The sequence below is a fragment of the Ammospiza nelsoni genome, chromosome 15 (genome assembly GCF_027579445.1).
Source record: "Ammospiza nelsoni isolate bAmmNel1 chromosome 15, bAmmNel1.pri, whole genome shotgun sequence".
Lineage (NCBI taxonomy): Eukaryota > Metazoa > Chordata > Aves > Passeriformes > Passerellidae > Ammospiza > Ammospiza nelsoni.
Genome location: NC_080647.1, coordinates 4,888,476 through 5,031,531, shown reverse-complemented (window position 1 = coordinate 5,031,531; position 143,056 = coordinate 4,888,476). Strand labels below are relative to the sequence as shown.

Sequence of the window (143,056 nt, the reverse complement as noted above, 5' to 3'; positions counted from 1 at the left end):
TGCCTCAGGAACTGGGCTGTCCCTCCAACCACCACATCCCTGCCTCCTCCTCCTCCTCACTCCCAGCCCAGGCTGCCTCATCACAGCTTGGGAAGAGACACCGAACCTCCCACCCATTTCCTTGTCCCTTCAGGGCAGTGAAACCACAGAATCACGGAGTAACTGAGGTTACAAGGGACCTCTGGAGATCACCCAGTCCAAGCCCCAGAAAACACCTGGAGCAGGTGACCCAGGAACGTGTCCAGGAGGCTTTGGGATTTCCCCAGACAGAGACTCCACACCCCCATGGCAGCTGTTCCAGTGCTCTGCCCCCTCCACGGAAATAAGTTCTTCCTCGTGTTGAGGTGGAACTCTTGGTTTTTAGTTTACGATCACTGCTTCTCATCCTGGTGCTGGGCACCACTGAGCAGAGCCTGGCACCATCATCTGACACCCCTTGGTACTGGTATGGAATATGAGATCGCTTCTCGCTTTTCTCCTCTTTAGAAGAGAATTCCGAGGTTGAGCGATCTCAGCCGCTGCCAGTGTCACACCCAGCCCTCCCGCTGCTGCCCCTCGGTCCCCGCCGCCATGAGGGGGATTCGCCCCCTCGCTCCCCGCGCCCCGGGGGCTCCTCCCGGCGGGGAGGCCTCGCTCGCCACCTCCCCCAGCCCGGCCCGGCCCGGCCCGGCCCAGCCCGGCAGCTCCCGTCCCCCCGCGGTCCCACCCGAGGATACTCTCCATGTTGGACATGCTGGCGGCCCCGGGGGGAGCGGCGCGGCTCCGGACCGGGCTGGGGCAGCGCTGGGCCCGGGGCGGCGGCGGCTCCGGCGGCTCCGGGTTCCGGCCCCGTGACGAGCCGAGGCGGGGCCGCGCCTGCGGCTTCGGGCTGGGAGGGACCGGGAAGCTCATCCCGGCCCTCCCCTGCTGAGGGCAGGAGCAGAGCCTTAGGTTAGGGTGCTCCAAATCTCAGCCAGCCTGGCTTTGGATGCTTCAGGGATGGGGGAGCCAGAGCTTATCTGCGAAATCTATTCCAGGGCCTCACCACCCTCACAGGGAAGAGTTTCCTCCTAATATAGAGTCTAAATCACAGAGTATCCTGAATTGGAAGGGATCCACAAGGATCATCCGTCCTGCTTCTGGCCCTGCACAGACACCTCAGCAATCCCACCCTGTGCATCCCTGACAGTGCTGTCCAAACCCTCCTGGAGCTCTGGCAGCCTTGGGGCTGTGCCCTGGGCAGTGCCCGACACCCTCTGGGGACAGAACCTTTCCCTGAGCTCCAGCCTGACCCTGGCACAGCTCCGGCCATTTCCTGGCTCCTGTCCCTGTCACCACAGAGAGCAGCACCTGCCCCTCTGCTTTCCCTCATGATGGAGTTGTAACTTCGCTGAGTGTCCCCTCAGTCTCCAGCTGAACAGACCAAGTGCCCTCAGCTGCTCTTCAAGGCACTTCAGCATCTTCATGTCTCCTCCTTTGGACAGCTCTCCTCTCCTTCAGTTTGAATCCATCCCCAAGTTGTCCCTTCTCTCCAGGCTCTTGTAAATAAATAGTGGGTACTGGGAGGCCACAATTAAGTCACCCCAAAGCTTCTCCACAGTGGACAACCCCAGATCTCCCAGCTTTTCTCCACATCAGAGCTGCCCCATCCCCTGTAATCATTTGTGGCCTCCTCTGGACTGGCTCCAGCAGCTCCACATCCTTCTGGACCCAGAGCTGGAGGCAGCTCTGCAGGGCAGGATCCCCCTGTGCTGCTGCCCACACTGGGATGAGCCCGGGACTTGGGGGCTCTGGGCTGGGCCATGTCCAGCCTCTCAGCCACCAGGATCTATATTTAACAATATTTTCTGCTGAGGTATCTCAGACAAAACCTGCCAGAGGAGTGATGCATCTGTGCTGGCACTTCTTCCCAGGTGAAATGCCTGTATGAGTTGTGGATACGGTAATAATGCAGGAGTGCTTGTAGCAAATGAACTGCAAAGAGTGTGGCAGAAGACACTTGAGCAAAGCCAGTAACTAATTATTCTTGCTGGTGTCTCAGGAGTCTGAATTTATAGTGATAAAGATCAGTCCTGGCTGTGAAAGCTTTGAAACTGAACTGGTGACACCACAGCAGTGACAGACTCCATGTGTGTAATAGGAGAGGTCTGCAGGAAGGACCGTTTTATCCAGGAGATGGGAAAAGATGAGATTTTCTGCATCTGATAATTCTCAGTATCACCAGTTCACAGAAGTGTTATTATCTATGGTTTTAAACCACATCTTGGGAGGGCTGTAGGAGATATTTAACATATTTAATAGTTCTCTGTTTAAAAGAGTCTGTTCCTGCTTGGACAACCATCCTGTGTTCAGCCTCCTGGAAGCTTGCACCGTAATTCTCATGAGTAATAGTTCTTTAAATGAATAAGGTTTTCCAGGGTCAGAAGCAGACTCTAGATCATTGAATATCCACCTCTTTTTTCTCTAATATTCCTGGAACTCTCTCATTAGGACATGATTTGGAGGTGGCAGTGATATTAGATAGGAAGTATTAGAGTGATCATCTACTCTGAAAAAAATGATTCATTTCAGTGCTGTCAAAGAGAACTGAACCTGGCCTAATTACTCACAACAGTGTTAGAGAACAAAGCAGCAAAACCTGCTCAGAAACAGGAGCATGCAATGTTCTACCTCAATTAAACCTGGAGAAGCATCAATCAGTGTCACACAGGTGTCACAGGAGGAAACACACTGAGCTGCAGCTTCCTCAGAGCTGCTCAGGACATTAGCTCACAAATTCCAACTGAAATCTCTCTTTTTGACTGCTAAAGAAATATCCTGATGGTATACCTTAAAAAGCTACCTGAGTTAAAAAATAAATTTTATTTGTTTGGGTTTTTTTCCTGACAATCATCACTGACTTTTCATTATTAAAAAAAACTCCAAATTTGGAAGAAACACATTACCAAGCAACCTGAATTAAATATGTTACCTACTGTGGGTCAGGTGTGGACACACACCAAGATGTTGGCACAGATTGCAATAAAACTTATGTAATTTAGTAATGTAGAAATATTTTCATTATAATAACAGCTGGAAGCATAGGAGGGTCCCCCCTGAGCTGTGCTTTGGGTGCAGAGTGAGGCTTTGCTCATGGGAGCTCAGTGCCCAGACCCTCCAGCCTCTCTCACCCAGGAGAAAAAGAACAACTTTGACATTGGAATCCTGTTTTTTGACACCTGAGTCACCAATGGGTAGGAGGGAATAAAGCTGTTGATTAATCCTTGATCTCTTGGTAGAGTCCTTCTGCCTCTAAAATGAGGAGTTTGCTATATCTCAGGTTTTCAAAGGTGAAGGTGTTGTTGGTGGCTTTTTCCTGCCAATAAAATTGTAAATAAATTGGTTTACCTTCAAACAATCATGGCTGTCCAGTACTGCTCACTAAAATCACCTAAATCACCTAAATCAAGACTAAAATCACCTTGCACAGACACGATTCCTGAACAGTTCCCTCCTACATTTTTCATTTCAGTTCTTGATAAATCCATTTTAGAGCCACAGCCATTTTGCACCAAGGTACCAACACTCAATTCTCAAATCTCTTCCAAAAGCAGCAATTTCAAGTCTGCCTCCTGCCTCCTCCCCTCCTACACATCTTCCACCTCATCATGGATGCAGCAAATATTTATTTTTCCTTAAATTTTATTGAGTTGTGAATTATATGTTGCTCCCTCTGTAGCACTTTGGAGAAATAAAACTGACAAAGTGAGCTGCATAAGAAGATGAGCTAGGGAAGAAGCAAACTGAAAATATGAAAAAAAATCAGAATTATTAAATAAAAGGGCTGAAAACTCAGCAGAATTGAGTTTCCAGGCATGATGGAGGTGTATGGATTTGCCAGTTTAATGAGTGCACTTACAGGTGGTGATGGTGTTTAGGGCAGGAAGGAGGTGATGAGGTGGAAAACATTCATTAAATAAAATTTTCCCTCTCTGCCTGTGGTGTTTCAGCTCAGCTTTTCTGTTTCTTTTACTCTGCCTCCATCATGTTCTTTTTAATCTCTTTTTTTCCCTTTCCTGTGTGTTTTCACAGGCAGGAATTGGCCAATCCAGGATTTGTAAAATGTAATGAGCTTTTCAGTGCAGTGTGGTACAAACATTTGGCATTTCCTTCATGCCTTTCAGCCAAGCCCACAGGAATACCCTTCATGTTTTGCAAGAGGGAATAAAGGTACATTTTCTCTTCATGGTACCTGAGATCCCATATTGCATAAACTTCCCAAGAGTGGCTCTTACTATAAAATGTCATTTTTGAAATGCATCCAAACCTAAATATGACTTTGCCATTAGGTATAAAGGCCACAAACACAGCTTGATTCTTATTCCTGTGATGATCAAATCCTTTAATTTTGACGTAGTGATGATTTTCCTCTGCTCAATGAGATTCTCACCATGTGCAATGGTTACAGGCCCAAGCCAAGTGAGCTCATGAGAGCTGGCTTGTGAACTGTGACACCAAGAACGATGAGGATCAATTTTAATCACAATAATTGATCTGGTCCCTTAGTCACTCCCGGTGTCAGTCACGCATGAGGTGCAAGAAGCAGCAAATGTTAAATAGGAATTCAAGGGGTAGAACACCAGAATGAGCAAATCCAGGTGTGATGCAGCACTGCTGAGAACTCTGACCCTGCAAGAACACTTGTCATTAAAATGCAGGGTTTTTAGGGGATGCAAATAAAAGTAATACAAGGATTAGAGTCATATTTAAAGTCTACATACAGCAAAAAGAAATTAAGGAGATAAAGACGTTGGGGGATGTGGGATCTTGGCTGCATCTCTGAGGCAGAAGCAGTTGGCCATGGGAGGAGGGATGATGTTATCCCTTGGGATGAGCCAGGCAGCTTGGATGGAGCAGCACTGGCACCAGGACCTGCACGCGTTGCCCACTGGCTGCTTTGCTTTTCTGCATGCAGCAGAAAGGAGGGCTCTGCAGCTCAGAGTTCCTGATGGCCCAAAGTGCTGGTGACTCACCAGATTTCCACTGCAGGTGGTTGGCAACTGCACGAGTCTGGTTCAAAGAGGGAAGGACAAATCAGTCCTGGCTCTGCTGGAGAGAGATGATGGCAAAATGCAGCTCTGCCACTGTCTGGATCAACAGGGATGTTCTGGTGGCTGTAAAAGCCTGCTGATCCTGACAGTGTTTGTACCACACAAACATGGCTACATCCCCAAATGAGCATTTCCATGGCTCAATAAAATCACTACAAGTGTAAGGTAACCATAAAACCATGGAGTGGTTTTATGGAAGGGACCCTAAACCCCTTCCCCACTCCATTCTTCCCCACCTTCCACTATCACAGGTTGCCCCAAGTCCTGCCCAAGTTGTCCTTGCCACTTCCAGGGATGGGGCAGCTACACCTGCTCTGGGCAGCTGAATGTTGTTTTGTTCAGCACTGAACTGCTGGTTGTTTTTTCACTGAAACACCCCTGTTATAGTTCCACCACTGAAAGTGGACAAAACTGAGTTTCCGTTCCACAGAAAATTCACCAAAAATTGTTCCCATTTAGAGTGCACAGTAGAAATTATACAAATTTCCAGGAAAGCAGAGTCAAATAATTAATGTTTTAGAAAAAACCTCATTTTCTGATTTTATTTTTGAATTTCAGTTGGTTTTGGTTTTGGATTTTTTTAATAAATCACCCTCCTCTTAGTCATATTTCATGTTCTTTAAAACATCATTGCCTTTAAGACCTTCTGGCTGTCCTTTGAAATGTTGCCATCTCCTTCAAAGTTTCATGGCAAGAAAACTTCTTCCACCATGGGCATTATTTATCTGAAGCAGCAGAGGGATTTCTCCTGTCTCTTTGTAGAACAATGAAGACAAACAGGACTGTAAAGCCCAGGATGAACTGTTTAGGAATTCAGAGCAAACCTGCCAGGATCTGAAAGGCAGCAACCAGAGGGCATGAAAGAATCAGTTCAATAAAACCATTTAATTCTCCAATAGCAGCATTAATGATCTGATCCTCCACCTCTGACATCCCCCAGACTGTGTCATTTTCAGAAAAATTGGTGTAAATCTAAGTTAGGTCTTTTTGAAAGCCAGCAGGACAGGGAAAACCAAAGGGCTCTACATCACTGGGCTCAATTATTTTTACTACTAAGTTTTTTCTCTATTCCATTACCATGAATTTCCTGAATAAGCTTTATTTCCAGCTTATCTCTGCCAGGAGCACTGGCACAACCTTCTACTGAGCTGTGCTGGTTGTGTTCTACAATGGTTTGTGGATGTTCAATTTAAAATAGGGACGTAGGGTTTCACTCAAAATAGATTGAGGGAAAGAAACTTCTAGTTCTGAAAAAGATTTGAATGTTTATTTTTTTTCCCCCAAAATGCTTTCTGTCTGTCCTTAAATAGATCAATATTTAGCCTTTGAAAATACTCTGTCAACCACTGAGCAAATGAGAAGCTTGGGACAGATTTAAGGAAAAAATTAAACTTAGTTAATGTGACAGGGAAGTGATTTTTCTTCTGGAAAAAGACTGGTGGAAAGAAGCAGTTAAAAGAACCAGCATGAAGATTAAAAAATCAAAATTATTTATTTTTAAAAATTAACCTTCTTTCAATAATAGATCAATACAGCAGCCAGGAATGGCTCTGCCACTGCTTCGGGTTGTGGTTACACTCAGCCCAACCTTGGAGGAAGACAAGGACCTCCAAAGGCTCAGAGACTTCAAAAGCTTTTATGTGGGGTAGCAAATTTTTTTTTTTCAAGTTAAAACGGTATTTTTATGTCCTTGCATTACCTTTTGTTGCATTTTATTTTGGGGGGTTTAAGAAATAATCCTCTAGAATACTTTTAGGGCTTTTCCCTCTTTTGTCCCCAGCTGCAATCATGTGACAGGGAACCTCCAGCAGCCTACGTGACTGCTCTGTGCTCCAGGGATTCAGATTTCTGCTGCCAGAGCTGTCTGTGCTGTGCCGAGCGTTTCAAACATGTTTTCTCAATGATGATCAAAACAAATCCTTCCTCTCAGTGCAGCATTTATCAGCGTTGTTGATTCTCTGAAGGAATCGCTCAGCACTTGTCATTCTTTGGGATTGCTGCAATATTGCACAACTCAGTAAATAACAACACCGAGCTCCACTGCAGCTCTTTTCACACAAAGCCCATGAAACTGTTCCTTGTATTGTAGCACATGAATCCCACTGCAGAGCCTGCCTGTTCCTCCCTTCACCATCCCATCCAGGCTGCCCAGAGCCTTCCCCGCTTTGCAAATGTGCAAAGCGCTGCTGTTGCTGCGCTGCCCGGTGACTCAGCGCTGCTGCCGTCACGCTGAGGTCAGTCCCAGCTGCAGCCCTGGCCTGGGGCTCGGCACGGAACAGGCACCGGGACACCGCTGCCACCAGGCTCTGCCCCCGCCGGGACACCGCTGCCACCAGGCTCTGTCCCTGCCGGGACACCGCTGCCACCAGGCTCTGTCCCTGCAGGGACACCGCTGCCACCAGGCTCTGTCCCCGCCGGGACACCGCTGCCACCAGGCTCTGTCCCTGCTGGGACACCGCTGCCACCCGGCTCTGTCCCCGCTGGGACACCGCTGCCACCAGGCTCTGTCCCTGCTGGGACACCGCTGCCACCAGGGCTCTGTCCCTGCAGGGACACCGCTGCCACCCGGCTCTGTCCCTGCAAGGACACCGCTGCCACCAGGCTCTGTCCCTGCAAGGACACCGCTGCCACCAGGGCTCTGCCCCCGCTGGGACACCGCTGCCACCAGGGCTCTGTCCCTGCAGGGACACCGCTGCCACCAGGGCTCTGTCCCTGCAGGGACACCGCTGCCACCAGGCTCTGCCCCCGCCGGGACACACACACAGGTCCCGCCTGTGCCCCGCTGGACGGGAAGGGCCATCCCGGCTCTTTTCCCTGCAAGGACTAGCGGATTTGTCTTTACAAATAAGCTGGTAGATAAAACTAGCACTGGGAGATAAAAGAAATAATGGGAAGGATTCCACTGATTGGTGAATGGGAAAAGATATTTGCTTTTACAAATAGACTGCAGGTTTGCTGATAAACGGAATTAGACATTGAAAGATGAAAGAAACAATGGGGAAGAAAAACCCCTAAAAACCCCTAAAAAAACCCTAAAAAGCTAGGGTTATACATTAGAGGGAAATCTTTAGTATCAGGCGTAGTGGAAAGTTTGTACCTCTCAAGTACCCTAGCCAATGGAGAAAGAGAGAAGGGAAATATGGCTGAGAAATTGGGATAAAAAGGAGGCTACATCCTCCAAAAATCTGAGAGATCCCAGAGGAATGCCCCATGCCCTCTCCCTTTATTCAAATAAAGCCAGAAAGGACTCCCCCTGTCTCCTTTTTGGACATAAAACTCTGGTGTTTGTGGATTAATTTTCCTGACAATGGGAAGGTGGATCTGAGTCAGCCGTGTCCTGACAGCCAGGAGGGACATGGGGGACACAAGGCAAGGGAGGGGATTGTCCTGCTCTGCTCTGCACTGGGGCAGCCTCCCCTCCAGTCCTGGGGGAAGTTTTGGGCGCCACAAATAAGAAAGAATTAAACTATTAGAGTGTCCAAAGGGGGCAAAAGATGGTGGAGGGTCTTGAAGAGTGGCTGAGATCACTTGGTCTGCACAGCTGGACAAGAGGAGCCTGAGGGGAGACTCATCACAGTTACAGCTTCCTCACGAGGGGGAGAATGGGGGATAATGGGGGTTCCCAGGCAGTTAATGCTGTTACAGCACCAGTGAGTGCAACAAACCTACAGGGAGGTGTGAGGCCAGGTGTGACCCCGCTGCGGACATTGCTGCTTCCAGTGGGGGCCAACGTGCCTGGTCTGGGCAGTGGCACAGTCCTGGCTGTGGGGACAGCCCCAAAGGAGGGACATGGTCCTGGCTGTGGGGACAGCCCCAAAGGAGGGACATGGTCCTGCTGTGCTCCCTGTGCTCCCCTCAATGGTGTGGGAGGGCTGGAAAAGCCCTGGAGCAGGAGACCAGAATCACAGGATCATTGAGGCAGGAAAAGACATCCAAGGCCATTTAGTCCAGCCTGTGACCAATCCCCACCTTGTCACCAGCCCAGAGCACTGAGTGCCACCCTCAGTGACACCTTGAGCACCTCCAGGGATGGGGACTCTGCCACCTCCCTGGGCAACCCCATTCCAATGCCTGACACAGCACCTATGGAATGTTTCATGGATTTGTGTGTCCTCACCTGGGTCTGAGGGTGAGCAGCAGCAATCTCAGACATACTCAGAGCACTGATGCAGGAAGACATTTCAGCAGTTTCTCTGCTCATCTACAGTATTTCATTCTCCTCCCTCAGGTGCTCCAGAGTGCCCTACACAACACAATCAAATTATTGGAGCTCTACTAGGAGAGAAGATTGGATTAGCAGCTAAACAAACCAGATCAGGTTATAGATTTCTGTGCAGTTTTATTTTCTTCCTACCACCACAGGGATTTGTGTCAACAGGCACAGATACAAAGCCACCAGCATTTGCCATCCAGGGACATCATGTTATAATGGCCACACATTTCTGAAGTGTAAATATTTTTTATTTGGGATCTGATACAGGAGTCAGAGGTGAAGGGCACACACAGAGCTTGTCTGTCCTTCTGACTGGACAGGCAGGAAACAGCATTTTCTGAGCTTCCCAGCTGTCCATTGATGACGAATTCCTGCTTGTTCCCATTTAGCCCAGCTTCAGCTGGCCTGAATATATTCTATTTAAAAGTGCCCTGGGATTAGTTCAGGTTGCTCCAGACTTCAGCGTGCTGACGTTGGAGGAGATAAACAGAAGTAATTTGCTGATTCACCATTACAATTTTCATAAAATATGAGTCAGGGTTTTCTTCTTTCATGTAAAAGGGAAATTAGGTTACCATGCTTTGCTGAACACCGTGCTGCACTGTGTGTGTTCCCAGTAGCATCTCATGTTCCTGCAGTATATTTTTGGAAGAATAACCAGATTTATGAGGCCACATCTTCTCCCGTTTCCCTTGACTTTCCAACACACTGGCACTCACCATTCTTTGCCTTGAGTTAGAGTCTTCCTCTTCACTCCATTATAGAGTCATGATCCTGACTGGATTTTCTGCAGCCTCTCGCCTGCTGGATTGTTATAACTCTGTTTAAATTCAACACTTCCATGAGCTTCTCCAAACCTCAACATCTGGAGCAAGACTGGCTGAGTGCTCTTGGCAGAGGGGTTGGAAGAAGAAAATCTTCAAAGTTCCTCCCAACCCAAACCATTCTGTGCTTCATGTCCCAGGATCCACCTCAGATTCCAGAGTAGGGAGACACCTCTTTCCTCAGATTTCTTTCTCATCTTGGAGCAGGGTCTTCCTGGCAGCTCTTGCATGTGCATTCCCCCTTGGATATTCCTACAGTTGCCTGGCCAAACCTTGCCTTCCTTGTGACTCTGATGGTGCCTTTCTGGTTTAAAACAGAGTTAAATTGAAGTGGTGACTGGAGAAAATGACATCAGCATTTAAATAGATTTCCTGAGGAAATTTTTAATGGTCATTTTTATAGCTTATTTTGTGCTTTTTAACTTTTTTCTCCCCGGTCAAAGGTCAAGGAATTATTTCATACAGACCAGTACAGGAAAAGAGCTAATTCTGACTAATCTCAAGGGGTTGATTGTTTTGATTCATTTTCATTCTGAGCATTGATGGCCTTCAGAGAGTTTCTTTGGATGAATCAAAATATTCTCCACTTCTGGCTTTAGGCAATACAAAAACTTAACAAGTCACTTCACATTTAAGAGTAAAACTCCATAAAAAGGAGCAGGAGCTATAAAACCCCTGACCTCAATGCACTTCTTGGACTTTCTTAAGAGAAGTTTACACAGCAAGGAGCTCTCAGTACTTCTACTCAGTGGCTACTAAATTGAATATAAGTTCCTTCCAAATCCTGGCCAAGTACTCAATCCAAGGTGCTTGGGGATGAGAGGAAAGAATTTACAGTGTTGTGAGAGTCCTGTGTGCAATCTGGCTTCACTCTGGCAGGCTGGAAAGAAAAATTTCTCATGGTTCTGTTCTCTTTGGGTGTGTGTGTGTGTGCAGAAGTGAATGTTCAGTTCACCTGGGAAATGCACTTTTACACACACCCCTGCTGGTTCAGCAGCATCTGCCTTAAGTTAAGGCCATGGGGAATGTTTCTTCTGGGGTGATTTCCTTTGAGACAGAATATGCATCATTCATGACATGAAATTCTGGAGTTTTAGAAGGAAAACATAGCCCTGTGATGGAATTTTCCAAAGGTAAAGATGATTTTCTTCCGCCTTGCTGAAATGCAGAGCACCGAGCGAAATGCACAGGGTATCTCAGATCTAAATACATGTGAGAATTGGGGGAGTGCAGATCAGGCTCTGACCTTTACAGTTCTAATCTTCAGCGTTTCACAACTGCCTTTATTGCTCTCACAGTTTGAACTTGTTCTGCACAGCCAAATCCTGTGAAATTTGATAAAATCTCCAGGTAGGGCTGGACCCCATGGTTGCTGTGGAGGATTTAGGTGCTGTTATTCCAGCAAAACATGACCTTGCATTAGGTTATCCATGGCATACTATGGACCTTGAGCTCTGCATTCATAAAACCCCACAAAGGGCACAGTTCCAAGCTCTGTGAAAAACTGGCTGTGCTTCTACAATTTTATTCAGCAAGAAATCAGTGCTGTGCGTCACTGGTCAAAAGATGACTAAGCTCTGGTTCTAAATGATAGAAACTGCGAGGATTTACAGCTTGATTATCCCTTTTTACTCCTTTGGAGTAATACCTTACTTCTTCACCAAGGAATTAAGAGATAAGCAAATCGTTAAATTAGGTGTTTGCTCAAGAGCTTTGCCAGTGAGAAATGTATTTATGGATATATTAAGTGTTTTCTGGAATTAGGACCAAAACAAGAGCAGGCAGCAAGAGTCCAGGTTTAGGGATTGTTTCTTGTACATCAGCACAGGAGACCTGGCCTCAGGGGTGGCCTTTAAAATCCTCATTTCCAGACCAAACAAAAGGAGTTGGGTGAATTCCCAGCTTTACTGAACTCAGGAGCAGGAGTCCCAGCACCTTCAGTGGCCCTGGGATGTCATCAGAGAAATGTCCTTGTCCTTCATTTAGTCTCCTGCCACTTTTCCCCTTGGAGCCCTGTGGTGGCACTCCTGACCTGCCTGTGGACAGTCCCAGCAGCCTGCTGACATCACCATGGCACATTTTTACATCTGCCTCCCTGAAAATGTGCAAAGAGGTAAAGGCACAATTCCAGGAGAATCCATCTCTCCCTGCCTGACATTAAATTGGGTTCATTGCCCATTGAGCACAAACTTTTCTCAGTGTACTGAACACCATTCCCTTGCCCAGCCTTGCTGTGGTGCTGCAACTTCCTAGTGATAAAAAATGGAGGAAAAAAAGGCTATGTATCTTTTCCTAAGTGCAGGAGGAAATTAACTAATTAATTTGCCAAATTAATCACTCAATAGCTACATACAATGGCTGGGCAAGCCATGGGCTTCATCCTGGCACAGGGTAAGAGTTAAGATGCTCTCCCATCCCATTCCTCTCTCCAGCAGTGCTGCCTGTCCAGAGCCTTTGGGCTCCCTCCAGCTTGGCTCTGGTGGCCCAGGACCAGGCAACTGGAAAAGAGACTTTTTGGGGCTGAGATTTGCTTTGTGTTTGGATTTTCAAATGTTTCCTCATCTCTTTTTCACTAATTTGTGAACTAGGAATATAAATTAATATTATAATAATAAACAAAGAAAATAAATAATAAACTAGTACAATAATATAAAGTAATTTAAATATAAATGTTTAACTTTATGACATCAAATGGAGTTGTCTCAGGAGTGGGATGCTTTAATTGTGAAGTGCTTTGTAATAGCTGCAATTGCTCTATCATAAAACTATTCCCAAGAGGAAAGATGTTTTTAAGGGCCCTAAAGAATAACAGCTGGTCTGGGGACTTTTATGTTCAACAAGAGTCATATTTCCTTGCTGTGGATTCTTTTAGGAGAAAAGGTTAAAATCCTGCTTTGGTGTAATACCCAAGAGCCAGCCTAGAAGTACCTGGGTGCTAGAAGGTCAAGTACAGACACAGCTATTTGAGATAATTTTATATTTCCCTATGATACAATGCAATTTAAAATACTTTCATGACCTTTTTTTGCTCATTGTTATGAGTCACTGTAGTACTAAACCTGCACTTTTTTCGAAACTAATCATGGCTTACCCATTTGGCATATTTTCTCAGAACAGTTAAGTAAATTATCTCTCATTTTAGGTCTGTGTCTGAGCAAACTTAAACATTGTACAGCAGCAAAGGTATTCGGTGTCACAGTGCAACGGAAATTACCAAAAATGGCACAAATGCCATAAACTCATCCCATGCCAGGTTTTATCCCATCCATCCAGTGAAGTAATTATCAAAGATGATAAATTTTAGAGGCTCACATTGGAAAGCTTGTATTTTAAATTGAGTGTTTAGAGCCAGAACTGAGTCTGTGACATCATACCTTGTACAGAGAGGAGCATATGGAATGTTTACAGTGGGATCATCTGCAAGCAGAGCCACGCTGGAGGAGATCCTGGTTCCAGAGCCGAGGATCCCACAGCAGCCAAGAATTTTTCTACTCCGGGAAGGGCTGAGCTGCAGGTGAGGCAGAATTTGGGGGACTGAGTGGCCAAATGCAGGTGCTGGTGCTCACATCACTGATTCCTCCTCAGTCATCTTAATCCTTCTATTTGTGCTTCTGAAATGTAGGTTTCCTTAGATTTCCTTGGCAGTTACATCCTGTGCATGCGTCTTGCCCAGAGAAGCTGTGGCTGCCCCATCCCTGGCAGTGTCCCAGGCCAGGATGGACAGGGCTTGGAACAACCTGGGATAGTGGAAGGTGTCCCTGCCCATGGTATGGTAGGATGGATGCTCTTTAAGGTCCCTTCAAACCCAAATCTTCCAGGATTTTATGAAATAGTGAGGCCAAACCGACAAACTGTGCAGGAAGGACCTCGAAACCAAACCAGTTTAGTTCTGACTTTTCTTGGGTTTGATGATCTGAGAACTGGATCACCAGGATAAAAATGTTTTCCACAAGTCAGTGGGACCTTCTTTCCATAGGCTGACAGGACCTCATGTTGCACCAGGGAGGGTCAGGTTGGATATTAGGAAAAAATTCTTCACAGAAAGGGTTCTTAAAGCATTGGATTGGAATGGACTGCCCAGGGCAGAGGTGGAATCACAGTACCATGGAATATGCTGAGTTGGAAGGAACCCATCAAGATCATCAAGTCCAGCTCCTGGCACTGCACAGGCATCCCAACAATCCAACCCTGTTCCTGAGAGTGATGTCCAAGTGCTCCTGGACCTCAGTGCCCATCCCTGGAGGGACTTAGCAGCCATGCAGATGTGGCACTTGGGGACACGGGTTAGCACATACAAACTGCCTGGGTTTGGCAGCACTAAGGTTCCTCGGTGGCCTTAGTGGGCTTTTCCAACCAAAACAATTCCCAGATTTTATGCTTGATTTCACGGTTCCACGTTTCTGTGCACTCCACCTGCAGTGTGTGGCAGGGAAGGTGGACAAGGTGATGGTGGCCGATGTCACGTTGGGGCAGAGCGAGCACGACTGCGGTGCCGGCATGCGGACCCTCCGAGCCTGTGGGTGTGCAGGGGGCACCGGGTGTGACAGTGCTGCGGGGGGTACCGGGTGTGACGGTGCTGCCGGGGGTACCGGGTGTGCCGGGGGTACCAGGGGTATCGGGTGTGCCGGGGATGCCGGGGGTACCGGGTGTGCCAGTGTTGTCGGGGTACCGGGAAGGCCAGTGCTGCCGGGGTGCCGGGTGTGCAGAGGGTACCGGGTGTGCTAGTGCTGCCGGGTGTGCCAGGGTACCGGGTGTGCCGGGGTACCGGGTGTGCCGGGGTACCGGGACTGCCGGGGGTGCCGCGCCCGCCGCGGCCCCCTCACGGCGTTGCCATGGCGGCCATGGCGCTGCGCTCCGCGGGGGCGGGCGGGGGCGGGCGCGGGGCGGGGCGGGGCGGCCCCTTCAGCACCAGCGCGGCCGCGGACAGCGGCGGCCCCGGCTGGAGCGGCGCGGGCACCGCGCGGGGAGCGTCCCGTACACCCGCACGGAGCGTCCCCTCCGCCCGCACGGTGAGTGTCCCCGCACGGCGGGTGAGTGTCCGCCCAGCCGCTCGCTGCGTGAGAGTCCCCACAGCCGCTCGGTGACTGAGAGTCTCCCGCAGCCGCTCGGGAGCTGAGCGTCCCCGCAGCCGCTCGGTGAGTGGATGTCCCCCAGGGCCGCTCGCTCGGTGCACGGGTGTCCCCCGCATGGCGAGCGGGTGTCCCCAGAGCGCCCAGCCCGCAGGGCCGGCGGGTCGCGGGTGCCCGCGGGGTTGGGCCGGGCGGGGCCGTTGCGGGAGCGGTTGGGCTCGGTTAAAAAACTTGGAGAAACCCGGAGCGCTCGGCTCGGCTCGGGCCTTTTCCTTCTCTCTCTGTAAGGCGTTTTCCTTTAGAAACTTTAGGGGTGAACTTGTGAAAAGGGCGGCGCGGCGGTGCCGGAGGGGCTGTGTGTGGCTGCACGTGAGCTCCGTCCCACTACGGGCGTTCCTTCGCATGAGCCCTAAAAGCTCCCTGGAGCTGGGCAAGCCCTGCCTCGGCACGCTCGTAGTAGCGGTAGTAGCAGCGTGGCATTCCTTACTCGCTGTTGGAAGCTCTGTCATCCCGCTTAGATGATGACAGCCCTGGTAGCTGAGGCCTTTTCTGTGTATTCTGCAAGGACCATCCGTGTTTTGGGGGAGGTCACAGCCTGGAGGTGACAGTGACAGTAAAGTGACAGTGACAGCAAGCTGCGATTCTGTGCCCTGAGCTATTCGTAAGTGCCTGCATGCAAAGCAAAACTGCTTTCCAGCAACTCGGGGCTGGAATTGTGTGTCTTCCCAGCCAGGAATCACTCTCGTGTGCTCCCTGCCTTCTCCGACAGGCATCTCTGATACATCTTTGAGCCGCTGCAAATCTGTAATAGCATTAATTGTTCCCTTGGAAAGAGGAGGCTGGGCTCTGCAGGCTCACACGTTGTGCTCCGTGTGCTGCCTTGAGAGTAACAGCCTGTTCGTGGCTCCCATGAAAAGCAGCCAGGTGGGAATGAATGGGGATGTGCCGAATTCTCCGCTAAAGGCCGAGGGATGAATAATAAATGACAGTGACTCCAGAGCAGGGACTCTCCCATGCTTCCTGCTCCTGACTTCTCCTAAAGCTCTGGAGGCAGATGTGATGTGTCTGTCCCATTCAGAAATGTTAAAAACAATCCTGTGCCCTTTCATCCTCCATGTGCTGTGCCTGCAGCATCCAGGAATTGGGAATACGGGCTTGCTGTGTGGAGGGAGAATAGCTGTCTGCATTATCCCTTCTATTCCTTGTGTCTTATCCCTCTGGCATTCCCACAGCTCAGTTCAAAGGGAGCACCAATAATTCCTTTAATTTGCAGTGCTGCGGACCTCTGACCTCAGGGCAGTGCTGCTTGCACACCATCCCTGCCCAGTTGTGCATCCCAGGCATAACTTTACAGTAAATTTAGTTTTGTTGCCTCATTAGGCACCAGACACACAGGGCTATGTGCTCTGGGATGATTCAGCTGTGACACAGACACACAGTGACCCTTGTGAGCAAAAGCCTGACCCTAAATTCCTGCCCTGCAAGATCAGGGCTTGAGCTCCTGCTCAAGCTCAGGAGTAACTGCTGATACAATGGAGTCCCATAATTTATGAATCAACCGTAAATCAGGGAGACAGATGTAGACCAAGTTTCTTGAAAGATCACATTGAGACTGAGTTATTTTGGAGAGTCAATTAAGCAGCATTTAGGCTGGCAGTGGAAATTAATTCATTAATTAACAGTGCTTGAAGGAATTAAATTCTTCCCATGTTTCAAAACACTCCTAATCCAGAGTGGTTTCGTGGTTCTGGGCTCTGATGAGCTGACTGCAGGAGGGGTTTGGGCTGGGCCACCCGTGCTTGGCCCCAGCAGGGGGGAATCTTGCTACCTTTTGCTCTGTTTTGCTTCTCTCGTTGGTGTTGTGAAGCCCTTGGTGGGTCCTCCTGAGGTTGTTGACAGTGTTTGTTGAGTTCTCAGTACCTTGATAGTCTATCCATGTGGGGATAGACATTTTTAATGGAGTTTATATGTAGTTATGTCTCCCATGTCATATACATGTCTTCCATGTCATATATCTCTTATGTGTCTATGTTTAACCCAGTGGTTTTAATAGATGGAAGGCAATGAACAGTTAGAGAATTGGAGGCAAATTCCAAGCCAAATTTCACCATCAAAGGATGGGTAACATGGAGTGAGGGGTGATCCATGGAGAGTGGAAGCCAACCCAGAGTTTACGTTGCAGAACTCAGATGCTCAGCCATGAACAGATGAGGCCAAGTCTTCTCCCATTTACACCAGAGCAATTCCTCCTGAACTGAGTTATTATTCAGTCAATTCTTCATCAGGAGCTGTAGTGGTGAGATGGGAAGTAATAATTTCAAACTGAAAGACGGCAGATTTCACTTCAGTATATGGAAGGAATTCTTCCCTGTGAGGGTGCTGAGGGCCTGGCGCAGGTTCCCAGAGAAGCTGTGGCTGCCCCTGGATCCCTGGAAGTGCCCAAGGCCACGTTGGACAGGGCTTGGAGCACCCTGGGATAGTGGAAGGTGTCCCTGCCCATGGCAGGAGATGGAACTGGATGAGATTAAAGGTCCCTCCCAAGCCAGACCATTCAATGATTCCATGAAATTATGCCATTTGGATTCAAACGTTAAAAAAATACAAATATTTTGGGAATTGCAGGCTGGCTTTTTGCCTTTGCCACCATGATCTTCACGCAAAAATAATTATTCAAAGCATCAGCAGAGAATCGAAGATGCCCCAGGGAATCAGCAGTGTGCCATTGCCTATGGCCATGCTGAGTTACTGTGGTACAGCAAAGGAGAATCCAGCTGCAAAACTTGAGCATAATACTGAGCGTGGTTCCTTCATGTTGCAGAATTGCTCCCATTTCAGTTCTTTTCTAGAAAAAATTATTTTAGAAGCTCTAAAAACTTTCTTTCAGCATGTACCACCAAAAGGGGAGTTTTCCTCCATAAAATGCCACAAACGGGTACAGCAGATGTTGATTTATGTCCACATCAGCTGATTTTCTTCTCCATTACCCTTTCTGCTGGATCTTTGCTTATCCAGCAGGTCCTGTTGCCCTGACATCCGATGTCAGGTTGGATGTTTTTGCACATTTGGTGAAAGCTTGCCTCAGTCTTTCTCCCCAACTTGGTGTCGTCAGGTGCATGATGGTCATTATGAATTATTGATAGTGATGGAAAAGTCACGAATGCACAGCTGTGCTGCAGGGCCTGGGCCTTTTTCTTGGGTTTAATCATCACTTTATCTCCTCTCTGCCTTTTAGTAATAATGTCAACAGAGATTTCGTGCTGCCTTCACCACAAAAGAGGAGCAGTTCCCTGCTCTGCTGCTGCAGCCAGAATCCTTTTTCCTGTCGTAGTTTGCCCAGAGTTCTGCAGATTTTTCAACTGCAAACTAGAAAACAGTTCACTTATCAAAAAACTATTTTCTGTGGAAATCTTGGCTGTTACTGATGCAAAATTAAACATAAACTCCTGTGCAGCAAATACTTTAAAGATAATGAAAAATTCATTTCTTTTTCCCCAGTTTTACAGTGTAACTCATAAAATTGGGAAAATGGCATTAAAATGAAATCCCACTGCTGTGTTTTGTATTCAGAGAGTAACTTTTTAATATAAGTATGGAAATTAATTCATAAAAATATGAATTCTATATGAACATTGTAAACACAAATAGCAACATAATTAAATAATGGAAGACACAGTAATCTCTGAGTAGCCTGTGAGACACAGTCCTGTGGAGGTGCCAGCCCAGCCTGCTCCAGGATACAGAAGTTTTCCCAATTGAATTTAAACTCCCCCCTTGCTGTAGCAATAGGGAAGAGCCTTTATTTGGAGGGATCCTAAACTGCTTCACAAATCAACCTGAACCTGGGCCTGGAGCTCACAGCTCCTGCCATGAAATGAAAATACTCCTGGAGTAGAACAGAATAATTGCTCAACAGAAACACTTTTGTAACCTGTGCAGAGCAGAGCAGGGGTGAGGCAGAGAGGCCTTCAGGGTGCATTTCTTTCATTTTTGGGGCTCCTCCCAAGGAAAACTCCAGATCCACTCTGGGTGAGCAATCAAAACCCTCTCTCCACACCCCAATGGCTCAGTGCTGGTTTGGAGGAGAACCCCCACTCTGCATGGACTGGAGGAACTAAATCCAGCTTCCAGCAAGGGGTTTTGGGGTGTGATCAGCCAACAAAGAGAAATCCATTTCGTGGATGTGGTTGGGTTGGAGCCCTCTGAAAACAGACAGGAGGGTGATCCAGGAGAATCCTCTCATGGTTCAGTGACCATGGGGGTATTTGATAGTTGTCCTTTGGTGTAGATGAGGGGAAGATGGTTCTGGAGAGTTCCTGAAGAGAGCCTTGACTTTGTAATGCCCTCTTTACCCTGAAAGCAGCCCAGCTTTAGGGCTGCAGAGGCACATGGCATCACTCATCCCTCTTCCTCTGGCATTTGAAGAGGAGAGATGATTATGAAGATGGTTAATAGATGGAAAGAGAAGGATTGTTTCAATTTTTACCTTGCCTGCTTTTCCTGCAGTTTAGTCATAATAATGAGAGTTTTTGATAAGTGAGCTTTGGATTGAGTCACTGGGATCTCGAGTGAGTAAATAGATTTTGGGATTAGTCTGAGGAGCTGAGCAGAGCAGTCAGGGGAAGCTGCAGCACACAGGGGGAGGAAGGAATCTCTGGGACCCTTGGCTCTTGTTCCTGCCAGCTCAGGGGGCATCACCTGGAAATGCCCTGGGAGAGCTCATGAGGTGCTGAGCAGCTCCACATCCATCCAAGATTTAAGATCCACCTGGAAGGTTTGAGGGTGGATATTCCTCAGGGTGAGACCTGGGAGTGGGGACACCCAAAGGAGTGACCAGCTGGGGAATTGTGGCACAGAGGGAAATCCAGGGCACAGAGCCCCACATCATCACCCAGACCCTGCTGCATCTCAGGATACTCCTGTGCTCCTTAGGCACCAGGGGAAAATTCTTGGGAATGGCTGTGTTGGTGCATGTTGCCATAATTCACATCCCCAGTTCAGGAACAGGGAAATGGTCTCTTTAAAACACAGGGTAATTGTTGACATCATCATTTTTATTTTTGTTTTTCCTTCTGCTGAAAAAAATCCTGGGAACCCTGAGCGTAGAGTAAGGAAATGATGCTTTTTCCTGTGGCGACTGAGCCAATAAAAGGCAGCTGTTGGGAATAATGTCCCAGTAGGCAAAGCAGCTCATCAATCTCAGCTGCTGCTTCTATGAACATATTATATAATAATGCCTCTTCTACCAAAAAAAAAAAGTGCTATAAAGGTCTCTCTTCTTCCCCTAAATATCACCAGGGGAAGCCATAAATTCTACTCCAGTGTTAATCTGTTCTATCAGGGTGATATATCCATTAGTGGATATCATATATCCATTAAACCTTCCATTGTATTTTTTTTTTTTTTTTTTGCAAAGTGACTGATTTGTCTGACTTTTCCAGACTCCACATGCTGAGATCCTTTTATCTAAGCAGCCCAGAACTCTTCCTTTGCCATCAAGGCCTGACTGGCTGCTCACTGCCAGGCTCAGAGCTGAGCTCAGCCCTTGCCAGACTTAACCCTTTATTGAGCTGCCAACGTGAGACGTCAGTGCACGGATTTGGGAGCAGGTCAGGAACATGCATTCAGCTAATTAGTGGTCCATCAGGAGTTGGAAAGCAAATGAAAGCTGCAGACAGGCCCTGGCACAACAGACAGGTCCTCACAGGGTGAGCAAAGCAAGTGCTGTGCTTCTGGCAGCACTAAAATGGCATTTTCAGGGATAAAAATCTGCCTGCTGTAGCAGGGAGGAAAAATCCATTTTATTCCTAATAAAGGAATAACACAGTCCATACCTCCTTGGGCTATAATTTCAGCTTTTCCAGCAGATTATGTAGATATTTACACTTAAATCATACTTTAAATATTGTCTTTACTAAGAACCATGTGTAATTTGAGCAAAAAAGCTGATTGTGGAACACAACTCAACAAGGAGTAAATTTCTGTGAATACCAAACCATAGAGTGGACAGGTCCTGCTTGGGATAGTCAGGGAACTTGAGTGGGTGTTGTGAGCTTGGCAGGATGGGGTGCTGGAATGGGAGGTCTTGCCTGAGAATACTGACTGTCAGCACATGTTTGAAATGAGAAACAAATATAAAGGAGTGCCTTTATGATAGCAGGTGAATATTTACAGAAATACTTCATTCCAGCACATGGCATGAGCATGGAAATTCCAGCAACAGGACCCTGGGCTTACTCTAAATGAACCAGCAACCAGAGCTTCCTGTCAGCTGCACACTCTGATAGAAAGAATCTAAAGCCACTACACAATTCATAATACTTCATTCTGCTCTGAATTATTATTCATTCTAAATTTTATATGACTCTACTACATCCCTGCTAATTTGCATGTCTATTAATAATATTAAATTCCCACTCAAACCCTGTAGGGAAAATGGCAGGTTTGTTAATATCCTTGCAGAGGATTAAGCATGACCTGAAACCCAGAGTCTTTATAAAGCCCTTGGTGCTTTTCCCACTACTTTTCCCTTACCATTCCCTACTTCAAAGTCTGTTGTTACCCCTGCAGGACTGCCAGGCTGCAATGCATCATTTATTATGTCCAGCAGGTGACCGGTGGTTAACATTGATCTCCAAATGAATGTGATTGTTTGTTGGGTTTTATTTCCTGCAGCTCTCCCGGGGAGCTTTGTGTTTCTGTCAGCGACAAGATGACAATTCATATTTCTACCAAATGATTCAGTGACTCATCCTATTAACTCTGCTGGAATACACGCTCCCAGTCGTCCTGCCACGGTGAGTCCGTGGGATTTTGCATTCTTGCTGGGAATGTTGTTCAGGATTCAGTCCATAAATATGTTTTTGGTAGTACAAATAAGCTTTTCCTAAAGCAGGAACTTTCCAGGGATGACCACAGCCCAAAACAGACTAAATATTGCAAATAGCAGCTATTTTTAAAAAGTTATTGAAGTGTTTTATAGCAATTGAGGTACTGACCTCATGGTTTTTAAAGGGTTTGATTGGTTTGGACTGGAGGCCCTGTGAGAAGGAGCCTCATGTGTTGTGGGAACTGATATCAAGTCATGATAAATAGGCCCTTGAAAATGTTGCCCTGTGAGGGGATCCTCATCTGGCTAAGAATGAGTGTACCATGAGTCATGATGGAAAAATGGGACATCCAAAAACCCCCCAAATATCCAGCATGACGGAATATGGATTATTATTTCATACTGGGTGCCCAAGTTAAACTCCTCAGTTTGGGCCTCCTGAGACCTCCCAGCTCATCGAGCCAATATCCTGTAATATTCCAGTAGAAATAGAATCCCAGCATGGTTTGGGTTGGGAGGGACCTTACATCCCATCTTGTTCCATGGGCAGGGAAACATCCTAGTCTGGGATGCTCCAAGCCCTGTCCAACTGGTCTTGGAGAGTTCCAGGGGTCCAGGGGGCACCCACAGCTTCTCTGTGCCAGGGCCTGCCCACCCTTAAAGGAAAGAATTTCTTGCCCATATCCCATCTAACCCTGCCCTCTTTCCCTTAAAGCCATTATCCAAGTTCCTTTTGTTGGGTGGGAAAAGCAGGACACATTTTTGTGGATCAAGTCTCATCCTGTGTTTACTTTTTGTGCCCTTGAAGGTGCCATTCTGTGGCACAGCCCAAGCCCACAGCTTTGCATTTTGCCCACCTTGCAGCCTTATCTGCCAGGGGAGAGCTGAGCTATCATTTGTTATCCCAGGGAAACTCGATGGGAACTGGACTGAAAACTGATGGCAATTCATGCGTTATCTCTTGATAACAGGATAAATAAACACTGCCTTCACCACTGCATTAACAGTAATGGAAGGGAAAACTCATGGAAAGCACTGTCAAACCAGTTTAAATATGTCCCCATTTAGGTTTCCCAGATGTTTTTCTGCTTCTCCTTGTCTCATCTGGGTTTAAATTACGACTGGAAGTCTCTCCACATTTGACATTCCTGCCTTTGGAACTTATGCCAGCTGCAGTTCTAAAGTAAGTGAGCAAAATACTTCCAAATGTCCAGCTTAATAGAGAAATTGATCTTTGAATTAAAATAAAGCTTTAGCAAGAGATCATGGGCATTTATAGTGATGTGTGTAATGTGTAAACAGGAAAACCAGTGCAGAGGTGAGAGGAATGGCAGAATTTCTGTGAGTGGTTCTGGAGTGATCCTCCAAAACAAGACCACCACAGCAGCTCCCAAGATATTTTGCTACATCTCTTTTCCAGCCTCTTCTCCCAGGGAACAAGGGACAGAATGAGGGGAAACAGCCTCAAGGCATGCCAGGGGAGGTGCAGGTTGGACAGCAGCAGGAATTCCTTCATGGAAGGGGTGGCCAGGCCTTGGCAGGGGCTTCCCAGGGAGGTTTGGAGTCCCCATCCCTTGAGGTGTCCAAGGACGTGGCACTCAGAGCTCTGGGCTGGGTACAAGGTGGGGATGGGCACTGGTTGGACTCAATGGTCTTGGAGGGCTTTTCCAACCTCCCTCACTCTGGAGTTCTGTGATCTCTGAGAGGTCCCTGCACAGCTGACTTCAAGTGCAAAGTAAAAAAAATTGGAGCATTTAAATACGCTTCAATTCCCAACCTTTATTGTAAACAGAAAAACATGGGAGCAGATAGAAGCAAAGGGAAGAGGATGGAGCTGCCACAGCTGCACAAAACCTATTTCAGCTGTATCCTGCCTCAAAATGCCAGCACATGGCAAACCCTTTGAAAACACACTGAATCAACATTATGGAATATATAAAAAGAGAATCTAAACAGTTTATCAGTAAAATATGAGCTAAATTTGATGAGACTGTTCTCTAGACTGCAAGAATCTGTTTCTGTGAAAGTTGTGGGGAACATGAAAGCTGTCATTAGCATGGCAGATTTGCTTCATTCAGATGGAAAGCCAGATCTGCTTGGATTTTTTTGATGAAGCTCATGCGCAGTGGAGAGCTAAGAGGTGGTTAATGAAACATTTTAGCATCATTGTCAGCCCAAACTCAGAGCTGCTTGCTCCAAAAAGAAAATTAGAGCCTCTAATTTCAATAGGAAAATAAATGATAAAATCTAACAATATTATGTTTCAGTATCCAAACATTTTTCCACATTGTGACTGCTTTAGCAGGTGAAGGTGACCACTCAAGGACAAGTTGGAAGTTGAGTCAGAGAAATATTTTTTTAACCTTATAATAAGAATGATATATCACAAGACTTGACTGGGTCTGATCCATCTTATTCTGTGCTTCTCTAGCCAGTGTATGTAAAAGAAAACACCTTGAAAACTGCTTTTCTTCATCCTTTTTCCTGGCAGAGATCTTAAATCAGATGGCATTCAGGGTCTATTGCAGTTTATGGTAACATTTTAAAATCCACAAGCAAAAAAACTTCAGAAAAATGACTAGGAGAGAATCTCAGTAAATTAAAATATTGATGAAGTGTGGAAAAAACACCCTCTTTTGCATTTCATTGCCATGGTGGTGATGTTTGTGCATCTCCCATTGGCCCACATGCAGACTTTAGGACAAGAAGACCCTGAATGTGGAACACCTGAGATGCTTTGGGGTATTTGTGTGGAAGGAGTTTCACAAAGGGAATTCTTTGGCAGAGGGCAGCAGGGGAGCTGGGATTGGGGGGGCCGGTGAGGGATCTGCATCCAGGGATCACAGAATCCCAGCATGGCTTGGTTGGAAGGGACCTTAAAGATCATCTGCTTCCAGTTCCACTTCCACTGTCCCAGGCTGCTCCAAGCCCTGTCCAGCCTGGCCTTGGACACTTCCAGGGATCCAGGGGCAGCCACAGCTGCTCTGGAATCTGTGCCAGGTCCTCAGCACCCTCACAGGGAGGAATTTTTCTCTAATTTCATCTAAACCTCCCTTCCTTTTAAAACTATCCCCCTATCCTATCACTCTCTTCCCATGTAAACTGATCATCCTCCATTGCAAACAGCAGCAGTTTCCAAGGAATAAAGTGATTTTCCAGCCTCTTTTCTAATTAAGCAGCTCAGTACTCACTTGTGCTTGGCTTCATCCAGGTGCTGTGGTCACATGCAGGGAGTTTCCTTCCCTTCATCCCAGGATCTCTGGTTTTACACAACACTTTGACTAATTAGAACCTCAGTGTTGCTGCTGATGCATTGTAACAGAGGATAATCACATTAATAATAACTCATGGCATTAACCTGAGCGCCTCAGTAAGTAAATTTGCCCCTGCTTTGAGAAATCAGGTTCCTAATGACTATTAAAGTGCCTGGAAATTGTTCTTTTTGCCAGAGAAGATTGAAGAAAATAACAAAATAAAATCCTTCTAGGAGAGTGAAAGGTTAAAGTATTGGCTTGCAAACTGGTAGAAAATTAGTAAATCATAAAAAATACTATTACTAATAATGTTTATTTAGCCTTACCTGCAAATTAATTATATTTTTGAAAACTGAATTCCTGGGGTTTTTTCCTAGTACATTTTTCTCACTTGTCAGAGTTGAAGGTGTTATTTCAGCACAGAATTCTTTAATATTTATCATAAAACATTTATGGTGAGACTGAGCTCCCAAAGCCTCCTCAGATTCTCCAGGAATCACTTCAGAGAAATGACATTTTGAGGGATGCCTCTTCAACACAAAAGAGAGATTTACTGACATTACCTTCTCCTTTCAGTTTCAAACCTCAGTATATTGCAATAACATCTGAAATACCTAAAACCATGTAGCAATAAAGGAAGGATTTCTAAGCTATTTAGAGATATGCCCATCTTCTGACTTTCCAAGTGTTTGAAGAGGGTCCCTCTGCTAAAAGGGGGTTGAATTTCAACATTCCCTTCTCTGCTCCCTTTTTTTTTACGTCACATCATCAGCCTCAGAAAGGTCAAAGTTTTGCAATATCAAACAAATGCCATAATAAAAATTACTGCTTAGACAGCAATTCTGACAATTTTAAGTTAGCTAGGGGATCATTTGGGCTGGTCCACCACAATCTGGCATGTAAAAAGCTGGACTTGATGATCTTGGAAGTCTTTTCCAACCTTAATTCTGTGATTGTATGAATGACTCAGGTGACAACATGGCAGCAAAAACATTTGATCAAAACCTTCTTCCAACCTGCCTCCACCCAAGGTTGTCCCACTTCCAGAATTAGCAGTAGCTCTCTGTAAAAGCTGGTTTTTAGGATAGACTTGTACTGAGTTGTCATAAAGGCTCTGAAGGATGCATAGCTAGTTTTAAAGGAATTACCATGGAATTCTTATGAATATTTAATGGTGAAATCATTAGCATGTAAAATTGGCAGTGCTGCGAAGGGCAGTTTCTCTCCTTTTCAGTTCAAATGTTGTGTCCTCTAAACTCCTGCAGGAAAAATGTGGATATTTCTGAATACACCTGAAAACATACCTGATATGGGTGTGGAATTATACACTATGTACATGATGCCAGGAGCTACGTGGTTGTGCCAGACCTGTGGGACTGATTCCAAGACCTTCACACTGTCAATTAAATTCCCAACTTCAGTCCTGCTTTAGCCAACTTTTAAAACATTCCTTCAGCTTCAAACATCTGGTTAGTCCCATTCTTTGTCATGAGGCCAGGAAGGTGCTTGGAATTACATATGCTCCTGATCAGCTTAATGGGAGCTGAAATTCCAGCAGAAGTATGTGAAGTAGAGCTCTGCCATATTCCCAAGCCATTTGGCAGCTCACAAGTTACTTGAAATTACTAAAATATTCCAGAATGTGGAATCTGAAGGCGAGGGAAGGGGAATGTATGACAACGTACATATGGAGTCACCACTGGTTAGAGAAACAACAGTGGGGACTTTTCTGTAGTGTTGTTACTTAGTAGGATTTTACTTTATTTTTATCCTTGAGCTTTGGCTGAAAGAATATGTTTGAGCCATCTGGCTGCAGAAACACTCGGAGGTGTTTCAGAAGCAGGTTCTGGGCGCTGGCAGATTCCCAACGGCACTTCCTGCACCCAGCTGGTTCCTCACTGAGACCCTTCAGATGCCACCTGGCCACCACCTGAGCGTCTCATCTCATTGTTAAACGTGATGCTGTGAATTCAAGATATCATTTTAAACTGAGAAATTCCCAAAGCTGAGCTTTATATCCCGTGTATTCTATAGGTGCTTCTTTCTTGAGGTCCTTTTTCCACAAGACTGAAAGGGGTTTTCTCACCAGATCTGCAAACCACGACCTGCAGCATTGATACATTAATGTAGAACATGGCTGATGGCTTAGAAGGGAAATATTTTCCACAGAAACGTTATGGAAACAACTTGACAATTATCAGATATCCAGTCCTTAAACCACAAGTGATATTAAAGTATGTCTGTGTTTAGATGATCCATACAGACCAAAGTTCATCCAGGGCATATGGCTGGATAAACAGGGAGCAGGTTGCAACATTCTTGGTTCTCACAACAAAACTTCCTGGTCTTTTAGTACTTTTAAGTATTCAAGTCACTGAAGATCAAGGGAGATGTCTAGGCAGGACAGAAAGAACAAATTTGCTCACTTTCCTCATTTTATCTCTTCATGGCGAAATTTATTTGGAGTTCCATTAGAACCACCAAGTACTTTGTGTTATTAACCTTTGAGTAGTTTTAAATTGGGTCTATATGGTTTGCTGCATTTACTTTGAGTCATGGGTTATACAATAACGTGATGGCTTCTCAGCAGGATTAAAACCTGAGTACATTAAAATTCAATTAAAAGCCTGTGACAAGTGCAGTGGTTGACTCAGACCATTAACTGGGGTTGTGTCTCTAAAATGAACAGCTCCATCACTACACTGAGGGAGGAAGTTTAATATAACCAAGTGAAATGTCCTCTCTCGTATTCCAGAAAGTTCTAACATTTGTCTCTAATTCCTCTTTTTCTGTTTAGCCAACCAATACCACAATGACTGAGGACTTGGACCACAGATTCAGTTATCTCACCTGGGATCAGATTAAAATCCTGGATCAGGTTTTGACTGAGGCTATACCTATTCATGGGAGAGGAAATTTTCCAACCCTGGAGGTAAAGCCTAAGGATATAATCCATATGGTAAAGGAGCAGCTCATTGAGAAGCAGATCCATGTCAGGGACATCCGCCTGAACGGTTCCACTGCCAGTCACATCCTGGTGAAGCACAATGGCACCAGTTACAAGGACCTGGACATCATTTTTGGAGTGGAACTTCCCAGTGAGCTCGAGTTCCAGGTGGTAAAGGAAGCGGTTCTCAATTGCCTATTGGACTTCTTGCCAAAATGCGTTAACAAGCAAAAAATCACGGCTCAGACCATGAAAGATGCCTACGTGCAGAAGATGGTCAAAGTCTCCACCGACCACGACCGCTGGAGCCTCATCTCCCTGTCCAACAACAGCGGCAAGAACGTGGAGCTGAAGTTCGTCAGCTCGCTGCGGCGGCAGTTCGAGTTCAGCGTGGACTCCTTCCAGATCATCCTGGACTCCATCCTGGCCATCTACAGAGCCTCAGACCGGCCCCTGACACAGGACTGCCACCCCGCCGTCATCGCCGAGAGCATGTACGGGGACTTCAGCCAGGCCATGGACCACCTGAAATACAAACTGATCTCCACCCGCAACCCGGAGGAGATCCGGGGAGGCGGCCTCCTCAAGTACAGCAACCTCCTGGTGCGTGACTTTAAGCCGGCGGATGAGGCTGAAATTAAATCTCTGGAACGTTACATGTGCTCCAGGTTCTTCATTGATTTTCCCGACGTTGCCGAGCAGCAGAGGAAAATCGAGTCCTACCTGCGCAACCACTTCATCGGGGAGGAGAAGAGCAAGTACGACTACTTGATGACCCTGCGTGGGGTGGTGAACAAGAGCACAGTCTGCCTGATGGGGCACGAGCGAAGACAAACCCTCAACATGATCACAATCCTGGCTTTAAAAGTGCTCGGAGAACAGAACATCATCCCCAACGCGGCCAACGTCACGTGCTACTATCAGCCTGCTCCCTATATCAGTGACAGAAACTTCAGCAGCTACTACATTGCCCACGGACAACCCCCTGTGTTCTACCAGCCGTACCCTTTCCACATACAGCTACAGAGCGGGATGGTGTAGGAGCACTCCAGCCTCCAAGCACTCACCACTCCTCCCTTTCCAGTTCTCTCCTTAATAAAGGCCTCATTAAAGCGAGTTTTATCAGCACTTTTGAGTTAAGGACATATTTTTGTGCAAGTTGCCAAAGTTGTTTGGTTGGTCAATGTCTAACTCACCATTAAGCAGGTGAAATAAGTGAAGCGTCTGTCATTCGTGAAGTGTTTATACCTTGATGTGTGTTTGGGCTGTGTTTTTTTGCAATGAAAAGAGAAGGATATAAATTATTCTAATTTTGTAAAAATGAAATGCACTAAGTTCTGGGTTCTAAAAAAAAAATTCTTAAGAAAAATGTAAATGGTGTCAATGAAAACTGAAGCCAATTAAATACCTCTCTGTAGAAATGGCTGATATTAGAAGGGACAGTGCTCTGGGTATGTCAAAGTCAATCATCCCTTGGTTTTATCCATGCAGTTCCAGCAACTTTTATTTGCAGCACCTTTGAAACCACACATTGCTGGGTCATCTCTTGGTGGCTGATTGTTCCTCAGGTCAGTCAGAGACTCGGGGTCACTCCCCTCTCCAGAGAACTGGTTTGTGCTGGTGAGCAGGGAATGCCCCTGCCAAGAGCAGACTCAGCATTTTGTGTATCTGAAATTTCCACTGATCCCAGGGAAAGATTTGGCTGCTCAAGTCAGGCAGCATCAGAGCCCAGGATCTGCCTCACAGATAACAAAAGCTGTAAGAGGTACAACTATTCTGATTAAATTGGTTTTGAAAACCAAGGCAAGAGGATGAGAAAGGAGGTGAAAATTGAGCAGAATGGACTCACTTTCTATCACTAATTTGTTATTGATCACAGCTGCTTTAATGCACAACAAACAGAGTCAGGAAAAAACTCCAAAAGCCCAGGACTGGCACTATTTTTAGGTGAATTTAAAAAAATCCTTGGCAGTGGCATTTGAAAAACTATTTTGTACTGGTAAAGTCCTGTCTGTGTTTAGATACCTGCACACATCCACCAGTAGCAAACAAGGATTTACGATCAGGAAGCAAAACATGAATTATACATTTTTGTGTGTGTGAGTGTTTACCAAAGATAAGTTTTAAACATGTCACATAAGTGCCTCCCTGTGCCAGTTGCGCCATGAAATGCTGGAAATGGTGCCAGAGAGTTCCTAAATTATGGAAAGGGAAACATGGACAGGGAAACACACCCTGGAGTTGCAGAGTGGTTGTAGCAGTGATGGGCAGAGGGTTTCTCCAGGATGAGCATGTTTGGGACAGATGGATCTAAAAACCAAACCAAACTTGGGAAAAGGAATATGGAACAAGGACTAGTGGGAAAAGGAGGTTTGGAAGGGGTGTAGGTGTAAAATGGGAACAGCCAACTGGAAATGCAAGCTGTAGAGTTTCTTACATTGACTTTGTGTGTTGCTGTGTTGTCCCTGTCACTGTTCATCCTCATCTCCTCCTGCTCCAGAGCAGTGGCTGCATTGCATCCATTTCCAACAGGTGTCAGGCCTTGGGAATTTCTTCTACTTGGGCACAGGAGTTTGATTTATTTTACAGAGAAATGTGGTCTATAAATGTGCTGTTTTGAATCAAACATTTCTAAATTTTCTAAGGTCTGTGAAGTCTGATTGCCAGTGAAATGTAGCTTCCCTTTCCCCCATTATATTCCTGTACATTTGAACAAAGAATTGTTCAAAGACCATAATCACTAAAGTCAACTTTTTTCTGTAAAATACAGTGCAAAAAATTGGTATTTCTACAAAATAAGGTTTTGCTGATGAATCTGATTAATTTTGTGATGTCTTTCATGAATAGAGTACTGTTACTTTTGCTGATTTTTCAGGTATGTATAATTTGGTGTCTGAAAGCACACTTTATTCCGCTTCCACTAAGATATTTCTGTTGGTTAAACTATAATTAATAAAACCATCAATTATAATTGCTCTGTGATCAGCTATGGTAGCACCATGTTTGCATGAAAGCACTTCTAGGGAATTCCCCCTGTCAGGAGCAAAATGGAGTGAGACATGGTGGATTCCTTTAATTTCTGTTTTAATTGAGCTGTCAGGATGACAAAGGGAACCTTTCCATTTCGTTTGGTGTTTGCCATGTTAAATAGCACTGTGAAATTCTGTAAGAGCCTTACGTGGGTCACGTCCCTGCTACTGCTTGGGATCTGCAGGGATGAGGAGCTGAGAGCTGGGCTGGGCAATCTGTGGGAATCAGGCATCCAAATGCCTTAAATTTCAGGGGGAAGGGGGCTCCTGATCTCTTTAGATTTGTTGGAAAGTCTCAGTCCATCTGCACTGACCTGTGACCTTAATGTAGTGTTGCCACATTGATTTATTACTGCTCCACTCCTGGTGTCCGTGGTTGCTGGTTGGAAAAATGGGTTGATCTCCCCAAGAAGCAGGGACCAGGTCAGGCAGGAAGGAGCATTTTCAGCGTGTCTTGCATGGCCAGTGATCCAAAACCCAGAAAAATTCTTCACTAAGGTGTTCTCCAACCAACAAGTAGAAACATGCATTGAGTAAAGCACTAAAATACTTTGAAAATCAGATATTGTTGGAAGTATCAGGAGTGGTGAACTTGCTGTGGATTTGTATAAACCAGCCTGTGCACTTGTGCAGAACTTTATTTAAGTATATATTGAATTCTGTCACCTCTCTGTTGATCCAGGTTAGGTAGGGAAGGGCTCAGCCAAAGTCCCTGGAGCTGGTGGGAAGAACCCCCCTGGCTGAAATGGGCTTTGTACCCCAGGAAAGAGGAAAAACTTAGGGGAGCACCTACAGGCAAAGGTACAAAGACATCAATATGCAAAAATCTCTCAGGTATAAATAAACCCTTTAAATTTATGGAAAAAGGTCTTATATTTCTTACCTAGAGGTAGTTCAGTTCTGAAGGTTGAGGTTGTGATTTTGTATATGTAAGCATATATATATATATATATATATATGTATGTATGTATGTAATTTAGCCTTACATATATAAAATCTCATGTATCTACACCTACAGGGGCAATTAACAAAACCTGATGGTTTGAATTATTTCCTTCCAGATGTTCTATTGATACCTGGCAGCAGTAATTAACCTGGAGGGGTTTTTTTTGTTCAAGGTCATAATGACTCTGTAAAGTAATATTAAAAAGGTATTAACTGCTGATTGCAAAACGCTGATATCAGTGTGTAGGATGGAATATTGGAACCTCTTCTCCAGTTGTTACTGATTTTATCATGTGCAGATCTAAATCTACAAAGAATTGAGAGTTTTCTCAGTGCCAGTCTCCTGAGCTTCATGTTTGCGTTATAATTATATCTTGTTGTTACAATCTGTTCAATGATTATAATGCCTGAAAATTGTAATGCTGATTTTATTTAATCACAAAACTTCTTAGGGTTTACAGCTTAAAGTAATCTAATGTTGTCAGGACCTAAGTGTTACGGTTTCAAGTGCTTTCCTTAAAAAAAAAAAGTCCTTTGAATTTTGTGTTTTGTTGTAAAAGGTCTATTTGAAGCAAATACTTTATGGTAGTTCCTTTAAAATGTATTTTGTGAGCTTTATACTCAACACGTTACAGAGGTTTTTGCAATGGATAAAAGAAATGCAAAATTGTGCTCAGTGGAGGTGTTGCCTCTCCATGTGTTACCTGGAGCCTGAGGATCTGTGAGGGGATTTGGGTGGTGTTAGAGGAGTTACAGTGATAAATTGGAAATAAATTTGGAGTTATTCAGGTGTGGATTTAAGATGAGCTGCAGAAATACCTGGAGAAAGGAGGGCAGCGAGCTCAGTTTTGGTTTGATTCTTTTTCTATTAAATAATCACATGGAAGGGCATTCAGGACAAAGCTGTTGCAGATGAAATATTCCTCTTAATGTGCCATCTGAAGCTGTGGAAAAAAAAAAAAAAATTGTAATGCTACAAATGTGTAAGAATCCCGCCAATTTGTAGGTCATTAGTCCACGGTGTTGACTGGTGCCTTTGGGTATTTGGGGGGTGATCATTAAAAGAACATTTTATTTAACCTCTGGTTTCCTGTAATCCCTTCATTGCTCCAGCTGGAGGTTTCTCCAGGAAGCCAACCTGAAGTGTGGTAACTGCAAGAGAGATGAAAATTTGGTTACAGCTCCTCAGGTGGATACAGCACAGGCTCAGATTCAGCCTGGCAGACCCACAGGGAAAGTTCTAGAAGGGTTCCCAATGATCTCCCATCCCTTGGAATGGCTCTGTGCTCCTCAGCACCAGGCTTGTGTCAAATACTCACATTTGAAGTGCCTACATCTCTATAATAAAAACCTCACTGTCTGCTGGGTCAATAAAATTAATACTTCAATGACAAAGGATTGGACTTTACATGCACATCCCCACAAATCTGATCCCATATTTATCCAGGATTTCTGGTGATGTTGGGCCAGGGTGGGAGAAACTCCCACAAACCTGTGGGTTTTAACTGAGCAACATAACCACATTCATCACAGTTACGTTTCTGGTTGTTTACTTGGATTTTCTGGGTTTGGGATTTTTAGGGGTTTTTGTTGTTTGTTTGTTTCATGGGCTGGGTTCTGCACTACTGCTCATTAATTCAGAGTTTTTAAAGAGGACAAGACAATATTGCTGTTTCTGTGGGGAGGTGTCATAGCTGTTAAATCCCATGGACTCTGAGAGTCTTACAGAGCCGGGGCAGGAACATTCCAGAGGTTTTGACCCCATGTGAGAGCTTGGAAATTCCCAGTTGGCTCAAAATGGTCCTCAGTGTTTTCCCCAGCTCCACTCAGCTCTTCCTTGGGCACCGGACCCATCCCAGGGTGTGGGAGGGCAGTGAGACCCCTGCACTCCATGGAAACATTTTTTCCTCAATTTTATCCAACATTGCTCAAAACAGGGTTGTTTCACCCCTTTTTCACTGTGCAATGGGTAAATTTTTGTAAAAGCCCTCCCATTATTTTAACCAACAAACACCATTTTATAATAATTTCAGTTCCAGACTGGTTTTTTAATACAGTTGGATTTTTAAGAGTTTGCCTCAATAAAATGGGAAGTGGGGAAGTGAGAAGGCAGCACATATAGGGGAGTTTCCCTTCCTTAAATATTCACCAGATGTTTTCTTGAGGAATTCAAAATCTGAGGAAATACATGAAGCTGAGAGAGCTGCTTTGTGTTCTAGTGCCTGCCACCCCCATTTTTTCTGCTCCATCAATCCCCATCATTAAAGACCATTTCATAAGCAAGTGATTTTCTTCTTCTCAGCTGCCTCCATATTCAGCTCCATTTCATCCTGTGCCATTGCAGAACCTGTGCCTCGGAAATCACAATTAGTTACCATGGAAAGCAACTCAAGACCGTAATAAATACACTCGAAGGCTGCTCACTCTGCCTAGGATTCCAAAATAAAAGTAAAAATAAGTCCTCTGGAGAGCTGGATGCAGATCATGGATGTTTATGGGCATTGTGTGCTTGTACATCCCCAGGTTAATGTCATTTTTATTTCATTTTCATCATGTCTGGTTGCATGGGAACAGCAAACCCCTCCACGATGCAGCCCCACTCCCTCCCAAGCCCACCCTCCAATTGGAACCCCTTTCCTCCATCCTCTGTTTCATTTTTCTATAAATATTTCCCTCCTGTTGTTGATAAGAGTTTATTCACACTCCTCCTGGTTTGCTGCTGGAGCAGACAGGGACAGGATGCTGCCCATATGTCCCTGGATTTCTGCACACACAAACCCAGCAGCGTTTCCACATCCCAGGAGCTGCCCAGGGCTGGCTTTGCCCTCCTGTTTTCCCCATGGAGCAGCAGGAGGAGGACAATTCCCAGCTCGGGATGATGAGACCCCGCAGTGCTCTCACCATTCATGCCAACAATTTCTTCCTCTAGCGTTTCCTCAGCTCCTGACATTTCCCAGACAATGGGCTGGAACTGCAGCTCGTGGTTCTGTCTCAAGGATCCAAATGGGTGTTGGAATAGATCCCTTGATATTGTCCTGCTGTTGATATTCCCTGGCTGTTCCCAGGGAATGGCATTGCCCAAGCACAGATCTGGATTCAGCACCAGCCTTGAATGTCTGATTTACCCTCAGATCAGGAGAAAGAGCTGTGACCTTCCCATGTTAAAGTACCCACAACTCATTTCACATCCTTAACCAAATTTCCATCCCAAACGCTCACTTGTGGAACATTATGATCATTTAGACCTTTAAATACTGTATCCAGTGAATGAATTTCTCAACTTCTGCAGGAAAACAAACTGTCACGAGTGTTTTTATCCAAGATATGGTGCAGGCAGGTGTGCTGTGCTTCTTTCACTGAGACACGGTCCTGGGAACATTCAGGTGCTTTCCTGAACTGAAATGGGATTGTTTCCACATTGTTTCTCAGTAACATAACAAGAAAACAGGTTCTAGGACAAAAACTAAGGAAGATCCCTGGGGGAGAGTGGTTTAGGTAAAACCAGTATGTTCTCCTGTGAATGTACAAAACAAGGGGTGCTCAATGCCTGTGGGCAGCCAAGGAAGAAGGATCCCAGCCTGGAACACTTCTATTATTTTTTTGGTTGGTTTTGAAACACAAACCAAAGGTTTTTTTTCTTTTTAAATAAAACCAACTGCTCCCTTGGTCTGGGTGAGGCTGGGTGATCCCAGCTTGGGGGTCAGAATGGATCCTCTGGCCGTGTCCATGTTCTGCTTGGTGGCCACAGAGGACCCTTGTCACAGACATCTTTTATGAAAAATCCTTTCCTTAGGATTTTTCCTCCTGAGAATTTGAGAGGCCTCAGGAACAAAATGTAAACAATGATTATCTGCTGCTGTGGAATGCAACAGGTGCATCTGTGATTGGTCTCATGTGGTTGTTTCTAATTAATGGCCAATCACAGTCAGCTGGCTCAGACTCTGTCCGAGACCGAATCTTTTGTTATCATTTCCTTCTTTTTCTATTCTTAGCTAGCCTTCTGATGAAATCCTTTATTCTATTCTTTTAGTATAGTTTTAATGTAATATATCATAAAATAATAAATCAAGCCTTCTGAAACATGGAGTCAGATCCTCATCTCTTCCCTCATCCTCAGACCCCCGTGAACGGTCACAGACCCTCTGTCCCACCCTGCCAGGACTGCAGCTCTATGGAAACACCACTGGACATCGTCATTTGTGGCACTTCAGTCACCCTGGAAACAAAGTGGCTGCTCCCAGCCGTGACTTTTAGCACAGCTAATTATGTCATTAGTGTCAGAGCCGCTGAACCAGGCCGTGTCCCCTCCCTGGTGCTGCCGATGTTTCCATGGGAATGGCCGAGCTCCACACCTCGAGGTGTCACAGCTTCTGCCGCTCCTGCCAGGGCAGCTTTGGTGGCTAATCCCAGCCCTGCAAATAGACTTTTGCAGGAAGAAACTGCTGATGAATTCAGTCTGATTTACTGAGAGCTCTGCCCTGAAACGTTTCTGGTGCCATCCCCGTGTGTGGGACTCAGCCGCTCTCCCACCTCAGGATCCACTCAAGCAAAAGAATTCATTCTATAAAAGGTAATTATTAAAAAAAAAAAAAAATAGCAAAATGAAAGCTTTCCTCCCTCTTTCCCAGGGCTTCCTGTCATCCCCAGCAATGCTGATCAGCACTTCAAGGTTTCAGAATGACTCAGAGGAGATTTTGGTGGGTGTCCAAACCATTCATTGTCTGGCACAAGGCACTGGTTCCATGGGGAGTGTGGCCATGCCCAAGAGCCAGATCTGCTGCAACAAGAGCCTGCCAGGCTCCTCAGATCCACAGGCCAGCAGGAAAATGCTGCTGTTTACCTCCTCACTTGCTCATACCTGGGGCCAAATCACTGCTGATGAGGTTTTCTGAAGTTTAACAGCATTAGAGCCACACACTGACCAAGAATATTGGCTTTAGTTTCTGACTGAGCAGCAAACAGCTCTGTAAAGAGCTAATAAATGATGCTTGGAAGAAAAAAAAACCACTGAATTATTAAACCCCTGTCCTGAAGGCTGCACAGATTGGCTCTGCAGCCTCACAGAGCTGCTTCCCCCCAGGAACAGCCCTGATGGATGGGCTGGAGGGGCTGGGGCTGATCATCAGCACCCAGCTGCTCCACAGAGGTGCTGCCACCTCGACTGGCTGGGGCTGGCAGCATTTTGGGTGTTCTGAGAGGCTGATCCCTCCCCAGAGCTGCAGGTGGTGGTTGCTGAATAAGGGGAAATAAGAGGAAGGATGGATGGGCACGTTGAAGATGAAAACTGAAAACAGCACTTGTGGATTTCGATAATTCAGTTAAAAAATGATGAAAATCACTGAAGAGCCACGTGAGTCTGGTTCCCCTGGCCTGGGAGAGATGGATGGCCTCGTTAGCAGGTGATACCCAACAGACCCAGCACTGCTGGAGGCCCAGCTTTAACCAGGGAATGTGGAAACCACAGGGAGATGGATGTGGTGGAGCTGTGACCAAAGCCCTGAGAATAAGGCTAAATGCCTGCTGGATATTTCTCAGCACAGACAAGAAGCAGTTGGGCACTGTTTTGCTGGGGTTCAGCTCCGTGGTTTAAATGCAATGGGAGTTTTTTCCCCTTTTGGGGATGCTTCTATTTATCCCTTGCTACCATCACCCCACATGGAAAATCCCAGGACCCAGCCATGCACACACTTCTGGCATTTTTTCACTTCTTGAAGACCTTCTGCCTGCTCTGTGCTGCAGCTGGCTTTTGCTCTAAAGCAGAAGAAAACCTGGCAAAATGTCTTTGCAGAGACAATGTCAACATGAAACGGCTCCAGACTGGAAATAAAAGGAAGCAGGTGGCTCTTGACTGGAAATCCTCGATTGCAAGGTTTGGAGGGCCCAAATTCCTGCAGCCCCCCCAGCTCTGGGAAAGGCAGTGGGACCAGAGGCTGGGCACTGCCACCTCATCAGCAGGGTGGGTTTGGGCTCAAATTCCTGTTGGGAAAACCTCATGGAGGGTGGGGGTGAAGGGCTCAACACAGCAGCAGAGCCTGTGCAGTGCCACTGCTCCCCTTGGACAGAGGGGAACGGGGCAGGAATGGCTCCCACTCCCAGAGGACAGGGCTGGGTGGGGTGGAATTGGGAGAAATCCTTCCCTGTGAGGGTGGGGAGGCCCTGGAATGGATTTCCCAGAGAAGCTGTGGCTGTTCCATCCCTGGAAGTGTCCAAGGCCAGGTTGGATGGGGCTTGGAGCAGCCTGGGACAGTGGAATTGTCCCTGCCCATGGGATAGGGTGGAACTGGATGAGCTTTAAGGTCCCTTCCAACCCAAACCATGCTGGGATTCCCTGTGCTGTGCCTGCAGTGACAGATCCTGTTGCAGATCCAAGGACACTCTGCAGAGAATTCCTGCTCCCACTGAAATCCCCTGGCAGCCTCAGGTGCCAATTACTCCAAACCTGACTCCAGCTGAAGAGCACCTGCTCATAAATATCCACAAATCCTCCTACATCCTGTTTGCATCATCCTCCCTGTGCTTTGGTGGGAGAGAACATGAGTAAATGACTGACTCACAAGGTCTTGTTTCCCAAATTTCATGCAGTTTTCAAGTTTTCCTTGTACTTTGCATTAAGATGCTTTTATAACCTTCATTACACAGAGCACAGACACAAATAGCTCTTGAATTCATAAATATGGAGCAATCAATGTATTTTATTTTGCAATTATTGGGACAAACAAATAGAATATTTTGGGGCTGCTCAGATGTGCTCTGTAAGTGATGCCTCCCATTGTCCATTAATTGTAAGGATTTGGTAAATGAGCTTTAAAGGGTCTATTAGTATTCATTAGGCAGAAGCTCCCATGTATTTTCTGCAAAATTAATGAAATAGAACAGTTTCCTCTGCTGATGACGTGGCTGAGCTGCAGCCCAGCTCAGTGCAGGTTCATTACAGGTGTCTTTTTTTTTTTGGTTCTGCCCAAAATCCTGCTTGGGAAGGTTACAAAGTGCCTTTTTCCAGCTCGTGGCTCTATAATGAACACTGGGGTGGGCACTCAGCAATTTTCTGAGGATTTTCAGGGTCGAGTCCATTGCCCAGCTGGGAGATGATCCTTGAAATCCAACTGGATCTTGTAATGCTAAACCAGCATTGCCAGGGCAAGAGCTTTGGGGTGTCCCAGTGCTCCCCATGGTCGACCCCAAATGTCAGTGCTGGGGTGAGGGAAGAGGAGGTGACCCCTGCCCTGTGGGGGTATGTGGAAGGCAGTTCTGCTCTCTTCTCTTTTCTTTTTTCTTTTTTTTTTTTTTTAAATATTATTTTACATCAAATGCATTTAAAACAGTTTCCCAGTGTTATATTTTTTGTTGGGTTTTGAAACATGAACCAAACTTTCTTTTTAAATAAAACCAACTGCAACCAAAATCCCAAAGGACAGCTACACAAATCCAGAAGGGTTTATAAAACCCCAGGTGAAGAGCTGAGGACATTTTTTCCTCTAAAATTAAGGAAAACCTGACCCAAGGAGGATTTCAAGCATCTCCACATGGGGGAAAATTCTCGAGGAGGTGAGGAAGGTGAGCTGAGGCTGCAACAGACCGTGCCAAGGGGTGAAATTCCACCAGCACAGCCCTCATGGATTCATGGATTGGATTCATGGATTCATGGATTCAGAGGAGGTTCTGTGGGAGCATCCCCAGCAGTGGCTGTGTCAGGAGCAGGAGGCAGCAATGGGAACAAACCCTCCTGCGTCATCCCTGGAAATCAACACCCACTGCCTGTCAGGGCGCGAGGATGGAACACAATGAATTAATTTATAATGGAGCACATGAAAGGAAAATAACCCCAATGGCGAGCTCTGCTGACAGCAGGTTTGTTCTGGGTTTGTTGTGGAGGTGCCAGCTCGGGTCCTGGCAGGTGATTAATGACCTGGAATGGGAGAGATCCTGCAGCCATGCCAGGAGCTGGGAGACAAACGAGCCAGGGCAGAGGCTGCAGGACGTGACAGGTTCCGGCAGACAGAGGTAAAAAATGACTGAGGGGAAGGGTGGCTGAAAAACCAGCTCAAAACCAATCAGGAAAAGCTATAAAAGAAATCAATTACAATATAATGAAGGCTAAGACATTCTGAATTTTCCTCTTCCCAAAAGTCTGATTAAATCAGCAGAGGGAGTGGAGGAGTGTGGGCTCTCATCCTGAAGGGAAACACTTGCTGGAACAGTGATCCATCAGACTGGGAGAAAAGTTCATCATCAGGGGATTACTTATGGCCAAAGAGAATGCCAGCCCCAAGTCACAGCAAACTGTGGGATTTGGCTCTAAACCCCAATGGAAGTGGCAGAAGCAGATTCATTTATCCACAGGATCTGTTTAATAAAGAAGGGAGCAGGTCAAGCAGCTGATGGCTCTATATAAATATTTAAATGGCACCAGGGCAGCCCAGCATTTGTGTTGCCCAGGGGTTTAGGCTAAATAAATGAAACTGGCCTTTCCCACCTTGTCTTCTGTAGCTTGGTAAATATTTGGGATGCTCAGCCACAAAGAACAGAGTTTGGGAACAAACCCACACCAGGCACTGAATTTAAGAGCAAATATCTCCATGCTCCCACTCTGAGAGAAGAAATGATTGCTGCTTTCTGGTTAAGTCAGAATAATAAAGGATTTAGTAAATTTGCTGCTTAAAGGCATCTGAAATTACAGATAAATGATGCAAACTGAAATCTTATTGATCTTTTGATCAATCTCAGGGTCAGGTGGGGACGCAGCTCCGCGTTTCTGCCATGTGATGTTAATGCACGGAAAGACAAACTCCAGCCTGCTTTCCCTGAGCAGGAGGAGCTCTGCTGGCTTTAATGGACTTGGAGGCATCCTGAGAATTCCATTCAGGACCTGGGCTGTGGCATGAATGAGTCAGGGGTTTCTCTGGCTTGGAAGAGGCGCAGGAACCTCCTCAAGGGCAGAGCGAGGCATTGATCCCATCCCTGCCCAAATCAGGGATTCTGCACAGCTCCGTTCAAGGCAAAACCTCTCCAATCACCATGTGAGTGTTTTTCTGTCCCCTCCAGCCCACGCAGAGCAGGGCAGAGGCTCAGCAGCACCAGCAGAAATAGAAACACTCAGCATTGCCTGAGCTCCCTGCACTTCTGCACTTCCCCACCTTTGCTCACACAGGGAAGGGCCAGGGAATCATTGCATAACTGGGCTGCACAGGAGCTGCTGGGCTGGAGCAGCCCTGGAAGGGACAAATCCCAGCTGGAAATTCCTGACTGGGCTGTCTGGGGCTGTGGCAGGTGTGAGGGGAGCCAGGGGGAAGTGCCACGAGCTGGGAGTGCTGAGTGGCTGTCACAGACATCTTTCATGGAAAATCCTTTCCTTAGGATTTTTCCTCCTGAGAATTTGAGAGGCCTCAGGAACAAAATGTAAACATTGATTATCTGCTGCTGTGGGATGCAACAGGTGCATCTGTGATTGGTCTCATGTGGTTGTTTGTAATTAATGGCCAATCACAGTCAGCTGGCTCAGACTCTGTCCGAGACCGAAGCTTTTGTTATCATTTCCTTCTTTTTCTATTCTTAGCTAGCCTTCTGATGAAATCCTTTCTTCTATTCTTTTAGTATAGTTTTAATATAATATATATGATAAAATAATAAATCAAGCCTTCTGAAACATGGAGTCAGATCCTCATCTCTCCCCTCATCCTCAGAGCCCTGTGAATGAGGTCACAGAGTGGCTTCCCTACCAAGCCAATCTAAATTTTGTAATTTTATGCACAATGCAAAATAAAAGGTATTTTGTGGAATCACAGCATGGTTTGGGTGTGAAGGGATGTTCAAGATCATCCCATGGGCAGGGACACCTTCCCCATCCAACCTGGCCTGGGACACTGCCAGGGATGGGGCAGCCACAGCTTCTCTGGGAAATCCATTCCAGGGCCTCCCCACCCTCACAGGGAACAATTCCTTCCTTCATAAATCCTCCATTCCCCAAAACAGAGCCCAATACAGCCGCCTGTAACAGCACAAGAGAGGAGAAATGTCTGGAAATGGAACTCCAGTGACCAATGCAAAACTCTTCATCCACCCCCTGGCTAGACCAGGGCAGCACAAACTATCATTGAGGGAGTTAAAACTGTGTGATCAGCAAAATAAATATTCCCCCAGCAGCTTTATTGGATCAGAATTTACCCACTGGGTGAGGCAGGAAGGTTTGGCAAGGAAACACCATTTCTATCCCCTCCCCTCTCCTTGGGGCTCACCTTGCTGAGATAAAAATGGGGAATTGCATTCTATTGATTTAAATCCTGCAGCTTGTTTTGCATCAGAGGAGCTGTGCTGGCTGCAGTCAATTATCCATTTGAAAGCTCAATAAGAATTACTTTTAGGGGTGGGAAGGAGGGGCCTGGATCACATTAATGATTAAACCTGTGTGAGATCTCACCATGGCCCTTCCAACAGGGACAGAAATTGGTGCCAAACCTGGAAGAGAATCCTCAGAGTGTCCTGGCTCCTCCCTGCCCAGGCTGCCACAGTCAGAGGGGGATTTGAGATTGAAGAAAAGTATGAATCTACACTGGCTGATAAAAAAATGAGTTTTCTCCTAAAATGAGACTTCCCAGCTCTATGAGGTGTGGAAAAATTCACTCTGAAGAGGAAAAAAACCTAAAAACCTAAACTATCATCATTGTGAGCGCTGCTCAGAGACATCTGCAAGAGCTCTGCTGAAATGTCACAGATAAATGAACACAATAATGTAATATTGATAAATGAAGACAATAATGGGATATTGCTGTGCACGTCGTGGGAGCAGAGACAAAACACTGGGATGAGCAATCCCTGCTGGATGTCACACACTGCACCAGGTGAGTCTGCAGTGCCTGGGGACCCTGTGCCATCCCAGGTCACAATTCCAGGTGGGCTGGGACAGATCAACGTGTCCTCCTTGAGTTGGCACACAGCTCTGGAGACTCTGCTCTGGCATTTAATGGGATGTGGGCAGTAAAATAACACAGGGAGGGATCCTGGATGGCACCCAGGAGGCCTCTCCCACCCCTCCTCCTCCTCCTCTTCCTCTTCCCCCTCTGGGTTCATCCAAGGTTTCCCTCCCAGCTAAACCCAACTCTGCCACCTGAATTATGAACATTGGGGATTTTTTTCCCAGTCCCCCCTTTCCCACTGCTGTGCGTTTTCAGGAACATCAAATCCTACAAACCTTTTGCAGTTGTGTTTTTATAAAGAGAAAATCCTGCACCCACCATATTATTTGTGATGAGGGGGAAATTAAAAGAATGCAGTGGAGTTTCATTCTAGGGGAGTAAAGGAGAGCACAGGAATTGTGTGTGTTGAGGGAATTTCCATCCTTTCACCCCAGAACAGCTCAGACCTGTCCCACTTCCACAGTGTCCAAACAGGAGAATAAAGACACAACACCACATACATGAAGGTGTGCAAATTCCAGAAATAGTGAATTTTCCAGTGACAGGAGCTGCAGGTGGCACCTGGATGTGGCACTGGAACCAGGAGCTGCCAGGGGCACTGATGGCCCCAGATCAGCTCTGCCAGACAAGAATAATCTGGGGTCCATTTCCTCACTTGGGGGGTATTTGCTGTTTCTTCCATCCTTCAATTCCCCCTAAAAACATTTTCCCTGCCCAGGTTTTGGGGCTGTGACTAAATTAGAGGATTCAGAGGTTTGCATCCAATGGAGAAGGAGAATTTCTGCTCATTTAGAGCTGGAATTGGAATTTTGACCCACCTGGAACACAGAGTTGTTTTTATCACTCCCAAGGGTTTTCCTTCCCCAGCCTCATCCCCTGGCAGGTAACCAGGGACAAGCATTCAGCATCCCCAAAAGCTTTTTGCAGATTCCTTGGTTTGTTTTTCAGGAAGACAGAAACACCTGAGTTGGATTTACTCAAATAAAAGAATGGCAGAGCAAAACAGAAAAGGACATTTGCCTGCAGAGCCAGCCAGGGGACAACACTGCACCCAAGGCACAAACAACAAAACTTGAATGAAATAATTACAATTTGCATAAAATTGAAGGCAGAGAACTTCCAGAGACCTTTGTAAGAGCTCCCTTTCCCAGGGCTGGGAGAAAGGACAGCACCTGCCCAGCCTCTCCTGTTATTTACTCAGAACATCTGCTAGCAATTTCTTGCAGGACATAATTAGCTTTTAATTAGCAGGCAGGTCATTTGTTACCTGAACCTATTGAGCAACACCTTGAGTGCTCCTTGGTGAGGGACCTTTGCTCACAGAGCTGAGGTTGTGTTTGAGGCAGTGCCTACTATAAAAAATCAGTTTATTTCTGGTGTTATTTGCTGTGGCATTGATAAGGCTGTGGTGGTTTTTATCTGCTGTAATGAGCTGGAGCCTGGGGGCTGCTGGTGCTGGGGATTCTCTGTGGGGATAAGGAGCAGAGAAAGGGGCAGGGCTGCTCCAGGGAGTGCTCAGGAACAGGGAGAGGGAATTTTTGGAGAAAGCAGCAGTGCTGGCTTCTTGATGTTTTGTCACCTGATTCCAGCTGGTTTGGGCTGTGCTTTGGGGCTTGGACCAGCCTTTAAATGAATTTCTGCCCTGGATTGGTGTCAGCAGAGTGGAGGACGCTCAGGGATTTGTCAGAGTTCCTGAGGGTGTCACAGGTGTGCAAGAGGCGCCTACCCTGCCCCTGCCCTGCTGTTTTGGGCTGGAAAAGCAGAGCATGGAGAGGAGCTCTGGGCAAGGATGGGGTGCTTTAAGGAAAACCATTTGTTAATCAGGGTGGAAACCCACTGAGGAGAGGGGACCTGGGCACCGATGGCTTTCCCGGGTTCCTGCTCAGAAAACATCCTCATAATGTGGGTTAAAAATCCTGATTTTAATGTACCTGCTCATCCATCTGATTCTCCCAAATACTTGGAAGCTTTTCTCTTGATTTTCCATGAAACTGAGGGAATATTTTATAGGATGGTTAGGAAGGGTAAATTTGGTTTGGGAAAATCCCATTAGGGGATTATTGCCTTCCTGTGAGGGGTCTCTGTAACAAACTGCTCCTTCCTTGCTCTCCCTGTCCCAGGCATGGGCTCCCTCACAGGTGCAGAAGAAAAGGCAGCACTAAACTGGGGGGAATGCCATGGAGAACTTTCTTTGCTGATAGCTGGGGGCAGCAGAATGCTTCCTGACATGTATTGATTCAGCAGAAAGTCTATGATGTATAATAATGCCACTTTGTCATTTTATATCCAATTATTTCTGCTCCACGTCCTTGGGATTTCCCAGCTGAGCATTATGAAGTGGGCAGAGAGCAGCCTGCACTTTTTAGCTTGCTTAAAAAACAGAGATGCTGCTAATCCTGGAGGAGCAGCTGGAATTCTTCAGCCTCGGCTGGGCAAGAAATTCCCTCTCATGGCCCAAATGCCCTTTGCTCATCTTTGGGATTCCCCTAAAAGTGAATGCTGCCCTGATTTTCCTGGTCTTTGCTGCTTTCTCCTTTGCTGTGATGTTCCCTGGAATCTTCTGTGCAGTGCTGACACAGCAGCCCCTGGCTGAGGGCTCAGGCCCCTCTCTGGGGTCAGGAAAAATCTGATTTTCTGCACAGATCATCCCTCACCTGAAATTCAGCTGCTCCCACCTGGAGCAGCTGCAATGACTCAAACACTGCCTGAGCTCATTACACAAATAACCCACATAATGAGCTTTGGAAATTAATTGTTATTGATGCTCAAAACCACTGCAGAAAGACCCTGTGCTTGTGACCATTGTTCCAATTAAAGTTTTCTGCTCTGAAAACCTGAGACTTGAATTAAATTTTAAAGAGAAATAGCAGTGGAGAGGATTCCTATGTGTCATTCACAGTGGTCAATGAGTTGTTCCTCATGCAGCTAGGCAGATGTGATCTGAAAATCATTTTGGGCTGAAGGAGAGCAGGTTTAGATCGGATATTAGGAGAAAATTCTTCCCTGTGGAGTTGGGGATGGAACAGAGTAGAAATTTTCCAGGAATGGATTTCCCAGAGCAGCTGTGGCTGCCCCTGATCCCTGGCAGTGTCCCAGGCCAGGCTGGAGCAGTCTGGGCTAGTGGAGGTGTCCCTGCCCATGGCAGGGGTGGAACTGGTGATCCATAAGGTCCCTTCCCACCCAAACCACCCTGGGATTCCATGGAATGACTGGAGAAGGTGCCAGGTAGAACACCTGGAGCCACCATGGGAAATAGCACGGCTTTGCTCCATCTCCCAAGCAAAAACCATCTCAAATACCAACAGTGAAACACCCAGGACTGACCCTCGCAGTGACAGATCACCTGCACCTCCCCGTGTCCCTCTCATCCCACCCGGGGCCATTCCCCACGCTCGGATGAAGCCCCGCCACGCAGATGAGCCGCATTTCCCGGGAGCCGCTCCCTTTATTTCCCCTCCGATGTCACAGTTACTCCTGTCCGTGTCACCCCCGCTGCCCCGGGCCGTCATTGCCATGCCGAGCACGGGCTCCTCGGGCGCTGGTGACATTCGTGAGCGCTCGGCTCCTCCCGCAGAGCCGGCGCTGCCCGCCTCATTGCCATTGCCTTGGTGGCACCGGGGCCGCCGCCGGGTGACATCAGAGCCTGCGTCACCCCGGTCCCTCGTCCCGTCCCCGGAGACGCCCGGAGTCTGGGCTGGCCATTGTTGAGGTTCCTGTTCAGCTCCGGAGGGTTCCGAAGGGTTCGTGCTGCTCGCTGTCCTGTGCATCCCGTTGCCATGGTGACCGGGCGGGATGCTGGCACAGCCCGGCTGGGGATGGGCTGGGGGCTGCCTGTGGGATTCTGCCACACCTGAGGAGAAATGGTAAAATAAAACAAGCAGGGAAATCTGCTCTAAAAAAGACTTGGGATTTTTTGCCCGATGATCAGGGATTCGAGGTTTTCATTATTTTTGTAGAATCACAGAATGGTTTGGGATGGAAGGGACCCCAAAATCATCCTGTTCCAAACCATGGCTGGGGACATCTTTCCCTTTGTAGCTTAAATACAAAGATTAGAAGCCTAATCCTGGGGCTGGACTAAAATTCCCATGGATGGAGTAAACCTGAGTGGAGCAAACCTGAGCTGGGGTCCCTCTGAGCTGTGCCCTCACACAAATTTACCCCCCTCCACAGGTGATCATCACTCCTGTGACCCCACATGGTCCCAGCAGGACTGAGGGACAGTGACTGACCACACATGGTCCCAGCAGGATTGAGGACAATAACTGACCACACATGGTCCCAGCAGGACTGAGGGACAGTGACTGACCACACATGGTCCCAGCAGGACTGAGGCTCCACAACTCATTGTCCTGCCATACTGATCCTCTCCATTTCAGCAGGAAAGCACAATTCACCTTCCAAACAACTGCAGAACTTTCTGCTGCAATGTCAGGTCTCTCCACGTATCCTGGTGGTGCACGGGGAGGTGTCTTTGCAGTTTAGAGTGGGTCACCCTTTGTGACCTGGTTTTTGTCAGAGCGGCTCAGCTGACGCGTTCTGCTGGACACGGTGTCTGACACAACCTGTTTGTGGAGTCACTGCATTCATTAAATACAAAGAAACCCAAAGAACATAAATTTTGCATTATCTATTTACTCAAATCTCCCAGACCAATTGTTTATTTCGGTGGACTTCCAATGCCTGGGGCAGACAGGTCGTTGGAGCCACTAATAACATTTTTCTCCTCTGCTCAGCCTGTAATTATTATCTTTCTCTCCCTTTTATCTCTTCTCCTCTGTAGTAATAAAGTTCTGGTTCTTCAGTGGTACCTCAGGATGTCTGACCTACAAGACAGATGCCCAAAGGGATGTGCTGCCACCAAAGCAGGAGACAGCTGCAGCTGAATTTTAATGGGATGTTGTCAATTCAACAAGAAATCTGCTTTTTCTTGCTGGTCAGATGAAAACTTCCAGGCACGGGGGAGTTGGTGGCAGAGGAAAGCAGGAGTGCTGCTGCCCAGGGAAGTCCTCGTGGGCTGGATGGAGTGAGAGGAGATGGATCTTGCTGGCAGGATTTCCCTGGATCACTCTTGCTGCAGGGTCCAGGTGGCCAAGGGTAGAGTGCGGTGATTATGGGAAATATTTTTATACTCTCACATTTCACTTCATGAGCTGTGGAGTGTGGGACCCCTGGAGAACATTTCCCTTTGGTGGCAGGTTTGATCCCACTTCACCTGGCAGCAGCTCCCCTCATCCCCCAGCCCTTTCCTGTCCTCCCAGAGCTCCTGGATCTCCTGTCAGGGCAGGAGCACCACTCCAATTCTACTCCTGGTTTGCTCCTGGTTGGTTCCACACTCTTTGGGAACTACTTCTACTACTAATTCCACTCCTGGTTTGCTCCTGGTTGGTTCCACACTCTTTGGGAGCTCTCCCCATTTCTGGGCTGCTTTTGCTTACCCTGAGCTTTCTGGGGAAGGGTGAAAGCTCCTGCTGTGGTGGTTTCAGCCCAGAAATACCCTAGGAACAGGTCACCTTCCACCTCAGGCTGCCAATTTTAGCAGTGCCAGAGCTGAGGGTTTGTTCTTTATCACCTCTCAACCCCTGATGCTCCATAAACACCCAGGGCTTGGCCTTAGAGCATCCCAATCAATATCTCCTTGGATCTGTATTGCACAGAAAAAAGATAAAACATCCCCAAACCCTAAAGGATGTTGATCTTAGGGAAATTAGTGAAGGCCAATAGCTCCATTATGTTTTTCTATTACCAGACAGATGTTAATCCTTAATGAATTATGTTTGCCTGAATCCAGGAGCACCATTTATCCCTTGTGACCTTTGCTGAGTTGAGTTATTAAGTGTTATAAATAACTACTCTTAATATGCAGGCAGTGTCCAAGTGCTTTTTATACTGATTCAGGAACAATCACAAACTAATTCCCCACAAATAATTCCTCAGATATTTGAATAAAAAGAAGACTCCATTTGCATATCTGCCCAGAAGGAACTCATCTCCCTGAAAAAATATTCTGGTTTGCAAACTGCTTTAGTCAATGGCTTTAGCACAGTCACTCTCACAAGAAATTATGCTAATTCATGTGGGAGATTTCATTTTCTTTCAAAAAGAATGGAAGCACAGTAAGACACAGAAGAGCCCAAATGACTGCAGGGAGAGGCGCTGCCCTGAGAAATGAATTGCAGGATCTACTCAAATAAATCATGGTTTGTTAGGGAAAAACAGTTGGCAGGTTTGAATCAGATATAGCCACGGACAAGTACTCAATGAACAAATAGAATTCAGGATTTAATTAGGATGTGCAGGTGTTGTGTTACATGTGCAGGACTCGCTGGGAATGGCAACTGAAAACAAAAATAATCACTTGGGAACATCCAGGAGAGAATCACAGAGTCCCAGCATGGTTTGGGTTGGAAGGAACCTCAAAGCTCATCTCATTCCATTCCCTGCCATGGGCAGAGACACCTTCCACTACCCCAGGCTGCTCCAAACCCTGTCCAACCAAAAGAGCTGGAATACAACTTAAAATCTCATGGACCACTTTGCTGATTCACCCCACATATCCCCACAACCAACAGGGTGGAAAATAACACAAAAATCCCGTGATTCTGTGGTTTGTGGCCTATTTAATTTTGGATTCAATGAGGGGGACATGGAGGAGCTCAGCATGGCCCTGTCACGAGGCGCCTGAGGTGACCTGCAGAGCTCCCATCCAGAGTTTGCTCCTCACCAAGTGAGACAAACCCAGAGCCAGCACTGAGCACTGAATATTTCAGCAGTGGGGATGTGATGCCTTGGCCAAAACCCTGAGTCCTTAATTGCCAGCTTTGAATGTTGTCTCTGTTTGAATAAGACCATCAAGCTGTGCTTTAAAGCAGCTTTTTAGTCAAAGGAAGATACAAATATTCTCATGTCTGTGAAGGATCCCATCAACTGAAAAAATCATGAGAAAGCCTCTCCTGAATGAAGCCTGGGCTGGGTTGTGAATCTTTAATGTGCATTTCTGCAGCTCCTTTCAACACTCAGCAAATTCACATTCTCTTTGACAGAGTAGACATTTTCATGAAGTATTTATAGCAGCCAAGCAAAATAACCCAACTTCCTTTTTAACAGAGGTTTTTGGGAGGCAGCTCCCAAATCCCAGTCTTCCTTATTTACACTATAAACAACAGAGAGATCAAATAATAAAATGGAACTGCAATTACACTGGTTTTCCCAGTGGAGAATACCTCCTTTTGTAAGAAGATCTGGGTAGATTCTGGCTGTCCTGTACAGCTCCATTATTTATGAGTCAGGAGGAGAAAGGAGAACTGGGAAGAGCTGAGGGAGGAGGAAAGAGCAAACCCAAACCTGCTCCTGTGCCATCAAACCCAGCCCATCTCCTGGGCCTGTCCCAGCATGGGGAGAAGGGTTTGCTCTCCAGGGAAATCCATTCATCAATTGATAAAATCCACTGCAGGGCACAACTGCCAGGAAAAACAGGGCAGACAAGGATTCTCCATCCTACAGGTGAGATCCTTTCACTTGATGGACAAAGTCCTGCAGGCTGGAGACCCTTGGAGGGTCCTCAATCTTCCCTCTCCAGTGGCTGAATCCTGGTGCTGTTCCTCCTTACACCACAAATATTCCAGACTTTGGATGGATTTTCTGTTTCCTACAGGCTTGTGACTCATGATCTGCTGCCATTGAATTGGCTGGGTTTAACCAGTGGCAGAAAGAGGAGATTCTACAAATGTGAATCCTCTGCTCCACCTTCTGCATTTTATAAGTCACTTGATATTTCCTGGTTTAAATGACTCCAATAAATGTGGCTTGCTGGTCAATTTAGCAAGATGAGTGTTTCTAGTGAGGTCAGTGCAAGACAAATAAGCAGGTTTCAGTAAAATGACTCGTAACATTTCATAGAAATTATTAAAAAATCATAAATGAGTGTTGCTTCCCACTAATTGCCCATTTACAGCCATATTCCCATTGCTTCCTTCAGGAGCTGCACCAGTCAGACCTTTAAAAAATAGACAAGGAGCTTAGAGAAGACATTTGTTACAATTGATTGGATGCAGATGTCTATAAAAAAATGGAAAATGGGAAAAGGAGAGCAATATCTCTGAGTTTTTCTGGCTTTTATGGGCAGCAGAAGACCCGGCTGCCATCGTTCCTCTGCCTGAAGGCAAAGATTTCCATTACCAGTGAATCAGTCACATGGGCAGGGAAAGAGATAAAAATTGGTCCTTTGTACAATGTTCAGCTGAGGTAATTAATTGGGGATTGATTCAGGAGAAATCCAACTCATTTGAAGTCTATGGTGATGAAATCAGCACAGATGGGTTGGAGCAGGAGGAGCTCCAGCCTGGCAGGACACAGAGAGAGCTCTGGGGTGGGAGCAGCCAGCCTGCCCCAAGGCTTTCCCAAGACTTTCCAAAGTTGGGAATTTGCTGTTTAAGTCCCAGGAGTGGCACTTCTGTCCCCATTTCAGCTCCATGGGGCTGCTCCCACCTTGGAGGGCTGGTTCTGCTGGGATGGGACATTTTAAAAACACATAAATGTAATTATTCACAAACTACCTCCATAAGCCATGTCTTTCCTTCCATCTACATAGTTTTCCCTGCTCTGAAATGTGATCCAGCCAGGGCTGTGCTGTCACTGGGCAGTCCTGTCCCTCTCCCTATGGAAAAATTGGTGCCACCAACTCCTGGTTTCCAGCCCAGCATCCCTGACTTTTGGATTGCTCAGAGCATTACTGCTCTGTAATCTCAGCCTCCTCCCTCCCCTTCCTCTTTTCCATGAATCTCTGCTGACCCTCTATTTGGGAATTCCTCAGTTAACACTGTCCTTTTTTCCTCTTCCAAGCCACCCAGGGCCGTGGCTTCACCAGCCTGAAATATTCCATTTAATTCCCACTTTTGATGCAATTATGGATCCAAAAATCTGCCAGGCAGAGCAGCATCCCTGCTGATGGTGATGAATGGAGCAGAAGCAGCAGGATGTCAGCCCCTGGATCCACCTCACTCTTCTCCAGGACCAGGATGATTCTGGGATCTGCACACTCATTTGAAACCTGGAGCTGGAAAAGACATAAAACCCAGGCAGTAAAGTCTTGCTGCAGAATTTAATATTTCCTCTGCCAGTTTTTAAGGTTTTGGTACAGAACAAGGCTTCTTAAACCTGTTATTCCATAATGAAGGGGGGGTTTTAAGCCTGTTTTTCCATATTCCACTATTTTACTGGGCACACAGAGAACCGGACCAGAGCAGGAGTTTTTTGTCTTTTACGCACAGCAGAGCTTGCTTGTTGTATTTTAGCTACATTAACTGCTCAAAGCAATTTTCAGTATTTCTACTGAGTTAAATTAAAAAAATAATGAAGTTTTGTGCCTGCTCCAGGGGGAAGCAGAGGTGGAAATGATGAACCCACGAATATTCCATGGGCTCCATAAAATGGTGACGCAGCTCCGGAGCAGAGGAGGCAGCCAGGGCAAACCCTGGCACCAAAGCTCCTGTGGAATTTCCTCCTGAATTCCCTGAGCCCTCTGGACACCCAGGAGAACGCAGCCAGAATAATCCTGACTCCTGTATTTGGTCTGCATGATTATTTTTCACACTCAGGTGTTTGGAGTCCAATGGCTCTGAGCAGGTTTAAGGATTCCTGCATCCTTTACCAGGATGCAGGAACGTCATGTGTAGATAAAGGAAAACCCTTTAGAAATCTGGGTTTTTTTGCCAAATCTTGGGAAAAACACATTAAGAGGAGAGCTCCTGCATGTGGGTGATTCAGGCTGCTTCTGTGTAAGCAAAAAGAGCCTTTTTCAGGTTTGAATTTAATTTGGATATCATTTGAATTTGAAATTGTGCAGAAAATGTAGAAAATCGACCTCTCAGTTAATCACAGTCCTCCCCCAAATGCTACCAAACTAAAATGCAGCTGTTTTTGCAAGCAAAGGAGTGGTTTTGCAGCTCTCAGTAATAAAACAGCTCAGACAGAGCTAATGGCCTCTCTCCAGAGGCAGTGGAGTCATTCCTGCCCTCCAACTTTTCAGATCCTTATTTTCATTAGGTTTTTATTTAATGAAAGAATAAAACCCACGCACTCACATGGAGACAAAACCCCAGGAAAGTCTATTTTAAATAAGAAATCAATGTAATCATGCACCTCAACTCTTATTCCCAAAAATCTGCTCAGAAGGATAAATTTCAGGTGGGACATGGTGGCTGTGAGCAATGCTGGCTAGAAGATATTTTAATTTATGAAATATTGCATTTTATTGTAGATTCATGGGTGTCATGCCGCTGATTCCCACAAATCTCATGTCCCATCTGAGCTCTTACAGATGTGAATCCCTGGATGTGCCACAGCCCTGCATCCCTTATCAGGCTTATTTAACACCTTATCTCCTTCCCTGCCAGCAATAACACTCTTTAATTTTAATTTTAATTTTAATTTTAATTTTAATTTTAATTTTAATTTTAATTTTAATTTTTTTGTTTTCCTGGTGAGGTCCCAGGAGATGAGATTTTCCTGGGCATCCTGGCATTGCCCATGTCTTAATGTGGATTAATATTTCCTGAATATTTGCCTGACATAGATCACTTCGGGACCTGGAATTGCTTGGTAAGGGATGAATAAAATTCTTTTCTCTTATTTTCCTGGCTCTCAGTAGTAAGAGGAATGATTTGTGCACTTTGAGTTGGCCTCTAATCTCCTTTAATGGGCTCCCCTAATGGGAAATAAATAGATCAGGGTCAAACCCCTTGTCTGATGCTCACATGGGGATAACACGGATAACACTCCAACAGAGTTTCCAAAATTCCAAAAGAATTTCCAACCCAACAGGTCCCAGGGAGCTCCTCCCTCTCGGATACCACAACACAGAGGTGGTTTGGAGCTAAAAATAACCTTTATTTGACCCAGTGATACACAGTGATGAGGAAGCTTTAACCTATTGATCCAGGGCATGGCATCATGTGTGGAATGATCCCTGAGGGAGCTCTGGGGCTGGATGTGGAATTAGAGGAGCATTTACCACACTCACATGGAGCTCTGGAGTTAAAGGAGCATTTACCACACTCACATGGAGCTCTGGAGCTCTGGAGTTAAAGGAGCATTTACCACACTCACATGGAGCTCTGGAGCTCTGGAATTAAAGGAGCATTTACCACACTCACACGGAGCTCTGGAATCACAGGAGCATTTACCACACTCATGTGGAGCTCTGGAATCACAGGAGCATTTACCACACTCACACGGAGCTCTGGAATTAGAGGAGAATTTACCACACTCACAGGGAGATCTGGAATTAAAGAAGAATTTACCACACTCACATGGAGCTCTGGAATTAGAGGAGAATTTACCACATTCACACAGAGCTCCAGAGCTCTGGAATCACAGGAGCATTTACTCACACGGAGCTCTGGAATTAGAGGAGCATTTGCTCACACGGAGCTCTGGAGCTCTCTCTGCCTTCAAACTTGTTTTCCTTGGTGCCTGCATGAATTGTGCCCATTGTTTCCCTGCTAGGAAAAAGCAAAATGCTTTCCAGCACGGGAATTATTTGCCATTTTATGAATAAAATTATCCCATTGTATCCAGCAAAAGGGCATTTGCTCCAGTTCTCATCACTCCCAGTTTTCCCTCTCTCAGTGCAGTTTCACAGCACTATATCCCAGCTTTTTTCCCATTGTTAATGGAGAGGGGAAAACATCACAGCCAGGGTAAATCCCAACTCTGCCCTTCTGCAGGAGCACAAACACAAACCCCATCCCAGAAACAAACCTACCACAAAAAAAAAATCCCATTTTTGCCCCGTTTTGCTCCTGATACAAAGCTTTTTTCAAGAAAACAAGCAAATAGGAAGGAGCAGTATCCATTACAACTAGACTTCTGTGTTATGAAGGCTGGAAAAAATATCTACCATGAGGAAAATTAACCTTTTTATTTTCCTTTTGCCTTCCTTAATGGTTCTTAAGTCACTCAAAGTTTTGAAGGTAAAATTTCTTTCTAAGCAAAGCCTTGGACTATCCCAGTTCTGAGGGATGTTTATGGCCAAGCTATAAAGTGATGGTAATGGAAATGTTGGTAATCTTCAGCCACAATGACCCCAGCTGGCCCCTCTGATAATAAAATTATATAAAATGAGGATTTAAAAGGACTCTCTGATCCACCAGGGTTATCTGCAACTGAGTAGTGAAAACAAGTTGGATTTTCAGCCCTGCTGTGTGTTTGGGTTTTTTTTCCCATTTTTTATTTTTACCCAATGGCTGGAATGGTTTAAATTACTGTTGGGGATGTGTTAAGATTTTATATTGTGAATATTTCAGTGGATATCAGTCTTTAAAACTCTGCTCTTTAATATTCTGCTTAGTTTAGGAAATTTGAGAATTATGGAGCAGAAATGACACAAAAACATTGTACTATGGTGCACCAGCAAAACAACCAGCTGAAATTCCTCACAGTGCGGGCTGCACTCTTGCAATCAATTCAGCTTTGTACACATGCAAAAATGTTCCCTTTGGGAACGTGGTCGATATCCGATTTTCCCTTTTTCCCTGAGCCTCTGGAACACTGGAGGGATCAATAGCGACCCAAACCAGCGAGCAGATGGATGTTTCCCTCCACAGCCTGTTCAAATGTTCCCCGTTTAAAATTCTTTTGGCTAAACAAGTCAGAATGCTTTGAGATGCTGGGAAAAAAAAAAAAAATTGATCTTCCAGTTTTGGAGCAGGGAACTCCCGAGCCACGAGCGCCTCGCTGTACAGCCCATGCTAATGAGCCTCATTATTTAATGATAAACAGCAACACTTAATTAGTGCAGCCATTAGCACACATCAAGCCCTTTAATTGGGCTGGGGCTGTGGAAGGAGCTGGTATGAGCCGAGATGAGCCGAGCCGAGCCGAAGGCTCCGCTCTGGAACCATGGGCAGACGCAGAGCCAGGATGCCCCCATTAATTAATTACCCACGGCCAGGGTGTTAATTGGCACAGGGATGGCTGCAGCTCCCTGGCCACTGCTGGGCGGGACAGGGATGGATGGGGCAGCCGAGTTCCAGAGCGGGATCTCAGCTCTTCATTCCCTGCTGGCAGAGCCCGCAGCATCCCTGCAAACCATCCACCCTTCCTTCCCATCCCTGCCGCTTTTCCTCCTCCAAAACGCATCCTCAGCCTGGCCAGGTCTTTCCCCCTGGCAGGAGAGCCCACGGGCACGGGGCCACGGGCACAGGGAGCCGGGAGAGGCTTGGCCGCAGCATCGCCCTCCTGCAGCATCCCCGGTGCGACTCTGATGAGGATTCCGAGCTTTCCGCCGGGATCCATCTGCCGGGGCTGCTCCCGTGGGAGCCCACACAGAAATAATTCCTTGTGTCCTCCCCGCTGGAGGCACAAATCCCTGGACTCGGGTGGCCGATGGGCTGGAGGAGCCTGAGCAGCATCTCTGGGGCTGCTTGTGCTCTCTGGGACACGGCGGTCGCTGGCTGGGAAAAAACCTGAAACGGTGGAAAACGATGAAAAATTATGAAATTGCCAAACTGAGGTGGAATTACAGCTCAGAGTTTATCCCTGGAAGGATAAAAGGATGCAGAATGTGGACCCTGGGGTGGATGGAGCTCTGCTGAAATCAACACTCGGGTTTTCTTTCACTCCAAATCCTGTGTTTGTACATCGGCCTGCCCCAGAACTGGCTGCCCCCAAAGCCAGGAGGGTTCACTGTCCAACAGTGAAAAGTATTTGGCTGTAGCTTTTCCAGTGTCTAAAACCCACATTTAATCAGTTAACCAAATATTTCACTTACATCACTTTTCTCAAGATAGAGCTTTGCTGAAGACTTTTATTGTAGCCCTTTCTAACTGAGAAATAACCATTTAAATAGTAAAACAACAGGCCCAAATCATTCAAAACCACTTCTATGAATTATATAAGTGTGAAAAACAGATTGCAATGAATTTGGTGAGAAATGCCTGTGGTGGCTGGGTCCAGGTCAGGCTCTGAGGTCTGTACCTGTTGTAACACCTCCCACCAACCTGGGACCAGTGTGTGCTGGGCTGGGTGACTTCACCCACCTTCTGCTCCTCCAGCTGGGTTATTTCCAACCTAAATTAGTCCATGAGATGTTTCAAAGCCACTAAAACAAATGGTAAATATCTGGCTTTATAACAAATTTCTATTTTGCAAGATTGGAAACTTCGTTTTTTTTGCGGATCACATTTTCTTCTGAAACTTTGTGCTTCTGCCTTTATTCATCAGAAATGCTTTAGTCTTAATTTACCATTATTCTGTGGCTGCTTTATGGAGGAGAACCACGCTGCTCTCCCCCCTCCTTGCATCTGCCAGGAGAACAAAAAGCTGATCCTCTGCACCTGTCCCCAATTCACCACCAGCTGAAACGAAATTCACTCGCTCAACAAAGTGCCAGCAATGACTCAGTATGGAAATAAGAATGATTTCTTTTAAACTCTATTCTGAGGCAGCACAAGAGAGAGGGCCTGTGTTCCATGGCAGAGCAGATCTGCTGGGTCACGTCCACAATCCTCTCCCAGAACTTCCTCAACAGCTCAGAGACAAAAGGAAAAAATACTGATTTTCTATCCTAGACTGAGGCACATCTGCTCCAGTCCCTATTTACATTTCTGAACGTTGACAAGGCATGGTTAAAATGCAAGAATATGGAGCAAAATTAGAGGAAGTGTTGCAGGTCCCAAGTTAGATCCAACCTGCACTTCAGTTTCCCAAATATCCACCAAATTTAAGGTCCCTTCCAACCCAAACCATCCTGGAATTCTGTACTGAAATAGCAAACCAGGAAACATTTCAGCTCTGAGGATGCTGGGGCAGGAACCAAGGAAACTGAAAATTCCTGTATGAAGCCTATGGATATCTGCTGCCCACCTTAACCAACCCAGCTCCCTGCTCCACTCAGATTATACAGCCACTAACTTCCAACAAAAGTTTGGGTTTCAGGTCTTCTATCTGTTCCCTGTTTTCAATAAAATCCTTTTTGTTGTGGTGAATAAACCTCATCCATTCCTCATGGCAGTGAACACAAGGAGGTTTTGCAGCTATTTAAAAAGTGCCTAATTGCTTCTTTTGGAAAAAGTGCCTGAATGTTCCCGTTCCAGCACTGAACGAGCTGCGTTTGTAGCTGCTCTCAAGATTGTTTATCTTCCCTGCTCCTCTCTTCCTAATATTCTCCACTTCAGTTATTCTGAAGCTGTCAGGCTCCATCTAAAAAGAAAATGAGTAAAGGATTTAAAAAGGAGCTGGTTTAGAGTTGAGCTGAGTGTAAAGCAGTGAGTAAAACAGAGTTTTATTGCAGTTATGCCATCCTAGTGTGGAAAGGCATGGAAAGCCTTTGTACCCTCACCTCAGAGAGGCACTGACACCATTATTTCTCTTCCCATTTGCATAACATCAGAATTAAGTGCAGAAATATCCACCCTCGGAAGGATATGACTTGGGGACAAAAAGGAGCAAAGGTTTTTACCGTGTGACCCAGAGAGCAGGGAGAGGATTGCTCTTGAAAACTGCTCTTGAAACAACTCTTCCAGTTTTCCCACTTCATGTTTGATTCACATCTCTGTTAAAATTAAAGATAAGTAAAAACTGATCTTTGTGGCCCAAATAATGATGGCAGTTAGCAATTGTGATTTGTGACATTGGTGCTCCTGTTTGGTGCTTTCTGCCCACGATTCCATCTGGAAGTCACCATCAGTCTGTTTGTTGTTGGCTGATGGCTCCAAAGCTTTCTACAGGTCTCAGGTTTATTGCTGTGCTAATATTTGGGAAATAGGATTCATTGTTGAGGAGCATGAGGGAAATGATGTCACTCAGCCCCTGTAATTTTGTGAAGAATAAAAAATGCTGGGCCTTTCCTGGAGGACAGAGAGGCCACCTCCTTCTCCCATAAAACCAAGTGCCACAGGATCTGTCTTGGAGACAGACTCCTGCAAGCCAGACAGAACATTCGAGCTGTAAAACAGCTCCTCATCACAAATGGCTCTGTGCCACTACAAACAGGAGGGAAAACTCTTCTTAAGGTGTATTTGATACTGCAAAGTTCAGCTTGACCCATTTGCTGGGCTTGAACAGTCAATTCTTTTGTTTCTCAGTGTTAATCCAGCCTGAAAAACTCTTTATTCTGAGTGAAAGTTTATCAAAGACTCCATGGAGAGGTTGTAGTGCACATGGATTGACAAAATCATTAAAACAAAGCCCTTTTCCAGAGAAGCTGTGGTTGCCCCATCCCTGGGAAGTGTCCAAGGCTGGGTTGGATTTGACTTGGAGTAACCTGGGCTAGTGGGCTGAGGGCCTTGAATTTTTAACTTTGGCTTTCTCTTATTTTTCCCTTTAAATGTGAACTTCTTACATTTTTGATGCTCATTTGTGACATAATTAAAACAGCTCTCTCATGTATACTCTTGGAATTGTTCCAGCAGGTTCTGCACCTTGGTGTCACCATCTGCAGGAATATTCCTAAATGTGTTCCAGGTGAGTCCCAGAGGCAGAAGAGAAAGGAATCTTCCCCATCCTGTTGGGTGTTAATGTCCACATTACAATATCATTAATTATTTTGCTCTGCAATAATTAGATCCTGTCTGAGGCCAGTATTTAAAGAAAGGCCACCAGGCAGCAGAAAAAAAAAAAATTCAAAAATACATAAAAGTCTCATTAACCACTGAAGCCACTGGTGGGAAGATCCACTCCAAGGGATGAAGTTTCTCCTCTTTTCCTCCTCCTTTAACTCCTCATGGATCCCTGAACACAATCAGGGTTATTTCCCTGCTGATCCCACCCTCAGGAGATCTCTGGCTGCTGAAGCCCCACGAGCACAGGACCATCCCCGTTGTGCTGGGCTCCAGGGGAGCTGTGCTCCACGGAATCCTCAGGGAACGTGTCCTGGCTGAAGGCACCGCTCCTGACCCCGCCTTCCCCTTAGTTTGATAATGATAAATGATAATGATCTCCTGAGCAGCAAAACCAGTCGGGCCAGACGCTGCCCAGCCACCCAGAGGGCTCCAGGGAGGGTGTTTGCACGGAGCTCTGACAGTGGGGCATGAAAGGAGGTTAAATATGTTTTATTGAGCTTGGATTTGCCACCTCCCAAGCTCAGCAGGTTTATTTCCCTTCTCTTTGTATCCTGGGAGGCTGTAAATAACTTCAGCGCTTCCCAGGAGGTGGCTCTTGCAGCCACACAGAAAATGTGGGGCTGGATGTGGGATGCGAGGGGTGTTTCCAATGGTCTGGGAGTTGTGGGTTTGTTTGTTGTTTTTAATGAAAATTAAATAAATGTGAACTTCCATTCATCAAAATTTGAATGAAAAAGGAATATTCATTTAGACCTCACAAATGAAAATAAAGAAGGAGGAAGAGGGCAGGAGCAGAACCACACAGCTTTGCTCCCAGAGCTCTCATAGGGATAGACATTCCTGATGTGGGGGTCTTCCAGGTCAACAGAAAATACGAATTTATCAGCCTGAAAATTAAGTTTTATACATTCCTAAGAATTTAACTCAATCAACACACTGAGAAGTTACTCAATTTCTGCTCTTCCTTAGCTTTGGGCTCCCTACTGCAAAGAAATAACTCTCCACACTCAAGAGGTTATTGAGAAATTGTTTTATTAAAGCTCAGTTCAGAAGATGAAAATAAATGTAAGGGTGGCTGAGAGCAGTGGGATGAGCTGTCAGGACACAGTGGGACCTTCCACAAAGGCTCCCAAAAAACTTAATCAGGCCCAAGGCTTTAATTTGAGCGGTTTTGGGAAATTCAGGTGGTGATACAGGGACCAGAAAAAAGGGCCACTCTAAGTTTCCAGCATTTCCAGCATGTGTGGGATGTTGGCTGATTTGGAAAGGTGCAGGTTGAAGTAAAAGCCTGCAGATTCCCAGAACAATTGTGCAAATCCTCTCCTGGTGTCAGAGCATGGGATGAGCCATGAGGAACACCCAGCCCAAAGCTGACCCACTGCCTGATCAAGCAGCAAGAACCAAAAGGCCACATGAATGCACCAAATAACCCCCAGGTAGTAGAAATTGGAGGAAGTGGGGAGAATCAGGATTGGGATGTGGTGGAGGAGCCTTCATGCTGCTCCTTGGTGGCACCAAGCCATTGGGTCCTGTCACATGGAACCACAGACCTGCCAAAAACTTCAACAGGTTTTTGCCCTCTCTCCTTGAAAGAGTAACAAAACCAAGAAATGTGACAATTCTGAAGTCTGGTTTTGGAGTGTTAAAAGTGCTTTTCTTGGCTGGATGCTGCCATGGAGGCGCATGGTCCCAATGATGCCATCAAGATCTGCAAGGTCCCTGTGCCATCGAGCAAGGTGTGCATGATCTTTACATTATTATATAAGGTGTGCATTGTCCCTAAAGAAATGCACAAGGTGTGCCTGGTCCCCGTGCTCCACACAAGGTGTGCAGGGTCCCTGTGCCATCAGGAAAGGTGCTGGCAGTCCTTGAGCCACCGTGCAAGAGGTTCCTGGTCCTCGTGCTTCCAGGTGAGGTGTGAATGGTTATTCCATCTCTGTGCAAGGTGCAACAGGTCCCTGTGCCACCAGGAATGGTGTGCACAGTCTCTGTGCCATCAGGAGTGGTGTGCACGGTCCCTATGCCATCAGGAATGGTGTGTGTGATCCTCATGCTGCCATGTGAGCTGTGCATGGACCCTGCATCCCTGAGCAAGTCGTGCACGGTCTCTGTGCCATCAAGGAAGGCGTGCATGGCCCTTACACCATTTTACAAGGTACGCACGGTCCTTGCACCATCATACAAGGTGTCTCCGCTGTTCCAGGAGCACAGGCCATTCTCCCTCCCACCAGACACCGTTTCTCGCCCGGCACGGGTGAATCCCGGAGCGCTGCTGCCATGCCCCCGCAGCCCCGGCTCAGCGCAGGCCCCGGCCGGGGCAGGGCAGGCAGGGGCAGCAGGAGCAGAGCCCGAGGGCCGCCCTCAGCAGGGCCGAGCGCCGCGACGGCCGCTGGTATTTGGCGGCTCTCTTCACCCCGCCGCCCGTCTGGGCCGCGTAGTCCAGGGTGCGCAGGACGTGCTGCTCCACGCTGTCGGCAGCGCCGTGCTGCTGGGCCAGCAGCCCCTCCAGCTGCACGAACAGCCCGCGCAGCTCCAGCAGCTGCGCCTCCAGCTCCATGAGCTGCCGCTGCCGCGCCTGGGCCAGGCCCAGGTGATGCTTGGCCTTGAGCTCCTCCAGGTCGCGGCCGACGATGCGAGGCCCCTGCGGGCTCTCGGCCAGCAGATCCACGTCCTGGGCGCCCAGGTTGATGCCCGCCAGCTCCGCCTGCCTCTGGATCTGCTCCTTCAGCCGGTGCCGGTAGCGGCTCTCCCGGGCGTAGTGGCGGGCGAGGACGGCGCCGTAGCGGCGCAGCAGCAGCCACAGCTGGGTCTGGCGGACGCGGGGCCCCGCTCGCCCCGAGCCCCCGACCGGGGCCGCCGGCGGCGCTCCCAGCCGGGGCTGCAGGGCCGCGGCCTGGCGGGCGAAGGCGGCGCGGGCCGCTCCGAGGCCGCTCTTCTCGCGGGCGATGCTCTCCTCCGAGGTGCAGCACAGCACCGACTGCTGCGTCCTGTCGATGCTCTCCGAGAGCTGCTCCAGCCGCTCCAGCGCCCGCCACAGCTCGGCCGCCTCCCGCAGCGCCCGGCCCACGGGGCTGGCGTCGTCCCCGACGAACGCGGGGTTGTCGAAGCTCAGGGAGTCGTCGTGCGGGTCCCCCTCGGCCGCCACTCGCTGCTGCAGCTCCGCCAGCCGGTCCCTCATGCTGCGCGGGGCTCCGGCACCGTCTGCGGGGACGTGTGAGGCTGCGGGAGTGCTGCGAGCCTTCCCTGCTGGCCCCAGAGCAAATATTGATGGAGGAGGGCAGGTCCTGCGTCAGCCCCGGCCAGGCACGGCCGGTGGAGGGAAGGGCTCGTCCCGGGCAGAGCGGGGGAAAGGCCCGGGCCGGGAGCGCTGCCAGCACCACCCGCACCTGCGTCACGGGCCGGGCTGCGGCTCCTCACCTGATCCACCGAGGCTCGGCACAAAGACGCTTTCATTCACCCAGGAACAAGGACACCCAGGAGTCCCGACAGACGGGGCACGGAGGGGGTGACCCACCCGGTACCCCCGGCCTTCCAAACGCCTCCGGCCCGCTCCAGACTGCCGCGGCCTCACAATGTACCAAACCCAGCTCCTGGATGTACCAAATGAAGGGCAAATGACACGGAGTCAGTGACTCTGCCGGGCTGGCAGGGACCTGCAGGGATCACGGAGCCCAGCGCCTGGCCCTGCACAGCAGCATCCCCCAAAATCCCACCCAGCGCCTGGCCCTGCACAGCAGCATCCTCGAAAATCCCACCCTGGCCCGAGGCGCTGTCCAACACTCCTGGAGCTCGGGTCACGCCGTTCCTGTTGGGAACTGAACAGGGATGGAGGCAGAGCTTGGCCTTTCCCTGCTCTGCAGCTCGGGAAGGCTCCGGTGGTGAGGGTGAATTCAAAAAGATGCTCCTGGGGTTTCCAAGCTGGAAATGAGCTTTGGTATGACCCAGCTGTCCCAACATCACTGCAAGGCAGTGCTGAGTCCACTCGCTGCTGAAATGAATAAAAATCACAGCTGAATTCTAAAACATCTATAAAAAATACCTTTTAAAAGGTGCTTCTACAAAATGCATTTCCAAAGTGCATGGGGAAAATTGCTGTTCTCTGTCACTCTGGTATTTTATATAATGTATTTTATAATGTGCATTATCCCATATGACCTTAACATGATGATATAAAGTATACAACAACTATGATATAATATCAATATAATATCAAATCAATAATATCGACAGAGGGACAGCCAAGGGAGGTTTAGCAAAGGTCAAGCAGGTCTGAAGGGAGTAGAATTCCTTCCCTCCAATGCCATCTGATGGATGTACATAAAGGGGGGCTCCAGCATCTCTGCAAAACAAGTTTAATTTTGTTCTCTGTAACCATCAATAAAAAAAAAAAAAATTAAAAGAAAATAGGAAAAAAGGCCCTTTTGTCCCTGGGGTTTGGAGGATGAGTGTTGTGTTAAAATGGAGATATTCATTCCCATCAGAGAGGAAATGCCACTGGAATCAGCACAATAAAGTGAAATGTCAAATAAGTCAGCAGATTAATGAGGGGAAAAGTCAAATTAGAATGACAGAATCCCAGAATCATTAATGCTGGGAAAGGCCTCCCAGACCACCGAGTCCAACCTGTACCCAATGCCCAACTTGTCACAGCCCAGAGCACTGAGTGCCACCTCCATCCTTCCTTGGACACCTCCAGGGGTGAGGACTCCAAACCTCCCTGGGCAGCTCCTTCCAATGCCTGGCCACCCTTTCCAGGAAGAAATTCCTGCTGAGAATATTTATTCCATGTATTTATTGTCAGCACCTGCCCCTGGCTGAGCACGGAGCCTCCCCAGCAGTTCTGCACAAACCCAGCCCCATCCACCCCCAAAATCCCTGTTTAAACAATCTTATCACTGCTGTTTATCAAGGGCAAGAGCAGAGGAGTAATTCCTTGTTTCCCATGAAATATCCCTTAGGTAACAACAGGAACAACCTTTCCCTGGAGCTGTCACCACCTGAACCCACCCGTGTCCCACAGTGGCTGAGGGACCTTGCCCAGAGCCTCCTCCTCCTCCCCTGCTCCTTTCATGGCATTTTTAGTAATTTCACAGCACTTTCAGGCATATTCCCCTTCTTTTTCCAAGAAATGATTAGCTGCTTCTACCCTTTTTTCCCAGAAAAATGGGATTCTGGAGCCAGACTGGATGGTGATGGGGGTGAGGGTCTCCATCCCATCCTGCTCAAGACTATATAAGCTTCTCAATCCATTTATAAATAAAGTTTCTATATCCAGTTAATAAAACTTTCAATTAAAACTATAAAATTAGCCAGTTGCGTCAGAAAGCAATTTTTTTTAACCTTAAAACCTCCATTCTACCTACCTTTTTATTTTTTACCTTCTAATGTGTCAACTACTCAGGAAGCAATGCAAAACCAAAGTAAGAGTTTCTCTTTTTATTTTTTTTTTATTAAGACAATCCCACAGCTGGAAAATGAAACATCCTAGATTACATCAGTGACTTCAAAAAAACTCTAGAAAAAAATCTTTACAAATTTACATTTGTACAATACAAAAAACTAACAGCTCATTGCATATAAATATTACATTTGGTCTGCCAACATGTGGCATCAAAATCCCTGAAGTATTCATTAAAGGGACCTGAGATAGCGGATGTGAAGATATGGGCATAAATATCACCTTAAAAAAAAATAATATAGAAAGTAGACATAATTCTAATAGTTTTGTGCATTTTTTTGGAGTATTTTAAATCCAGAACACGACCTGGAGAGCCTAAATCATGTGAATTTTGCTCTGACATCAAGTGGTATTTCTACATGAAATCTGCTCTAATGACTCATGGAGGAATGAAGAGCCTGAATTAATATTTCTACAGAAAAATAATCCTCAGACACTGAGTTCTGAACACACCCGAGCAGCCACCACTCTCTGAGGAAGAATTTTAGGAAGAGAAACTGCAGATTTGGATTTTACCTGTGAATATTCTGGCAGGATCTCACCTCCCTCCCCCCAAACAGCTCCTCACAGACCCAAACCCAGGAAGATCTGCAGTGCTTGCCAGTGAAAACCCCCAAACCCAGGAACTGCTCCTGATTTCCCACTGGTGGAATTATTTCCCAACTATTTACACATTTGCCAGCTCCCCAGCGTGGCTGCAGTTACTACCAGGAGTAGTAACTCCAAGTGCTTGGTTTGCCTTGGAAGTCTCACAGACTCGGATCAGGTACCCACATCCACACACAAAAATGTATTTCAGCACCATTTTTAGAACACTAGAGTTAAGGCTGTGACAGCAATTCCCACTGGAAATTTAAATTTTTCAGGGATTCATAGCACAGTTGTGTGAGTTCGCTGTGGGCCGAACGCGACGTAGTAAAAATATACAAGCTTCCAACAGGTCTTTGCATTTCTAAGACTAAAAAAGGACGAGTTTTTAGACTAAATTTTGCAGGCTGTTACTTACTATACATAAAGGAGTTTTTTTACCATGTGTAAACCTTGGATATATTGAAGAGTTGAAAAGCCTCTGTCGCTCATGCGCAGGGATTTGCTATAATACACATTGTAAGAACACAACAACAGCTCCCTACCTATTAAATATAGAGTCAGCCCTGGAGGATTAACTGCTCCTTCAGGAAATCATCAGTATTTTATAAAACTCTGCAGGATGTTTTTTAAATAAAAAGATAAAATGTAAACACACAAAGACGTTTTTAACCCATGGAATTCATGACAGGACACTCCAGATATCAGTACACAACATCCTCAAACCTACAGCTGTTTACTTTTCCTTGGTGTTCACCACTCAAAGATGGAATGAATCAAGTTTTTATCAAAAATTAGTGATTTAAAATTATTTTTTTACATTAATATTCTGTTATTTGGAGCACAGGGACATTCCCGATAGATCCAAATGCTTTGCAAGGGTCATCTTGTTTTTGGGAGTCAAGAGAGCCTCCAAATATTTTAATTTTTAAAATTAATTAAAAACTCTCTGCCACACCCCTGGTGCCAGCTCCTTTCCTTGCTCTCTGAACTACTCAGCCCTTTTGCTTCCCCACAGGAGGAGCAGCTGAGATGGACATTGAGGAAAACATTCCAGGAAAATGAAACAATGCAAACAGGATGCAGAATTTGAAGCAGCCAAAAATCCTCCAATAATTATTTCTCCCCAATTCTTTTTAGTTTTTGTGTCTGCAGGGTGGGGGTGGTTGGGATTAGGGGGTGGCCTCTGCTTGGCTGATGGAGAAAGGAGTGATGGAAAGAGGGAGGAGGGATAAAAACTGCCCAAATTCATCCGAGTTCAAGCACCAACAGAAAGGTTTGGATTAAACCTAACAGCCTGGCAGCCAAAATAAAATTCATCATGATACCCAAAGTTTCCAAGAGAATAAATAAATAGCCTATAAAAGGAAACTACAGGACAGAGGTGGGGCATGGCAAAGAAGAAAATAAATGGCGATGGAGAAAATAAAAAGCAGGTGAAGTTTGGGCTGAATAATGGAATTGTTAAGGTTGGAAAAGGCTCCAAGATCATCAAGTCCAACCTTCAATCACATCCCATCATGGCCACTGAACCACCAAGGGCCACACGCGCTCAGTTCTTGGATGGAGACTCTGCCACCTCCCTGGGCAGCCTCTTCCACTGCCTGACCACTCTTCCCATGAAAATATTTTCCCTCATATCCAAGACAACAGCACTTCACTCCTGCCAAACAAGCTCTGCCATCCATGCCCTGGTCTGGAGAGAAAGGGGAGCTGCAGGGACAGGGGACTGGGGCTGGGAGAAGCTGAGAGCAAAGACACCCAGGATTTCAGCCCTGTCTCTGCAGGATGGAGTGTGGGGCCTGGGGCCTTTCCCAAGGTGTCCCAGCAGTCAGGATTGGATCTGCCAGTGGGACATCTCAAGGGAACAGAGGCACCAATGCCCAAACATCTGCAGGAACTGAGGAGCTCCTGGCCTGCCTGCTCACCCCCAGGAACCCCATTGACAATCAGACCTTAAATCCCATTCCTTAGGCAGAGCCTGGAGGTTTTTGTGGAGAGTTCAAGGAAAGACATTACTGACTCTGCAGCCTGCCCAGAGCTCAGCTTTTGGTTGGTTTAAATCACTTTAAATCCTGCTTCTGCTGCACCTGGTGGGCTCATCCTCAGTTTACCACACCCACAAGCGGCTCCTGATAGGATTTGGGATTTGAGAGCATCCAAGTTCCTACAAAAGTATAATTATTCCACAGAACTGTAAGAAATCAACTGCCCAACTCAGAGAAAGAATCCAGACACAAATCCAAGCAAAAAGAACAGCTCTAAACCCAAGTTATTTGTCATGCTTATAAAAGGTTCTCATGCACAAAAAAAAAAGAAGCTTTTTTTTTCAATTTTTACACTAAATTCTGCTGTCCCAGCACCCCCTGCTCTAGCTCATAGTCATGGGACACAGTAATACTTACGCCACAGCAAAGTGATGCTTCACTGGTATCTTCACAGTACAGAGAAAAGATACAGTTAAAAACATATTTAATCTTACTCTAATTGCTGCTAAAATACACCAACTTATAAAATGATTTCTCTGGAATCCCTGTGGTTTCTCTCTCCCCAACCCCTACACAAAATAAATAAGAATAACTGGATTTTCGGCCAGTCAGAAATAGAGGAAAAAAGCATTTCTTTTGCATTTCAAGCTTTTCAGGCTTTAGGATAGAACCCATAGTGTTTACATTAGCTCACAGGACTGATCTAAGGGATATGATTCCAACTATGGACCGATGCATACATGCTATTCCTGGTTACCATATGTAAAAGGACCAATCAGTCAAACAAATAATACATTTATAAATATAAATGCGTGTATATATACAGATATATGAGAGAGATGATAGGACAGGTGTTTCTACTTTAAAGCCCAACACAGAACTAGGAGAGCATCTGCACTTGGTTTTTTCCCCACCCCCCCCCCATCAAAAACCAAATCAAGTCTACCAATGGATTATAGCTGATTCCAAACACTCCTTACAAAATTAAAAGTGTGGGTTTTGTACTGTACCATAAACTCATATTAATGAGCAATTTAGGATATACTCTCCTCCATCACAAAACTAAACCTCTGCTTTTTTTTATTTTCAAGTCATTTTTGCATCTAACTAGGATTTTTTTTTTTGGAAAGCGAGATAAAATAGCTAGTGCTTAATATAGAAAGTCAAAAATTAAATTCCTTCTGCATCTGAGAATATACATGGGTCACTCTTTGCTGCCTGAGGTTTTCCAGAATTATTGACCAAGCTGTGCACAGAAGAACTTCAGGATATTGGATGAAAGCTTAAAAAAAAACCCCTAAAAAACCTTGAAAAACTCCACTGGAACTTTGTAGTCTGTTCTGACTTGTTCTCTCTGTAACCTGGCTCTGAACTGTCAGACAAGGGGAGCAAACTGGAATCCCACATCCATTCCAGGAGAGCCCAGGAAGGAAGGAAGAGGCTGCTCACCTGCAGCTCAGCCCACGCCACCGCCGAGGTCCCCGAGGAGCCAGAGCAGGGATCTCCTCACCAACTGCACTACCACTGCCACAGGGCTTCAAGTCAGCATTTCCCAGGACAACAAGAGCACAGTGCAACAGGAATTCTCTTCTGGAAGCTTGAGACACAAGAGTCAGTCTGGGGGGGGCAACAGCTCCCTCAGCACCTCCGGGGGGCCCAAACCACATTTCCATGGAGCACGGGGCAGTGGGGCCAAGCAGCCCCTCTGCACAGCAAATCCCCACCTGCCCCAAACACCTCTCAGAACCACTGCATTTGTTTTCATGGTGGCAACACAAGGAAGATACAGCTACTCACAAATTCCACCCCTCTACGCTCCTTCTCGCCTCTTCTTCACCATGCTCTGAATAACAGCATCTATTTTCTTTTCACTTTCCAGTAGTTGTAAATAAGAGGTAGCTGAGCTACTATTAAAAATCATGCTTTGAAGAGGAGGAACCTTTCAAATGTTGAAGTCACCCCTTTAGCTGCACAATCTCGATTAATACTATAAAAATATGAGAGGACAAAAAGAAAATAGATGCAAGTAACTTTTGCATTTGGCACCTTTTGTCTAGATATTCATACTTCTCAAGTATTCTCTTTTTAATAAAGTTAATGCACACATAGGACACACCACATCAAAGGTTTGCTACATATTTACAAGGCACCAACCCTTTGTCACTGTTTTTACACGGATAAAGAACCAATAAGAAAGCACATCAGGACCCCCAAAACTGTAGTATGGACATACTTCAGTTCAGCACATTTCCATCAACGTTTGGCCTGGGAAGATTAAAATAATCCAGATCCTTCTTACAATATAGAAACTGTAAACATTTTATAGCTGCCTTTAGGATTGGTGTATTGTGCAAAAGTTATAATTATTACTGTGTCTAAGGATTTATGGCAGAAACCACATAAAAACTCTGTAAGAAGGTGCTATTTCTATAATACAAAAACAAAACGAGGGAGAAAAGTCATAAGCGTGACTCGAAAATGTCATGTTCTTGCTGAGAAGCTGGAAGCCTCTGCAATGTGATGAACTCGTAGTGTGTGGGGAAGAATTTCTGTAATTTAAGGCCTAATGACTAAGGCTTGTTTTGACCAATGAAGTGTGGAGATCTGAAGCTTTAAAACAAACACAAACTGACAGGATGGAAAAGCACCACTGTGAAAACGTGAGTGGAGTCCCCGCACAACTTGCTTGGTAGAATTTCTGGTAAAATCCCTGCAGTAGAAGGCCATTGAAGTTCTTTTAAAATTGTTCCAAAGTTTTCCATCTGTCAATAATTCCATCCCATGAGATGGCTGACCCTGGCTTTTTCTGTCATTTTCCGCACCCTGCCTGACCTGGAAGTACCAAGGTTCAAAGGATCCTCGGTGTGCACAAAATTGTCATTGTCGGAGTCATCGTTGTACAGGACAGTTCTCCTGCCCTCGTTCCTGGTTTTGATCCGAGGGGGTCGGCTGAACCTCCCTCCAAACACGTTCTCCCCAAACTGTCCCCCAAAGAGGTTTTCAAACTCGTCGTCGGCGAGCCGGGCGCGCTTGGCTCTGGTGGCTCCTCGCGAGGCCCCTCGGCCTCCTCGGCCTCTCCTTCCTCCCCGGCCGCCGCCTCTTCCTCTGCCGCAGCCTCTTCCACCTCTGCCCCCTCGGCCCCCTCTGCTCCACCTGCCCCACCTGCCCCATCTGCCCCTCCTCCCCGTGCCTCGGCCCTGCCAATTCCGTTTGCCCCCGGTGAGTTTCCGTTTGATTTTGCGTTTGGGTTTTTTGGATTGCACAACTTTGCTGTAGTCATGGTCGCCGTCGATGTAATCCTGGTCTGTCCTGGAGGTTGATTCTGAGTCGGAATCAGAGCCACTTCTGCTGTCAGAGCTGGAGCTGGATCCTGATTCCCCACTTTCTGATGAAGACAAACCAGACTTTTCCTTTAATTCTCTCTTCTTTTCCTCCTCCTCCTCCTCCTCTGCCTCCTCCAGGGGCTCATCCTCCTCTGAGGCGCTCAGCAGCTTCCTCTTGACTCCTGCCCGGGGTTCTCTGCCATCCCCGTTGGTGAGGGGCCCATCAGGAGAGTGATCTAAGCAAAATAACAAAATAACCCCATCAGCACCACACCACAGCCAAACAGGACACAAAAAGTGGGATTTGCTGCAGTTGCCTTTGGGATTCTCTTCAGCTGTCTCTGAGGTGTGCTCAGGGATGATCCACTGGGAATTATTCACCCACATGCTGTGGACACAAGCAGGCGCTCTAAGAGGAAAATCTACCAAAGTAAACAAAGTTTTCATCTGGAAACAATGACTGCAAACTCTCCTGAGCAAGAGTTCAGTGAAGATGCAGGCAAAAAAAGGAGCCTGGAGTGACCAGGTTGGACACAAACATCTAAAACTCAGCCAGGTGAATCCTGCCTGGGGTGCCAAGGCAGGAAAACTCTAAAATCCATTTCAAAACTATACATACATAAAAATAACACTGTGCAAACAGCATTTATTCCCTATCAAATGCATGTTCTCAAAAGGCTTAGTCCAGAGAATATTAATGGAAAGAATAACTCAAGGAAGTCAGTGACATAAGAAAGCTCACAGGGATTGCTGAACACCTTAAATGAAAATTCAATAAAGTATCTGGCTGGCTTGGGACCCAAAATCCTCCATGTTGTCAGGGTTATGAATGTGACAATGAAGATTAAATATCTTCTTTAAGACAGGAAAAGCTCATCTGCAGCATCCAGCACTGCTACAGCACAAGAGTGTGGACTTGGGAAAGGCTCCAGGGTTCAGGAAACGCCCATGTAGTGCCCACCTTGGTGGAAACTCTGAGTAACTCATCTCCCAGATTACCACACCTGATCTGTTTCCCTTCTAATCACAACTACTTTGTTTTGCAAGTGAGAAAAATATTTATATATTTTTGTAAAATTTTTTTCATCTTCGGTTTCAGCTTGATTAATAAAGGCAAAGGCTCTGTGGTGGGAATTCTCTTGGTTTGTTTGCTGTCTGTAATTCCTGAAGGAACTGTAGGAGTTTAAGTGCAATCAAGTTTTCTATCTGAAAGGACTTTAAAGTTTTAAAGGACTTTTTAAGGTATACATGGAATCATCTGCATTCCACACCTCAGACAAGACACCACAGAGTAAAGGAGCAAAGTAAATTCAATTTTTTTGTATGGTTTAGGAATATAAACAGTGCTACACTGAGGCAATAAACATCAGACAGAAGCAAGATCTTTCATCTCTAGTGAAACCAGTCAGTCACAGCACAGAATTATTCTTTCTCACCTTGTTTCACTGGTGTAGATTTGCTCCTGACTGGTCTGCCTTTCCCTGGGTCTATGGCATTTCCACTCCGGCTCTGTGCATTTGAGCCTGATGAAGATGGTTGACCCTCCAGCTCTTCACCAGTGGCTGAACCCAGAGGTTCTTCTGCTGTATCTGAAACTTCAGACAGGACAGCACAAGGGGACAGGGTGATTTTTATGCTCTGTTTACAGGGCTGTGTCTGGGGAGGTTCTGTCAACAGCCCAAGTCAGGGCAATCTCACCAAGCTGCTCTGCAGCCATGGAAAGACAGATTCCTCCTGAGTGTAACCCCAAGCAGGATTAATTTAATTCATTATCCTTCACTGCTGTATGAGAGAGGCCCATACAGAGGAAGTCTGAGCTTTTGTCACTGGAATAATTCTTATCACAGCCAGACTCGGGTTCCCAATTCCCTGATCCTTCCCCAGGACTGCCCAACAGCCAAACTCAGCTAAAACAACCTACAGACAACACATTTCAGGACCTTGCTCCTTCAGCAGGCAGGTTTTGCATGTGTCTCATGAGAACAAGACTCAACCTGCACAGACAAGCTGCTCTAAGAGAAAGGCTGGATTTCCTCACCATGAGATGAGACTGAAGAGTTAGTCCTGGTCAGGGGCAGTGAGGTATTTTGGTTGGGTTTAGGTTGAATCTTCACTTGCTTCTGTTTCCCTTTTGGGCTGCAAACATAGAATATCCCAAAGAGAGAAATCTGTTATCACCACAGACTCAAATACAAAACTGATTTCTCCTGCAAAGTGATCCCTTCTTCCCAGGTGTGATAACACTAAAAATAGTTACACCATGGTGCTGTTTGCTAAAGGTATAGGGAGTTTGCAGGGACAAGGTTTTATCCCCCCTTTTAAACCCAACAGTCAGTTTACTCAGATAATGTATCAGATGAAGGCAGAGAAGTGTTACACAACATTTTTTCAACAGCTAAAAGGTAAAGAGACAGCTGATCTTTAATTTCCTCCAGAGGGAACACTTGTAACCACATCGTATTTCACTTACCAGAATTAGAAACTACAAATTGAGCGTGATTTTATCTCCCAAAAGAGCAAGTTCAGCAGGAAATGAGCAACACTGCTGCTGGTTATTCCCAAAAGCACATTACCCCTGTGCTCTGGAATGGCAGTGCCAGCCAGGCTCCCCATCCCTGCTTTACCTGGATGCTCTGCTGGTTGAGGGGGAGCTGCTGCTGCTCCTCAGCCGTTTTCGGTACCGAGGCCTTTTCCTCTTCTGGCATTGCATTGCTGACTTGTACTCAGAAATGATGTTTTTCATGTGGTTCTCAAATAAGGCAGAGAGTCGAAGGGTCATGCTGTAAATCTGCAGTGAGAGAAAATGGTCAGGCTTATTAGAGTTGAGTAACTTGAAGATCAACTTAAAAATCATCACAGAGATGTCCAGACTTTGTAGCAAAAATAAAAAATTCACACTGATGTTCCACTATGAGGCTCTTTACAGAATACTTCCTTCCATGGGCCATGAGTATTCTTGCAACAGAAAGTGTTTTCTTAAAAGGATTTAGTAACAGCACAAAGTATTTCCAGAGCTGAAGGAAAATGGATTTCTGGATTACTGTCCCCTTTGTCAATCCCCATGAAACATGGAAGCAGGCCTTAAGATAACTTGAATACCAAGGGAAAAACAATTGGATTTCACATCTCCTCACATTTGTTTTTGTACTACATCCCTGGTGAACTGTCCTTACACCACCCTTACAGAGCTACAGAGAAGCAACCAAAAATGTCCTCAGTCCTAATTTCTGTAAACCAGATGTCAAAATCTTTGAATCACTTTCCTGTCCTCTTTCCAGGCCTTGCTTTTGTGTAGCCTCATCCACAATATGTGCAGTTATCAAGCTGATAGCCTTGTTTACAGGGATAAATTATTGAAAAAATAAAAGCAACTGGTAACCAGTGTTCTGTTACAAATATTGCAAGGAACAACTGCAACAGTGATCATCGTCCCAGATGAAAATGGATGTTAGATATCATCTGGAAGAGCAGAACAAAGCAAGTTGATAACCACAGAATTGGTGTGTCCTGGTTATTTTTATTACACCAAGAAGTGCTTTGCTCTTCAGACCTTATTTCATGTGTTTTATTCATGTAGGGCCAAGGTCTTTGTTAAAAAACCAGGCATTAAAATTTATTACTTACACGAGACTTTTTATTAGGAGTGTAAGCTTTAGAGTTGCAGAATATTAAACGAATATCTTTGTAGAATTCCAAGGGACTGGTGTAGTTTCCTGCTTCCAAGGTTTCTTTCACAGTGCTGAAGTCCATGGGAGTGTCTACAATATCTCGATAATCCTGTGAGAACACACAAGAGGAAAATCAAAGCTCTCAAATCCTACAGCAGTAACATCCCCTCAGTGCTCATCCAGTGGCTCAAATCATTAGTTTACTTTCAGAGCTGTTGCAGATAATTCCCTGAAAATATCAGCTCATAAAGGGAGAGGACAGAGCCATGCCCAGCATGGATGTTCTGCCAAAGGAGGAACAATTCTGGGTGTGGAAGCTGCACTTACAGGGTAAGAGAAGAGATCAACAGGCTGCCTGAAAGGCTCTGAGTCCTCTCGTTCATAAATCAGGTTTAAGAGCTGCTGGCACTGCTCCTTCCAAGCATCAGCACTGGCTTTCATGGGCTGCCTCTTCACCCTTCGTCTCACCTGCAGGGAAACAGGTACTGCAGATGGTATCACAATATTCACATTGCTCCCTTGAAGTTCCTACTAATCTCCCAGCATTCTGCAATTAAAGCATTACCCAATTAAAAACAGAAATCCAGGAAGATTAAAGCAGAGCTGATGGCACAGTAATATGCAAATGAGACAAATCAAACAAATTTGCCTTCTCTGGTCATATATAACTCTCAAACCCATGAGAAGATGCAATATTTCAGCTCCAGCCTTGCTATATTTATCAGTTGCATTGAAATTTGAGTGCTGGAGATATTTTCTTTAAAATCAAATTTTTAAAAAAAATGACCACAGCAGAAATTTTACTCACTCGTCTCTTCCCAGAGGAAGTGCCTGGAGCATCTGAATCCACATCCACTTCTGCCACCTAAAGGCAAAGGGAATGATCACACACAGGCAGGTCTGGAGAACCCTCAGCCATGGAAAAAGGGTTAAAAACCAGCCAACAACAACCACAGGGCACTTGGCAACAGGAGCTACAGCACATTTCAAACTGCACTGAAGGGGAGAAGGTGTTAGGAGAGGGAAGCAGCTCAAGGCAGTGATATCCACCCTGGATTCTACCTTACATTTCACTCCAGGGATCAAATGATGGGAAATGACACAGAATTACATAAGGAAATCAGCTCTGCTGCCTCGCTGACAATGGAGAGCTGTTGTCCTTCTGACTGAGTAACAGCTCCACTTCCCAGCTCCCCTCATTACTCATCCTTCCCACAAAACATCATGTACTGAGAGAAGATTAAAGACAGGCAGTTCCAAGAAGCATTTTTACTTCAGGGAGCTTATTGTCTCAGGTGAGCCTAAACAGCCTCATCTCTAAATCTCAGTGCAATTACCCATAAAATAAAGACTCAACAAAAATAAATTTTCTTTCATGTGTTGAATTTTAAAAAGGAAGGAAATGATCTTACCTCCTCTTCCTCATCAGTACTGCTCAGGTCTTCTGCTTTCACCTTGTTGTAGATTTCTAATATATCAGTACAGCTCTGATCTCTGCAGGACAATGACAAAAACCAAGGAACACAATGAAGGATCCCAAGAATTGGAGCTGTGGGGTCTGTGAGGTCCAAACTCACCCAATGAAGCGGAGCAGGACATCTGTCACAATTTTGGCTGCTTTGACTATGGGGCTGTCTGGTTCGTTGAAAGTCCTGGCATTGTGTTCAATGTATCTTACCTCCCACATCAGGGCAGAGATTCTCCTGAAAAATACACAAAATTTAAGGAATGGGATGGAGAGGAAGGTGTATGTTATTTTTATTTCACGTTCAGTAGGATTCTTTGGTAAAAAAATGGAATTGGGAATTCCAGATCAAGCAGAAACAGGTTGTCCTCAGAAGGGAAAAAAGGAGCAGGACATTATGTATTCCCAAATTAACTGGGAAAGCTGAGATTCCCAGCATCATTCAATCCCCTTCTAGCAACTGCAACACAAGCAAAACCCCTGCTCAAAGGCAGCAGGGATGGAAACAAAGCAAACATGCTCTGCCTCCAACACAGCAGGCTCAGGGTGTTCAACCAACATTCCAGATCCAGCTACAGCAGCTTTTGCCTTGGCCAGCAGAATTTATTATTCAGGAAGACTCACTTTGCCCAAGGGCAATCTGATCTTCTGCAGTTGCTGAAGGGACCTTAAACAGCCTTCAGCTCCACATAATAATAAATGCAATAAATGTCAGCTACAAACACAAACTCACCTATAAAACCTGTTTTCAAGCCTCCTCCTGATGGTGGTGAGGTCAGTTGGATAAGCAACAACAGTGCAATACATGGGATAGGCACTAAGATCCACTGGAACAGCAAAGGGATTAGAAATGTCTGCAAGACAAAAGACCACAATGATTTAGATGCCTCCAAGGGATGTTCCACCAAGATTCCTTTTAATGGTTTCTGGGGTTTCCTTCGAAGAATTCAGCAAAAGCAACGCAGATCTACAGCTGAGAATGTCATTACCCACAGGGCAGGGTTCCTCCTCTTGTACCATCTATTCCTGCTCTTGAAAAAGCACTTTTTGTTTTAGTATCACATCTGAGATTTGTGTGCCAGCAGCCAATCTGACTGAAAGGAACGACGCATTTGCACTTACAACAGGAATACTACAACACATAACACTGAGTAAGAACACAGACATGTCCTGGGTGTAAACACAGGCAGAATTTAAAGCACAGCATGCTATTAAATGGTTACAAACCAGTTACAAGGAATTTGGAGGTGAGGGTATTTAGTGAGGATTTGCTGGTTGGTTTTGAGGGGTTTAATTATATATTTTGCTCTTTAGATATGACCCACTGGGAAGCCCCAGAAAAAAAGGGAATTTAGCTTGAAAACTGAAATAGGAAATTTAAAAGGCTCTTTTCAGTAATTTAGTTGGGTACATTTCAAGTCCCAGCACTCCATCCCATCTACTCTCCAGTCCTGTGCCCCCTCCCTGCTATTGTTAATCCTTCCCCCTTTTCTCTCCAAACATACCAAGGGAAAGAAGCTGCTCAATCCCTCGGATTACTCGTTCACATTCTTCATCTCTGGAATGGGCCCCCCACTCTCCCTCCTGGGGCTTGTAGAGAAGAGCTGTCAGCTCCTCTGGGGTCACAGGAACTCCAGCACCGACCTCCTCCGGATAAGCAGCTGCAGAGGAACAATTCCAGAGAGTAAATGCAGGGCCCCAGAGCTGTTTGCTTTGTGCAGGGACAGGAATCCAGCACACACTTACTTCCTTCTGGGATTGGCTCCATGTCCCATGGACTCATCCTCTCTCTTTCATTGTTGTCCCAGCTATTAAAAAATTCATTCAAATGCACAAGTTAGAGCTGAATATAAAGACACACCTTTTCTTTACCAGATTTGACCCAAAAGGTCACTCCAGTTAGGAATAAGACATTCCAACTCCCTGTTTTCCTCTTGTACCTCCTATACAGTCACTGCACTGCTGTTTATACCACAATTGTTGCTTTAGGAATAAATTTTAAAAAATTTAAAAATTAAATTAGATTAAATTAAATTAGCAAAAAATTAAATAAGTAAATACTCAAAATATTCTAAAATAAATAGTAAGTAATAAATAAGAAGTACAATATGTGAAATTAAATAAATAAATAAAGTGTCTGGGTATGTATTTAAATGGAAAAAGGGATTCTAATTCTTGATCCTATTTCTGAAGTTCTCTGAGTTGTCAGGAGGCCCAGGACATGGCAATACTCACTGGACACTGTAGCACTGGAAGGAACTATCAGGATACTCTGCCTGGAAAGGCTGCTGACTCTCCACAGTCCCAAACCACCAGGCATCATCAATGATACTGCGAAACCGATCCCCTGCAAGGGCAAACATTGCACTCAGAAAAACAACAACAGCAAGAACTGCTAAATATTTCCTTTTAGAGAATCAGCTCCCTCTTTTGTCAATGCCCTACTTTCCATCCCTGCATCTTGCAGCACAGGAGTTGAGCCCTTGCCCTCAGGGCAGGACTTGCCCATCTCTGGGAATTACCCACAGCTGCCTCACACCTCAGATTCCCAACAGATCAGGAGATTCTCCTGCTATCACTGCCCTTGGAACAGTTTTTCTCATTTCTTTTCTTTTTTTTTTTTTTTTGCTAGAGGAATTGCAGCAAACATCAAATAAAAGTTTCCAATAATCTTTATAATATCACGTGTGTATAGTCCTTTACATCATGTAATAAAGACACTGTGTCCCATTAAACAGCTGCAGAAATGGTGCAAAACACATGGAATTGGGGAAAAGAAACCTCACCTATTTGCCAGTTCCTTTCTTTGGCTTCATTATAAAACTGATGCAGCACAAGGAAATCAATAACATCTGGCATATCATGGTACCTTCAGGAAATAAGACCAAACAAAGTTATTATTACCCAGAAATGCAGTTCTAGATGAACTGCACAGTCCTCAAATTCCATGCATTTGGGATAACCATTACTGCCATCATCATGCCTTGCACAGGAAATAAGAAAGGAGGAGGGGGGAGCATCTACACTGCAAGGAAAGCTCTTGAAGTATGTCATCAGCATTCCAGTGACTTACTTTATGGAAAAGGATTCTCCTGTCATTTTGCCTGTGATTGGATCCAGGAATGCAAGCTTCAAGCAGCAGAGTGTGGGAGGCCCAACTTCATATTTAATTCCTACAGTCTTCACAAATTCTTGTTCCTAGTTAGCAAGAAGCATGGAACAGCATTATTTTATCTTACCAAAACCAAAAATATCCATTTTTAAGTGAAACATATTAATAAAATCCAAGTATGTTTCCACTCTACAGCACAGGTAATTTCACCCATTAATTTTTCTTTCCCCAATACTAAAATCAATCACTGTCACCACAGAAAGAAAAATGAAGAAGCTCATTCCCTTGGCAGGTTTGTGAACAGGATTCCTACAAATTATTTAAGAAGGTTCTAAGGACCAAACTCAGTTTTAAGCACATCAAAGCACATCCCTGACCTACCCCAGGGCCCCTCACTCTTGCACAGTGGGAAAAAAGGAAATTCTTCCTCTGAAAATGGGAATCCCACAATAGCCTTTATGTTCATGTCCTGTCAAAGCCCATCCTAAGTGAACAGCTATTTCCTTTTCCTCACAAACTGATGATACCTTGGAAAATCACAGCTGGAATCACTGAATATCTGGGACTGGTAACTGGGTATTTTCCCAGTAAAGCAACTACTTTCATTAATAGAATCACCAGCATGGTTAAATGAACATTAGCACATATATGGGCTCTTCTCTTGATATGAAATCTGAGGAAAGCAGGAAAAAATAAGGAATACTGTGGATTAAGGCTTGGGAACTCATCCAAAGCAAGATCCAATGTTTCAGAGAACTCCTGCACACATTTAGGTGTTTACACCACGATTTCTTACCACAGCATTAAAAACAAGAAACAGAACCCAAATGCTCAGGTCATTGTAGAGTGGTGAGATAACCACAAGCAGCTCTGCAGTGCAGGGTTCTGAATGAATTCAGTGTTCAGGAAAAAATAATTTGTGTGAAAAGAGATCCCTGAGAATCAAATCAAAAACCAGGAAGTGAACAGATGTAAAGACTTTGTGTTAATAAAAACTAACTTTAATATTTACAATTAAAACTTTGATATTAGCATTTTAAAGCAATCCTTTCTTCACATTTTTCTTGTTGGTTTTTCATGTCAGTTTAACATTACAGAGACATTCAGCTCTTTGAAGTATTTCTTGAACTTACCCTGAGTTCCATTTTGTTCCATGGTTGTTTTTGCATGTTAATACTGTAAATTTTGGCTTTCCTCACTGCCCTCACATAAGCTTCATGGCCTTGCCTAAAGTAGATGATCTTAAAAGAGAAAAAAAAAGAGAAAATTTAAACAGAAAAAAAGAGCAAATGAGAAAAGTACAGCAAATTATTTTAATGATTGTGCTCTTCCTGTTCATAATACCAGGTCTTATCCCTTTGAGAACACATTGCACACTTATTTATTTCATCATAAAACACTCTTCTAATTAAAAATATTTCTATCAGCCAAATTGGCACCTGCTCTGTGCTTTAAAATTAGGATCATTAACAAATGTGCAGGTGAAGATGCACAACTGATTTTTCATGTTAATCCCAATTTACCTGAGCAAAAAAAGGGACACAAGACATCAATCTGTAAACAACAAACTGCTTGGGAATTAACAAAGTTATCAAAACTCAGCCTGTCCTGAGCACAATTCCCTGCAAATATTGCTGGGCAGAAGAGTCCAAAGCAAGCAGAGCTGCTGACTGGAATGTGGAAATGGGGCTGTGTATTCTATTCCATCTGTCAGAGGTGGGGCAGTCATCTTCTGTAACTGGGCAGTTTTCTTTATCTCTCCCACAGCCAATCCTCCCTGCAGGAGATCTCAGCTGTTCATGGGCCATTAATTATTAATTATCTTATGTCCATGGCCAGTGAGTGTCCCTGCATGGCTGATCCAATTCCAGCATCCCATGGGGAGATGCTCCGCCCAGGGGAGGAGCCAAGCATTCCTACCTGGATACAATCTAAGGTTTGGAACACCACAGCAGCCTTTGCCCACTGCATTCCCAGAGGAGCAGCCCTTTCCCAGTGGATTCCCAGAGGAAGACCAGGCCTATCTACACCACCACTGGATCTTCAGTGGAAAACTCCACCCTTCTACAGGATCAGTGCTTTACAGAACCACATCTGCCACTCCAGGAGGGCTCCACCAATGGGACTGCCACCAACACCCATCCCAACAGGGTGTCAGGTCGTGTTCTGACTCTGACAGTGTTGTTTTGTATTATTGCATTGTTTTTGGGGTTTTTTTGTCTTCCCTAATAAAGAACTGTTTTCCCTGCTCCCATATCTTTGCCCGAGAGCCCCTTAATTTTAAAAATTACAACAACTCGGAGGGAGGGGGTTTACATTTTCCATTTCAGGGCAGACACCTGGCTTTCCAAACCAGGATAGGGCAGTACCTCATCCCCCATCTGGGGCACGAAGGGCGAGCGGCGGGGAATGGTGTCCAGGATCCACTGCGGGGCCAGCCACTCCTCACTGGGCTCCCCTTCCAGGGACAGCAGCCCACTGGCTTTCTAAACACACATCAGGACATTACACAGTAAGTTACATAGAGAAGTTAAATATCTGCATTAATTTAGAATGCAATCAACACAATATTCAGAGTACAGTTAATTACTATGGAAAACTCATCGTACAGCAGTTACTGCAGGTAAGACACAAGGAAGAGCAAACTGTGGAGTGTCGTCCTTCCCAAAACCTCCACTAAATAGACAGGTTTGTTATAAATATAACTGAAAATTATAACCTTCACAAATCATTAAAATGGCTTAAAACATTCATAAATCATTAAAATGCCCATGGCAGGGGGGTGGGATAAGGTGATATTTAAGACCTCTCCAACTCAAGCCAGTCTGTGGTACTATAATAAAGAAATAAATTGCATTTTTATAAATATTCTAAATGTCTTTTAAAAAATACCAGGAAAAAGACATCTGACTATGTCAATACAATACAGATCCATTATAATTTTACAACAAAACCACCCTGTTGTAAACTTGACTGTGGTGAAGAGCATAAACCTGAGAGGAAAAAAAAGGGAATCTGAAATGAAGAACCACCTGTGGGAAACATGGAAGCCCAATAAAACAAACAATAAAATTTCTCTCTACCACTGGTAGCACAATTACTGTGATCTCTATAAATATTTTTTTACTCTATACCCATTTATAAAATATTTTACTTTGAAAACAACCACTAAAACCTGTATTTATATTCATAAAGTACAAAAGACACAAAGAATTACATATGCTGACCTTCTTCCTTGGCTGTTTCAGTTTCCTTCGCTTTGGCTCCAGCCCTTTTGTTCCCTTCATATTTTCATCTTCAGAACTACTGCAGATTTTCCGAGCTGCCTGCCTGGTTTGTCTCTTTGGAGGCTGCAGATTAATCCCAGCATCTGCTGTCCAGTCTGAATATTCACTTGATGAATCACTGTAGATAATAAAAAAGTTGTAAGAAAGAGAACAGAAAACTTCAGTTTCCCCATAGGGAATTGAAAAGTCCAAACATTCAACCTGCTCTCCTGGTTCTGCTCAGGATTAGCAGAGAATTTTGTTATCATGTGAATTTAAAGAAAAACAAGTGCTCTCTGATTTGTGATTTCAGTAAATTCTTTTACCAATTTGAAACTCACAGTAAAACTACATCTATGGTTGATATTAATTCTCATTATCTCACTGATTCACAGACTGACTTCATAAGAACTGGCAACAAAAAATGCATGGAACATTTAAAGAACTAGAGCACTTCCCTAAAAATCCAGCTCTGACTTCTTCAATACCAAATAATACAAGTACAGGATTTATATGGCAAACTGGCATTGATTTTTTTCAAGTAGCTCTTAATTAAAGCCAGTATCTTCTTATAAAAGGCTTTTTTTAGAATGGTTTTTGACTTGGAAAAGAAAAAGAACAGAAAAAAATCACAATATGAAATGTTTCATGACTAACTGATCAAAAATAAATTTTCAAAATGAAGTCTGAGTATCTCAGTATCAACTGTCCTATTTAAATCCCATAATAAACCAGTGTTCCCAATTCAGAGCCCAGTGGAGGTACCTGGAACTGCTTTCACTCTGCCAGGCTGCCACAGGATCATCCATGGATGCATCACTTGTGCCAACAGTCTCATCTTCCTGTAGTGAAAACAAGAGGATTCACTCTGGGGCCAAGGGTAAAACATATAATTTTTGTTTGCAAGCAAGCTGTGTCACACAAGAAATGCTTTCCATTCAAGGCTGGTTTAGCTTTAAAGAAATAAATCCACAATTTCTTCCCATACCTTAATTAATATTATAATATATCCTTCTATAGCTCCTTTAGAACAAATGTGAATTTTAATTATATCAGAACTACAGAATGAGTTCTTCTTTAAGTGCTTGATTAATAAATTTTATGCTCAAGGCCCAGCTTTTTGAGCTGTTTTCTATTTTCAATGCATTTACAAAGCAGCAATGTTCACTCTCTTCCTCAAGAAGAACAAGTTATATTTATCTTGTTATATTTATATTTTAAGTTCTTCCCTTGCCAAAATCAATGATAAATACCGATACTCAATCTCTTTCAACAGCAGTCTACAGATGTAGATGAAATCAAAGCACTGCAAAATGAAATCAAAGTCCTGACCCAGAATCCATGTGCCGCATGAAATCCCAAAATAGCAAGTGGTTTAACACAACCCAGTTAAATTTACTTGAAAATGTTTCAGGTTTCCAAAAATACAGGAGCTGTTTTAAGCTACTTTTGAACCCTGTCCTGGCATTTAGGTAAATGATCCTTCACTCTCCAAAACCAACATGCCACAGGAACACCACAAATCCCAGGGACTCAATGACCTGAGTGTTTCTTCCCATGTGGAGAATCTCAGAATATCCTGAAGGGCTGGAAGGGACCCACAAGGATCAGAGCTCAGCTCCTTGCCCTGCCCAACAGTCCCACCCTGTGCATCCCTGGCAGTGCTGTCCAAACCTTCCTGGAGCTCTGGGAGCCTTGGGGCTGTGCCCTGGGAGCCTGGGCCGTGCCCGACACCCTCTGGGAACCTTTCCCTGATCTCCAGCCTGAGCCTGCCCTGGCACAGCTCCAGCCATTCCCTGGGTCCTGTTCCTGCCAAAACCTCTCTGGGTTCCCAAGACTGCTCAAAAAATCATCAAGAGAGGCTCTGTGATAGCATCAGCAGCAATTTCAGGATTCTTGGATGAATTCTCTCAGGCCCCATTGATTTGCAGGAATCCAGCTGGAGCAGATCCCACACAAGCTCAGGGCTGACTGGAGTTGATCACTCTCACTCAAGGCCCTCCAGCTTAGAGCACTGGGACCCCTTTGCTCCATCATCCATGTTGAAGATGGAGACAAAGGATGTGCCAAAGGTTTGTGAGGTGACCATTCCCATCCTGGAACGGGCCAATATTATTTTTACACTGCCTTTTGCCATAAACACATTTGAAAAACCTCTTTTTACTGCCCCCCACCCCAGCCCTGGCAGCTCCAGCTCAAACTGAGCATCAGCTGCACAAACTTCCTCCCTCCAGCAAACACATGGAACCTGAATGTGGATTTGGGAAGGGGGAAGGTGCTGGAGGCTGCTGGGAGGCTCAGACCTCAGAGGAGCTGTCGGAGTCGTGGCGGGCACAGGGGTTGTGGCTGGCTCCCTGCTGGCTGTGCTCGATGGTGGAGCGCGTCTGGTACGCGTGCTGCCGCTTCCGCTGGTTCCTGCGCAGCGAGCGCCCGCCGCCCGCCTGCAGCTCGCTCTGCCAGGGCAAAACGGGGACACATCAGGGAGACACTCAGCAGTTTTACACACCAAAGAAGTGCCTGGTTACAGTGGCTGAGCGCTGCATCCCAGTCACAACGGAGCAGTAAGAAATCCTTGTGCAATTAGACAGTATCTCTGACACACTGCGGATGTTTTAGGTGCGCGTTCTTGGTTTAACAGAAATTCTACTTTATAAAGTAGCAGTCTTTGGAAAGGAAATGATTGAAAATACCATTCTTTTGTATAAAATTCCTGCAGTCTCTGCATAAGATAAATCTAGCCCTTGTAGAAGTTTGGCACCTCTGCTTTCCACAAGTCAAACTGAAAACCCACCGTGGCTCTGCGATTTTCCTTTCCCAGCATCTTCCCACCACCGAAACCTCAAGGATAGAGATTTACCACTATTTGGATATTACAGACAGCCAAATCACAGTTACAGAAGGAAGAAGACTGTGAGCCAGAGAAACAATTAGGACTATTGATCTTCTAAATAATTCAATAAAATTGGTTTGAGGTTTTTTACTGGTCTTATTTTTGTTGCTCAGAACTGCTTCCCACCCAGGCTGTCTCTTCCAGAGCACTAACTCACCCGTTGTAATGTGTGGGATGGCTTTCTCTTCTTGTCAGCAGTGTATAAACTGATTTCTATTTCACCTTTGGCAGCTCGACATTCTTCCTGGACCCTAATTATACACAAGAAACAGACATTATATTCATTAAATTATCATGGAACTCAACAGCCTCCTTAATATATACATTAAAATACTTGTGCAGCTCTAAGAAATCTGTGCATAAACCCCCCTAGCAGCATCCATCCATTTGCTCCTGGAATCACAAGTTAAAGAAACAAAGTCATTAGCTGAGCAGCCATAATTATTTTCCAATGTATTAAAATTACTTTCAAGTCTTTTTTAAATAAAGCTTGAGGAAAATGTGGTACTTGGAGTACTGAGGAAAGACTGGACTGTGAAAAGAAGGAATTACCATTCTCAACTCCATTCTGATCCCAACACTCCAAACAACCCAACCAACCAAGCGCCAAAGCTGAAAAATCATTCCAGGAGCATGGAAGGATCATTCCACATTACACAACTGAATCTCTCATCCCACTCTGAGCCTCTTACTTGCTGATGCCTGGAGGGAGCTCGTTGACCACCACCCTCCTGCTCCATGCCATGAGGTCCCTCTCGGTGGCCATCTGGCTGCGGGGCGCGTTGAGGTGCATCTGCCGCACGCCCTCGATCTGCCCGCTGCGCCGCAGCCCCACGTTGGGGGGAGAGGCCACCTCCAAGCCCGGGCTGCGAAGGGCTGGGAGAGAAAAAGAAAGGGCTTCTTCACTTCCATGGACCACCAATAAAATCATGGAGTCACAGGGTGGTTGGGTGAGGAGGGATCTTAGAGATGAAACAGTGCCAGCCTCTGCCATGGGACACCTTCAACTAGCTCAGGGTGCTCCAAGCCATGTCCAACCTGGCCTTGGGCGCTTCCAGGGACCCAGGGGCAGTCACAGCTTCTCTGGGCAGCATCCCCACTCTCACAGGGAACAATTCCTTCTCTGTATCCCATCCACAATTTAAAGGCACAAAGATCGATAAACAAGGTTGATAATAATGGAATCACTGCTATCATTGTCCTTACTTTTCCTTCATGATTCCCACAGGCTTAAATGCTGTATATCAAATGATAATATTGCATTTATGGTTGTGCAAAGCTATATAAAAATATCTGGCTGTTTAAATACTTTAAGCATAATCCAATTAACTTACTCAAATGGGCAGTTCATGTGGGCAAAGTCACTCATCAATGCAACCTCCAGAAGGGAACTGCTCTGATTTCCACACTACCCGTATCTGAAAACTCCTTCACACAACTACAGGGACACACAAATAAAACTGGGAACTGGGGCTGTACAACACATCAACACATCCTAAGCAGCAGAAAAGACTTTGTGTGAGCTGAAGCTGCCTTTTAGGCAACCTTTTTGAAATATCAACTTAGATCAAAGCAAAAATGCATTTTCATATTTTTCCCTGATATTTTTCTTACTCCTTCTTGGATTGAAACACAAACAATTCCACATCCAAATCCTAATGAGCTTTGCCAGGAAATCTACTTCAAACACATGTAATCAGTCACTTAACCTAGAAGTGATTTATTAGCAGCTGTGAATTCTCCCAAGGCTCAGGCTGACTTGCAGCACAGTGCTGGGCATCTGCTCCCTCCCATCAGCTGCACTCACTCAGCTGCTCACATCTGATTGAGTGTGGTTTCAATTTTTAATCACTCTGTGTATTAAAAATAAAATCACAGTAGCAGAACACTTACCAGGAGAATAATCTCAAGCTTTCTAAGGAAACACTAAGACAGAGCAACATGTTTATTTTATTAGCACTGATGCTCAGCCTTGTGCTGCAGCAGGAAACCATTAGTCTGTCACAACACTGTATTCCACAGACAGCCCCTAATTATATGCCTTCATTTTGGCATTTTGCAGTTATGAAGCTTCATCTCTGCACTGATATCAACACAATACAGTGAACTTCACGCTTATTTTTCAGGAAACTGGTTTATAGCAGGAATAATTCCAGTCTAATAACTCCAAACAATCAGATACAGCCCAGTTAGACCATTGGGTGCCCTCAGCTGCCCCTTAAATTTATAATTCCCCTGTTGGAATCCACAGAACATCCTAGTGCTCCACAGGGGTTAACAAGTTGTACAAGAGGAGGAGAGAAAAGAACTTCAAAGACAACGTGTCAGAACTGACATTAACAGTTTGATCAGTCCTTCCTGTGATAAGGAAGGAACTGATGGAGATAAGGCTGGACACTGACCTCCATTAACAGAGTGGGATCTGTTGAGGGGAGGGTTTGGAAGAGTTTCTCCTTCATTAATTAGTCTCAAATCTTGTTCCCTCTGGAGCTCTCTGATCATTCCATCAAGGATACTCTCATCCTGGTCATTGGTTTGCTGCCCGATGACTTGTTCAACCACCTCGCCATCACCTTGACAGGAACAAAACCACAAATGCTGATTAAATGATGGATTTCTGTATTAGCAAACAGCGCAGAAATAAAATAATCCCATTTAAAACTCTGCACCACAATTTGTTTGCTCTGCAAAACATCTGATCACCAGCTGGCTTTCTGCTCTCATGTAATAAATGGAGGCAAAGTTTAGAAGAGAAGTTACAATAAAATCCTAAAACTCCAGACCACATGTAGAACATAAACACAAGCCATTAGAAACAGCAGAAAGAAATAATGCTTCAGTAGGTAAGAATGGAAGGTATTTTTGGAGATCAACATTTTGCCTAAAGTTTGTGCATGGAAGAAAAAATAACTCTTTTACAAAACAAAAGCTGGCATTCCATGTCCTCCCCACCTTCCTGCTTGCTTTCTCACATCCACAGTTACAGAGGTTAATAGACAATGCTTTGAACATCTGCCACATACCTGGGGAAAATCCACAGATTTTGGAATACTCTTGCCTCCAGTGAATTTGATTCCACACATAACCCCACCCCACCCTCTCTTCTACCTGTATATTGAATTTAAACCATTAATTTCTACATCCTCACAGCACCATCCCAGGAGCTGGTGCTCAATACTGTGCCACACTTGTATTATTCATGAGCTTCAGACAGAATACCATTAGCCACATATCCCAGCTGAGGAATAAGTTGTTCATCCTTGCAATTTTCCCTCCCTGGCACCAGCCTCTGGAATCTCGTGGGATGAGGATTTCCATCAACATCCACCAGGAATGGAGGAGGCATAAGGTGTGGAGCCTGTTGAGTCTGCTCATCCAGCACATAATTATTGGCATCCCGGATCAGGGGCCGGTAATCCGTGTGGAAGAACATCTGATCAGGAATCTGAAAGAAAAGCAATTCAGGAAATAAATCAATGGACATTTGCAGCTGTCTTGCTGCTCTGGAATGGCTCCTATAAAGCACAACTCCTACATGTGGGATCAGCACAAGGCATGTTGTGACAGAGAACAGATTCCTACCACAAATGTGGTTTATTACCAAGGCCTGATGCAGAAATTCAACAGTAAAATAGGCTAAGAGAGGTGGACAGATGAGTAAATGCTTTTCTCCTCTATCTATAGAGTCTCTTGTCTAAATCTTTTTGATTTAGATAAACAGCAACTGCTCCATGACCTAATTATTATTTTGTCTGGGGCAGGTTGAGAGAATAAATTGTAACACAAATACTTCTAAGACAAAATCAGGTCAAGACAGGGAAGAGTTTAAAATTCATTCAACCCACCTTTTCATAATATTTATTGCATCCAAAACCAAATAGTAGCAGATGTCCATGAGAGTCTGTGCAGGCAAAATGCTGCCCATCTGGTGAGAACTTGCAATCAAAAACAGCTCCATGGCCTTGGCCCTCAATCTGTACCAAGCACAGAGAATTCCTTTCACAACCAGACACACTCTATAAGAGCATTTTCACAAACACCTCCCCTGTGCTCCAACACGTACTGAATCCTCATTCTGTGACTTCTCATCTTGTTCAAGACTGATTTATTTATTAGAGTTAAACTGAATAACAAAGTAAAACTTTGGTCCTGAAGTAAAAAGTTGGTCCTGAAATTTCAGCCCAACTTTTAATGTATGTTCTGGAACAACCACCTGGAAATCTACATTTTATGTTAATGGCAGTCATAGGGCAAGATCACCAAAGATCTCAGAACTGTACTGGCTCTAGAGGAATTTCATGAAATCTGCTTTTGTATAAAGACCAGTTTTGTGAAAAAAGAAAAAACCAAACCTTCTGTGATGCTTCTTACCATGTTAAAGTAATTGCGAATTTTTGTTCCTTTGTCTATATCCCAAACAAAAATATTCCCATCATGTCCCGCCGAAAGCACAATCCTTTGGTCAAAGGGATGAGCCTCCAGAACAAAAACTTCATCATCATGACCCTGCAATGACAGCAGGGGAAAAAAGGCAGTTTTATTTCTCCATGTGGTACCTCCAGATGTGCCGGGAGTCACTGAGAGGACATCCCAGATCAGGGAGACACACATGACACCTCAATTTACTGGAACTGTGCTTGGTCACCATTCCTGCCACAGGCTTGGCAGTGTCACAGCTCAGCACTGCTGAGATGGGGAGGCATGGGGAGGAAGGAGACACCAGGGCACAAATGGAGCCTCCAAAGGCTTCCCAGCAATCACCAGGATCCTGCACATCAGCTCCTGTCCCATGGTGCACCCTCCTCCCAGCAGGCAGGGGACAGCTGGATACTTCAAACCCTTGTCATGGGAATGGTGATGAGTTCAGCCTCAAATCAATCTCAGAGTGATCTACATCCACTTGGGATTGCCCCCTGGAACTGTACTCACAGATAAGCTATGGAGAAGCTGCCCTGTGGACGAGTTCCACACTTTGAGGAGGAAATTGTTGACTGCAGTGATGACGGTGGCATCGTATCGATCCCAAGCCACCATGGTCACCTTCAGCTTGGTGACCTTGTCCTCTCCAGATGCCACATTGTTTCTAAGGAAATCAGCAATTTAAAAAGGAATAAAACAGTAACTACATATGGAAACACTTAGGAGGGCTAATTCAGTATGAAATCTGGGGGAGGATGGATCACAGGCACCTCTGTGACTCTGGCTAAGGCAGAGAATGAAGGATGGCTCTGCAGTGGTAAAAACCGAACACAGGAAATATTCAGTGCCACTGAGATTTATAGAGCTCTATTTCCTTAAAAAGAACATTTTCTCCTCTATTCCTAAGCCATCATCCTTCCCTACCCCAATTTTTTGTTTCAGCTCTATTAGGCTTTTTCCTACAAGGAATTTTTCTTATCAGTCATCAATATCAGTAAACTCCACAATGAGCAGGAACCTGCTAAAATAAATCCAACTCACACTTCCGACTGCAAACACTGCAAATGCAACCACTGAAATATGGAGAATTCTGCAAAGCAAGTGCCTAATGGATTTCTCCATTTCTGCTCTTTGTTGCTGTGAATATTCAATTACAATTCAATTACAAGGCACTTAAAGAAGTCACTTGAGGATCTCGAAAAGAAAAACTCAAAACCCTAATGGAACCTGAGAACCAAACACTAATTTCACCTCTTATCTGGAAACCTAAGGTAGAAATACAATGTTTAAAACCATGTTGGATATATATATTTATTTATTTATTACCAAATGATTACTGGGGCTCTACCTCCTTCTGTGAGATAAATCATTTGACATTCTTATTTCATTTGTAAAATACTAAATATTCCTTAACCATTAGGATAAGGAAGTACCAACAGATTATTATTTATTTGGGGGTGAATTAACCACAACATTTTCAATAAATGCATGGAAATCAATTAGAAATGGAAGCAAATAACCAGTTTTCAATATAATGGAGGATTTAGCTTGCAGGTAAATGTGCCCACGAGGTGTGTTCTGCTTGTTCTGCTTTACCCTGTCATTTTTGTAGCCATATCCAGGACCAGACTCTTCCAGTCATGCTGATGGTAGTGCCAGATTCTTGCTGTTCCATCCCTGCTTCCACTGACAAACCTTAAGCTGTGGGGCAAAGGGAAAAAAAAAGGCATGAAATTCTGAATAAAGACCGTTTCATCCCCACATGGACACCAATAAATTTATATATATATACTTACAAGTGTATACTTGTGCATCTCTACCTCTCTCACTCATGAAGTTACAATTTTCCTCTCAGATACTGGAGGGTACAAGAGAGTTTCTAGCCCACAACATTAATTACATTTGGCTCCAGCAGCAGATGGCCTTGGAATGACTTCAATGTCGTAATTCATACGAGCTGCACATTCCCTTTCTAATGACATCAGCAAATCCCTGGAGCAGCTCAGAGTGGCAGCAAAGAAAGGGAAACTGAGTGCCAGGAGTCTGGCATAAATTATAATGCATTAACTGAGGGACAGGGTGAAGACAGGCAAGGGAAAGAGCCAAATGGAGCACAAGGAGGTTGTCCTGCCTGTGGAGCTGAACAGGAATATTTTCATTTTTAAACCCCTCCTTATTTAAAAATTTCAAGTATGCAGCAAATGTATTTAACCACATCATAATGCTTTGGCCATCGATGTCACTGAAATAATTTTTGTTGAGAAACTGGGGAAAAAGCTCCTCAAGTAATACATTTTGGAAGTATATTACATTTATATACAAAATTACACTTAAAAGGCAAATCTATTCAATTTTATGAAGTAATTGTTTCACTTTTCAGTTTTCAGGTTCCCTGATATGATTTTTTTCACTGGGATGAAAAAGACTTTGAAAGTGCTCGTGACAAATTAATTTTCTTCTTAATTTTACCTCTTTATATTAAAATAAAACGGAAGGTTCCCCTTTTCCATTCAAAGCATTGTTAGAGAATTTAATTTTCAGTGAGCGTGTGACGTCCTTCCCTCTCACATGGCTTGGAAGGAACTGGTGGTACAACTATCCCAGCACATTCCCATATAATTCTACATGACAAAGCTCTCCAAGTACAGGTGCACAGCTACAGTTGGGCTTGGAAAGCTCATCCCTTAAAGGCACATCCCTTAAACCTCCTGCCCAGCAAAATAAAGAATAGGAGCAAAAGCTGAGATAAAAATATCAATATTTACTAACTTTTGCTTTACAACATTGATTACAATGCTCTTCCTCCTCAGGCAACCCCTCTGGGGGCTACGTGGGAAAGCTCTTACACAGAAATATTATAAATTTTGGGCTCCAATTTGCTGTTTGAAAGAAAAACCAAATTAAAAGTACAGTTACAGAACATTTTTGTTGTTACAGCAGAGGACAACGAGTTCGAGCTTGTGGACATGACACACATCTTGCAACACACTGCTATAATTTGTCCAAGATTAGGCCAAGCCCACGGTCAAATCTTCCTGTTGTGCCAAATTTTCCATGAAATGTTGTTTGGAAAATTAAATGTCATCATTGTCAGGTCCAAAACCCAGCACTCACCTGTCACCGTTGTTACAGAACTGCACTGCAACCACTTTGTCCTAAACAGGAGGCAGGAGAACAACAGAAGTGAAAAACTCAGCCTAAAAGATCTCCATTATGAGATTTTTGCTTAGAAAATAAAAAAAAGGTGAAAAAATTCAAGTACAGAAAAGTTGTATTTGAAGTTAAAACTTCACCAGACGACTTGTGTTAAACACTGAAATAGGAAACTTCAGAGACGTGATGGTTTCCTGCAATTTTTACACCTAACATGAAAGTGCATAAAAAAATTTACCCTTGCTTTATTAACACTCCCAAATCATTGAGTAACAAATGTTATGGTTTAGATATAGTTTTGCCCTTTTTTTAATTTGCCCAATACTTGTGCTGGCTCCATGATTTGCTCTCCTTACTCCCACTGATGTCTCTATCTCCTGGTAACTGGGATTTGTTTTAGGGGGGGCTGGCAGCTGTCTGCAGGATTAAGAGTGGATTTAAAGAAATTAAAGGAATTACAGCTTCTTCCAAACCTGTTCAATACAGAAAACATCCTTTTCTTTTGTGAGCAAAATGCTTGTTAGATGAGTTTGCTTGGAGACTTCAATGGGAGAGCCACAACTCCCACTGAAGTTCAGGGAATCAATTTAGACCTTGGGCTTAATCCATAAAATATTCCTGAGGTGGTAAATTTTTAGTTTGAATTTTTATGGGAACATTTCTGCATTATCTGAAAAAAATATGCTTTTAAGCTTTATTTTCTAAATGAAGTTACCATTGTGATCCAAATTTTGACAGTACAGTCCAAATTCTGACTTACTTTGTCTTATGTGGATTTAACTAAACATTCAACAGCAAGTTTAATAGGAAACAATAACATTGTGCATTAAAATGTTTTAATTCTTCATTCCAACACAGAATTCTTTCAAGAATAAGGGAAAATCACCTGGACCCTCAGTTTTCTGGGAATGAAACATATGAAGCCTACTTTGTACAAACCTCTTGACTCAGAGGGATTTAAAAATAAACATCCCATAAATTTCCAAGCATTTAAATACCACAACGTTGAAAGCCAAACAAATTCTAGACAGTAAATAAAAATAAAAATAGGATGTAGAGAAATCAAGTTCCTGAAATGAGGAAAAGGAAGGAGGGAAAAAGAGATTTTCTTTTGGATTTGCCTCTTACCGTGTGAGATTCCAGCTCAGCCATTTTCTCTGGAGATTCTGAGCCCAAATAATAAATTCTTATCACATGGTCAGTGCTCCCTGTTGCAATGAACATGCCACCTAAAACAGAGAATTCTCTGTGAGAAGAAAAGTCATCCAAGGAACAACTTATTTTAACTTCATTTATTTTAATTTTCTGCTTTCTTGTCAAGGCAGCAAACTAGTTTTAAACAGAAAATTTCAATGTAAACATGCTGAATATAATATTTAAATGCAGTTTCAGTATCTGCTTGACACATATCAGAGAAATTATTGCTGAGTTGGGATGCAGTGATTAAGGTACTTTATTGCAAGTTCTTAACAATATTGATCAAAAAGGGGACTATTGTGTGATTTACTGCATTGAAATGGGTTTAGTTACTTCAGGATTTCTGGCTTTAAAAAGGAGTGCGACTCTACAAAAGTTCTCAATTTCAAAAAGCAAATTTAATGAGTAATTACATCATTTTCTTTGTAAAAATCAGTATTTTTGCTCATCCAAAGCTGCAAAGGAGGTTTGTTAAGATGAGATTTTCCAATACATTGAACTGATCCTCTGAGAATTCATCCAAATTTGGAAGACTAGCAAAAGCGTAATCTTTGACAGAGGATTTCCACAACTTTTCACTCAAAAACTTTACAAGGTAAGGTCTTAAAAGCATGTTACTGAGAAATATTTCTAATATGCAAAACAAGAGACTGAAAGCCTTGGAAGTGGTCAAGATATTTTAGTTTAAATTACAGGAAGAAAGAGAAAGAGCAGCTTGAGGCAGACACTTTGCAGGGAAGATTTCCCAATAATCACAATTTGACAGGACTAAAATTACTGGAAAAGGGTTTAACACTATTTATATTTAAAGAGAAGTAACAGAACTGTCACCAAAGCCCCAGATTCATGAAACAGCTGATGATGGACACGTACCAGAACTGAAGGATGAACAGGAGATCTGAACACCAGGCCTGGACCTCTCTGCAAACTTCACAGGACGATCCCTACATGCAAAACACTATATTTTAATTTTTTCTTCATTATTCAACACAAACAGTTCCCTGCAGCTCAGCAGGTTGAGGTCAAGCTCATCTTAAATCTCTTAATTTTATAATTCTCACCGAAGTTTGCTGGAATTTATTTTTCATTTTAGGAATTTCCTTCCTTAGTTTAATAAGAAAACAGTAATTCTCTAGACTGAAAAGATTATTGAACTGATTTATCATTATCCTCACCAAGTGAAATCTATTTGAAACAGACCCTGCCAAACCATTATTCCAATAGCATTTCCCCCTGATTAAATATGGATTTGATGTCATCTACATATGTACATTCTTCTGATTAAAGGCAAATAAATTCTTCTGCCTGTACATTTTGGGCAGGGATTTAATCCTAAATGTAAAACCTGGAATTTCTTCCACAAGTTTGGCTTGCAAAGCACAAACCTCAGAAATAACAACCCCAATCTCTGGACCCCTTTGGGTTCCAACACCACAGAACCCCAAAGTGCTCCTGCCCCACACACCAGTTTATTGAGCAAGAAACCACCCTTATTTCATTATCTCAGCATTCTCCTCCATGCCAAAATTAAAAATTAATTCCTCCTTGAGTTCAAACAATTGTAATTATCTCAAGAGTCTCACTTGAATTTCATGGTGTTTGCATGCCACTGCCAGAAGCAGATTGTTCCGTCGGCACCAGTGGAAGTGAGGTATCGAGTTGTTCCTTTCCTTGCTGGAGAGAACTAAAAATAAAAGTTGTAACAATTAAACCAGCTCCTATTTTCTCTTCTTTTATGCTGGAAACTTGTTGACAAGAATGTTTTTCACTAACACATTAGTTTCTCCCCAGGAGTACAGAGAGCAGGGGTAAGCACAGAACCTGAACTTCCATAAAAACAAAGCTGAGGAAATGGACAACACCTACATTTTGGTTAGGAATTCTTTGTTTTTACCACACAAAGGAAATTGGAGAAATGAAACAAGCCCAACCCTGTAAATGGGGCAAAACCAGTTCTTCCTAGGATAGAACTGGATCAAACATGGCACACACAACTATTGCTGCATCCAAGCCCAATGAAGAACAGCTGCACAGCAGGATCCCCTCTCCTCTATCTTCCTAATTCCTGAACCTTTCTAAGGAGTGGGAAAGCTTTTTATTCTTGATTTCATAACTGCAGCAATACCTTTGATCCTCAGGCTACCTGAGGTATCACACATTACCTATCACTGAGGTAATTTGATAAAGGAATCCAGCACTGCTTCCTCAAAAAGCAGTGACTGATTATATTTTATATTATATTATAAAACTCAGTTTTACAAAGAACTTGAGAAAAACACACACACAAACATACACAAATATATATATATATATATATATATATATATATAAAAAAACATGTAAATAAATAACACACCAGTTATAAAGCCATTTCTAACACAATCACCTTTACATGGTTGAAATCAGATAAAACTGGAAGTGTAGGGAAAATGGGGAGAAATGAGACTCCTGGGGAATGCTGGCACGATGGAGAAGCCTGTGCTGAATCCAAGGCAGCACCACCCCAGGAGAGAGGGATTCTGAGCCAAACAGCCCCACTCACTCTCCCCTCTATGTGCATCACCTGCCAAATTGCAGGGATTGTCTTTTTCATCCTGGAATTTTGTTTTTTTGGAGGTTTCTGCCTGGCAGTTGTGAAGTTGTTTTCAAGAAAATCTGCATTTGCTACAACAACCAGAACAGCTCTTTAAAACTAAGATAACAAGGAAACAAGAAATGGGGAGTAAGGAATTTTAACTGATCCTTCTGCAAAACAAATATTCTCAGTGAACACAAGAGTGTTGGGTCAGGTGCTGTGCCAGGAGCACCACCAAAGATGCCAAACACGAGCTGAGCCAAGGAGATGCTGCTGCTCTCTGAGTTGCTCTAATAGAGCACCAGATCTCCCATTCTGTACACCTAAGGAAGCAGCAGTGGGATCACACAGCTAAAAACAAATGCAAGCAGGAGGATACTTTTCTGAGCACCACAGGATTGAGATAACCAGGAAAAACACCCTTGAGCTGGGACAAATCACAGCCAAAACCACCAATTTTATCCTTGACCGCCACAACTCTTACTACCATTCTAATTGAAGGTTTTAGGGGAAAACCCCATCAGTCCCTACCTGTATGGAAGTGATGGAAGCTGAGTGGCCCTGCAGGACTGCCAGGGGGGCACAGGTCCTGAGGCACCACACCCTGACCACCTTGTCACAGCTGCCCGCGGCCAGCAGCGTGTTCTCGTAGTTGACGGCCATGTCCGAGATCTCGGCCGAGTGGCCGCGCAGGGTGGACAGCAGGCGCCCGTCATCCGTGGCCCAGATCTTCACCAAACAGTCATCTGACCCCTGGAATGGCACAGGAATTCCCAAAGGTTACAGGAAATATGGGAGAGGTTCCATGCACGTCACACACGGATCACTGCGGATGGACAGGGAACACAACCCTTGTGAACTGACAGGACAACTCTGTGGGATCCCACTGAGGTCCAGTTTTAGGAAGAAATTCTTCCCTGTGAGGGTGGGGGGCCCTGGCACAGGGTGCCCAGAGAAGCTGTGGCTGCCCCATCCCTGGAAGTGTCCATGGCCAGGCTGGACAGAGCTCAGAGCACCCTGGGCTAGTGGAAGGTATCCCTGCCCATGGCAGCGGTGGGACTGGAAGACTTTGAAATATTCCATCCCATCCAAACCATTCTGGGGTTTTATGATTCTATGAACTGTGGAGCCTGGGGATTATCTTATGGAGTCAAGGATTTCAATTTGATAAAAGAAAATAAAGCAATCACAGGATGGATTATGTTGGAAATGGAACTATTTGGAAGGCAGGGACACTTTCCACTGTCCCAGGTTGCTCCAAGCCCCATCCAATCTGGCTCCAGGGATGGGGCAGCCACAGCTCTGTGGGCACCTTGTGCCAGGCCCTCAGCACCCTCATAGAGAAGGATTTCTTCCCAATTTCCCACCTAACCCTCTCCTCTGGCAGTGGGAATTCCTCCTTGTCCTGTCACTCCATGCACAGGGATTAACATCAACAGCTAAAAATGCAATATTCATTTGAAAAATCTGTTGATTTTTAAATATGCCCAACAAAAAGCAAGGGCATCACCACAGAAATGGATGTCACTGCATTCCAGAGAAAAACTTAAAATAATTGTCACTGGCACACTACAAATCCATGAAGGTAAATTTAGTAGAAAAGCAACTTGCAGCTGAACAAAGTCACATCTGCATCTCAATCCGTGACTGTTGAGGAACTCAAGAGAGAAAGAAATCAAACCAAACAAAGCAATGTTCACAAAGAAAAAGGTCCAAATGTTAAACTTACTGTAAAAATTCTCCTGCCACTGCGATCGAAGGCTATGCAATAAACAGAGGAGAGGTGCCCCAAAATCCTCTTGTGCATCTTCATGTGTTGGTAGGTGGATGTTGGGAACAAGTGGCTGAAACGGCCACATCCAGTTAATTGCCTGGCAGAAAGGATATGAACTGGGAGAGAAAAAAGAAGCAAAAAGAAGAGTGAGGCATGAATTTTGTCCAGAACTCAGAGTAAATAAATATTAAATCAAATATAGTATTTATTAATGACTTTATTATTAGAATCAGCAATAAATCTGAACCTCTTCCACCTTATCGGAACATTCTGTCCAGTGTTATAAAAAGAAATCCCACTCCTGATGGAGCCTTTCAGTACCCACCACAGGCTGCACCTGCTTCCTTACCAAAAATATAAGCAGAATGAAAAGTTCCCACCACAACTGGGAGTTATTCCAATGTTCAATTCATGAACAGGTAACAGATACATTTATCCTACACGGACGTGGAAAATCTTTAAGGAAAATCTTTGAAGGAAGAAAGGAAATTAAGGAAATTTAGGAAATTACATGTTACTAGTATCAATTAGAAAAAGCGTATAATAGTTTATTTTAAGTGGGGGTTTTTGTGATAAAATAAGTGATAAAAAGTGATAAAAATCTTTCCTTGGAATGGCTTTCAGATCACATCTGAGGGCCAAAGAACTTCCACATCCACATCCTTGCATTCCCATGGCAGGGGAATTGAGGAACAAGACACAGGTGGCACTGATGGAAAACTCCCAGTGGAGGAATGGCAGGTAGGAGACAGAACTGCAACCACAACAAACTCCTTCCTGTTTCCATAGCCAGCAGCCCTTCCAAGAACAGCCTAAAACCTGAATGCACCAACTCACCATGTAAAAAAGCCTTTGACTGGATGCACAATTTGAGACCACTTTGGGGTATTCAATTCCACCAATCCTCTCCTATTTCTATTTTCCCTAACCTATCCTCGCTCACAGCACTTGACCTTTGGATTTGAAAGTTTTGAGAGGGTTTTTCAGAGGCACTTGAGGATCTAACAGAGCTGTGCTGGTGGGTCTGTGGAGTCCCTGTGAGAGCAGATCCCCTGGAGCAATTCCTTATCTCCCCCTGCACCTTGATGTGGGCTGGGCTTCACAGGAGCCCCACAAAGCTCTTTAGTGCCTTTCACTCCTTCAGCTTAAAAGTATAGTGAAAAACTCGAGCCATGTCTTAATTGTCTCATGATATCACTGTCAATCTACCAAAAAGAGATCATGGAATACGTTAAAAAATTAATCTACAAAGTCAAGAAGTGCCATTTCAAAGAGTTCCTAACCCGTAACTCCTGGTGTAAATTGATACCATTGAAGTATTTACACACAAGCAAGGAAAAGAAATTGTTTCCAGCTTTAAAGAAAGCATTTTTGTGACTCAGTTTTAGGCTCTGAAATGTGGATTATTTTTAATCACTCAAAGCAATTGAAACATGACACAAGGGAAAAAAAGCTGCATAAAAGATGCTTGCAAAAGCCATCAGGCTCCAGCATAACCTCACCTTCAGTCAATATTTGCTTTGCAAGTAAAAACACACATTCAGCAATACTAAAAAGCAAAACACACTAAAGCAAATTAATTTACTACCTACCTACTATTCAATTGATACCTAATATTACACAGGGCTGTTAAACCAAACTGTCACCCTGTGCAAAATAAAACTGAAATTTTATACTCTTTTTCCTAACTCTAACACAGAGATCACACAGTGATAAATGCTCAAGGTACCTCAGCTTTGCCTACACATTATTTTATTTACTCTCTGAGTATGACAGCTTAAAAGCTGAATTCTTAAAAAGATTACACTTCCCTTTCCCTACTCTGTGTGCCAACAGAGACGTGGAGTCATTCAGCAACGTAGTGATTCTGCTGTGCCTTTCAAGGTTTCAACCATTTCAATACATATATATTTATATATTTAAATACATAATAACAGTGTATCTGCCTGTAAGCAATTTCAAATGGCTTTGAATGTTTTTTTTAACCACACAAAGAACTGTGTGAATCAAAAAGATATAATCTCATGTCAAAATATTCCTTATAATCACAATGTTTTCTGTGTCCCCCTGCAATGTTTCTGAGCATTTACCACTGCTGTTTGTTGTAAATCCCATGAAGGAAGCACCAAAAGGCACCAAAATCCCACAATTTTGGCACCTCACTTTTCCGGTCGATTCCCAGCCTTGCAATCAGTTCAGCTTCAGCGGATATGAAAGTAATTTCTTTTTTTTTTTTTTCTTCTGTGTTTATTTCCCTATTTGCACAATAGGGATAAAACTTCTCCATCTCCCATGGATAATTACCAAATAAAAAGCCCTGTTTATGAAATGCTTCAATCAGAGACATCCAGAACTATTGTTGAGCCATGAGGAGCAGCAACTTTATCAAGGCAACAGCATCTCTGGACAAAAAAAACCCTATCACTGCTTCAAAGGAACAAAGCAAACATTCTCCATTCCTGTATTTTTAGGAAGATTAATACACAATATCTAAATAGGGAATTACCCCCACATGACAAAAATCCCTGTCAAGTTTCCTTTCTACAGCACAATGAAGTTATTGTACTAAGGCCCCAAAGCACAAAAACCCAACAATTCCCACATGGAGAAACAGCAACTTAGTAACCCAAAAAAATTTTACTAACCTATCTCATTAACTGATGTATTTCATGCCACACGATGTAAGAGCTGCCAAGTCCACCCCCTTACTATTCCCTGCCAGGAAAAACTTTCAAGACAGTTATTTCCCATAAAAAGGGAGGAGATCCAGCCTTCTTGATAAGAAAAGTTAATTTTGTCCCAACACTGAAGGGCCACCTCAGCTCCTCCAACTACCAACTTGTAAAATACAGGCATTTTTCTCTTTTTGTGGTCCTGGAAGGCCACACCTTGAGGAAAACTGCAGTGCTTAAAAGCTGACAACGGCAATTCCCAAATCACAATTTAGCTCACATTCTACTATAGATAACAGCACAATGTAAGAACCCTTGCAAGAAAGCACCTAGGAAGGATAAACCCCAAACCCAGCAACAACAACCCACCAGTGAAAGCTGGATTTAAAAATCAATCATCAGACAAAGCCCAGACTTCAAAGTTAAATCACAACCTTAGAAGGAATTCAAGCATTTCAGTGAGGCAAAGTCACTGAGCAGCACCAGCTGGAATTCCTGGTCTCCCTAAAAACTTTGTCTGGATCCACTTTTTGCAAGGAAAATTAGAAAATGGGAAAACTGATGCAAATGTCTGTTTTAAAATCCGTTTCTCAGGGGCGATGAGCTCCCATCAGACTGTTTGACTTTGCAAGAAGCTGTGTGACTTTGTAATGAGGATCTGGATTCTGCCTTCATCACAAACCCGAGCAGGGATCGGGTACCACTCCCAGGAGAGACACAAGGCTTCACAGGAATGCCAGGAAAGAAACAGAGCTGGCTCCCACATGGAAAACACCTTCTCAGAGAGTGGCTGTGGGGCCACAAAGAGCCTGGACCCAGGAAAAGCACTGAAAGCACAGCTTGTTCCAGCTCTGGGCGCTGCTGACCTCATGGAACTCATTTCCAGCACAACCACCGTCGATTCCTGACCTCATCCCTCATCCCAGCGCTGCTCCTTGGCAGGCCCAAGGTACCTGCACCGCCTTGGCTGTGAACTTCCACCCAGCTGAAATGCTTATTCACTGAGACTGTGCTGAAAATCCTCTGCTTCCAAATTTTGTGTTGTTTTCACTAACAACAAGCTGCCCACAGAAAGATTTCCATCCTCAGGTTAGAGCAGCTCTTAAAGAGTGAAAACAACCTTCTTTCTAATCTGCTCTGAGCTGCTTGCACAAAAAAAAAAAAAAAAAAAAAAAAAAAAAAAAAAAAAAAAACAAAACCAAAAAAACAAACAAACAAAAAAAAAACCCTAACAAAATCGAAGTAGCATCAAAAGCAGGTTTATCAAAGGGGAATCACTCCCAGTCCTGAGGTACTGCATGACCAGTCTTTCCACTTTCTGTCTGGGAGAGCACAAAGGGAGCCCTGAAAGTTCCACTACAGCACAATCTGCCCAGAAAGGCTCGAGCAGACTCTCTCCTCCTCCATAGTATCCTGTTGGCAGCAGGAAGCTCTGCCAGGGCTTTCCCTCCCTGTCCCCCTCCAGCAGATCACCACAGCCCTGGGAATGACTTCCACAGCTCAGCACTTTCCCAGAGACTCCCCCAGCCAGAAGATGCCCAGCTCTGCACAAACGCGCTGGGAAAAGGCAACAAGGATTTCCTGCTCCAGTTCCACTGTGCAGGACCTTTAATTTTGGATTATGGACCACAAGGTCCCATCCCAACCACATGGAAAGGAAATCACTGCAACTCCCAAGTCCTGCAGCTGGGCCCTCCCAGTTAATCCCATCAGCGACCCCCATTCTCTCAGAATTGATGGTGGAAAGATTAAATCCTTATCAATGGAAGGGAAACGATGTGACAATACTCCTGGCTGCTCATTCTATACCTTCTTTATCACTTTGCACAGGTACTTAAACAATCACCTCACTCCTGAATACACATTAATGGGTATCTTTTACTCCAGCCCAACTCCTTCAGCACGTAATTCCAGAAAAGTCCATGTGCCTGAGCCAGCACAGTGTGGGAATTCACAGTTATGCCAAAATACCAAAGAGGTCGGGCACACTTCATCCTGTACTTAAGACACACATACTGCAGCATCTCTGGCTGGCACCACTCACCAGGGGAAAAACACCCATTTTGCACAAATACACAAAGAATTTTCTGACTTCATCTTCAGGATGCACAAGGAATCCCAAAATCAAACTGCTGCCTGAAGTAAATTCCTTATTTTAGTATTTATGTACACTTTCCTCTCCTAGTAGTAGTTTATGTAGCTACACCAAGGACTGTATTCTTCCAGGAATCAATACCTATATAAATTATTTCCTGGCTATGAAAGACCCTTTTCCATATAATACCTTTGCATTTCTTAAAAAAATGAAACAATTATTAAAACATCCAAACAAAACAATTGTTCTGTTCTTTAATTCACTAAATAGTTACCAAGCAAGCAGCACAGTCCTTTGCCATAAAAGCATGACAAATGCTGAAGTCCAATCTGCCAGGATGCCTCGTTAATAATACCACATATTCCAAAAACACCCAGTCTGATGAAAGAATTGATCCAAGAATCCGTGCAGAAATACAACCAGAGGAGTTGTGGTCAATAAATCTGCAATTCAGACTATTAGTAATCCATCAGCACAACTGCTCACAGTAAAGCAACTGCAGAACCAGCCTAAAATAATAAATACACAGATAGAAAACTGCCAGCACCATCCCTGCTTCTCCAGAGGGAGGAAGGATTCATAAGTGAAAGGGCTCCCTGACAAAGCAGGAAAATGTATCCATTTGCACAGAGATAAAAATGCCCTAAAAAGAAACAAACCAGGATTTACTTTTATGCAAGAATCTATTTTTTTTTTTTTTGCTATAAAAGCAGTTAATGAAAGTTCAAACCATACAAGGCAAACACTTGAGTTTATATAAAACAGAGCAGATCTGTGATGAGATGTAAGCTGAGAGCCCACATATATCTGAGTTTTATACAAGTTCTTTATCTAATTGTGTGGACAACTGAGGCTGAAGGAACACAAATGTTGCTTTGGTGATTATTTCCTTTTTGGAGAGGGATGTTGCAAGCAGTCTGTTTTCTGTCATAATCCAACTGAAAGGAATTCTTGAGTCAAAGAAGTTCCCTGGGAGCCAGACGCTTTGCTCTGGCCTGGATTCCATGATGATTCCAGGATCCCATGCTCCTGTGACCATGCCCATCCAATCTTACAACCACATGTACATATTATGGAGGCATATCATAAAAAAATACTCCAGCCCATTGCCCTCCAAAAAACCATGCAAAACATGGCTACACACACTGTGGAAAATCCAAAAGAATAACACAAAAACGATCCTATTGTCAGGGAGAGACCTATTTTAGATTAATTCATTATGAAATGTCAGAGAAAACATTAATGAAAACCCAGAGTAGTGTTTTAGTCAGTGAGAGGCACTTTCTGTGGGGCAGGAATAAATACAGAGAGGAGAAAAGGAACTTTTATGGACTTTCAGACTCACCCACGTTTGGTGGCTTCCCGTAGTTCACCGGGAGTTCGGGGGGTCGGCCCCTGTGCAGAGCTGCAAATGCAGATCCTTTCCATAGCGTGTGTCTGAAGTCTGCACCAGCAACAGGGACAAGAAATAATCAATACATTAAATAGTCAAGAGATCAAGCACCACTCCCACCAGCCCAAAATAAGATCTGTCTGATTGAACACTGTCAGATTCCTCATTAAAAGACTGTGACTCTGATTTCCAGTTCCTCAGCAGTGCCACTGTAAATGGTTTCAACTTAATTTTGCTTAATTTGGGTGATTATTGACTCTAAATCCATAGAGAGAAAAAGTGAATTTAAAAGTGGGTGCACTTTATATTGAGGCCCAGCTGAACTCTGCCATGTTTTCCTTCTGCAATGCCAACACTTAAAGCACCTCTGCTTAGCAACTGCACATTTGAGATTTCACATTTTGCTGCCTAGAAGTGAGAGAAGTGAGGCTTTTTTCCAATAAATCTGTTTTCCTGCAATATGTGGCAATGTGCCCTCCTTTCAGATTTTCCTCTGCACCCCACCCTCCCAAAAAAATCATTGTTTTAAAGTGAAGACTGTTCTCTTTAAAGACTCTCCAGCCCGCTGCTGCCAAGTGGCCTCAGAGAGGCTCCTCTCTAGAACAATAGTGATTTTTCTGGGACTGTTCAAAGTGCCTCAGAAATTAGACCTGGATTTCTTCCATTTCTGGCCATCTGGAGGGAGAGAAATGAGCTTCCACGGTGAGTAAGTGCTGAAACAGAAGGACAGTGCCGCAGGTTGGTGGATCTGTGTAGCACCACGTAGGTCTCTGAACACAAAGTGCACAAGCTGAGGTGACTCAGAGGCTCCTGAGAGCACCTTCTGATTAAACCCCAAACTGCTGCACAGAGTATTAAATGATACTCATTAAAAACAGCACTCAGACTCCCTAAAATAGATCCATCCACCTAAACCCTTCTGTTCCCCTGCAGAAAAATGTTTATTTTCTCTTTACATTTTGCCGCTGTTTGCTTCTAAGCTGCAAACTGAGTGTGAAGGGAAGGAACGTTTCTCTGCAAACCTGAATTTCTGCACCTAATTACAGCAAAGCAGAGGCAAAACAAGACTCAGTCCCTAAAACTCTGTAGGGCAATGTGTTTGGGAACAGCTCATCCCTCCAGGAGATACCCAATGGATCAGCAGATGCTCGTCAGCATCACGGTGTGACTTCACAGGATGCAGGGAATTAAGTGCTCAATTGCCACCAAAACAGGAAGGTCCTGCTCTGCCATCCCTCCTCCCCTCCCAGGATGATGCTCCTCCTCCTGTGTCACCTCCAGCCCTGTGATCCTTTTCCACCAGCTCATTTAATGCACTACAACAAAATTTTGCAACATCCCAGCTCTCTGAACCAGCACATCAGAGGATCAAGGAAGTTCTGGCTCCTACAGGGAGGAAGTGGCAGGGGCATGGAGTGAGGAGGGAAAGGAGGAATCACTTCAATAGCAGATGGCTCTCAGATCTCTTTAGTTCTAACACAAAACTGCTCTCAGGATCATTCTCTCGAGCACAGAGAGTTTTTCAAAGGGAAAAGGACTGGTGCTCTCTTCATGAAAGGAATGGGGGCTTTTAAATTAACTTGAAGCAGGAATTGTCACTGAAGAATCAGCCTGGCCTTCTGCTACTCCCTAAATGCTGCCCCAAACGCCACCACCCTGTCGTGTGTCTGCACAGGCAGGGAGTCAAAGAATGGAAAAAGCCAGGCTGAAAAATAGCCCAGCTCTGTGATTTTAGACACAGATGTGTGTAAATGTATATGGAAAAAATGGCATTTTTCAGATGCATCAAACCCCTAATCCCATTCACATCATTTACACAAACACCAACACACTGGGGAAGGAGGCAGAGGAAGTAATAATATCAGGCAACTGTAGGCAAGAATTGCTTGAAATGGCATTTTCAACCCAAGAAAATACATCCAACAGAGCCAGCAACAACTGCATTTTAGGAAGAAAAAGCTGGCAAGCACAGGAGACAAAGCAGGGCAAATGCAAATACACAGATATCCCAACAGGAATGGCAACAAAAGGGGGTTAATCATTAAAACAGAATTCAAGCCCAGATAAATTGAGATTCTCACCTTTTGCTGCCCTCAGGAGAGACTGGCGCCCGACACCCAGCAAAGTCTGCACCCCCAGCACACTCTGGGGGATCTCCTTGTCCAAGAGGGGTCCAAGCCTCTCACAGATCCTAAGAAGATAATCTGGGGGGATGTGTGCATTGACAGCCACCTAAACACACAAACAACACAGGCATTTGAAAAATGCTTTATTTTTCCTTCTACTGGTAGCACTTTGCTTTGTATTTAAGTGTAAAGTTACTGCAACCAAGCCTAAACCCCGTGAAAATCCTCTCAACATTCATTATACTGCTTTTTAAAGTGATGTGGAGTGTTGCAAAAGCCACATCAGAAATTTTAGGCTGCAACAGCTTAATTGTAAATTTAGGATATCCCTCAAAAAGAAACAAAAATCTCCAGTGCAGTGCTCTGCTCAAACAACTTTTTTAAAGCCTTTTTTACCTTTTAGTTCATTCTCTTCTCATTTTTTTGCTTAACTGAAACACCCTTGCATTGACATCACTGTATGAAGCACACGTGTAAAAGAATAAAAACCTTAAAAATTACCTAAAATCCCTAAAATCAATACTCAGTCTCCACTTCCCAGCTCCTGGGAGTAGGTATCTTTAAGACCCACATGTGTAGGCTCCAATTTTGTCATGTTGGGAGAACATCCTTTATTTTTCCCTTTGGACAGAGACTGAGCGACAACAGTTTTTCTGACAGTCTGTTCAAACAACAAACAAATTGTGCCTCATTATCCAGAATGTCCTGCACTGCCTGACTCCCATATTTACAAACTGGCAGGAAAAGCTCTGCCCATCAGAGCTCCTCTGACACAGCACACACAGCTCTGCCCATGGATCAGCTCCTGCCTTCCCAGTCCCAGGGATGTGCCCAGCTCCTGCCCCAGCACAGCAAAGGGAGGGAGTGTCAGGCATCAGGAAGGAGGAAAAGGTCTGTAATTCCCTCAGCCCTGCTGCCAAAACATTGTTCACTCAACTGTGTCATCAAACAGATTATTAGCACACGTTGTTGGGAATTTTTTTATTCCAATTGGGCAACAGCAGTGGAGCTACAGGACCCAGCACAGCCAGGCAGGGCTGGATACTGTCACCACCTGCACCATGAGATGGATCAAGACTGTCCACAATTCAGATTTTAACCAAAAAGGGAAATATATCTAATTAAATATACAAATTACCAGTTAATTAAATATGACTAAAACCAGTTAATTAAATATGACTAAAAACTCTCCCAATGTGAATGGAACTCTTGGAGGACAGACAGGTTCCTCCCTCTACTCATCTCTCAGTCACTGCTGGTTAAAGGATCATCTCATCAATCATGATGATTCTAAGGATCCAGAATCATCATTTTTTCAGTGCAGCAATGAGAAGCCTGATAAATGCATTACCATGTTCTCATTCCAAGACTTTCCATCCTGTGAGTGAGCACCAAGGAATGACCCTGCGAATGCTCTCCTGCACTGACAGGGCTCTCCAGTCATTTCAGCTTTTTTCCCTAAAATCAGAGTTCTGAAGTTATATCAGCACCTTCCCGGTGGTACAACCAGTGAAGTTCAGTGTATGAGCATGGATTGTGTCTCACTGTAAATGATGGGATATAACAGAAGTTTAAATGAGAGAAAAGAATTATCCAAACTTTGGTATTTCCCTCTTATTCTGACTCATTCCTGAAACACTGTAAATATGCTTATGCTACAAAATAATTTACAATGCTGCAGTAGCCTCCCTTCAGTGTGTAAGATTTCTGAAAGGGAAGTTCTAGAGAGAGAATCTGCATTTAAGCAAAATCTGAATATGAAATTCTTATTTCCATCTCTGATAACCAGCAACAAGCCCCTCAGTCACCAACGGCCAACACACAGTGATGTATCAACCTTAAGGTTAAAAGATCAAAAAGACCAACCTAGAAGCTCTGAAGTTTTACTTCCAGAGCACCAAAAAACCCCAAACCATACCATTCTCACTGGAAATGTAAAAAATCCAAACCATTTTCCCAGTGTAGCACAGCAAACACTGCCCTGTTCACCCTGGAGCTGGTTTGGGAGTTTCACCCTATTCTGTGCCTTGGAAGGTGCTGAATTAAGCCTGGCAGCAAATATCCCACTGCAGAGACAGAGCCCAAGGTGCTCCACAAGCACTCCTGACTACCTCCAAAATGGAAAAGGACTTGGTGGCTCAAAGATGAAGGCACAGTTTTATATGGAACAGCAAAGAGCAAACACGGACACACGTGGGGCCTGACAGCATTCCCTGATCTAACTTCTTTCTTTCCCTGCACATTTCCTTGTTTCTACAACCCACAACAGCCCCAAATAAGCAGCCCTTAATCTGAATATTAGCACTGCTGTTACTAACAAACAGCTCCATAGGCAGGCAGCAAGAGCAGCAAATTCTCCTGGTGACTTTTTTCCATAATAACTTCCAGAAAAAAATGCTTAAATCACAGCCCAGAGCTAAACAAGCAATTCTATTTTCAGGTTCCCAGAAGAACTTGAATCAAAAATCCTTCTTTTCACCTCTGAGAGAGTTGTAAATGGGTTTTAAGTATTTTTCTAGAACATGAAAGCTGCAAACATCCAGCCGAAAAAACCCAACATTTCCCAGATCAGATTTTCCTTAAAAGAAGGATGGAAAAAGGCAAAGGTACAGCTACACCTCTTAGTGTGTGCTTGTCCAAATCCCACGTGGCAAAATGAAACAGCAGCAAGGTTATTACCAGCTCCTCCAATATATTAGAAAATATTTTGAAATATAATTAGAAAATATTTTAGAAAATAATCAGAAAACTGGAAAAAATTAGAGATGAGTAAGACAGGCCCAAACCATGCATGTTAAAATAACGCAGAGCTGAAAACGTGCTAAGTGAGAACAAATGCTGCATCTTGAGATAAATCATAAAGAAAATATGGTTTGTTGCCTTAGGATGTGAAAAATCCTATAAAAGTTAAAATATGAGAGCACGAGAATGCCATAGAACCAGATGAGTTCTCTGACACAGTAACCACACAGGTACAAGGGATCTAAAAAGTGAAAGATTAAGTGAAGCCAATCTATCCTTTTTAAAAAACTCTCCCAGTCCTGACTGCTTGAGCCAGGCTGAGATAAGCTGCTCCAGTGATAAGCACAAGGAAAGAACCATTAGTGAAGTCACATCAGGGCTGGGAGAAATTCAACCCCTGAACCGGTTCATGGTCCTGTGGTTGGAAACATCACTCAGAGACCATGAGCTGGGACAAGCAGCTTCTGGATCCCTGAAACCAAATCCCCTGGTGTGACTCTGATCCCTGTTTGGACAATGCTCTCAGGCACAGGGTGGGATTTTTGGGGTGTCTGCGCTGGGACTGGGGCTGGATTTGATGATTCTTGTGGGTTCCTTCCTCAGGAGTCTGTGATTCTACAGCTGCTGACAACTCCTCCTCCAAGGAAGGGAACAAACAACCCAAAAAAGACTCTTTGTGATTACTGCTTAAAGTAAGATGTCTGTTTTGACAGAGATGGGAACCAGGGAGCTCTGGGAACCATCTCTTTTGGGAAGCCCCGTGGAACATCTCCCCAAAGCACAGATTGGAGGCAGGAGCTGCAGGCTGGGACGTGGCAGTGACACGGCCCTTGGGAGGCGGCTCTGTCCCCATTCCTGCTGGGCAGGCCCAGCTGGGCCTCAGCACTGGATTTTTCAAATCCAGGTAGTCATCCAACACTTCCTTCATTTGCCAAAATAACCATCAATTAAGAATCCATTGACAACTGTATCAAAAAGCAGTGGAGGAGGCCAACAGGCCCAGGCAGCTGAGCAAGCAGGAAATTACTGACAACCTCAAACAGGGAATCTCAGCAAAAAGAAGCTCAGACACTGGACCTGCACAAGATGCCAGCAATATGCAAATAGACTGGAATTAAAAAAGCCTTTACCCACTGGGGTCCCCAGAGAGAACAGGTTGGAACGACCATGCTACAGATGACATTTTCCTGAGGTGACAAAACCGTAACATCTCTGCGCTGCTAATGCTGGGATTGGCAGGATCTATAAATACCAGCACCTCGGACTCAGGGCTAGTTTTAAATCAATGCAGATGGGCAAGGCAGGAACTCAGAGCCAAATCCCATAAGCTGTTCCATACCAGCACAGCCACTCATGGATGCAAACTCCCCACTCTCCAACAACAGCTGATTTTCTGTTTTGCCTGGAATGACGTGTTTTTCAGCACAACGACCAAACCAGGCTGAGCCAGAAGACTCAGTCCATCAGAAAGTTCTTAAAACCAGAGCAGAGCCAGTCACCTTTATCAGGAATAAACAAAGATAATGTGGAACAGCAGGTCACTGGAGACTGTGCTGATAATCGGAGTCATTCAGCTCAACTCATCTGTAGAGCAGCTGACTCCACACCGAGCTGCTGTGGCTCATTTAAAACCAGAGCACTAATTGCCTGCAAGTTGGACACACTTCAGACCTTCAAAAGGCCGGGCTGGATGGGGTTTGGAGCAACCTGGTTTAGTGGAAAGTGTCCCTGCCCGTGGCAGGGGGTGGAATGGGATGGGCTTGAAGGTCCTTCCCAACTCAAACCAGTCTGGGATTCTGGGATTCTGTGATTCACAGACCCTTCCGTTTACAAACATGTGTCTCAAGACCATCAGTGAGAAAGTAAAACCATTGTGGAGTACACCTGGAGAATTCCCAGCCTGGAGAGGAGGGAACTGAGGGGAGTCATCAGGGGCTGCAGCTCCTGCTGAGGGGCAGCTCCACTCTCTCCCTGAGAGAGGGAACAGGACCCAGGGAAGGGCTGGAAGTGTGTCAGGGACATTGAGGTGGAGATCAGGGAAAGGTTCTTCCCTTAGAGGGTGTTTTGGCACTGAAAAGGCTCCCCAGGGAATGGTCACAGCCTCAAGGCCCCCAGAGCTCCAGGAGGGTTTGGACAACGCTCACAGAGTGTGATTTTGGGGTGTGTGTGCAGGGCAGGAGTTGCACTGATGGCCTTCCAGCTCAGGACACTCTGTGACTCTGTGATTAGCTAGACAGGCACAGCCACATGCTGCAGGCAAAAAAGTGTTCCAATGTGAAAATAAACAGGAAAAAAAAAAAGGGAACATAAATTTGCATTCTGTGTGGTTCTGCTCCATAGGTACAATTCTTATTAGCGTGTCTTAAATTACTCGTCTGCCCTGTGATACCTGATATTTAAAGTAAAAGATTAAGTTTATTTAAAAAAAAAAAAAGGGAACAAAGGAATCTCAGTGAGCTTTCAGATCCTGCCTAAAAACTCGAGTGAAGTGGGAGTAAACATTCCCTAGATAAAAACCATCCAGTGGCCATTGGGCTGCTCCATCTTTATCACTCCCAAAAGCCCAGGAGCAGTAACAGCATACTCAGTGCTCACAGTATTGGCATATTTTCTGAAAAACACCACTCAGAACCTGGACAGCCACACTGAGGATGGAAAACAAAGCTGAAACAACAGAACAAGAAATACTCTGTCTGAATATTGGGCACACAAACAAATCAGACTTCTCTGGGTTGTAAACTCTCACAAATTCAATTACCTGCCTGACCAGAGTAGCTGCACCACCCAGCTGAGATTGTAAACGATTTTGGGTTTCTGGCTGTAAAAAGCAGAAATGGGTTGAAAAAAGCCCTTTTACCTCCAACTGCTGGCATCTCCAATTTAATTCTGGTTCATTATGTGCCTGAGATAATTAAAAAGAAGGTTGGAGTGCTTTGTGTTCTTCATAACCCTGGCTCTGTTCTGAACATGGCATTCAGACATCCAGCCAGTCCTGAAGTCGAGGAGCTCAGGTTAATAAACAATCATATGCAGCCAAAAGTCCAAATTCCAAACATAGCAAACCCTAAGCAATGAGGGAGAAAAGGCCTTTCTTCAATATCCTTAACACTCTGAGGATTCAGACAGAAACTCAGCTCATCCCACCTGGCATCAACCTGTCTCACTGTAATGATTCATTTATAATCCTGGTCCTTACTGTAAACCATGAGAAACAGTCAAATAATACTAGATAAATGAGCAAACTAAAAGCATGGGTTAGTGCTGATTAGTTTAAGACACAGGAAAAAAATCTTAAATTTAATTATTATATGAGTTTATACGGAAATAAAAAATTTCCCATTAACTACAAAACTCACTTTAAAATGGTTTTTCTCTTGTTTCTGAAATGTTAAAGAAAAGTACATGTTTACACACATATTTAAAAATTTATTTTAAGGTTTTAAGGCTTTTATGTATGTGCTACAGAGAATGAAAGGAAAAAAAAATTGTATGTCAATCGAAGTGATATGCAAAACCACTCTGACACCAGACTGCACACTGGCACTGCTAATATTCCTCCTGGATATTGGGTGCAGTACCATGCTAAACCTGAGACAGCCCACAGTTAGATTTCAGATTCTCTAGGAAGACCATAGAGCACCAAAATCGATTGAATGCAGAACTTATTTTATGTCTGCTCACTCGATTTACAGTCCCAGAATTATCCACAAGAGGTGTGAGGAAGCCCAGCTTCGACCTGAAATTCTGCATAGGCTTTAGAAAGGGAAAGGCAGCTGGTCCAAAGGTCTGCTCTGGGCACAAGGAGTTCTGTCCACACCTGAGCTCCTACAACGTTGCTAAAGTGGCAAACCAGCTCCCGAGCCAGATGCAGAGGAGTTTGAGCAACAGCCACGGCAAAATCCCACGTCACTATTGCTCCATGGGAGCGGGAGAGGCCAGGACGTGCTTTCCATTCCTGGCAGGTGAGCGCCAGCGCTGGGCACAGGTACCAGGGCTATAAACGCTATGGGGAAGTTTACAGCCGTCCAACTGCAGAGTGCTACATCAGCGCCACACGTCACTGCCCTGAGATCGCAGAAATGAAAGCAAGGCCGCCCGGACGCTTTGGAAAAGGACTGGAACAGCTTCAGTTCTGTCACTTTCACACGGACACATCTCGGGGCGCGGGGCCCAGGGCCACCCCCCAGCCCCGGCCTTGCGGAGGGACTGACCTTCCTCAATGACACACATTCAAGGGTTCAGCACTTAGCCAAAACAGCCACTCGGTGAATTTCACCGGCATTCAACAGCCACAACACCACACTTCCTAACCCCTCCTTTACTGCCTGACAGCAGGCCCGGACGCCGCGGAGAGGGGCGGGTTTCGCGCAGGCCGCCGCAGGCCGGGAATCCCTGACCCAGCCCGGCAGCGCCGGGCCCGGCGGCACGTCCGGCACGTCCCCCCACGCCGGGCCGCGGCAGCGCGGCCGAGCCCGGCCCGGAGCGGGGCAGCCCCGGGGGCGCGGGCGAGGCGGCGGCGATGGCGCGGGTGGACCGGGGGGGACCCGCGCCCCGCGCCCCCCGCCCCGCCGGCTCCGCCGCGGCGCCGCCGCAGCCAATCAGGGACCGCCTCACATCGCCGCGCACCGCTCCCCGCGTTGTAAGGCGCAGCGCCATTGGCCGCGCCGGGCCCCGGTGCGTGCCCTCGGATAACCCCCGGCCCCACAATAGCGCGGCGCGGCCGCTCCGCCGGTGCCACCGGGCGGCCCACGGGGGTCTCACCGGCAGCTCCCGGCCCCGCCGCGCCACCGCTCCCCACCTGCCCCTCCGCTCCGCACCCCGCGGCCCGCCGCGGCCTCGGCGGGGCGCAGCCCTAGTGGGGGACACACACACACACGGGGCGAGGGGGGGGACGCGGCGCCCGGTGCGGCGGCGGCGGCGCGGGGGGCGGAGGGAAGTTGTCGGAAAAGTCAAGAGTGAAACTTGTCTCACCAGGTCCTCGAAGCTCCGGCGGTGCTCCTTGCCCTGCCAGTCCAGGCGCCGCGGAATGAGCTGCGGGAGGGACACGGGGACGGGGGTGGCCGTCAGAGCGCGAGCGACCCCTCCCCGGGGAGCCCCCCCGGTGCCCGCCCGCGCCCCCCGGGATGGAGCCCCCCGGCCGCTGCCCCCGGCCCCGCCGCGGGGCAGCCGCGCTCCCGCCGGGTGTCCCGGGCGGAGATGGGCTGGGTTAGACGGGGCAGGGCAAACGCCGACCCCGCCGTCCCGAGGGCTTCCCCCGTCCCGCCGGGGCAGGCGCCTCACCTGGTGCTCCTCCAGCTCCTCCACCAGTACCTGGGGACAGAGGGACACACAGACACACACACAAAGGACGTGAGTCCGGCGACCGCAGCGCAGCGGCTCCGCCGCCCCGTCCCGTCCAGCCCCGTCCCGTCCCGTCCGCCGCCCGCCCGGCCCGGCCGGAGCGCCGGCTCCGCGCTCACCTGGGCGGATTTCTTGCAGGGTCCGGACTGCAGGAACCGTGCGATCAGGTAGTAGAGCTCTGCGGAGAGGCGGGGGAGAGCGGGTTAGACACGGTTAGAACGGAGGGGGTGCGGAGCGCAGCCCCCGCCGCCAGCGATACCCACCGGCTTCCAGCTGGGTCGGGGCGGCCGCCGCCGCCATCCTCCTCGGGAGGGGGAGGGGAGGTGGCGGATGGCGCCCCGGGGGGACTCGGCTCCTAGTGCGGGCGCAGCCTCATGCCGGAGCGGCGGTGCCGGTGCGGGGCGCGGGTCCCGGTGCGGGTGCGGGCGCGGGTCCCGCCCGGGCTCATCGCGGCTCCGCGGACCGAGCGCCGCCGGCACCGCCCGCACCGCCGCCGCCCGCCGCCGGGGGGCGCGCGCGGCAGCGCCGGGCGGGCGGGGGGGCAGGAAGGGCGGGGCGGTGACGCGCCGCGGGGGGGCGCCCGCCACTTCCGGGCGGCGGCTGAGGGAGGAGGAGGAAGAGGAAGGGCCGGGCCGGGCCCGGAGAGCCGGGATGTGCCCGAGGCGTTCGGGCACCGTCACGGGGCTGCGCTGGGCCGGGCTGGGCTTTAGAGGGCCCGGGAGCCGTCACGGGGGAGCTCTAACGGCTTCTGTCCTCGCGGCTTCCGCCCTCAGCGCTCCCGGGTGTACCTGCCTCGGCCCTCAAAGCTCCGGCCCTCATGGCTCCAGCCCTTCCCAGCCCTCATGGCCGCAGTGTTCTCGGTCGTGGCTTCCTCCCTGGCGCGCCTGGGAAATGGAGGCCCATGTGTGCCTCATATGGAGCAGTTTTTAAGAGGATGAAGGGATTCAGGAATCTTAGAGATCCTGTCAAGGGTAGGGGGATGGAGCCCACGCGTGTGCCATGGAGGGGACACAGGATTGCTCAGTGGGGAGGTGACAGCGCCTTCCGGGCTCCTGGTAAACAAGGCCTGGCTGCAGAGAAGTGTCTCAGGTTGGGGTGGCTTTAGGAGTTAAAATATTTGCTCCCAATGACCAGAAAATTCCAATGTGATGGATACAGCACCTCTTCTCAAGGAACAAAGGGGTCAGGGTCAGAATAGATAGTTTTAATGGAAATAAATATTTTTCCACGGGATGCATCCTGTCAGAGCTCCTGAAATCGGTGTCACTTCAGCAATGAGTTGCTAAAACACATCAAGTGAATTGTATTTTATCTCAAGTATCTGACATTTGGTGGTAGAACTCCAGTGTAAAAACCACTGTCATCATGGCATAACAAAGGACAGCCTCTCCTCATGCCTGGAACACCGAGAGCTGAATCACTGTGAGTCGATGCTCTGGTAATATTAGGAATAAATTCAGATTGAGCACATATTTATAGCAGCTGCTCAGGACTGGGCTTGCTGTGGAGCACTGGCTCAGTTTTGTTGCTGTGCAGTCCCTCCTGCTGGCAGCTCCACAGGATGCCTCCAGGCACCCAGGGAGAAAGATTTGGGGATTTGGCATAAAGGTGCTCCACTTAATTCACCTGTACTCACCTGCCCCTTATCCACCTGTGGAAGTTATTTTGTGCCAGGAGCTTGGATTAACTGGGTGATTTGTGGACCCTGTTTCCACTTCATCGTCCTCTGAAGTTCTTGAGTTCTTAGTGACTGTTGAGAGGATCCCAGAATGGTTGGTGGAAGGGACCTTAAAGCCCACCCAGTCTCACCCCTGCCATGGGCAGGGACACCTTTCCCTATCCCAGGCTGCTCCAAGCCGTGTCCAGCCTGGCCTTGCGCACTTCCAGGGATCCAGGGGCAGCCACAGCTTCTCTGGGCACCCTGTGCCAGGGCCTCATCCCCTTCACAATAAAAATTTCTTCCAAATACCTCACCTAACCTTGCCCTCTGGCAGTGGGAAGCCATTCCCCCTTGTACCAAGTCCCCTTCCATTTTTCTTGTAGGCTCCAAACAAATACTCTTGGAATGTTTTCAGGGCAGGTTCCTTGCTCAGCTCTCAGTGGACAGACACGAGGTGCCACCTCACCAAGCTGCAAATTCCAGTGGCTTCCCAATAGTAACAGCTCTCCAGCTTCCCAGCAGGACCCTGGAGCCTCCAGAGCTGCAGAGCTTTCCAGGAGAGACAGGGTGATACTGCTGTTCTCAGAATGAACTCCCAGCCAGGAGAAGCACACACTGATCCCACTCTCCAGACAGGTAATGTTTGTCCCACCTGTCTTCAGAGCCCAGAACTGCAAGCTCATCTTTTCATGCATGATGGGCGGGCAAAGGAGAAAACACAGATGATGTTTTACAATATACCCTGAAAGTACAAATGCATCTTCCTGAGCTGAACAGAATTCCATGTCAGGGGAAAAGCAGCCCCATAAATAGTGGCCAGCACCATGTCCTGCTGCATTTCGGTGCCAACAGCTCCACATCCATGCTCAGGTGAGACCCCAGCAACAACACAGGAAAGACATGGAGTTGTTGGAGCAAATCCAGTGGAGGCACCAAGATGGTCAGAGGGATGGAGCAGCTCTGCTGTGAGGAAAGGCTGGGAGAATTGGGGTTATTCAGCCTAGAGGAGCACCAGGGTGACCTAACTGTGGCCTTCCAGTGCCTGGAAATGAAGATGGAGAGAGAGTACATCAGCCTGGAGTGTCAGGACAAGAGGGAATGGCCCCCACTGCCAGAGGGCAGGGTTAGCTGGGATATTGGGAAGGAATTCTGCCCTGTGAGGGTGGGGAGGCCCTGGCACAGGGTGCCCAGAGAAGCTGTGACTGCCCCTGGATCCCTGGCAGTGTGCAAGGCCGGCCTGGACAGGGCTTGGAGCAGCCTGGGACAGTGGGAGGTGTTCCTGCCATGGCAGGGAATGGGGCTGGATGGGCTTTAAGGCCCCTTCCAACACAAACCATTCTGGAATTCCACGATTCTGTATTGTTTAGGAATGTGACATTTCCTTGGCACCTTTTGGTGCCTTACTGAATCTCTGCACTCATGATTTGCTTTCATTTGAGCTTGGGGGTGGCACAGGTGAAGCTGCAGCACCACCAGGCAGGATTGTTCTCTTTGGGCCTGTCTAGAGCCCATGGGGATTTCTGCAGTAAAGCCCACAAAAGCCTGGGATAGAAAATGCTCCCAAAGTGAGCTTGTGCATGCCTTGCTTGTGTCCTTCCTGCAGCATTCCAGTGGAGCCTGGCTGCTCCTTGCTTGGTGCTCACTCCAGGACCTTGGGGCAGTGCTTGGCCGTGCTGGTGTTGCTCCAAACGTGGCTCAGATGGATTCCTGCATAAGGAAGGGAGAGTGTTGGAATGCCCCTGGTGTGTCCTGTGTGTGCTGAGGGCACAGCTGTGCAGGTACAACCAGCGTTCCTCCTTCCCAAACACTTCACAGGGGACTTCCCTCAGCCTGGCTGTGGCTGGACTGTGCTGCTGTGCAGTCACTCCTGAGCCTCTTCCCGACATTCCTGACTCCCTGGCACCTCAGCTTCCCCTCCTTGACCCTCTCCCAGTTGCTCCATTACTCCCCAAGCCTGCTCCAAGGGCTGTTACCGATACCTCTTCCTACCTTTCCTGGGTTTTCCCTTCCAGGAGTTACGTGTGGTGAGTAATGCCCATCCTCTCTTTCCCCAGGAGCTCCATTTCCCCACCACACGTGGATTCTGCAGCTCCATGACTCATCTTTTTCCAGATCCTCTGCATCCAAGCAGCAGCATGCTGGGGCTGATAGTAAATCTCAGAGTGAAAGCAGGATTTTATGGATGTGCTGATTCATCTTTCCTCAGAGCAGAGCTCTGTTATGTAAATGCCAACAGCAGCTGGTGGCAGGAGGAGGGAGAACAGACTAATGAGCCACGGAAGGATTCAGGAGCAGGGATGCTTTAAGGAAGAAGCTGGATTGTAGTTGTTTCTTTCCATACTGCTATTCAAATAAAAAGCCTGAAAATTTTTTGAGGGATTTTAGGAGTAGGAACTGATGACATTCAAATACCCATCGCTTCTCCCCGTTTGGTTTTGTAGGGAGTTTTACTCTCAGCTGTAGTTAAAAGTAAAACTCAACCCCCTGTTTAATTTGACTACAAAATTAAATGAACTTTTCTACAATTAGCTTGTAAAACCAGGTAAAGGTGTCTCTCTCATTTTTTATTTATGATTATTCTGCCCTCATGAGCCAAATCCTGCTTTAGCCATGTATGAAAACAAAATTGTGGTTTAGTATAACCAGAAATGTACAGTTAAAATTAAAAAAAAGAAAGTTTAGAGTGGAATTGTGTAGATGTGGTAGGTTTACCTGCATTGTACCTTTCCAGTAAATGTAGGTAAGGATTCACATGCCTGAATTCAGCTGGATTTAAATGCTGGAACAAATTATGCATTTTTGGCTTTTTTTAAAGAATATTTTCTGTGTACATTTCATAAAATACCCCCGAGTTGGAAGCAACCCACAAGGATTTCTATGAACATTCTGCTCATCTTGGGTCTTTCATCTGGAGCTAAATGACAAATAAGGATGGTAGTTAAATTTAATCCAAGTTTTTGTTTAGCTGATTCAAAATTAAGAGTTGTTCAGAAGGAATTCAGGAGTTGGTGCCTTGTGCTACACAGCTGTGATTAAAGGAGTATTGAAAAGTCCAAGCTTATTTTAAGATCTTTACACAGAAAAACCTCAAATTTTGATATAATAGTTTATTTTAAAAAATAAATGAGATGCAAAATAATTAGCACTAATTACAGTTGCTGAAGTACAGGGCTTATGTGTGCAAACCAACATCCTGTTTTTGCAGGAAAAGTCTCCAAGTTCCCACTCCTTCCTGTGGTTCTCTTCCTCGACAAGAGCTGTTAAATAATATCTAAATAGCTGTTAGATATTACACAAGATCTGCTCTAGGATTTTTGCTATTTTTAATAATTTATTATTTAATTTCTCTGCTGCATCGTTCCAATCATTCCTCTAGATGGTGCCAGACACCCAAGAGTCGGGAGCGACATTATCCCATAGGAAGGCGATGGAAGACGAGCCAGGACGCCGCTCGCCTTTGTTTCTAAATTCTATCTTGCAGCAGTTCATCTTGTTGAAAAATTACTTGTTCTGGTGATGTAAATATGATGAGTTTTTTCCTTTTGAGAATCCTAAAATCCATTCAGCCTAAATTCCACCTTGCTGGAGCGGTGTCATCCCTTGCTCCGTGGGCTGATCCGTATCTCACATTCCTTATGGCAGCCATTAGCTGCTGGGAGCCGGGATCAGTGCGTGCAGCCCCGCTGCGACTGGGGAACTGAATCTGCCTGCTTTGCAGAGCAGTGACATTTCTGGCTATCAGCTAAACATTTCTCCTTAACTCTATTTCACCCAGAAATGCCAAATCCAGCTGTGGATGGAACTCCCAGGAAAAGGGGGGGCTCTGTGTCCCTGTGTGCTCTGGGCTCTGCCAGCAGAAGGACCGGGGCAATGATATCAGTGCCGAGTCCGTCCTCAGCATCTCTGAATTCCAACTTTGTACCTCAGAACCCCCAAGTTTTATAGCAGCAAATTTACTACTGGGTGTAAGTGACCAGGTAGGTTTTGTTATTGCTGGTGTCACTTCTGCACCCTGCACAATCCCTGTCTAAGGGCTCATTCTGACCTGTGGCCCCTGCTTGGGATCAAGCCCTGTCCCCAAACTTTTCCAGCTTCTCCTGATGTACCCTGGCTGCTGCCAGTCCAGGGGTCCCCTGCACAAGGATCTCACCCCAAAAATACCACCTGATATCACTACTGGGCTAATTCAGCAACTTTAAGTCATGCTAAATATTTGTAAATAATCCTTTGATGTTTTCTTTGTGATTTTTTTAGGTTTTTAGGGCCAAATCCTGCGTTTTTGGCTTCTCTTGGAAGCCTGGGCACAAAGCACTTGACTGCAGCTGGGAATTCATCACCTCTCTCCCTGGACATGCAAATTTTACTGGAACTCCCTCAGCTAAGTAAACCATTTTAATAAAATTACATCCCTCTGTATCCCATACCCTTTTCCATAAAGTTTTGAGAATGTTTGTGTTTTAATTGTATTTCTCATTTTCAAATATCAGAAATATAAGGAAGGAGTGCAGTAGGGTTTTTACAGCACTGCTTTTATTGAAATAAAAGGTTATAAAACATTTTGATTATTTTTTTTTTTATTTATTGATATCCCTAACATGCAGACATTGTAAATAAGCTCATTAATACTCTTTAAATACAGCCTTATAAAATTAATTCTCAATTACTGCATGAGGTGATGGATTAGAAAAATGTCCCATGTAAATTTGCTCACAGGAGTGTGAGTTTGGAATGAACTTTCTATGTCACTAATCATGGAATCCAAGGATGGGATTTTGGAACATTTCTCAAAGTGCTGTCCCATACAGGAATTCTCTTCTCATTATCTTTGCTTATTGATTATAAAGCCTCTTCTTGTGATCTTCAATTTGGGGTGATGTCTCCCTCTTATCCCTCATAAGGAAAAGCTTTAACTGGAAGCTTCCATAAATTCCTCTGCAGTAAAGTGACCCCATATTTCATTTAATTCTTGCACTTCCATCATTTAATGGACATTCACATTCTCCTGTGGCTGTCCAGCTTTATATCTCTGGGAAAAGTCTTTCCCCTGATGTCCTCAGGAGTTCAGATTTCAGAATCTCTTTTTATTTTTGGTCTTAAATTATTAGGGCTTGAGATATAACTTGCTACAATATGTTTTGTGTGTCATCTTGATTTGGAGAGGCCTTACATTCTTGGAAGGTCCTTTAAAGTGTTTTTTTTTTTTTTTAATCAAAGGAGTAATTTAATTTAATTTAATTTCCAGTGAGGTGGTTTTCAACACCTGCAAGTTTTTGCCCTGTTGGCTGTTCCCTTTCATTTCTCTTACACCAATAAAATTCTGTTAAGAATTTATGAAGTCCCCAAGTTCTGTGTAGTTGAGTTTCTGCTGAAGAACCACCATAGGTGGAAGGTGAAGCTGTGAAGGCACATGGTATCTATCAGGACAGAACTGTGCATCATCCTTATTTCTCTGAGATTTTCTTTGTTATCCCTGGATTATAATGGCATAAGTGTGGAATATGCTGTAGAGGTGGAAAAAAGCTTCTCCTGTTTGTTCTCCACATTGTGCTTGAAGTCTAAAGGATCTGCCATTTCCTGTGGAGGATCCTCCTCTCTCCATGTGTTTCCTGATGTCTCTGGACACCATTCTCCCTCCTGCTCTGTGCAGCCTGCAGATCTCAGTCCCTTCATTTTTTTCCTCTCTTTGCTCCTTCCTCCTGCTTGCTGACTGAGGTTGTTGCAGGTAACACCTTTCAGACCTTGACTTTTTTCCAAACCCATCTTCCATCTTGACTTTGCTGCTGCCTATGGACTCTGCCAGCCCCCCATGTCCTTGTGTTTGGGGGTTTTGTCCTTGCTGACTCCAGGATGCCTCTGGAATGGCTGAAGAACATTCCCATGGGAGATACAGTGCATCCTGAAATGAGACATGGAAAAATCCCATTGAGAGTGATGCTGTCCTCTTGGTGCAGGTTTCAAGCAGATATTGGAGAAATCCTGGGAGCTGAGAACTGAGGGAGGGATTTAGGAGACCAGAGGCTCGTGACATGCATCAAGACTCTTGAAAGCGTTGTTTTGTCTTTCTTGAACATGTGGAAAACAAACCAGGCTGCAGCACTCCCTCCCTGTCAGGAGAAGAAAGGAGCAGGACAAAATCTGTTGTTGGAATTTCCCTCCAGCAGCACTTCCATCCCTCCCAGCCAAGGGCACTTGGGGTGAGCCATGGCCATGCTTGGGGGACTCATCCCAGGGGACCTGGGTGTCCCAGAGCTGCTTTGTTCCCTGCAGCCCCACCCACCCCCTCAGCTAAAAATGACATTTTTGACCAACTGCTAAAGCCTCCTGCTCCTGCTTTAATGTTAATTTTGGGAGTTTTCAACTGGACTCTGAGCTACCTCCTTCAGGAATCCACGTGGCAGCCCCAAGGTCCAGCCCCATCTGGGTGACAGAGTTTGTTTCCTTTGGCAATGTGGATTTAACAGCCAGGCTTCCAGCCCTGGGAATCATTTCCCTCAAATAGCTGCAAAATAAATGATGGGACGTTTTCCAGTGCAGTGCTGCAACCACCCAAAACACCACTGTAGAATTCACAGAGGCCAGGTAGAGTGAGTGCATTAAGCAAGGCTTAGGGGGATTATGGAATTAAATTGGGAGCCCCTTCCACCCTTCCCCCAGTCAAAGACATTCGGAAATAAATATTAAAACAGGGTGTTAAAACAATGGCTTTGGCTAAAACCTCTGCAGGCAAAGAGCCTTGTTGTGGGGGCTGTTGCTGAGCTGTGGACCAGGCTGTGTTCCAGAGGGTTTCCATCAGGGAGCCGGGGTGATCTCAGGAACACCAAAGGCCGTGGCTGGAATGGCTCTGCTTCCCAAATCCCCTGTGCACAGGAGAAGTGCCCCAGCCCCTCATACAGCACAGGAATTTGCCTCCCCTCCTCTGGACCCTGCTGCTGCCTCTGGCATTCCTTATCCTCTGCCTGCACTTCCCAGCTCTGTCCTTTCCTGTGATCAGTGCATCCTGCTCCTTTCAGGGAGAGTTTGTGCAATGAAAGCTTTGCTTTAATCTGGGCTGGATTTAGCCAGATGCTGCAATCCTGGGAAGGCTTACACAGGGCTCAGGTCTGCCATGGGAATGTAGCCTTGATTTGATAATCTGGCAATGGTTTATTTAAAATTAAAAACATAGAAAACCTTTGAAACAGCTTTTTTTTGAGCTCTTTTGGCCTTGCAGTACAACAGGCACCCTGGCTCTCAGTTACATATAGGGCCTGGCACCCATGAAATAGGTTTTAGGCTAATGAGGCACACTCTGCCTGCTTTAATTAAATTAATTAGAGCCAAAAAAAGGCATTTTCCATTAAAAGTCTTTAGCATCATAATAGCACAATGAATTTAAATATTTAATATAAAAATACATAAAATTAAATATTAATTTCCAATACACTTACAGAGTCCGTTTGACCAAATAACCCCACAAATATTCCCTTACCAGAGAATCCCGTTTCTTTACATCTCTATTAACATAATTACAGACCTTTGTATTTAAAATCTTTATTTTAGTGTAGTTCTCTTGGTAATAAATCCATGAGACACCTGTGCAGCAAGAAATAGGATTTACAGAGATTTTAAGCTTTTGGGAACAAACACAGTTTATTCTTGCCTGTGTCAAGACCTGGGGTAGATGAGCACAGTGACACCAGAGGCAGCTGAGTGTATTAATTAGTGCTAATTAATAAAGCTACCGGGTTCTTTGACCTTCTCACAGCACTGCATGGGTGGAGGAGGAAGGATAAGGAATGAGCAGAGGAAAATCCTTTTGGTCAGAGTTTTTCCTGCCTGCCTCTCCTCTCTGACTCCCCCAGGTCCTTGTCCCCCTGTGCCTTGGCAGGGAGTGGTGGCAGCTCATCCTGCAGGCTGGAATCCCAGGGAATCCTGCAGCCCCCTGGGAAGCTGCTGCCCAGGAAGGGGCTGGGGATGCTGACTGCTTGTGACAAGTCTTGCCTGGGAGAAAACCAACACGGCAGCGGTTGGAAACCTGAATGATGTCACTATGGCAACAAAATAACTCACCTTAAAATAAAATGTGCATTGGAAGCAACCTCATGTGCTCAGGGAACACAGGGAGGAAGGTCCTATTTTTTATGTGTATATATATTTTATGTTTATGTATTTTTTAATATTTTTTCAGCTTCCTGAATTCCCTGTTAGCAGATGCTGATGCAGATGTAAGAAATATTTTAAAATGAAACAGAACATGACCAGACCTCCAGAAGAAGGAAAAGTGTGTTTGCTGGAGGGCAGGAAAACCCTGGAGCTGCTGATAACTACAAGTCATCCTCATGTATGTGAGATCCAGACTATCAATATCTGCAGCTCACCCCAGTGATTTGGGACTAATTATTGCTAATATTTTTCATGGACATAGCCCATCCCTTTCCAACAATCTCAAACTCCATTTCCACATTTGTTCTTTCCAGACAGGTTTGTTTTCCCTTTGTTTCTGTGTTAATTAACAGCAACAGGTGGAAATGTAGAGATTTCTCTGGAAATTCCAAACTCTCCCTGGCTTTTTTTATCCCATGAGCATCCCAGCCAGCTTGGAGCTGGGGTGATTCAGCCACGGTGCTGCTGGGGAGATGTTCCCAAGTTTTTTCATAATCCTGGATGCTTTTTAGACTGGAGTGGGTGACTTTGACCACCTCTGTGTGAGGGAAGATGGGATGGGCAGGGCAGTGGTGGGGTGAGGCCATGAGCTGTGCCAAGCTCTTTGCTGAGAGATCCAACCCTGGCAGCAAAGAGGAGTCATCCTCATCCTATCAGGCTTTTCTCCTGCTTGCCAAAGCCCAGGAGCATTTATGGGATGAAGCATAAGGCCATGGAAAGCCCAGCACCCCTGATCTGGTCCTGCAGCGACCCTTGACTAATCCAGGGTAAAAATAGAAACACAAATTGTCTGGTGTTTCACTGGGCAGCAGAAATCCGGCAACGCTCGAGTTTGAATCATCCAGATGATGCTCTGCAAGAGGGGGATGTTGCTCTGGAAATCCCACTGATCCCCAGGGGCTGATCCCCAGGGAAATTCCACTGATCCCCAGGGACTGGAATCATGCTTCAGGTGGAGAGATGCTCCCAGTGCTCCAGCAGGAAGGGCAGGGCTGGAGCTGGAGCTGTTTGAAGCTGAGCAGAGGCAGCCTGCATTGGCACTGTGCTTGCCCAGTGTGTGTGTGCTGGGGACAGAGCACCTGCCTGGGAATGGGCAGGGAAGTGCCAAAGGCTCCACAGCCACAGGTTTTCCCATGGTTTTTGCAAAGTTCAGCTCATTTGTAAAAACTGTGGAAAGCCCAAAACATCCCAGAAGGAATCATCAGCAACCACAGCTGCATGAGCAGCTCTGGACTTCCAGTTCTTGCAGTGCAAAAATAAATACATTTATAGAACAACTGTATTTTATATAATATAATACTTATATAATGTATAATTCTATATTATAATTATATTATATAATATCATAATTTTCCTCCCTATATCCCATTTTCTGAGAGCTTTGCACCCAGTTCAGTGGCAGTGAAAATAATTTACTTCCAACTGATTCTTCTATAGGAAACCAGAAAAAGTGGATTTAAAGGAATGAGGTTATGGAGCATGAAAAAATATTCCAAAACAACTATGTAGGAGGAAAGAGGAGTTTCTGTTCTGACCCTGTGTTGAGTTCAAGGGGGTACTTTGGATACCTGGGTGCCAAATAATGCTAATAATTGAGGCTGTCACATTTTGACGTCATCAGCACAGCATCCAGACGCTGCCTCTCTCCTTCCCATCGGTATTTCCTTGCAGTCCCACATTCCCTGCAGCCTCTGCTCATTGGGAGAGCAGGGAATCGCTGCTGCGGCTCCCTGCTCCCGGCAGCGCGGGAGGGATGAGCCGAGACTGAAATCGTTCCCTACCATTGATGTCAGGACGACTCCAAGACCGGCTCCGGCTCCGTCCACATCACTCCTACACCCCATCTCTGCAAGGAAAAGTAATCACTTGTCTTACCTCCGGGTTTAATTAGTCCCTGCTCCGGGGCTAATTAGGAGCGCGGTCCGCGCCGAGGTCGGGGCCGGAGCCCTCCCCTCCCCTCCCCTCCCTCTCCCGCTCCCCTCCCTCTCCCGCTCCCCTCCCTCTCCCGCTCCCGTTCCCGCTCCTGCTCCCGCTCTGTGCCATCTGCCATTGCCATGACACTGGCTTTGCTTTGCTTTTCACGGCTGGCTGGGCGCGCTGGATGCGCGGGGTAATGGGGCTATTTTTCCCCCCTTGGTCTTTGGAAAGGAAATAATAATACTAATAAACCCAGGAATGGCTGGAACTGCTGCACGCTGCCCTTTTCCTTCCCACTTGTGAAGCTTTTTAGCATTCAGTTTTCCAGCAATTGGGAGGAAAATTGCCCTGAAAGAAAGAAACAAAAATCTGTGTTATTTTTTAAACACCCCCCCACCCCCCCCGCGCCACACAGGCAGCTGCAGAGAATTTCTCTTCCAAAGGGATGATGTAATGGGCTTTGTCAGCCAATGCTGGAATGAATAAAACCCGAGACCCGAAATCCATCCAGGCTTTTGATGAAACTCCCGAGGTTCCTGGAGCAAGTGGTCGCCAAAATAGGCTGGAACTGCTGGGTTTGTCATGCAGCTCTTGAGAGAAGTGAGATGGAGAGTCAAGGGCTCCAACCAGGGAATAACCAAAACCACCAGGTTTTGTCCCTGCTGAGGGAAAGGGGACCTTGAGGAGCATCTGGGGACATTCAGTAAAAGGGTGCACAGCCCTTGGTGCTGAGACATCAACTCAGGCTTCAACACAGAGTCACTCCTGATCTGTACATGGCACCCACAACCATTTCATAGAGAGATATATGTGTGTATTTAATATTTTGTATATTATATATAATTCACTATTATTGCCCAGAGAAGCTGTGGCTCCCCCATTCCTGGGAGTGTCCAAGGCCAAGTTGGATGGGGCTTGGAGCAACCTGGGATGGTGGAAGGTGTCCCTGCCCATGGCAGGGGGTGGGACTTGATGGGTTTATGGTCCCTTGCTACCCAAAGCAGTTGGGGATTCTGTGATATGTATAAAACATAAATATATAAACTAAACACAAGTATCACCAATTCCTGCTGCAGCAATGGGCACATTGTTGCTCTCCCAAGGATGTTGTGGGCTGCTGAGGCCAGGAGATCTCTCCTGTCTCTCTGTGACTGATCCCAGGTCTCTGTCTAGCTTTCTTTAGGGCCCTTTAGGCACTGAAAGAGGCTCTGAGGTCTCCCAGAGCTTTCTCCAGAGCATCCCCAGCTCTCCCAGCCTGTCCTCATAGGACACACTGCACTGTTCCTGTCACCCCAAATTTCTGCAGTGAAGAGGCTGCAGGGCAGGCAGGGAGAGCTCCCAGCATTCCAGAAGGTTCCAGCTCTTGCAGGGACATCACACTTCCAGGTGATGGAGGAGAATCATGGATACATTTAGCCTTGGCTGCTCTCTGCTCCCTGCTTGTGCATCCCTGCAGCAGGAGCTGGGACAGAGCTGCTGCCACCATCCCCAGCCCTGTGGAGCCATCAACATGGTGCCACATCCTCTGACACCCTGAGAGCTGTGGTACCTGCTCCTGGTCCCTGTGCCATCCCCCCAGCAGCTGGATAACCCCAAATTCCCAGGGATGACCTCTCTGTGTGCACAGAACAGCCGTGCAGGAACCCCCAGCCAGGACCACCACACAGGGGCTACAGCACCAAGTGAAGCCAAGAAGATTTATAGCCAAGATGAGCCACAAAGGGGGTTGGAAATAATTCCCAAGCCCAAATGGAGCAGCACTGGGAATCTGGACCCCTTGGTGGTGGCCATCACCTCACGTCAGCACCAGCAGCACCCAACAAACCTGGGCCCTAGGGTGGCATTTGGGGAGGGAGTTTTGCCAAGAACAGCAGGGTGTGGTGCCCTTTTCCTCCTGGGAAAAATCCAGGTCCAGTGGAGAATATTTCCAGGAGCACAGGGGGATGTGCACAGCCCAGGTCAGTGGCACAGGGCTTGGCAGGGACACAGGTGCTACTTTGGGTACATCCAAGCCGTGTGTCTGTCCCACCAACAGCCACATGCAGCGAACAGCAGGGATGTTTGCCTCCTTTCAAAATGCCTGGAACGTAGCTGGAGGGGCTCAAACCAAAGGGGAAGTACAAACCTGTGTCTCCTCACCCCCCAGCTCCTTCCAGAGGTCCAGGGCTGGGGACAACTCCAGGTCCCCTCCACACCCACGTGGGTTGCTGGTCCTGCAGTGGTGACATGTCTTTGTGTCCCACAGCCCCACCGGATCATCTTCCAAGAATCTGTGTAATCACTTCCTAAGCCATTATGATTCCTGGGCTCCATTTGGGCAATGAGTTACATGGTTTAATTACTCATTGTGTGAAATATGCTCATTTTGCATCTGCCACTCTGTAATTTCATTTGGGGCCTCTTTGTTTGCTTTGTGTCCCCACACAAGAGCCACCGACCCCTATTCACTGTCCCTGTGCCACTGCACCAGGGAATACAAATCCCGCATCCTTTTCCCCCCTGTCTGTCAATTCTTTGCAAGACAAAAAGGGTAATTTATTTAATTGTTGCTGATATAATGTCCTAAAAGTCTCCTTTCCCCTCCAACAGTTAACTACACTTGTTAATTATTTTAATTATTCCCAGAGTAATGCTGTAGGTATAGAGTAGCATAGGGGTAAACACGGAGTGGGGAAGTCGGGGTTTACTCCAAGGTCTCTGTTGATAACCAGGCTGTAACCACATGGGTGGTGAAACCACAACAGGGAACGTTTGGCCTGGATTTGGAACTTTCTGTTGGAAGGATTTATAGGAAGAGAAGGCAGATCCTGCAGGATTGTCCTCAGATGAGGCCCAGAGAGGCGACTCCAGCCTTTCTCTCCTGGCAGAGCCAGCACAAAATGGAACCATGACTTGGGGCAGTACTTCTGGTCAGCACCTCCGTGATGGTGGATTTATAGGAAGGAAGAAACCAAACCAAGCAAAATTCCAGCTTGCTGGAAAGCTGAGTCTCAGCCTGAGGCTTAGGAACAGCCCACCTCCAACTCCAGCCGTGTTCTGAGGGGAGCGGCGGCCCCGGATCCGTGAAACAGCAAAACTCGTTTGTGGTCCCACAGAGCAGCCTGTGCCAGCGCCCCTGGAGCCAGGGTGAAACCCGAGAGCTGCCGCAATCCAAACCTTCTCCACAGCTCCTTTTATCTTCCTGGGGGGAAAACAAACAGCGCAGAAGCCGGAGCTTTGTGGCTGAGATGTCGCACATCTGGTTTGAGCTCCAAGAAATGCACTTCCACCCCCTCCCCGAATTGTTCATGTTAAACAAACAAAACCCCAGCGATTTTGTGAGATTTTGGCTCTGGGATAACTTTGGAGCAGCTTTTACTGAGAATTCCAGGCTTGTGCAGCACTTTATCCCCAGTGGAAGCAGCACACCTCGCTCACTGGGAGGGAGGCACTTCCAAAGGGGAGCAGCCGTGCCCTGGAACCCCCTTGCTGGGAATGCTGCTGGGAGTGGGAGGGGAGAGTGCTCTTGACCACTCTGTTTAGGTTTCAATCCAGCATTTTTCCCTGTGTAATTTATGCTTCCTCTCCCCCTTTTAAGAACGTCTGGAATTGTTTAAGATGTGTCCAATTGTATTAAGTTGTCTTTGAGAGTTTTATGGTGTCAATTGGATTCCCGCTCTTAGGAACAGAGCTTTCCAATTTGCTGGATTTCCCTTTTCTATCACATCAGCACCAACTTCCTTTCAGTGCTTTCAGGTGTTACCTCAGCCTGAAGTTCACACTAACCCCTGGACATCACTTTCATTTGACTCTGTTCCAGTGATTCCCTGGTTGGTGCTGCAGGAGGAAGGGAGTGCCATTCCTCTGGGGTCCTGTCCCACTGGCCCCTCTTTTAGCAGAGGTGGATAAATCAGGGCAGATGATGGAATCATGGAATCACAAAGTGGTTTGGGTGGGAAGGGACCTTAGAGCCCATCTCATTCCCTGCCATGGCCAGGGACACCTTTCATGAGACCAGGTTGCTCCAAGCCCCGTCCAGCCTGGCCTTGGACACTTCCAGGGACAGGGCAACCACAGCTTCTCTGAAAACAGATGAAAGGTGTGGGTGAAGGGGGTAGGAGCAGTTCTGATCCTCTCCCCATCCCCTCCTTGACTCACCCTAGCCCAATCCCAATCACACCCCTTCCAAAGCAGGGGACAATGGCCACACGAGTCACCAGTGACATCTGTTCCCTCGTCCATGCTCACTTGTGACCACCTCCAGCTCCTCCGGGCCCTGGGACAGTGTGGAAGCCACGTTGACATTGTTCTCTCAAAGGACAGAGCTCCTCGAAAGCCGCCCAGTGCCGGCCCGGGGTGTTCCCGGCTCCTGGAGCCCGTCCAGGGCCTCGAGTTCCAGAGCGGGGGCTCCCGGCAGCTGCACGGGAAAGGAGCAGCACCGCCGAGACAGCCAGAGGGAGGAGCCATCGCTGCCATTGCCGAGATTCAATTCTCTTCCTTCTCCATCAGATTAACACCAGTGTTACTCTATTAACTGCCAGCGAGCTGCTCTTGTTCTGAAAATCAGACCTGGCTGAGTGTCACAGAATCCCAGACTGGTTTGGGTTGGAAGAGACCTCAAATATCCTCTGGTTCTGCCCCCTGCCATGGGCAGGGACACCTCCCACTGTCCCAGATTGACCCAAGCCCCATTCAGCCTGGCCCTGGACACTCCCAGGGATCCAGGGGCAGCCACAGCTTCTCTGTACCCCCTGTGCCAGGGCCTCCCCACCCTCATGGGGAAGCATTTCTTCCCAATATTCAAACTAAATCTATCCTCCTTCATCTTAAAGCCCTGTCCCTTTGGCCTGTCCCTCCATCCTTTGTTCAAAGGCCCTCTCCAGCTCTCCTAGAGCCTCTTCAGGCACTGGAAGGGGACTCTAAGCTCTCCCCAGAGCTTTTCTTCCCTGAGTGAACACCCCCAGCTCTCCCAGCCTGGCTCCAGAGCAGAGGGGTTTTCTTTTTTTCCGTGTACAGTCACTTCACTCAAAGGAGCAAAGGTAAATGTGGGATTAACCTGCAAAACCCTTCCTTTTATGTGCTTGGAGGGGTTGTTTTATTTCATTTTCCCCCATTTCTCCTTTTTTTTTTACATCCCAAGGATCTCACTGTGTTTGCCATTCCCTTGCTTGCTGAGGCAGCAGTGCCTTTTCCCTCTGTGCTGCTCCAGCACGTTGCTGATGGTGGAGGCCAGGATGAAGTCTGGAGGTGCCTCCTCTGATTCCCTGTCCCTCCCAGGACAGTGACCAGTGTTTTCAAAGTGGTTTTCAGTGGGTTTATTGTTCTGAGCAAACAAAAGCAAATGCTTGCCCAGTTCTGCTGAAGATCCCGTGAGGACACTGTGTGAGGACACTGTGCTGCTCTGGGAGCCTGCACCAAAAGCTGGATCATGGAATTACATTTAGGAACATTTAGGTTGGAAAAGCCCTTCAAGCCCATTGAGTCCAACTGTTCCCCCAGCACTGACAAGGCCACCACTGGCCATGTCCCCAAGTGCCACATCCACAGTTAAATCCCCACAGGAAGGTGACTCCAGCCTGTGCCATGGCTGCACAACCCTTTTTTCCCTAATATCCAACCTAAACCTTGTCTGGTGCACCCTGAGGCTGTCTTCTCTCATCCTGACCAGCTCACCATGGCAGGGTGTTGCCAACACCACTCAAATCTCTTCCCATGACATCACCTCAGACCCATCCCTACCTTCCCAGCCATGAATCTCTTCAACTTTGCATCTTCAAGGTCCCCAGTTGTTATGATGAACAATGATAACCAGATCCACAGCACTCTGTGGATGTTTCCTAACCAGCATCAGACCCAGTAACACCTGGAACACAGGGAACAGCCAAGGACCCTGGGGAAGGCACTTTCTCCACAAATTCCAAATAAACCTGAAAGTTTGAACCTTCTCCTTATCAGACAAAATAAGCCAAGCTTGGGAGCTGCCATGGAGCTGCCTCTGGATTCAGTGTCTAGACACCAGGAGAGCCTGGAGGAGAGTTTGGCATAAACCAGACAATCCATTCAGTTGTGCAACTCTCTCAATACCCCATGGCTCCGAAAAGTTATGAATTTGAGCAAAATGTTCTTGGGCAATTTTCTGTACTTATTTGAAAGAGGAATTTGATTAGAACAATAGTTATAGAATTAAGAACAACTCCCACCCTGGCACTGAAAAAAGAAATAACCAAAACCAAACACTCAGTTGTATGCTCTGAGTAACAACCTCTGGACTCAGATGGAGAGACAGGACTTGGGATCAGAGTGATCTCATTCCACAGGGTGTTTGTACCTTGGCAGATGGATGGATCCTGTGTTAAGGAAATATCAACTGTACTCAGTGCCTGCTGCTTAAATCACAGTGCTTGAAACTGGAGCCAGAGAGAGATGTCCCACAGCAGCAGGGCTGGGAAGGGGCTCCACCTTCCTGCAGGACTGGATTCCTGTTCAAAGCCCTTTTACATAAACCACTGGGGTAGGAAATGACACAAATCCAAAATATTTCCAATGTGCATTCTCTCCCTGGAGCAGGCCTATTGGGATTTCTCACTGACTGCTTGCTAAACTCATGGAATCCTGGAATGATTTGGGTGGGAACTTCGAGATCATCTAATCCACTCCTTGCCATGGGCAGGGGCACCTTCCCCTATCCCAGGCTGCTCCAAGCCCTGTCCAGCCTGGCCTTGGACACTGCCAGGGACCCAGGGGCAGCCACAGCTTCTGTGGGCTCTCTGTGCCAGGGCCTGCCCACCCCACAGGGAAGAATTCCCTCCCAGTATCCCATCTAACCCTGGCTTCTGTTTGAAACCATTTCCCCTTGTCCTGTCACTATGTATGAAATGCATGTATGAAAGGTCTCTCCCTCCTTAGGCACTGGAAGGGGCTCCAAGGTCTCCAGAGCCAACCCTTTTCCAGGCTGAACACCCCCAGCTCTCCCAGCCTGTCTTTGTGGAGTGGAAGTTCAGTGAATCATTTTTAGATGTCAGTCAGGATGACATTTGAACTATTGCTGGACCATGTTCCAGCTGGGATGTTCAGTGTCTCTGGTTTTCCCCACATCTCAGCACCAGACACAGGGAATGCAGTTACTGCTCCATCAGTTCTCACTGGAGACCAGAGCATGGCCCAAAATCTCTGCTGGATTAAGGGAATACAGTGCCACAGGCCCCCCAGAACCCACTCATCTTCACTGCTGAGGAAACTGGATCCCAGTTAACCCCAGGTATTTGTACAGAACAGGGGCAACAGCAGGAATAACAACCCCCAGTGCTCAGGCCTGGAACATGAAATCCACATTTAGACATCTTCTAGCAGCCCTGGGGGACTCATCCTGAACCCCACTGCATCCAGGATGCTCTCACTGAGGTGCTCTTTGGGGTTTGGACACAAAATATTTCAGCTTTTGGAATTTCCCATTGCTGGGCTGAGGAACAATTTAATGGGAGAGAAAAAGTTTCTGCATTGCAGACATTTTTCTTCTTATTAAATATATCCTGTAGATGTATCCTGGATGTGAAGAGACTTTCTCTAAAAGCAGCTTTTAGCAGGAGTTGATAAAGTTGCACTAAAAAGCTGTAACAGAACTGGGACTTAACCCCCGGTCAGTGCTCTGGTCCAGTTCTTTCCCAGAATGAGGAGTCCTGGATTAATGGGAAGTCACACAAATGGGGCTTCAGCCCAAAGCTCTCCAGCTCCATGGGCTCTCCCTCTCCCACTGCAGCTCTCCTGGAATTTGGGACCTTTCCAGCAGCACAAGCAACAAACCACAATCAGCTTTTGAGGAGTCTTTTTTATTAAGATAAATCCAGCAAAATTCCTAACAGTGGGTACATACAACCAACCTGCCCTTTTTGAAAAGAAATGTTTGTATTTCATTTAAAAACAGGATTACACTTTTATTTATTTATTTTTCTTTTTTTTTTTTTTCAAAACTGACAAAATAAAATTACATTTGGGAAACAACAGATTTCCAGCTCTTAGGTTTTTTCATGAAAATAGCTCACCTTCTTTATAAAAGCAACCCACAGAACCACTGGAATGTTTCACACGGTTATTTGTTTTGAGACCTCCCCACTTTAAGAAACCATACAACACATACAAGGGAAAAATTAAAATCTGAAGTCTGTAAGCATGACTTACACAAAAAGGGACACACTGACAGAAGTCAAAAGCTACCACCACTTATTCTTTCCATGTACCATACAAACTATTACAATCACAAAATTTAAAAACAATGACTTTTTTTTGTTGTTTTGTTTTGTTTGTTAGGGATTTAATTCCCAAGTAACCGAGATGAAGATGTTCCATAATTAAATTCATGCTAAAAAAACCTGCATTTATAAAATAGTTGATAAAAATATTCCTCTCTGTTAACAATACAGCATGGAGGTACGGATACCAAATGATGGAGATATAGGGCAGGGTTAACATTACTCGGACTTGGCTTCCTTGTCATCAGATGCTTCAGCAGCTGGTGCCTAGAAAAGGGGTTGGGAAGAACAGAAATATTATTGGTAATGCTAATTGGATTCCAATCTAAGCAGCATCAAAAAGAAACCAGTTTGTTAACACAGGCATGGACAAGGCTTGGTGTGGACAGACAGGAATGCACAGAAAATATCAATATAACAATGGGCTGGTAATTCTTAAAATAAAAACACAGGAGTATTAATTAGTGAGGTAATTTTGGAGTAAGTACCTGCAGATAGGCAGAGGTTTGCAATCTATTATTTTAATTAGGATCAAAGATATATTAGAAGAAGTTCAAGGCCCCATCAAGGGGCAGTGGAAGAATTCCACATCAACCACAGTCCTGCTCTGTCTGAACTTTGAGGAATCATTTCTCACCTTTCTCTATAAAATGTGCTTTTACTTTCCAAGTCAAACCTGCTAAGCTCCCTCAAAGCCCCTCTGAAGCACATCAGCCATGTATTGCTCTAACCAAGCAGATCTTGTTTTAGAGATGAAAGAATAAAGGACCCTTGGCTGGATGGTGACACTCAACCCATGAAGAGACACCAGTGTCAGTGACAGAGCACAAGGGCAAAGAGAGCCCTGAGCAAACACTGCTTCACCATCAGCAAGGACTCTGCTGGGCCAATCCTCAGCAGCTGGACCCAGCAAAAGGCAGCTGAGGTAAGGAGCTGCGAGAAGGGGCTGCAGATAAGAGGCAAGGCTGAGTCTACTTTGCAAATCTCTTGTTGAATTGTTCTGAGCCAAATAATTGTTCTAAAGAATTGTGTAGAACTCCAAACCAGATTTCTGGCCCAGCACCAAGCCGTGCTGAGCAGCAGAGGAGCCCAGCAGTGCAGAGGGGATGTGCAGAGCCAGCTCAGGGCAGCAGGGTGGTGATGTCCCTGTGCCCCAAATCTGGGCATTGCTGACCAGCCCTGAGAGGGAGCAGGGCCGGCACACAGCACCTGTGGGAGGGCTCCAGCACAGGGCAGGAAGGAGCTGCAAGGAGCAGGCCATTCCTGCAGGCTGTCCTGGGCAGGTACCACAGCTGCCCTGTGCTCTCAGTGTGGCAGTGACCCCCCACCCCCTGGAGCCCAGCAGAGCTCCTGCAGCTGCGCTTCCTGCACATCTGGCTCTGTTCCCAGCTTCAGTGGAGCTCAAGTACCTCATTAGTTTTGGTATCTCCGTTTTCAGAGTGGTTTTCTTCTTTAGCATCCTCTTGTTTAGTTTCCTCTTTGCCTTTGGCTCCTTTCTTCCCTTTTGTTGCTGCCTTTTTGTCCTCCTTTTTATCATTTGCTGCTTTTTCTTTCTGTTAAGAAAACAAACAGTGATATATTAAATCCTGATTTCCACCTGGTACATCAGCATGTTCTCACTCCAAAACTCTGCACAACCTCCTTCCACCCCCCAAACTTCCTACTGTCCAAGGTGAGACTGAAGTTTCACAGGGAAAATGTTTTCCTTCTGTCTGTCCTGAATGTGCTACAGGGAAGTGCAGAATATAAAAGCAGCCATGGCTGGCGTTAAAAGAATTCTCATTTTAAATAGGCATTCAATTAAATTAGCTAGAAAATGTTGGCCTGGCCTGTACTTCTGCCCTGCTGCTGAAAGGCAGCCACAGAAGAAAACCAACATGTGCAAACACCAGAATACTTCAGATGTGCTGTTAATGCCTATTTAGAAAACTGTAACAAAGCTGTAGGCAAAGGACTTTCCCCCTTCCCTGCCAGAAATATTCCTTGTGATAATAAACTATTTCCATGCCAGAAAAACTGGGGACTCAACAGCATCACTTTGCTAACCACAAGAGAGCTGCATTTTTTATTTAAGTGCAGTTTCTTATATGTGGATCAGGCTAAATCAAAACAAAACCCAAAACCTGATGCTTCTGTAGTAATAATTTTCCATAGGCAAGGTCAGATCCTGACCCAAATACCTGACCCTCATTAGTTTCACTTCCAAGGATGTCCCTCTTGCTGCCAGTAAGTGACAGCACTGGCTCAGCCCCTTGCTTGATTAACCTACTTCCCACAGAGGAACCAGAAACCCTGCAAGATCTGCTCACAGCTCAATAGGATAAATGAAAACTACTGCATATACATTTATCTGCTCAGGAGATTTGTCTCAGTGACTACAAGTTACTAAAAGCTTACAAAAAGTTTATTTTTTTATTTCAATCCCTCAGTTATTAATGCACACAGTTAATTCACCTTAAGAATGAGCTGCTAAGGGCAAACTCAAGAGTGTTAAGGGGTAAAGTCAACTAATTCTTTAATTATTATAAATTCACCAAAATTAACAGCTAATCCTCCAATCATGCAGATAATTTAAGGTGGGGTCAGTACATTCAGTGAGTGAGGGTCTCTTTCCTCTCTAACCTCTCACTCCTCAGTCTGAGGGATTTCATCCCACCCTAAAAACTCCTACAGTGTGATGTCAGGAGTCCCTGTCTGGGGAATACCCAATATCCTGGTGCTGTCTGGCAGTGAGAATTACAACTGTACTATGGCACTGCTTACCTGTTCCCTTATCCCACCAAAAAAAAAACCCACAACAAAATATTAACAGAGCTAAAACCAATTCTCTGTGCTGGAAAAGTGGAGAAGAACCCAGGGAAATGGACTTCCCTGACTGGAAAGGGTCCCACAGGACACAACAGGTCCTCAACTACAGCACTGTGCTCATTTTCCTCAATAATTTTGCTCTAGAGATGGCAACAACAGTTCAAAATTCAAGTTCTGCATTTTAGAAGTGACAAAACTCCTTTGCCAGCTCCATGTTTCTCAATATGGCAAAGTTTACTGGGTGAAATCTATTCTGACACATGGAAACCATTCCAAGATCCTGAAGGCTGTCAAGGAAAGCTCTTGGGGCAGACACAAACTAAAAATGCCTCCACAATTCTTACTCCAGCACCCTTTGCACAGGTGTTGATGGAATTTGGGGAGCTCTGGAGAGCCAAACCACAGCTCAGGTGTCCTGGCTCCAAACAGCACCTCAGGAGCAGGAGGACCAACACTTCCACAGTCTGTCTGGGCAATTTCCAAGGCACAGCTCCCAGGGAATCCCTGCATGATCCCAAAGGGAGACCACAGCACCCAGCTGTGCACTGGGGCCCAAACAAAGCTCTGTCAGTCCCCTACAGACCTCAACTCCTGCACCCCATTCCTCCAACTTTTCACATTCAGTTATAGCAGCTTTAGTGTTTAAACCCCACAATGTTTCCATGAAAATAAATAAGGAAATTTGGGAAAAAACCTAAATACAACAACGTGGATCATGCAGTGCTGCCCTGCCCTGGGTGCCACCAGCAGCTGGCCCTGCTCTGCCGGGGGCACCAGCCACTAGAGGGAAGTGTGACCCAGAGTGTCCAGTGCTGCATCCAGCCAGGAATGTGGTCTGGGATCCAGTTGCAGCCAAGATGGAACGGGAAAAGCTCACTCTGCACAGCACTGAGATTACAGAGCTGAGCCCACAGTGACACACAGGGCTCTCTCTGTTCCCCACAGCATCCCTGCTGCTCCACACACAGGATGTGGAGGGAAACAGTTCCCTCACCTGGAAGGCTGCTGGGCCACAGGCAATGGCAAATTCCTTCTGCAAGCTCCTGGTTCCCAGCCCATCATCTCCCTCTGCAACCAAAGTGTGTCCCCCTTGTGCTTTGCCCTCCTCATCATCCCAAACCACAATGAAAATGTGAGATGGGAACAGGTTAAAAACAATCACTGAAGTTTTGTTGCTAGAGTGTTCATGTTGTTTGTTTTTTTTTTTTTAATTTTATTTTATTTTTAGCCACAAAATCCTAAATGTTTACAGAAAAATCTAACAAAAAGGCACTGCAAACTGATGGCTGGGAAGGCTGGTAAGAAGGGGATGGAAAGAAATCCCTCATGGACTGCAGAACTGCCCCCTTTGAAATTTCAAACTGTTGCTCCAAACTAAAAAAGAGCTTTAAACAGTTTATTTTTAAATCAGACATGCCAGTGTTTTTGACATTTCCAAAAATATCCAGCTGAAGGGGTCTCTAGAACTCTGAGTGATTAAAATGTGATAAACTGATAACTAACTGCAGAGAGGGCCTCAGAATGGAAATGTAGTAAGAAACTGTAATTAAAAGCACTATTTTCAATGCCTCCTCTAATTGAGTCTCTGATCTCTACTCCAAGCATCATTTTCCCAACAATGCATTACATGAAACTTCAGAATGGCCTTGTGAAGCAGCAGCAAAGCCTCACCACAAGGGATTTCAAATCTGCTCAGTTTACCACATTCCTTCAGGAGAAATTGGATAAAATTATGTCTTTCTCATTCTTTTAGCTCACATAATTCCATCTTAAAACTTTCAAGACAATTATGAATAAGTAAAGTGGTTAATTGTGAGGAGTTTATCCCTGTAAATACCTTGAGAAGGAAAATATCACTTCAGTTCAGGAGCCTTACCTTAGGTGCTGCCTTTTTGGGCTTTGGCTCCGGTTTGGGTGGAGCAGGTTTCTGCAAAAAACACAAGAAACAATTCAGGTGAATACAGAAATAAATACTTATTTTTATGAGCATTATCTTGGTAGCTTTTGAAAATTATTTGTTGGCCCTGCAAAAAATCAATGGGCAAATTACCAGGCTAAGGAGAGAGTAGATGATTTACAGAGCCACGAGCATTTGTATGGAGAAGTCCTACAGGGACCAAATCCATGCTGAAATCAATATTCCTTAACTCTGGATACTTGTGCCCAAGTGGAATGTGCACTAACACAGTCCTTGGATCTCATGTGAGAAGCCTGGGATGTGGGGATGTTCAGGCAACAGAAACATGGAATGGGAATTTTAAATATTGCAATACTCTAAGTGTGCCTTTTCCAATTCTGGGGGAAAAATCCCAATAGTTTATTTTTAACTGTCCCCATCCCAAGTGATAAAATATCAAAGGATAACTACAGATACTCACAGCAGATAGTCTGGCTGACCTTCTCTTTGGCTGCATAAGGAAAGATATGTCAGTAAAATTCAGACAGCACATAAAGCACAGCTTTCTCCTAACTGCCACCCAAAATAACATGGCATCCTGAAAAATCCATGGCCCCATGGAAATCCTAGGATTTATGAAATTATGGAGGTTATGGTGAAGACCTTGATGACTCCTCATCCCTGGAAGTGCCCAAGGCCAGGCTGGATGGGGCTTGGAGCACCCTGGGATGGTGGAAGGTGTCCCTGCCCACTGCAGGGGGCAGAACCAGAGGATATTTGAGGTCTGTTCCAATCCAAACCATGCTGTGATTCCATGATCCCTGCACACACAGCTCAGGGAATTCTATGTTTTCCCACAAGTGCACCTTTGCTCAGTGGGTCTCTGCTGCTGCCACTCTACTCTGCTGAGTAAGGGATGAATGTTCTGTACTTGCAGCAGTTGTGAGGCTCAAAGGGACATGGCCTCACTGGAACCTGCCATGACCTCAGCCCAGGGGAGCTGCCAGACCCCCAGCGCCACCTCGGGGGGTCACCTGCCACTTCAGAGGGCAGCGATGGCCCTGAGCACCCCAAAACCAGGCACGGGCCACCCCCAGGGGCTGAACCCCTCATGAGCTGCGTGGGCGATCTCATTTCTGCAGAACGCCACGGGAATTCTTGGAGTGGGGACCACACACAACTCCTACCTCCTCCTTTGCCTCGCCTTCAGCTGGAGCCTGTAAAGAAAGCGAGACACTGAGGTGAGAAGGCAGCACTATCTCCTGTGACTCCCCTGAGCCCTGAGGAGAGCCGGGGGGGGCTCACAGGGCCCCCCAACACCACCCGCAGCAATGGCGGCCTCCCCCCATCCCTACCGCCTCACGGACTACAACTCCCACAATGCCCCGCGGCCGCCGCCGCTACGTCATCACGTCGAGTTCGAAAAGTTCCCGCCAATTTCCCCTCACACAACAAGGTCGCCGCGGGCCCCGCAAGGACAATGAGGGACAGCCGGGAACGCGGCGATCGCGCCCGCCCGAAGCGTTTCCACTGAGTCCGGGCCCCCGGCGGCCCCGTCCGGGGCCGTGAGGCGCCCGGACCGGGTCGAAACGCCTCGGGCGTGCTCCCCGGTGATTGAGGGGCGACCGCGTCTCCGCCCCGCCCCCCCCGCCCGCGCTGTGAGGGGAGAGGGGGGCGCCCCACATTCCCGCGGCCCCAAAGTTCCCGACTACGGCGACAAATCCCTTTTCCCCGCTTTCCTTGAAGGCCAGTTTCAAATTCTGCGCCGCCTAATGGCCCCAAATTATCATTGCACAACCATCTGGTATGACAAGAAGTGGGAGGCAAAAAAAAAAAAAGGAGAACAAAGGCAAACGCAGGAGAAAGAGGCGACGTTTAAAGGCGAATCCAGACGGGAATGGCGCGATGGGGATTAAAACGCTGGCGGAGGTGGGTGGGGGGGCCTGGGGGGGTCGTGGCGCAGGTTTTGGGGGGGTTTTGCTGCCCCGCGTTCTCCACAGGGGCAGCACAGCACTATGGCTGTTTGTAATCCAGCATGGAGACACTGCTGCTCCAGCCTTCTCCTCCTTCCCAAACAAAACAGCCCAAAAGTGAACTCGCCGCGCTGCCCTGCCCGCCCCGAGCCCTCTCCCTCCGCTCCCCGCTCCGCTCTAGGACATACACCAAAAATTAAAAATGCAAAAAAAGAGAAACCAACCAAAAAACCCAAAAAACTCCACACACACACGCGCGCGCGCGCTAAATTTTTTTTTTACGGCTAAATTTCCGCGATTGCCGCTTTAATCTCTCCCCCTTCGCTCCCCATCTGCCTTCCCTCGTTTTTGAATTATTTTTTTTTCGTACTTACCTTTCTTTTGGGCATAGTTGCACCTTAATAGTTGATTGCAAAACCTAATAGAGATAAGATATCGAAAAATAAATGGAAGCGGCGAAAAACTGTTCCGACCGTCCTGCAAAAAAAAAAAAAAAAAAAAATAGACAGGAAAAAAAAGCCCAAAAATAAAAAGGAAGATGTTTAAGGGACCAAGAGTTAATTGCGGCAGAAACTGAACAAAAAAAAAAAATCCCCCCCTCTTTATTGCAAACAGTAAAATACACCAACACGCAACCAAACTGCATGAATGGGGAGCGCGAGATGGGCCCGGCCGCTGACTGACGGCCGCAACGACCAATGGGAGCGCGGGGAGCGGCGCGGGGGCGGGGCGTGGGCGGGGCCGTCGTAGCGCGAGCGCCGCGCGCTTTCCGCGTGTGCGCGGCCCGGAGCGCGGCCCCGGCGCCGCCGCCTCCGCCCGCCCGCCGCGGGGCCCCGCGCCGCCCGCCGCCCCCGGGGCCCTGCCCCCCGCCGGCCGCCCCACAAACTTCCCCCAAAGTTCCCGCAGGCCGCAGGACCACAACATGGCCGCCTCGGCCCCGCGGCCTGCCGGAGCCGCCTCCCGGCCCTGCGGTACCTGTTGGAAAGGGCCGTGGCCCGCCCGTGGCCTCGGCCGGCGGAGGGAGGGGGCTGCGGCCTTTGTCCGGCCCGGCCCCGAGCGGGGTGAGCGGGCGGTTTAAGCGCCCCGGGATTGTCCGAGCGTTTCGGGCTCTGGCTTGGCCTCTTGGGGTCTTAAACCTCGGTGACGCTGGGGAGGTTGGCTCCGGAGCGGGGCCTGCGAGCCTGAGGTTGTTCACAAGGTGAAGTCTCAGATTTCGGCGCGGATTAAGGAAAATCTGCTCTCGTTTCCATCATAGCTGCAATGTCTGGCAGTGCCTCTGCCACCTATTTTGTGTATTTCCATAGGGAAAGCACAAGGTGTATTAATACCACCCTCAGGACTTGGCGTTTTGCACTAAGACTTGAAGCAGCAGCTGCTGCTCTGAGGTGCCATGGTTCCTGCCCAAGGCCAGGACAACCCTTTCTAAAACCTACATTAAACTCGATTCTGCCATCTTCCTAGAAAGCCACTTCCAGCACCCAGCTGGCCTTAACCCCCCAAAGTTTTCCCCAGCATCTAAACTGTACTTGGGTTGTAAATTTC

The 143,056-nt window shown here is 45.9% G+C and overlaps 5 protein-coding genes and 1 long non-coding RNA gene across 7 annotated transcripts in view; 2 read left to right on the top strand and 4 right to left on the bottom strand.

The window, feature by feature from the left end:
- Window positions 1–900, bottom strand: part of CHMP1B (charged multivesicular body protein 1B) — an 8,613-nt gene extending 7,713 nt beyond the window's left edge. Inside the window, exon 1 of the mRNA XM_059482794.1 lies at window positions 717–900. Within this exon, the coding sequence (XP_059338777.1) occupies window positions 717–891 (175 nt within the window). The 5' untranslated portion in view covers window positions 892–900. The remainder of the gene's footprint in view (window positions 1–716) is intronic.
- Window positions 901–28,067: 27,167 nt separating this feature from the next.
- TENT5D (terminal nucleotidyltransferase 5D) lies at window positions 28,068–29,243 on the top strand. Its single transcript, XM_059483151.1, has one exon. The coding sequence runs from the start codon at window positions 28,068–28,070 to the stop codon at window positions 29,241–29,243; it is 1,176 nt and encodes a 391-aa protein (XP_059339134.1).
- Window positions 29,244–61,944: 32,701 nt separating this feature from the next.
- LOC132079874 (syntaxin-1B-like) lies at window positions 61,945–62,826 on the bottom strand. The gene has a single exon (XM_059482709.1). The coding sequence runs from the start codon at window positions 62,824–62,826 to the stop codon at window positions 61,945–61,947; it is 882 nt and encodes a 293-aa protein (XP_059338692.1).
- Window positions 62,827–65,075: 2,249 nt separating this feature from the next.
- BRWD3 (bromodomain and WD repeat domain containing 3) lies at window positions 65,076–115,366 on the bottom strand. The gene is made up of 40 exons (XM_059482735.1): window positions 115,156–115,366; window positions 115,012–115,070; window positions 114,833–114,862; window positions 114,524–114,583; window positions 106,766–106,916; window positions 104,637–104,735; window positions 98,480–98,640; window positions 97,282–97,503; window positions 95,759–95,859; window positions 95,049–95,119; window positions 94,107–94,207; window positions 92,940–92,980; window positions 91,422–91,526; window positions 90,336–90,489; window positions 89,778–89,912; window positions 89,252–89,380; window positions 88,626–88,851; window positions 87,809–87,979; window positions 86,099–86,282; window positions 85,564–85,657; window positions 84,820–84,969; window positions 83,282–83,358; window positions 82,478–82,655; window positions 81,620–81,736; window positions 80,384–80,491; window positions 79,212–79,336; window positions 78,925–79,007; window positions 78,374–78,485; window positions 77,885–77,946; window positions 77,644–77,799; window positions 76,872–76,992; window positions 76,251–76,376; window positions 76,086–76,167; window positions 75,482–75,538; window positions 75,001–75,141; window positions 74,630–74,782; window positions 73,630–73,793; window positions 73,044–73,141; window positions 72,442–72,600; window positions 65,076–71,241 (listed from the first exon to the last, which is right to left on the bottom strand). The coding sequence occupies exons 1-40, from the start codon at window positions 115,190–115,192 to the stop codon at window positions 70,448–70,450; spliced, it is 5,394 nt and encodes a 1,797-aa protein (XP_059338718.1). The 5' UTR covers window positions 115,193–115,366; the 3' UTR covers window positions 65,076–70,447.
- Window positions 114,831–121,040, top strand: LOC132079886 (uncharacterized). The gene is made up of 3 exons (XR_009419477.1): window positions 114,831–115,059; window positions 120,328–120,529; window positions 120,815–121,040. It is a non-coding gene; the product is annotated as an uncharacterized LOC132079886 (long non-coding RNA).
- A 13,360-nt stretch (window positions 121,041–134,400) lies between these two features.
- Window positions 134,401–142,182, bottom strand: HMGN5 (high mobility group nucleosome binding domain 5). 2 transcript variants are annotated; one of them, XM_059483154.1, is made up of 7 exons: window positions 142,144–142,182; window positions 141,889–141,932; window positions 140,729–140,758; window positions 140,023–140,052; window positions 139,521–139,571; window positions 136,246–136,389; window positions 134,401–135,103 (listed from the first exon to the last, which is right to left on the bottom strand). In XM_059483154.1, exons 2-7 carry the CDS (start codon window positions 141,901–141,903, stop codon window positions 135,056–135,058), a joined length of 318 nt encoding a protein of 105 aa, XP_059339137.1. In that variant the 5' UTR covers window positions 141,904–141,932; window positions 142,144–142,182; the 3' UTR covers window positions 134,401–135,055. The 2 variants fall into 2 exon arrangements, with proteins under 2 accessions (XP_059339137.1, XP_059339136.1); XM_059483153.1 differs by lacking the exon at window positions 142,144–142,182 and having other exon boundaries at window positions 141,889–142,062.
- Between the last annotated feature and the right edge of the window lie 874 nt (window positions 142,183–143,056).

Bases quoted from the DNA above. Each gene is read 5' to 3' on its own strand.
- HMGN5 (XM_059483154.1), bottom strand. The intron at 139,572-140,022 runs GTGAGTATCTGT...TGTTTTTTGCAG, and splicing joins GGTCAGCCAGACTATCTGCT to AAACCTGCTCCACCCAAACC. The intron at 136,390-139,520 runs GTAAGGCTCCTG...TTTTCTTAACAG, and splicing joins CCAAAAAGGCAGCACCTAAG to AAAGAAAAAGCAGCAAATGA.
- LOC132079874 (XM_059482709.1), bottom strand. From the start codon at position 62,826: ATGAGGGACCGGCTGGCGGAGCTGCAGCAGCGAGTGGCGGCCGAGGGG.
- BRWD3 (XM_059482735.1), bottom strand. From the start codon at position 115,192: ATGGCGGCGGCGGCCGCCCCGACCCAGCTGGAAGCCG. The intron at 104,736-106,765 runs GTGAGAATCTCA...TTGCTGGTGCAG, and splicing joins TCTCCTGAGGGCAGCAAAAG to ACTTCAGACACACGCTATGG. The intron at 73,794-74,629 runs GTAAGTAATAAA...CTCTCACTGCAG, and splicing joins CTCCTAATAAAAAGTCTCGT to ATTTACAGCATGACCCTTCG.
- TENT5D (XM_059483151.1), top strand. From the start codon at position 28,068: ATGACTGAGGACTTGGACCACAGATTCAGTTATCTCACCTGGGATCAG.